The 144,179-nt window shown below is 37.9% G+C and overlaps 1 protein-coding gene across 6 annotated transcripts; it reads left to right on the forward strand.

Moving 5' to 3' along the window:
* Positions 1-11,410: 11,410 nt before the first annotated feature.
* fgfr2 (fibroblast growth factor receptor 2) lies at positions 11,411-77,366 on the forward strand. Of its 6 annotated transcripts, none has more exons than XM_051647845.1 (18): positions 11,411-11,852; positions 15,586-15,855; positions 27,659-27,925; positions 30,601-30,675; positions 34,008-34,177; positions 36,685-36,808; positions 41,063-41,253; positions 42,203-42,341; positions 46,554-46,750; positions 47,718-47,857; positions 52,145-52,266; positions 57,572-57,682; positions 57,822-58,012; positions 58,253-58,375; positions 60,978-61,048; positions 70,199-70,336; positions 72,812-72,917; positions 75,571-77,366. In XM_051647845.1, exons 2-18 carry the CDS (start codon positions 15,672-15,674, stop codon positions 75,733-75,735), a joined length of 2,514 nt encoding a protein of 837 aa, XP_051503805.1. In that variant the 5' UTR covers positions 11,411-11,852; positions 15,586-15,671; the 3' UTR covers positions 75,736-77,366. The 6 variants fall into 6 exon arrangements, with proteins under 6 accessions (XP_051503805.1, XP_051503804.1, XP_051503801.1 ...); XM_051647844.1 differs by having other exon boundaries at positions 11,412-11,852; positions 46,554-46,756; XM_051647841.1 differs by lacking the exon at positions 42,203-42,341 and adding an exon at positions 44,077-44,221 and having other exon boundaries at positions 11,412-11,852; positions 46,554-46,756.
* Positions 77,367-144,179: the final 66,813 nt, after the last annotated feature.

Genomic DNA, 144,179 nt, shown 5'->3' on the forward strand with positions numbered 1-144,179 from the left:
TGATGGGCAACTGTTAATGCACGGAGGTGACAGGAGAGTTGAGAGGTTAAGAGCCTTCAGTTCAAACAAATCACCAACCATTGACGTTTATGACCCATTTAAGACAAAGACTCAATTAAGAAGACTCATTATCATGCTATTCCCGCCATGTCTCCAAACACACTATACTTTATGTGAACTGTAGCACTTTTTGTTACTATAAATATAGGTGTAGCTTTCATAAAAATAATAAAAAAAGAAATATATAAAAAAATCACTTGATCTACAGACATCTTCAAAATTTCAGATTAAATTCTAAGTTTAAGGATGAGAAGTTTCTTAGCTGCAAAGAACAATCAAAGGGCTGGAAAAAACCATTGAAAAACCTTTTTTTTTTTTTTAGAGAATACCTGAAGAGGATATTTTTAGCTTTTGAAATTTCTGGATACACATGAATCTGGGATTTTCCTCCAATCCAGCACAGCATCCTCTCTTCCTACACAACCTCAAATCAAACATGTTTCCACAGTCAATGTATATGGTTCAAATTAAGACCTGGGGCAATACACACACACACACACACACACACACACATCGTTTCACATTTGTTTCATATTCCACTCAGGATGTGAGTAATCTACTTCTGATCTTTTAATTATAACATGACAAAAATACATTTCAAGAAAGAAAAATCCCTCAGGACTTTTAGGAAGTCTGGGGCCTAGAAAGTGCTAAAATTATGTCAATTTAGATGATGAAGCTGTGCTATCAAGGTGTTAAAGCATATTGAAGCAGCCTAGTCCTATTGTAATCTTCACTTGAAGGAGCAGTAGCACCCAAAAGGAGCCAACAACAATGACATAATTAACTGAGCATTTGGACAGCTGTTTTAGTTTATCTGAAATTGAGAGTATGTGTGCATTGTTTCTTTAGGAAAAAATCTAAAATGCTAAAATCTAGTATTGTTATGTTGCATTAAAACAGTGTTTTCATTTCATGCATACAGGTTATTTCATATCAAATCAACCAAATTCCAAAACCTTCCCTGACTGAAATTTCTGATTCTGTTAATGCTTTTTCTGAAGAAGATAAACATAAATGATGATGAAAACCAAAATGTTAAATGCAATGGATCAATATTTACTGAGTAATAAATTATTTTGTAAAGCAGGGTCAAAATGACAATTTTCGCCTTTGAATTTGGAGCAAAATTATAGGACAAAAAAATAACCGTAGAAAGGTGGCAGCGCCTTTATTTTATTTTTACTCCAAGATTGGTAGGTCTATTACTAAAATCAGTTGACTTCAGCACCACTTGTTGTGCTCGCACAGTGAAATCGGAAAGGCGAAACACTGCCCCCAGTATCCAAAGCAGTAAGTTTTATTGGGAGTATGTGCACGTGTGAGCTCCATTCTCCGGGCAAACTGTCCATGGAGGGGCAGCAAAAATGAGTTGTGAAGCAAGTTGTTTTCAGCTGTACAGGCTTTAATACAGTGAAGAAAAATGCATATTTGATTAACTTTTATTCATTTTATTGACCAACGCCCAAACCTAACCTAACCATTAGTGGAGTAGAAATGTTTTGTTAGAGGGAAAAATACAACCTCCAAATTGCGCTTGTCACTGATTATGCAAACACAATTACTTCCTGGTTTCAGCACAGGATAAGAACCCAGATCTCCCACTCTGCTGAAGCAGCGTGCTTCCAGTCATGCCACAGGGAAAGGTAATTACAATAGAGCCGATGCAAAAATGTCTGATAAGAGATGGCACTTGTCGGTGAGTCAGCATAAAGTGGCCGATCTAAGGGTACAGGAACTCTTGGAACGACTTGCCGACTTCCTGTGTGATCATCTGTGTTTTATGCCAATGACGTAAGTTAAAAAAATTTTGGGGAAAAAAACTTTTTTTTTTTTTTTTTCCTAAATTAGAGTCCCATATTTCTGGAATTTATCCATATAGGGCTTTAAAGAAAAGTTTGTTCTTAACCAGAATCTAAAAGGATATTAAGATATCTTTAACACTTCTGGAGTTATAGGCACTCCAACTTTGGAAAAACAACACAAAAAAGTGTCTTTTTCCCATTTTTGGGTTCGCACCATTGGCATATAATGCAACAACGTGAGCCAAAGTCAACTGGTTTCAGTAAAAGACCTACAAATCTCTGTTTAAAAATAAAATAATGACACTGCCACCTCGCTCGTTATTTTTTTCTTGTAATTGTGCTCCAAAATCACAGGCGATTTTTGAGCCCCCTCTACAAAATAATGGATAACTCAGTAAATATTGATCCATGGCTTTAAATACTTTGGCTTTCATCATCATGTATTTCTTTTACCAGTAAATAAAAAAATCTAAAAAACAAAAATAGAGCCGGGACCTCTAGTTGGTTTGACAAAAATGACGCATCTGCAATTGTATTGCTGTTATGTCTGAATGACCAAAGTAATCTATCATTATGCTCTAATTTATGGCGAGAAGGACATTGTTATCTGGGACCTCCTCGGTGGTAAAACCCTTGGAGAACCTTTTCTTTACCTAATTGCTTATTTGTTGTGGCAATAAGGAACAGCATATAACGCTTGATGGACTGCAGTTTTAAACCTTCACCACAACCACTAATGGCATCACTAAAACTGTACCACCACAGGGACATTACTGGTACCACTTTCTGTCCAAAGAATGGAGAACATTTTTTTTTCCTGCTTTTTAAAAATGCTATTCATAAAATAAATCACACAGTTTTCCAATTTCCACACCGACTGGTTATCCAAGACTATTTTAAATGTGTATTTGCTCCATGTATCCCTTTTACTATTGTTCATACTTAGGGTTTGGGTTCTTTGTGGATTTCAAGTGGATTATTGCACAAAACAAAACCTGAACATGGTAATACATGGCTAAGCACACCTACAGTACACAGACATTATCCTACAGGTAAGTCATTCTCTATAAGTTAAGTGCACAAATATTTGGCACACCTAAGACCAAATTGCACCAGCACTGCTTAAAGTGTTTTCTTAATGACTTTAATGAGTATTTATTCTCGGGAAAGTTGCCAGGGAGATGATACATGGGGAGTATATGTTTTCTCTCTGTGTGAATTTTTTCTTTTCGTCTCCTCAGAGAGTAGAAAAACCCTGTATTTTGTTGAGATTGTTTTGAAACCAAAAGCTGACCAAACAATTATCTGGCGTAAATCATAGCTTGCTGTCAATAGACAGAAGGGGCAGCAGCACATAGAAGGCTGGTCATTTGACTCCCTTTGGCAGCCCTGTGGAGATAAAATAACACCGTAGTGTTGATGGCCTCACTGAAATAACTGCAGATTAGCATAACAGCAGGATAGAGCTGTAATGAGCATTAAGATCACTCTTTGCATGCCGTTAGGACCCTGTTCCCATGCTCAACTCCATTAGCTCAACTAATCACTCTACTGACCCAAAAGACACTTTAAATCTTTGTCAAGACATGTTTGTGATTTCAGTTTAATCAAAAAGAATGCACCAATTATGCTAATGTCATGGGCTGTTCCAGTTAGCATACTTGCTAATTATTCTCTTTTCATTGTTGCTAAAAGTATTTTGTTTTTTGTTGATGAGAAAGTACACTTTTGAGTATGTTAGACTGTATGGCAGTATTGCATAAAATTGTATTTTGATTTTTTTTTTTTTTTCTTTTGAGGTTACAGTTACAATGGAAGTGAAGGGGACAATTTCTGACTTTTTCAGATAAAAAGTGTCCGTGTGCTATCTGGGTTAGAAACTGCTGTGACAGCTCAGGCCTCACAAATATCAAATATAGAACTAAAAGATTTAGATAGTAAACCGTGACACATTTTCACTGGAAATAGCATAGCTTACCATCAGGACACCTTTAGCCATCTTTTTACAATATAATATGATTTGGGAAACACTAATTCTAATCTCGCATATTATTTAGGATGCAAATTGTGACTCACCCTTAATTACAAAAAACTATCCAAAAAATGAATGGGATAGTTCACCCAAAAATTAAAAATTCAGTCATTGTTTACTCAACCCTGTGTTGTTATAACCCAGTATAACTTTCTTTTTTTCCCTTAACACAAAGGGAGAAATTGTGAAATCTAATGTATTATTAAGTGAAATATCTTGACCAACCGTTGATGTCCTGAGCGTGTTCATAAAAGGTGAGCTTTAGAGCTCCTTCCATGAGAGAAAAATAATTTTGTTTAGCTTCAACAGGACCACCAGCGATATTAACAACAGAAGACACAACATAGCTGCACACAAACCAGAGAATAGAACATACAAAACATGTCTGAAGAGTTTGTAGTAAAAAAATAGATGCATTTCTATGCCCAGCCTTATTTGTTTGAACTGGATTCCTCAATCAAACAGAGTGATAGGGCTGAAGGTAGCTACACATTTTTTGTTTAAAAATGAACAAATTGCCATTATTGATTGAGTACATAAACAATCAGTGTTCAAAGCAATGTCCTTGCCTTACCCCGATTCACTACATTAAGCCTATACAAATTATTTGTAATTTGAGCTGTCGGGTTGGATTTTTTGGCACAAAATCGTTGGTTTATGACTTTCATCCTTGCGTCATTATGTCATGTCCGTGAACGCAGGATAGAAGTACCGGTTGTCTCATGTTCTGGCTGGAGACACTACGTTCAGTTCAGTCAGTCATACTCACGCAGTTCAAAGCACTGCAGCAGTCTGGATGGATGCTTATCTGTTTACTGTTTGACGAAGTTGTTTACCTGCTTTAATGCTTGGATATGTTTTCTGGTAGGGTTTTTGAAGCTTATATTGCTTGTCATGCTTGTATGAATTGAACATTACTTGTGTGTTAACCAATCGCGATGTACAGTATCTACGTTGTCGGGGGAATTTACTGTGACATGTTTACTAATATTTATGACTTCTGAAATTGACTTCTTATCATTTTATATTGCATATTTAAGCATATTATTTTCATGTTTAATAAAGTATATTTTATCCCCATCATTATTGAATCCTCGTTTTACGTTTTTAGTTTACAGCATTATTGTGTGCAGTGCAAAGGCATACTATTGTAGTATTACGGTTCACTTGCATTATCAACTGAGGCTGTAAAATATAATATAAAAAGTCTTCTATTGAATTCTCGGAAATCAGCCATATCACTAGTATCACCTCTTAAATTGATAAGTGTAGTACAATACAAACATTAATAGTAGATAAAACACTTGAAAAGTTATATTGAAATATACTGGTAGTGATTGTGGTGATTGAGTCCCCTGTTCTGTATGTAAAAGCACTTTGAGTGTAGTGTCAGAAAAGCCTATAAGTGTAAAATTCATTCATTCAAAATATGTAAATAGGAATATTTTTTTATTTTCAACAAAGCAAGTAATATTTCAGTTTTAAATGTTTAAACGTATAACATAATATCAACATGAAAATAGCACGTTATGTCTCCGGCTCTGAATATTCCCAGTCATGATCACACACAGGCGATGTCCAGGTAAGCTTAAATCATGAGACTCATTAGCTCAGAGCAGAGCAGAGCAGTGTTTATTAACAGTCTTAGTAGGCCAGTCATTTTTTGACCGGGAACACAAAACGTGTTAGCACAAACAAACACAAAGAATGCAATGAAAGTGATCGGTTGGTGACTGAGGCTAAAATTGTGCCTAACATCTTGTTTTGTGTTTCAGGGAAGAAACAAAGTCATATGGGTTTGGAACAACATGAAAGTGAGTAAATTATGACATAATTTTCATTTGTACGTAAACTAACCCTTTAAAACATTTTGATCTAAAGTCTTATGCTTTAATGCTTGAGGTTAGTTTTGTGGGTGAATATAAATTGTGCCTATGCATTATTTTTTATTTTTGAAACTGATGAGTTGGACCAGATAGTGTAGAGAGAGAAAAAGCCAGGTTTGTGTCCAGCATTCATGAAAACTTTTCCAATACTGTTTAAAAAGCATCTCAGGATGCATTTCATGTTGGTTGAGAGAATGAACAGAGTGTGCAGAGAAATCAATCTAAAATAGTTTTGATTTGTTTAACAATTTTGGTTACTTCATAATTCCAAAGAATGAGTAGGGTTGTCCATACGTTTGACTGGTACTGTAAAAGTACATTGTCAATGTGTGATTTAGTTGAATAAATTTCAACTATTTTGATAAACTCTTTTTTTTTTTTTTTTTTGAGGAAGATAAAAAAATCTGAAATTGGTTGACGGAGATGTGACGTACCTCATTCTAGACAGCCATAAAAACAACATAAATCTGGCTCGGACAGGCGATGGGGAACGTGTGAAAGACTGCATAGTCCATCTTTTATTTCACCCCCCTAAACCTGTGACCTATCCCCCCTTCCCTCTCATTCCTATCCAAACTGTCACCTTTTATGGGATCCCATGATGTCTTCACTGTGTACGAGTGAGTGAGAGAATCGTGGGTTAAACGAAAGAAAGAAAGGGGGAGAGTGAAAGAGAAAAGCCATGATCGAAGGCCGCATTCACTGAGGAACCTCTCGCTTTCTTTAACAGCCTTATTAGCTGGCTCGTTCGAAGTGAATGGGAACGTTTCTTTTATGAAGAAAGGGGGAAAAAAACTGGAGGCTCAGGCAGTCTTGTTTAGAGTGGAGGAGAAAATAAGAGGCCAAAGCATATTAGCCACAGTTCCCTCCTCCACAACTCTCCTTGGCTGCTTTAGTTTTCTCCTCCGGATCCTTGAAAACAGCCTGTCCAATGGAGAAGACAGCTTGGAAGGGGAGTGTGGAGTGCGGTTGGGGGGCCCCTCTGTCTCTGACATTTAGGGGTCATTGATTAGGGAGCCTCCCCTGTGTGAGCGCTGGAAGAGAGAGAGCTCCATGGGGGAGCAGCACATGGGGGTCTATAAGGCATTGGAAGAATTGCTGGGAAAAATACGGGCTCCATATGCAATAACAGTATTGATGATATGCGGTATATTTCGTTTCCCTGCGTGCTTGACATTCCCCCTCGTGCAAGGTTGTATGCTCAGCCTTTCGTAGTATACTCTTTTGACCGCGTGCCCATACGACATGTTCGACACATGCGCACTACGACTGCTTTGTAATGGCCAAAGCTATATTCCGGTTTTCAGTGTTCCGCATACTGCGTGACGCAAATTTCGTCATTAGCACAGTACGTGCAGACTGTTGGCATGCCGTATGGTTTTTCTGGACATTTTACATTTTTGTTTTTATTTGAGTCATAATTTTTGTCTTTTGATAAAAAATATCCTTTAAATCCTGTCAATATTTTACCATGTCAGTATTCATTAATTTAAGTCCATTTTCCTCTTGGTTGACAAAAATATCATATTTTAGTTGACAATAATGGGCAAAAGCCAAAAACATGTATCAAACCGTAACAGACCAAATTTTAACCAAATATTCAAATATTTTGAAAAATTTATAAACTACTTATTTGAACAGATGAATATTTTAAATATGTACATGTATATCACCTCAACGTCTATTTAATGCTATTTTAAGATGGGGTGTCTGGCAAAAAGGGGACAGTTGTAAATCTTAGCATCATTAAAAACCTCTCCCGTTTTTTAAGCAGTTTTCTGTGAAGAAGGTGTTAATATTTGGATGCCCTCATGAAACATCCATGAACTCTCACACATGGTGAACATAAGCAAGTTTGCATCGTTACTATGACAACTAATGTGGATGTGATAGCAAAAGCGACTGCAGTCTGAAAAAAAAAAGAAAAAAAAAAGAAAAAATCAAATCTGTCCACATATAACCTGCAGTTTGAACTGTCAGTCTAAAAAAATCTGATTTGAAAAAAAAAAAAAAAAAAATCTGATTTTCCTGCAGTGTGAACAAAGCAGTGTAATTTGGGCTAAGCACAATGCGTGCACAAACACTTCCACACAGGCATCAATATGGGGTGCCATTTGTAAAATAAAACGTTACAAAAACTGGTTAAATTTTGTCAGATTTAACACAATTTGCTCAGTTTGGCCAGATTTGTGTAAATAAGCATTTAATATTTTTTTCTTAATTTTTTTTATTCATTTATTGTGTAACAAATCCTTAATATTAGATATAAAATTTAAATCTAAATGTTAAATCTAAATCATCAATTTAAATCTAAATGTGAAATGTAAATGTTAAATCTAAATGTAAATCTAAATGTAAATGATAAATCTACATGTAAAACTCAAATATAAATCTTAAATATAAATATACATATAAATGTTATATATAAATTTTAAATATAAATCTTGAGTTAAACATTTAGAGGACATGCAAATTAAGTACGCCCCTGGGCTCTCTTGACTGATGACATAATTAACATCTGCTAAACATCTTAAAAAGATCATATTTACAAACATTCTTTTTTTATTTTCTCCCATTTTCTACCCTTGGAATGCCCAATTCCCAATGCACTCTATGTCCTCATGGTGGCGTAGTGATTCGCCTCAATCCGGGTGGCGGAGGACAAATCTCAGTTGCCTCCGTGTCTGAGACCGTCAATCCGCGCGTCTTATCACGTGGCTTGTTGAGCGCATTACGCGTGTGGAGGCTTCACGCTATTCTCCGCGGCATCCACGCACAACTCACCACACGCCCCACCGAGAGCGAGAACCACATTATAGCGACCACGAGGAGGTTACCCCATGTGACTCTACCCTCCCTAGCAACCGGGCCAATTTGGTTGCTTAAGAGACCTGGCTGACAAACATTCCTAATCATAAACGTCTCAAAGACATCTGCTGAATGTCTTACTGACATCCAAGACATAACTATTGGCATACGTCTCATACGTATTGCAGATGTGCAAACAATGTAAAAAATAGGTCTTCCAGATGTAAACACACACACACATTAAATCACAGGCACGAGATATTCCCCATTAATTTTATCCATAGGCATTTAATAAATATTTCTCAGCCTATCATTAATAAACGACATTAAAACATTTGATTTGAAGCAAATAATTTAAAAAAAATTATAATAATTTAAAAAGCGATTAGTACTTGGGAACTTCTCTGATTGGTGGATCTCACTTTTATGTGAATCGCAGTTCCGCCGGGAGATCTGGACCCAGAGGAATTATTCATTGGATTTTATGAGGCACTTCAAATTGAAGTCTTAAATACTGAATTCATCAAGCGCACCGCCACACGGAGAAAAATGTAGCAGGCTGAGCATGCACAATCTTATATTCCTTCCTATTACTTAGGATAAAAATGTCAATAGTTAATGGCCATTTGTTGTATGGGGTGCCATTTGTAAAATAAAACATTTTACAATTTTGTTTCAATTTTGTCAGATTTAACAACAAAGTCTGCTCAGTTTGGCCAAATTTATGTAAATAAGCATTTAATGTTTTTCCATTTATTTTGCAACAAATACTTAAAAATAAATATAAAAACTAAATCTATATGTTAAATCTAAATCTTCAATTTAAATCTAAATGTTAAATGTAAACGTTAAAACTAAATGTAAATGTTAAATCTAAATGTAAAACTCAAAAATAAATCTTAAATATAAATATAAATATAAATGTTATATACAAATGTTAAACCTAAATCTAAATCTAACATGTAAATCTAAATCTTAAATGTAAATGATTCATATAAATCCTAAATATAAATTCTAAATGTAAATCTTAAATCTAAATCCAAATGCTAAATCTTAAATATAAAACTTAAATATAAATGTTAAATATAAATATAAATCTTGAGCTAAACATTTAGAGGATATGCAAATTAATAACGCCCATGAGCTGTCTTGACTGATGACGTTTCAGCAGTGCGAAAGGGCAGCAGCAGACAGCAGTGGCAGATGACCCTGCATTCCAAACAGGATAAATCTGCCTCCAAAGGTCACTTAGATGATGGATAGATGACGCTGAAGTTCGTTCCGAATTACCGATTTTTTTAAGCCCTACACCCTTCAACCCTCCGAAGCTCTCACTCTGGAGGGTAAACCCTCTGAAGGGATTAGGGCACAGGGATGAGCCCTTTGGAATGGAACACATGTTGGCAGGTTCACTCGTGAAGTGTCTTCAATGAGCCACCTTCCTGCAGAGTTTATCTCCAACCTGCTCCAACACACCGGCCTAGAAGTTGGAAGGTGGCCCTCCTGGAACAGGATTGGACACCCATGATACACACCATTTGCAAATAAATAAATAAATAATTAAAAAAAAATAATAATAATTACAATTATTTCTGATTCATTATCTGTTCTGTTGAAATCTCAGTTTAGCAATAAATGCAATAAAAAAATTTACAAAATTCTACCTCAAAAGTAGTGGTCAACTGACATGGGTTTTTTGATGGCCGATGCTGATACAGAGAGCAGGGAATTAGATTGTGACGCCACTGAATTAGATTGTGACACTGGGCTGGGCTTGATGACAAAATTTGTGCACATCTCCAAAGAGGTGTAAAATGTATGCCATTATTTACGTATTCCGTTTGCTGTTATGTTTTTCCATCAAACACTAAAGGAGAACAACAGTTCAGTGTGATCATGTTCTCACTCACTGATAATATTCCCCTCCGCCAAAGCTCTAAAATCCCATTCGCACTGAAATTAAAATGGTTTAATTCCATTCATTTAATTATTACTTAATAACTTACAGTATTGTTTTATTATGTTATGATTGAGACCACATTGAAAATCCGGGGTTGAGAATCTAATTTAAACCTCAAAATGAACACGTTTCAGGAGTTTGAAAAATGTTAACAAACAAATGTTACAATGCAGAATAAATAAAACAAATATTTTTCTCCACTATTTCTTGGTCGCTAATCAAACTCCTTTGTACAAAAGGTCAGATTTCCTTGCTTCCACTGTAGCACACAAGATGCTCTTTGAAACATTCTGATAATACGGATCATCAGGTTTGCACAAACTTTTGAAGTCCATGCCTGCTCGGGTGCATGCTGTCATTAAAGCAAAAGAGGGACACAACAATATTGTTTTCAATTCAACTTTTCACTCAAATTGATATGCTGATAATATATGCAATGGGAAAATGTACTAAATAAGAAAAATGCTAAATAGAAGTATTTTCACTAGTAGTCTCAGACTTTTGGTCGCCACTGTATGTTTTTAAGCAATTTAAAGGGCCTGGGGGACCCCGACCCCCCTCAGACGGATCTGCCGCTGGGTGTCGCTGTTGCAGTGAATGAACGCACGGCGCTGACGCTGCACACCGGCTGCATTCTGCAACACTCGAGCGCTCCGGCAGCGCGTATCAGGGGAGGAGGAGGGAGACCCCCAGTTCCGGACAAAACTTTGCAGAGTGGGTTGAGTCGAAGGGTAGCTCGCGCACTGAGATCTGTGATTGGCAGAGAAACGGAGAGTCTAAAAACTATAAGCCAGGAAGCGTCTCGGGTTTCAGGGGGGAGTGACATTTCTTTAGGGGGTTGGAGAATGAGGAAAAAATCTCCGTAAACCCAACAAAGCGTCTGAGAACGGAGCCACTATCCTCAGAGACTGCGCGTCACGTCAGTGGATATGTGTTTTTTCGTGAGGATGTTTTTCACACTGCTTGATACAATATTGCATCGCGTCTCGTTTTAGAAGAAGGGTGCATTGCTATTGCGCGAGCCTTTTGGTGAAGCAATAACGCAATAACCCTACTCGGTTTCGGACGAAAAAAGTTTCTGGGACGCACTTTTTTCCCCCTTTGGAAGGATTTACACAAACACGCACGGATACTATCTAGTTGCCCGCTGTTGGCATGCGATCCTATCTTTGGTGCACTGTGATTTTGCCCTGTTGGATTTGGGAATAGTGGATTTTTGGTTGCATTCTTCACTGGATTCGGCCCATGCATGAGTCCCGTTTATATGCGGATTCTGAGCTTCACTATTCTGCTCCTCTTCTGTAAGTTTCATCTTATTTTTTCTTCTTCTTTATTTTAAGGGGAGGTACTGACTGTTTACTTTTCTTTAAGCAGTATGAAACTTTTCTGTATTACAGTACAAAATGCATTGTGACTTTATCCATTTAAACTTTTGAAATATGCTAAATAAACATTCTCTTTTTGAATATGCACATAATATTGGCATACCAGCAGTGAAATGGACTCCACAGAAAGTCTTTAATTTGTATTTTTTTATTTTATTATTATTATCAGAAAATCAGTGACTGGTAATTGTCAGACCCTTTTGTGAAAAGGTTGTTTATGTAACAAAACATGTAATAAAACACTTATTTTACCCTTTCATTAAGATAACACATCCCATATTCCCACTCATATAAGACGACCATGTAAAAGCTACCTTTATGAACCTATTATGAATCTGAGATACATTTACTGTATGAGCAAAATGGCTCTGGAAAGATGCATGCCAATGGTGATATAAAATCATAAAAATAAATGTTCACACATTCAGTTGGCTGTTGTTTTGTGAAAGTTGGTAATTTTTTTTTCAAAATTGTTAAATCCACCCAAAATCATTGTTATGGTTGAGGTATATCCCCTTAATTCTCAATAGAATGCATTATAATCATTTAAAAGCCTAATCATTTTTAATTAGAATGTGATTTTTTTTAAATTTAATTTTTATGCACTGCAGTGTATGCAAATTACATTTCTGGATTCAAATGAACAAATGCAACCAGTCAAGAATTATTGTTATTCAAGGCGTAGTCTGGCCTACCTGTTTTTCCTTTTCTTTTTTATTGTTTTTAATCTCCCATTGTTATTGCAATTAAAGGTTCATGTCTTGAAACATGTGGTTGCATTAAGAACAGTGCAATAGGCTGACTTGCATACATTAAGTTTGCTTTTTAAAGTTTACTTTGCAATGAGAAATTAGTTTTTTATTTTATTTTATTACCTACTGTTGAACCGACGGCAGGTAGAGCTATCAGTTAAACTGATGAAATGTTAATTGTATTAACGTAATACAACAAGTAATTAACTCTAATAATAATGTGCATGATCTGATGTTAAATTAAATATATATTTTTAAGTAATCAAGTTAATCTTCTTTAATAAAGTCATGATATCATTAGGAGGTGCAATTCGACAAACATTAGAATTGATAACATTACAATTAAAATGTAATCAAAGGGCACCGCACAGCTCACTCCCAGGGGAACATCAGTGTTTCTTTGCATTGGCCGTAACCCCTTTAGCGCTTTCAGTGTGAAGTCTTGTGTGAGCTGATTTGAATGTGAATGGGATGGTGATTAACGCCTTTAGATTGCATTTTTCCCTCGTTATATTCCGAAGACACTTGCGTTGAGGTCCTAAACGATGCATTTGGCAATACAAGTTCTAAAGCTGACGTCATGCATTGCATTGCATTGTGAAATATTTGTCAAAATCGTGCTCATCAGCCTCCTTGGCATATCGAACGCGAGTAAAAAATGATGCGCCTCGCAATTCGACTTCTAAGTGCATTCATATGAATCAAACCCTTAACATATAGGGCATGACGTATGATTTAAAACGGCAGGAGAGAATTGCAATGCTTTAAAACAAAACTCTCCTCCTGCAACATCCTGCATTGCTCTCGTCTCATGTTAAAAAACGAATTAACCATTCCTGTACACTGCAACAGATATTCCACCACCGCCTTTCAATCACCTTTTGATAAATGCACAAGAATGAACAGAAGCGATCAATACCGCAGCCGATCGCGCGCCAGATCTCCTGAGACTGAAGCGCGCGCATCAGCAGTGATTCTTCATGACTTAACCTAAACTAAACATCACCTCAGGAGCAATTGCATTTGGATTTGAAGTCACAGTCTTGTTTGCTGAGAAAACTGTCAGCGAAGTTGGTTCCAGTGAAATAAAAATAAAAAGCTAAATATTGTGCAATGGTGATAGATAGATAGATAGAGTAATAAAATACTTTTTAATGGTGCTGGAAAACAGTGCTTTAAATACGCAGGTTACTTAACTCTTTATAGAGCCAAACGTTGCATGTAACATTCGTGCACAGACTGATGGAGTTGTTTTGTCAGGTGTAGTGTGTAGGTGTCAGACAGTAGGTAGGACATAAACAATAAGAGCTTTGGTATGTCCGTGACAAGGCTTGTTTAACAGCATTTTAAAGCCAAGTGCACACTACACATCTTGCAGTCAGCGCCCTGCTTACTCACAGTCTTGTTTTCCATCGTGCTGGTGCACACAATACATGACTGATCGCAGACTGGGTGTATCATCTACACAACCATTCGCCCCCGACTGAGGCCTTGTGTACATCTGGTATTAAGATGCATTTTGGGTGATCCAGTCACAAGTGTACAAGTGAGACACAAAACAGTTACACCTGGTCGTCTCTTTTGAACACTTGTGTTCGGATTTTGAGGGGACAGTCTCTGATTTCATGAGGACGTGCAATAATCATAACGCCTGTATATTACTGAATAATAATAAAGTGCAAAAAAGTCGAAAAGTGCTAAAAAATGGCGCACAGTTTCTCCTAATTATACTTTCGTTTAATATAAGCGCAAACATTATGTGTAGAGCAGAATTCTCAGTTATTTAAGTGGAATATATGTACTAGCTGGGCTTTTTAATGTTTGTCCCTGCATGTTGATGTCAGATACAATGAAGAATTCTGTGAAGTTCTTCTGGATGTACATGCATTTGCTTTTTAAAACTTTCAGATCGGACGATTATTTGCCTTTAAATCCGCACGTGACCAGCAAAGTTTAAACACTTGTTTTATTAGGTGGCAATCCCTTGCTATGGCACTATGAGCCCAATGTCTAAATGTCGATAAATCTCAAAACAGTTTGGACCACGTTACAGCTGTCTTTAGCATCGTCCCGTTTCAAACAGATCACCCAAAATGCATCTTAAAATTACGATATCAAAATTCACAAACTCATGGAGTTTATACGTGATAACACGTCAACAAACATGAAAAAAATGGCTAGTGATCATTTTTGTGCTTATTTTCATGATTCAGATGGTCCATTACCACACTTTCCACAGTTTTAGCATGTTTTAGCACAGTGTGTGGACTTTTCATATGGTCCAAATCGTGGGCATCATAGGCAAAATCTATCAAAATCGTAGTTTCTATCTCTCTCTCTCTTCCATGCTCACATGTTTGTGTACCTGCATTATGTGGACTGACCATTGAATTCTCTTGTTTTTATACTGAGCTAATGGTATTTTCTATCCCCCAACCCTACAATGTTGTGAGAACATTGTTTAGTATGTTTAATAAGCATTTTGAATTACAGGGACACTTGGGATGTCCTCATAATTAAGGTGATGTCAGGTTTCCGTACGCTATGAGGGCATTTTGGTCCTCGTAATGCAGGTATACCTGCAGGAATGATCTAAAACCAACAGATCTGAATTATTCCAGCTGGATATTTACAGTTTCCATACTATGAATTGAGAGAAGTGTTGTTGATCAGTTGTTGACACTTTATCACTCTGAAATTTCTCCTTTTATTGTATACTGCATGCCGATTGTTTTTAATGTATGATTGGCACAATCTTAAGCATTTGTTTGGTTTACTTTTCTAATCGTTCCATTTTTTTTCTTCTTTCATCTTATCTTCTCCTTTTCAACTTGGGAAACCTAACCTGCCACTGTCTACAATATCCTCTACCTGTGGAATCTACGCCTGTTCGACAGCTCTCCTCAGCCCAGGTGATTGGTGGGAATTCCAGTGAGTGACAGACCGTCCAGCCTGAAGTTCATGGTTGGGTGGAACTCCTCAGATGGGATCTGTGTCCAGGGGGAGGTCGAGGAGGGAGGGATGGGGCATTACGCCTGCTGCTGATGGGATGTCTGCTCTGGGGTGGCTTCTGGGTGTGTTTCTGCTTTTGACCCTGACAGCAGTGTCTGTGGCACGGCCATCGTTAAGGATCGCTGAGGAAGTGAAGACTACATTTGAACCAGAAGGTAAGATCCTGCAAGGGATGGTAAGCCACTACACATAGAATTTTAGCATTTTTTCACCAAGTTCCGGTTAATTTCTGACCCTGCTGTAAGGAAATCTCGATGCTTCATTGTTGACAAGAAAACAGATGCGTCTTTACAGCTTAATTGCAGTAAAAACAACCCACTTCTCTTACGCAGCTGCACCTATGTGTGAAAATATGTTGTTTTTATTGGGGGAAGTCTCGGGAAAATAAGGAATTTGGGTGAAAAGACACTTTACTGAGCGGAATTTCTTGTGGTATAGGATTCTTTGTTTGCTTCATACATCATTAGTTACAGATTTATGAGATTTAACTTTTCGTAAATGGTTCTGTTCAGCCAATTTAAGACTGCCAAAAAGTTCTAAGGGGTGCGTTTGGTGTTTTAAGAGCTCTCGTGCTATGTTGCTGTAGTATGCAAAACCTAGGAACCACTTCTTTTGCATGAAGCATGTCTTTGAAAAGACGATAATTATATAGAGAAAGTGGTTTGAGCATATACCGTATTTTTGAGGTTTTATAATGTATGGAATTATTTTTAGTATGGTACGTTCTTTTCAAAGGAGTCGCTTTTGTGGTTCCACCCGTGACATCTCTTTTCCTTTTCTCCCCCCAAATTTTCTCTCTCTCCATCTGAGTTTAATGTTGTTTTGAGCTGTGGACCACACACATACCTGCTAGCTTGGCACGTAGATGCAAACCAACCAGTATTAGTTTGTTTGGGAAGAAAAAACCCCACTTGCTTTCAAATTTTTGTTAAAATGAAATGAGAGATTTGTTCCCCTTTTTTGTAGGTTTCCTGACTTCCTTTAAACGGGATGTGGGTTGTCTTCGTCTTCATTACCAACCCATTTTAAAAATGCTTGTTTTTCTTAGGTTCTTTGCTTTTTTACTAGTTGAGGAGTGGCAAAATTCCCTGTGGCGTGTCTTGGCAATGGTTTTGCCACAGTGTACCATAAGTAGCTGCGATTGTTGATGCCATTTTTTCCATTTCGCTGTTTCAGCCCACATGGTTAATTATGTTTAGGCTAGCAGGTAATTAGAACTTTAGAGTTGGATAAGACTCTTTTGTTATTTGTGCTTTAATCACACAATGTCAATGAAAGGTTTGTCAAACACAATCACTTTAAGAGGCAACCCCACCCCCAGCCAACACTGTCCAGGTACCCTTTGACCTCAGGGTCAGAAGAGGTCCATACATGCCTACTGATGTTTAAAGAAATAGTTCACCCAAAAATGAAAGTTCTGTTATAATTTACTCACCCGTATGTTGTCCATGATTATAATGTGGAACAAAAAATAAGATTTTTTGAAGAATCTCCAAGCATCTTTTTTCGCAAACAATAAAAGCATATTGTGACCAGGGTTGTCAAGCTCAAAAAGGACAAAAAAGTTACCATAAAAGTATGATAAAGGTAGTCCATATGATGTCTAAGTCTTCTAAAGCCATACAATAGTTTTGTGTGAGGAACAGACTTAAATTGTTAAGTTATTGTTCGCTGAAAATCTCGAGCATCTCAAGATGTGTCAGGGTTGACGCCAAATGAAACAAAACAGTATTGGTTCACATATCGAACACAATACCAAGTTTGAATATGTGCATACACAATTGGGATCCAATGTATCACTTTTTCTATTTTTTTCCCCGCCTTTTTGGAGCTTGACAGCCCCTGGTCACATTAAGCTTTCATTGCATTGAAAAGAGCAGCACTGAGATTCTTCATCTAATTTTGTGTTCCATGGAAAAATAAATGTGGTTGAGTAAATGTATAACGCCTCATGTAGCATCTTATAAATACAAAAGACATTCTTTTACACAATATTAGCTACATTTTCCAACCACTTATCTTTTGTCAAAATTCAGATGATTAACTTTTCATCTCCTAACACTAAGTGGTCTATGTTGTGGAACTTTGTAAAAGGATTTGTACTTTTCTCTCCTATCATATGATGGAAGATTACGGGGTGGTCATGTGACAGAGGATTAAATGGCTGAAGTGGTGTCATGTGATGCGTACAGGCTTGGAGGTTTTGGTGAAAGGTGTAGAGTGCTAACCGCACCACCCACTGTCTTGTTTTACAGACAAGGGTGTGCTAAACATGTTTACCTATACTTTCAGTATGAATGAACAAAATATGTATCATTTAGACAAAAAGCCTGCCATTAAACGCCTACCCCTGGAGGGAAACTACAATAGCCCTCACCTGATGGGTGGGTTGTAATCCCTTTCTAGGAGGGATTTTGTTTAGGATAGCATATCAGTTGAGTATTCTTGGAGCAGTCCAGAATTCCTACAGTTTCATGTAAGCTAGTCTTTTTGTTTACTGGTTTTAAAGCTGAAGTGTGTAATTTTTTTTAGATTTTCGATGTTAAAATACCATCCCACTTTTTCCCATCCCACCTTAATATGCAGAAACAACTACAAGTAAGCCGTTTGTACATTAATTACCGTAAAAAATGATCAAAACATGATTTGGTTCGTTTGAGAAGACTAATACAACAATATTGATTTGGCCAATGGTGTGAGGTTGGGGTGGGGCTATCTGCTTCGACAGCCAATGGCAGATGGAGGAGTGTTTGGGAAACCAGTTTAGATTTCTGCAAATCTGTTCGGTGACCCTAGTGGCGCAATAATTACACACTTCATCTTTAATGTCCAATATGTTTTTTAAATGAGGGTGGCAAAATATTCCAATACTAACGGTTTTGCTTGCTTAAAATTAGTTCTTTTTATTTGGAACAGTCGTTGTTTCTTTTAAGATGTGATAAAAAATCTTCCGGGAAGCTGGAAAACAACACGATGTGAAAGTTTGGTAACGCAAACTTGGATCAAATGTAATCTGACAGGGTTTAGAGCACAATAGTGTTTAAGCTCTTCAACTTCATTCCCTCATTCTTTGCTGCCCCATAAGGTTTGTGGTTAGAACCAGAGGTAAGGCCACGCTGACCCAGTGGTGGAAATGTGGGATCACACACATGCTTGGTTGGGATCATTGTTATTTGGATTGCGTAATATATTTATTGTCATTGGAGTGGTTCTGCTAGTGTTTTAGTGTGTGTGTGTCCCGCTGGCTTGGACAGAATTAGACACAGTCAAACTGGGCTTTGATGATGTTTAAAACATTGGCTGAAGATCCAAGTGAAAATCTCGTTTTCTTTCCTGCCATCACTCTTTCTCCGGAATCGTGCTGATTCCACTCTCTTGCGCTCTTTACCCCAAAAGCTTTTCTGTGCAACCCAGACGTTCTTGTTCACGTTGAGAATGGCCAAACCTGTAACACCAGTACTGTGGGGTGGAATGCACAGGACAAGACTCAACACTCTTCTAATGATGTGCAAAACTGAATATTATCAAAATCGACTAGTTGACAGGTTGCCTAAATGGCAAAAAGGAAAGACCTCTGCTCGTTTGGAAAGAAGGAAGCGGGAGTAGGTTGCACATCCAAACGTACGACATTTATTTTCACACTTTTCAGTGTCTTCCCATTCACACATTGCTTTTCAGCACCACACATCCTAGTGGCTTTTCAGCTCACTGACCACACAGTCGCTCTGCTTTTCAGCAGCAGCTCTCAACCACACACACACAGCTTCGTTGCATCTCTCTCTCTGTGTCTCTCCCAACGGCAGCTCTAGTTGCGGCTTTATCCCTCGCCCGCCAACACCGCAATCACCAACAGCTGGGCGAGATAATTCTCCCCAGGTGTCCACCCCGGTCTCGCTCTGCACCATCGTCGCTCGGCCCCGCCCCGCTCACCACAGTTTAGTCGAAGAAGCTCCGGCTGAGTTCGGAATGGCATACTACCATACTACTCTTACTATTTTTGCCATAGACAGACATGGAAGAAGTAGCAAGATTAGTATGGCTAGTATCCATTTTTGAACTCAGCCTGCTAGCGTATACTATACAATGTGCACGAGACATAGTGGCATGCAGAAAACTGAAGCATATTTTGGCCTTTAGGCTGGTTAGGAGGTGCCAGCTTTATTTTATGGGGCATTTACATAATTTGCGTTCTTACGTTCAAAAGCAACTTGAGGGAGTGCAATGGAATGGAACACAATGCAGGCATCTTGAGACGTGTTTTTAATATTTGGACTATTTTTGACTTGACATATTGTCTTAAAACACAGCATTCATGGCAGGATGCTCAATAAACAATGTGCAACGACCAATAATGTCCATCTATATTTGTATGGCTGTAGCTTTAAAGGGGATAAATTTAAAGACGCAGCTATTCCAAAAGGGTTTTAACCTACAAAAGCATGCTAAATTTAACACCACCGCTAAAAATATAAAAACTAATAAATTAGAAAATTAAAATATGTTGATAAACTAGTTGACCTTACTTTTTGACTTGTTGGCTGTTGGAAGACCTTTTTGACTAGTCTGTCATCATGATCTATCCCTAGACCCTACAAAGAAGCTTGGCCTCTTGCTTTTTCTAAATAAGCATGTATAAAGTGACCACCTGCATACATTAGGGGGTTTCCTGGGCGAATGGCGCTCTGTTTAAACCAAACGGTCCTAAATCTTGATAGCAAGTCCCTGTAATAAAAGTGTAAACTCACACCCTTTGTTTATTGTGTTTTCCCTGGCGAATGAAGCCACACTAAACAAACTAAAAGCTGTTGGAAAGTTCATGTTCCAGGTATTTTCTGTAGCAATTGGCTGTTGTCGACCCTCTTCATTGACGTCTGTTTAAATTTATGTACTCTATTGAGAAGCTTAAAGGGATTTGCTTCTTAACGATTTAATAATTGAAATAAGGACCTTTAATGACACACAAGTTGGGTTGTGATCAATCGGGAGGCATAAATGAAAATGTGAGAAACTATTTAGGTAAAAATAATAACTAAATTAGATTTTTACATTTCTTGTGTGTAGTTTCTAGGATGTTGCTATCTAGTTGCTAAGGTGTTTTGAGTGAGTTTTTGCTTGTTGCTGTGTGGTTGTTTGGGTGTTTAGGGTAGTTGCTTACTGGCCAACATCTAAAGAGCCCACCCACATGTCTCTATGTGATATTCTGGTCTCTAGATATGGCAGTGGGCTAAATATGTGGGATTTTTTTGACCGTTTTAATGTCTGCCAGGAAAAAAATCTTAAGTCTGATCGCTTAGAAAAGAAACTGCACACCTCTCCTCAACAAACCGCATTATTTGAGGTATCATTCATGTCTGTTGCACAAACAGCACAGAATGAGTCATGCACCAAATTTTAACACTTATGGTTAAGGTTTTTGTTCAAATGCACCACCAAATTCCAGCATTTATATGTGACATTGGTGGTTTTTGGAGGAAAATCTGGCCAATCAAATGTACCCTTTGGGGGCCCGGATGTATGTGTCAGTTGGTTGTCGTGGGTGCCCCTAAGCAGCCTATGCCATTGGCTGGCCATGCCATTGTCATGACAATAAAGCTTGCAGAAATTACAATTTGAAAGGTGATTGTGATTAGGGAAGGAACAGGAGCGACTACGGAAGAGTGTTGGGATTGAACTGCAATAGAGAAAGAAAAGGGGTGAGAAAACGCAGCAGGAAAAGATGAGAAAGAAGAATAAGAGGATTGCACAGTTTGTGTAGAGGGTGTGTGGGGTAGAGATATTTGCTTGTGGAGTTGGGGTGGTTGGGCGTACAACAAGGGTCCCCAAACTTTCTTCTCTGCTGAAGCCCTGTTATTTAATTAGTGGTGTTTGCTAAGGCAAGCATCACTTAAGTTTGCTTATACTTAGGGCCCGGGAGTTTACTTAGAAACTGGGCCAAAAGTTGTTGAGCGTGGGGGTGGGGTGGGGAGGGGGGGGGGGTGTCGCTGTCTGCAAAACGCGGCACATTTCAGCTTATCGTGGCCCATTCGGCCCCGTTTCACGGCCGGCCCTTCGGAAAAAGTCCCGGTTCTCCCGATGGCCAGTCCGCCCCTGCTTAGGGTTATATATTTTAACTAGCCCCTAATCATAAGTATTAAACTTGTTCCCTCACCATTTGTTCTACAGACATGAATCGTGTGACTTGTTGACGAGATGTGCTTTTACTTTCTGTAGTGATTAGATGGACAATTTTCGCAGGTGGACATTAAAATGGAGATAAATCCCATTGACTTACATTGAAAGAGGGACCCGTGCTGTATCTAGAGACCAGAATATCATAAAGACTTGGGGGTGGGCTCTTTTGACTTGAGCCAGTTAATAACCACTTTACAACACCTTAACAACCACATAACGATGCTAATGACTTAAATGTTATATCATAATATTAATAATTTTATGTTACGATAAGAAAATACTGTATATCACAGTATAGTATTTTTTTTCTGGAAAATCAATAAAAATTGGTTTATATATTAAATAACCATATTGTAATGTTGATTTCTGGACAATCCAGTCAATTATTTAAATGCTTTATAAATGAAAACTACTTCCTCTTTTATATCCTTTCCTCTTTCCTTAAGAAACTCAACTCAAAGCAAAAAATCCTACAAAAATAAACACTTATAGGCTCTTAATTATTTAAGTCATCTCTATAAAGAAAATATAAATATCTGAAGGAAAACAGGGCCAGTTTCTTTCCTAATGTCATACATCATTAAACAGAATTTTAGTAAGGGGTGTAGTTTAAAATACCTTTATTTTGGTGCATAACTGTTTTGTAGCTGTTAGAATGTTGGGCTGTCTAGCAGTTTGAGATGTTTGACTTCCTCCATTGTGCTTTAAGGTAAAAACATAAACTCAGTAGAATTCAAAGAGGTCACATAAGTTTTGTGGTCTGTGGCACGATTTTGAGTATAGCGAGTGAAGCATTTTTATAACACTCGCCACCTGCGCCCGGTCAGCCGGGTTGCCTTTGAAAGTGTACTCTTTTGACCTCGAGTGAATATGAATGCATTTGACACATGCACACTACAACACAAACACCTAACAGCTCCATTATGAACCACTAGGAGTTTGCAAACATTGGAAAATCCCTCATTTAGAGGGAAAGCTAGGCTCTATATTTATGTTACCAGAGATATATTTAATGCACCTCATCCAGCTGATGCCGAGCACTCAGCGACGCACACGGAAGTCTCAAGTCCATGTCGTGAACAGGCGTAGATAGACAGATGATAGTGTGAGAATTGGACAGTCTGGATCCTGTCACAGTTTGGCAGAGAGTCTAATTATCTGCTGCAGCGATGGTGCAAATGAGATGTGGTGCAGCGGGCGGGAAGTGCGAGACAGTCTGTATCTGTCACTTCTGACGGGATATTTGATAATAACTGCCACTCAAAGGGGATGGCACTCTCTTCAAAAGTGTTCCCAGGAAAATACAAGAAAACGGATTCAGTCACATTTTGAGAAATTTTGCACGCTTGCTTGAATGTGTTTTTACCTCAGTACAGACACCAAGCATATTTTTAAAGGGATAGTTTACCCAAAAATGAAAATTCTGTCATTATTTACTCATCCGTATGATGCTATTTTTTTATATGGAGCATAAATAATGACAGAATTTTCATTTTTTTGGGAACAATTCTTTTGAAGTCATGTAATTTTCCTATATAAGAACCTGAGGAAAAATATATGTTAATTGGAGTAGAATAGGATGTTCCTGTGACCTTCTCCCTTTCCCAAGAAAAATCTGTAATTTGCTGGATGTCAACAGGTTGTGGATTTGTGGAGGGTTGGTGTCTCAGAGACAGCAGGGTTGCAGGGTGAGGGGTGAAAGGTGAAAGAGCAAGTCAGAGGAGCAGGAGCTGGTGTTGATGGCAAAGAACAGATGTATTAGATTCACACAATAAAGACAGAGAGTGTGGCGAATGTTTAAAGGTTGAGTTTACTAAGATCTTGGCTTTTTTAGTGGCAGAATGGACTTCAGTTGTGTGTAGGGCTGGGTGATATTGCTAAATAAAGTATATCTTAATACTTTTCACCTTTTCGACAATATTAGTATCTTAGTATTTATGTATTTGCTCTGAAATGTTGTAAAAGGGTGATTTTGAAAAGAGTGACTGAAACCATTTTTTCAATCAAAGAGCCTTTGTTGCCGTAGATTCAAAATATTTAAATGTAAGATCTACTGCTGAGAAAAAAATCTACTTTTACTCTAACATTGATCATTTTTTAAGCGGTGACGCAGATAAATATTTGAATCAGTTTTAAATCGATTTATTGAAACTGACTGTAAACTTGACTGTAAACTGTAAACTGAGTGGAAATTAATTAGATTTACCAACTCTAACAAATTTTATGCTTCTGAAGTTTAAATCAGTGACACTATTAAAAGTCTTAATGCTCACAATAGCGAGACAAGATCGTAAAACTGATCTAAAGAAAAGGAGTCTTTTGGAAACTTAATGGAAAAGGCACATTAAAATTGGCGCGATATCCACAGTATTAATTCATTTTCTTTCACTAGCAAAATCATTGTTATTGTTGTTTTCTTAAGCATCAACAAAGTTGATTTTTAGTAAAACTAAAAGTGGTTGAAATAATGAAAAAAAAAAAAGCAACAACACAATGAATAATTTGGACACACTGGAGAGCTGCAGATACTACTGTTTTTTTGCTAGCATTTCTGCTTATTTCTGCATGTTTTTGCGTGACTCTTTTTACTGCATGCACCACTTAATCTTTTGCACCGCTTAAGTCTATTGCGGCTGTTCACTACTTATTAGCATCTCATCTACTTTTCCATTATAGTGAGACAATGATGTCCACTGGTCATACTACAGATTTTCCTGAAGTCTATTAGGAAGTTTGTAAAAACGGAGCCACATGTGTTGACTTTCTATTGGGGCTTGAGTGGGAGCAGGCCTCGTACATTTGTTTTTTCACATTTGCCTTTAATCGTACAATAGAGGGAAACATGCAGCCAATAACAGTTAAATAACAGTTGGACAAACAGAGGCCTTCCGGAAAAAGCACAGCAATGAATACTGGTCCAATCAATCAACAACAAAGTTCATTGTAAGGCCGCACAGTCGCAAAAGGCATAAAGGAAAAGGTAATTGTTTCCGGAGTAGCGGTAAAAAGGAACAATACAGGAACTCGACTTGTGTAGGGCAACGTGCCTGGGAAGAGTGTGTAGACCTTAAAGCACACTCCAAAGCCCTTGAGGACTGAGCGCAAGTCATATGACTTTCCCTTCCGCTGTGTGTAGTTGAATCTGCAGTATACACATGCACAATAGGGCAAGAACGTGCAGGAAGAAAGGTGTGTTAGTATGGGAAGGGTTGGGAGTTTCTCTACACCACTAATTATATAAAGTCTCTTGACAAGTCTAACCATGTCTATCCATACATCTTGCTTTCAATGTTTATGTCTTTTTGGACTCTGGAAAGCCGCGTAGTCTTTTTCAGTTCATATAAACCATAGTTTCCACCAAAATACTATAGTTACTACAGTTATTGTTTCTAATGTAAAATTATAATACATTTATATGGGGTCCCCTTCAAACAGACTTAGATGGTTTCAGAAGCTTTTAAATTGGTGGTCTTTCAAACTCCCTAACCCAAAGTATTAAACTTTGGGTGCTTTGAGGCAGAATGACACATCAAATCATAAGGCTTGTCGGGGAGACGTGTGGTATTACTTTTCTAAACAATCAGATGTATGATTTTTTAACGTATGGACGAAAAATCCCATAGACTTGCACTGCAGGAGGGACCCACCCCATATTTAGGGACCAGAATATCAGAAACTTCGGTTTTGGCTCTTTTGACTTAGGCAGAGGTTATTGACTTGAAGTTATGAGACTATTTAGCAGAGATGGGCCACTTCTATTAAAATGAATGGGAGAAATTGGAATGCCCAATGGCAGCAAATGGTCAGCGGATGTAGAAAGGAAGTACCGCCTTACAGGTAATAGAGCAATCACCTTTAAGATACAGACATCACCTGTCAATGAACTTGAGAACGCGCATGCACATTAGCTATACAAGCTGGGAAAATTGTGTTTTTTTGCGTAATCTGAGGTAAAGAAGCACAATTTATGATACCAGTGTTGTCAGATTTTACTGCTGATTTGAAATATGTTCTTTGTTCGTAATCTTGACCAACCGTTTTAGAGATTTCTTTCTTTCCCCATTCAAGTAGATAGGAGCTGCACTGTCATGACTGGAAATAGCTTCCTGAGAGTGTACCAAACATGGCAGATAGTGGACTGACTTGCTAGAAAGACTTTGACTTAGAACACCTTGACAACCACATATGCCCTGGCATCATGCTGATGAGTTTAGCATGTGCAACCACTCAAATTTTTGTCAGAAAATGTAAAAATCAAATATTAAGGTGGTGCCTACACTCAAAGTACCATTGTTTTTTTTAGATTGTAACAATAACTGGCAACAGCATTTTGGCGGGAACTATATTTGCTTGGTTATTTTTTCAAGGGGTATCCATACAAAAAAATCAGTACTCACATACACATACCTCACAGCACATTTGCATTCATCTTTGCCATTAAAAAGTGGAACATGGTCTACTAGCCAAATTATTGGACAATTACACGAGGGTTTGTCAGTGAGCGATGTGGTTTGGACTGTGTTTCTGTGGTCTGGATTTAATCATCTAACTATGTTAATTGTCCTGAAATGTAATATATTTGCTGGTGTTGCTCACAATGTATGAAAAGGATTTAACTGTTCCCTTCTGTACTATCAGTTATTTGATGGTGTAACATCAGGGTGATTCACGTGTGGTAAGTTTGTTCTGTTACGATATGTGGCTTTAGTCGTTACTTATCATTGAACCCAAAGGATAAAATAATTGAATGGATAGAATTTAATTCCTGAAATGCAACATTCTGTGGCTTAATCTAACATGCTGATTGGGGCGTTTGATTTCTATTTTGTTGACCTTCCTCGTTTGCTTAAATTCGTAATCATATAACACCCCCCCCCCCCCACCCCCATTCGTAATTGACTGATATGGTTTTTTTTAATGGCCAGTGACCAAAATAATGCAGGCAAAGTAGCTGAATTTAAAGGTGAAGTGTTTATTCATTGGTTCATCCAACCCAGTGGTGTGACTTCGGGGCTAGATTATATGTTTGTCCGACCAAAGGCTGCTTAATTGTTGGGCACTCTAGACATTTTTTTTGTTTTGCTTTTCTAATGATCTTCCCAGGATACATTGATCCCAAATTGAGTATTTGATTTGCCTTTGAGTTTTCCCACGCTGAATGCTGGTTTGCATCTCTCATAAGCCCCTCTTGATGTTTGGTTAGCCAGTATAGTTATTGTAGAGGCTGCAATACCTCAAACGCATAATTACAGATAATGGAGTAAACATGCAATAACAGGGCTTAATTCTAATTCACAAGGTCGAGGTTAAAATGACAAGGAAAGGAAAACCAAAGATTCTGTTTATTAAATGAACAAATATTGAGCACTATTTCTCTGCTGGCATCCTTTTAATATCAACACTCTGCTAATGCCACCCTTTTTCCTACTGGTACAGCTGCATGCCTCCAGAATAACTCTGTATACATGATTCACAGCTAATAGGGTGCTCCGAGGTGGTTATATTTGGGATAATTCTGGTTTACAAAGTATGGTTTGCTTTAATGAATAGTTCACCCTAAATGAAAGTTCATTTACGCGTGAACTATCACTTTAAATGATACTCTGAAGCCTCTTTTCTCAACACATCTCACTCTAGTCATTGTAGGGTTGCCAGGTGCGGTTGGAGTAGTGTTTTTCGTCTTACACTCTTGCTTGTTTCTTTTCTCTCCCACCTGTCCTTCTCTTTTCCTGTGCACCCTTTCACCCCTTTCCTCTTGCCCTTTTCTCTTTTTTCCTCGCTCTGCAGAGCCTCCAACCAAAATCCAAAACTCTAAGCCCACCCTGTGCTCGGTGCACCCGGGCGAACTGCTCAAGCTCAGCTGCACGCTGCCCGAGGCGGCCACCATCGTCTGGACCAAAGACGGCTCCTCACTGGTCCCCAACAACCGCACGCTCATAGATCAGGAGTGGCTACAGATTCGCGACGCCACCCCTAAGGACTCCGGCCTGTACGCGTGCAGTGCTGTGGGCTCGCAGGCCGGCGATGTGCTTTGCTTCATCGTAAACGTAACAGGTGAGACGTTCGTCTGCTACAGGTGGTGTCTGTGAGACTTCATATTTGCCGATTTTTTCCCACGTATTTTCCATCCCTGTCTGGGCTGTAATTATGATAGGATTCTATTAATTTGTAATTAATGTGTTTAGTGCATAGTTACAGTTTTTCAGTCACTTTACAATGCAGTTACTTTGGAAAAGACTTTGTAGTCTAGTCTTTAAGATAACTAATCATGCCCCATTTGGCTGAACATCCTGATGTTGGGATCAGTTTGTATTGTTTATACGATATTTGTTGGCTCTGTTTGGAGTCCATTTATGATTAAAGGCGTATCGTGTAATTTTGGAACCTATATAGTGGCACCAAATGGAATTGCAATATTTTTGTTTTAGAGGTCGTTTGCACCAGCCATGACAACATTGGTTCAACTAATTGTGTGAGTTTAAGACAGGACTACCTTTTGGTTTGAACAATTCCATATGAGAGGAGTGTTTGAAACTGGTGTGAAATGGTTTAACAAAAAACACTCATAGTGTATATATAGCTTAGTGATATAGTGTAGATATATAGAATAGAAAACACTCATAGATTATATAGTGCAGTATAGATATAAAATCTAGAAAACACTCATAATAATAAATATAGTATAGTGATATAGTATAGATGTATAGTATAGAAAACACGCATAGTATATGTAGTATAGCACAGTGAAATAGTATATATAGATAGTATAGAAGGACTCATTATAGAATAGTATTGTGATATAGTATGGATATATAATATAGTAAACACTCATAATAGTATATTAAGTAAAGAACAAAGGCTAATTATAGTATATATTAAATAGGATAGTATAGTGGCTTAGTATAGATGTTTACAGCATAGAAAACGCTCAGTATTTTATATATAGTATAGTGATGTCTTTTTGTACTCTGGAAAGCCACGTAGTCATTTTCAGTTCATGATGGATTTGATGGATATATAATATAGTAAACACTCATAGTAGTATATGAAGTATAGTACAGTTATATAATATAAATATAAAGTATAGAAAAGGCTCATTATAGTATATATTTTATAGCTTAGTATAGTAGTATAGTGTAGAAAATGGCCAGTATTATATATATAGTATAGTGATGTGGTATAGAAAACACTCATAGTATATATAGCTTAGTACAGTGATATTGTATAGATTTTTAGTATAGAAAACACTCATAGTATATATGTAACGGTAGCCAGCTGGTAGGTAGATTTGCAGTGTGCAAACTTCACTCCCCTGATGCTAGGGGCTGTAGCCTTGTACCTCCTCGTCAGCACGCCCACCTCCCATGTTGGAGACACCGGTTCGAATCCCACTCGGAGCGGGTTGAGTAGGACCGGTTACAGTGGTGCTGTGACCCGGATGGAAGTGAGGTTTAGGGGGGTGAGTGTAACGGTAGCCAGCTGGTAGGTAGCTGTGCATTGTGAAAACCTCACTCCCCTGGTCTCAAGAGGCGCACTAGCAACTGATGTTAGGGGCTGTAGCCTTTAGCCTCCTCGTTAGAGTGCCCGCCTCCCATGCCGGAGATGCCGTTTCGAATCCTGCTCGGAGCGGATCGAGTTACATATATATAGTATAGAATAGTGATATAGTATAGATATATAGAATAGAAAGACTAATTATATAATAGTGTTGTGATAAAGTATGGATATATCAAATAGTAAACACTCATAATAGCATATAAAGTATAGTATAGTAATAAAGTATAAATATATAGAAGAGCAAAGGCTCAATATAGTATATACTGTATTTGATAGTATAGTGGCTTAGTATAGATGTGTACAGTATAGAAAATGCCTAGTATTGTATATATAGTAGAGTGATATACTCAAAGCAAATTACTGTGATATAGATGTATAGTATAGAAAACACTCATATTACATATAGTATAGAATGGTGATATAGTATAGGTATATAGTATAGAAAGTCTCATTATAAAATAGTGTAGTGATGTAGTATGGATATATAATATAGTAAACCTGATAATAGTATATGAAGTATAGTATAAAGTATAAATAAATATTATAGAAAAGGCTCATTATAGTATATATTGTATAGCTTATATTGGTATAGTATAGACATGTACAGTATCGAAAATGCACAGTATTGTATATACTGATATAGTACAGAAAATGGCCAAAGTAAATAATGGTGACATAGATGTATAGTATAGAAAACACTCATAGTATATATAGCATAGTATAGTGATTTAGTATAGATGTAAAGTGTAGAAAACACTCATTAGTATATATAGTATAGAATAGTGATGTAGTAAAGATATATAGTATAGAAAGCACTCATTATAGTATATATATTGTATATACTGTATAGTGGCACAAAAATGACTTTACCTTTTGTTTTAGCTAAGAAGCCTGTTGTTATCCGGTTTCCTTTTCTTTCTTTTGTCATCTCATTAAGTCTTTCATTGTATTAAGACATACAGAATGCCTGTTAAGAGCTATTTAAATACTATTTATCATGTTGAAGTTTTTTTGCTTGCTTAATTTGCATAGTAGATATTGTGGCATTATAACGTAATAATGATGCGGAGATTATCGCGCCAATGTCTCCTCAAATGGTTTATTAGTAATAGTTTGCATAGAGGGTGACAGTATTCCATAGAAGGTTACAATATTGCCGGTGCTCTCTGCAGATGCCATCTCATCCGGTGACGATGAGGACGACACCGAGCGATCAGACGATGTCGGGGCAGACGGCGAACAAATGCGTGAGTATCAGGAACCGGGGCAGAACACTAAATACCATGTGAATTTTTTTTTAGTTCCATTGCTGATGACAAGGAGTTGTTATAGACAATAAATGACTGGATCTGGTGTAGTACTGTAATTTATTAGTGTGGTTGTTTGTTGTGTCAGCCCACATATTTTTTCATTCAGTGAGGCATTTTGTATCATGTTTGTCACTTTATTTGTCAATAAAACCCCACTCGGTGTTATACTGACAGCAAGCAGTGGAATCAGATGTTAACTATGTCACTAAACAATTTCAACACAGACACATTCCCAGAATTCCAGGGCCCTGTCGTTCCTTGTCTAACCCTCCCCTCCTTAACCGGGCTCTCTTTTATTTACATGCTGGGAGATGTGTTTGTGATTGGGTAATGCTCAGAGAATGGGAAAAAGGAAAGATAGAGGTAGCATGTAATATGGAAGAAGTACAGAACAAGTTGGAATTGCAAATAAGTTTCAAGTCTTGTTTTATGTCTTGTTATCTGCCCCTTTGAAAGCATTTTATAGTTAAAGCCAACATGAAACGTTATTTACAACCCATCTACATAATCAGTGATTTCGGAGAAAACAAGAAAAAAATGTAGAGTGGAACTTGATTAATCCATTGGGAATTGATTGGATCGTGAAATGTTGTCTCTTTTTGACCGGTGGTTTGGAGGGGAGGGTTGAAAAATAAGAGGGTTTGGTGATGTCAGGATAAAATTAATGTCGTTTCGGAGGCGGAACAAGTTATTACATTTTGATGAAAGATTAAGGTCACATCCACACTAATCTGTTTTTGTTTGAGAACTTCGTTTTCAGTTTCCTAACATCATTGTTGTCCAAAGTATGCTGCAATTATGACCCATTTTAAAGCATTACATTTTCAGTGGGGGAAAACGCTTTTCAAGTGTGGATGAAAGGAGTAATGTAGCACAATATAGGCGTTTTTAAACAAAAATGTATTAGTGTGGACATGGCCTAAGAAGACAAACCTTTTTTTTGTTTTGTTAATAGGGTCAATTTTTATTTCATTCTGACTTGAACTTTGATCACTTGTTGGAGAAAGTTGGAGGCTTAAAAGAAGCCATGACAAGTAAGGGAAGGATATTGACTAGATTTCAGTTTTGAAACAAGCACCATACTCAACAAAATCTGTTTTGAATTGTGCAAAACTAAATATTAAAGAGGGTGGTTGGAAAGAGAGGCGGAGCAAAGTCTTTCAGCTAATGGGCTCTGGATTTGGATCTGGACCAACAGTTTTCTGTTTATGCTTCGGAGGTCTGGCCTTTGGCCGCGTAAGAGTGGAGTTTAGGTGGGTTTGGAGGTAGGAAGGGGGGTTTTAGGGTATTGAGCATTCAGTGGGTTGGATTTCTGCCCAGTTGAACAACTCAGAACTCTTTGATATTTCTTTGCAAAAGGGGGCCTCAACAACACCACTCTCAAAAAAAAAAAAAAAAAAAAAGAAATTTTTCCCCTCTCTTGAGAAAGTTTCCTTTATTTGTGAAATGTTTGATGAGGTGGACTAGCGTAGACAACAACACTGGGATTGTTCAACAACTGCAGATCTGGTTTTCTAGACAGGCTGAAAACTTCAGTTTGTCTTTTTCTGTTAATTTGATGGAATTATCTTCAAGGATGTCTCAATTTTTCTGTTTACAGACTGGCCATGGATTTCATAAACATTTCTTTGAAGATACCAATGGTATTTTGTTCCCATATGAAAGAAAAATAAGAAAAGAGATCTCAGTTGTTTCTCCTAGACAGAAATGACATTAAATAGAGAACAAATGCTAGAGACTTGCTTTCTCCTGAGAAAAAGCCCCCTGCAATTTCACATGTGTCTCTTGAGTTTGAGATAAGATCTCAACAATGTTTCAAACTCTGCTTAAATTTTCCAAGACACCAAAGTCAGAGATTTCAATATGAACTCAAACATTTCTCAGCACATTCTTCCAAGATTCAGTGATCCGATCTATGCTATCTACCTGAATTTTATAGCCCTAATGACATTTTAGGAGAAACATCTGAGACAAAGTTGACACCTAAATGATAACTGAGAACTTCATTAAGTCTTATGTGCTTTAAAAGTGCAATTCAATTTTCAAAATGTACACTGGGTTGGTTGTCCTTACAGAAGACTGAAAATGGCTGTAGGTTAGTCACATGACCAATCCAGGTCAGTGAATGGTTAGTCCATCTTTCACCAGAGGTCACCTGCTTTAGGGTTTCGGCACGTCTGGTCAGATGGCCTGGGATCTTTGACCCTACTGCCCCAATGTCTGAGGGTCATTCTCATCTTCTTCCTGTTCTCAATGAAGGCTTAACCGTTAAATAGTTCAAAGGAGCCAAGCTTACAGACATTGAGGTCAAAAAGAGTGAAAGAATTCCCAGGAGATGAGATGAAAAGTTGGGTGGTGAGGAATGAAGGAAAGATAGCTAGACGTTAAAGGAAAGGGTTGGGAACCAATTAGCATGCCTTCATGCTGAAGGGAAGACGTTTGTTTACACGTTTCATATCAAGTTGTTTTAATCTTCCGGTTAGCATCTCTTTCGAACAAAAGAAATTGATTGTGATGGTCCAGTTCTTTCTTGGCGGTCCAGTTCTTTCTTGGCAGGCTGTTGAGCTTTTGGACCGACTTGTTTCTCCTATTCTCTCGTTTATTTAGAACAAACCAAAATTTGATTTGTTTTTATTTAAGTCGTTCACCGTGAATCGCAGGGTTCCATTAACCACATGGGCGGCGCAGTCATGAGGTGCTGCGAGTGTGAATAACTGTTTCGATTTGCATCCGCAGTCATGCCTTCCTGTTTCCCCTCGCTGAGTTTCAGACGGGTTCTTGCTTTCTTTCTCTCTGTCTACGCCAGGAAGTATTTATGTTGGGGTTGGGGAGTCCGTTTTTTCTTTTTCTTTTGTGATTCCCTGGCGCTTAAACCAGCCTAAGCTGTTTTGCTGTAGCTGGTGGTTTAAGGTGGTCTAGCTTGTCTCTTAGTCTGGCCAAGCTAGTCCATAGCTGGTTTAGCTGGTCTGCCAACTAGTCTCCCAGCCTGACCAGCTAAAAAGTACCCAATACCTCTGTAAAACCAGCCAAACGACCAGTTTGCCCAGACTGGGAAACCAGCTAAGACCTGAAAACCATCTTAGGCTGGTTTAAGCTGTTTTTCATCTTAATTCATAGCTTTGCAACATGAAGCAATCTTAGAAAGCTTAAAAACTGATAAGAAGGAAAACATAAGCATGTGATTTATGTTGATTCATGTTAATTTGATTTTTGGATGTTGATTTTTGATGTTGTAAATAGTTGGATGTAATTGCTCCTTTTTTCTGTAGGGGCACCATATTGGACCTCGCCGGACAAGATGGAGAAGAAGCTACACGCCGTACCAGCGGCCAACACTGTGAAGTTTCGGTGTGCAGCTGGAGGGAACCCCAAACCCAAGATGTGCTGGTTGAAAAACGGGAAACTCTTCAGACAGGAGGATCGTATGGGTGGCTACAAGGTAAGACATATTCACTAGTGCAATACAGCCATTTTTATGTACTTGTACCAAAGCAAAAACCATGGTACATGAATTTGGTAATCATAGAGTATCATGGTATATCGAAGTTCCATGATATTCAATGGAATTAAGGGCAGAATTACCTGCATCAGAATAGTTAGCAGCTGGTGAAAAGCACCGGGTCTTGGTTAAAGTGTAATAGATGTGTGGTGTTTGGCCGATGTACCCCAATCATTATCTGTTTGCTCTGAAAACATAAGAGAGGGTCACTAATGATTGAGCAGCCATTTGCTCAAGCTCGATTGAACTGTAGGCACAGATATGAGCTGAATGACTTACTATAGGACTATGAAATGATTTGTTCAATTATCTATGCTCATATTACTATTTACAGTAATTGTAGGCAAAATTACTTTAATAATTTACATTTGAACTGTATGATATTCTGCTGTCTATTCTTGATATTTTGTCGAGGAAAGCATTTTTTATTTTCCTTATTTCTCAGTGATGGTTTGAAATATATGTTCGGCTTTATTTATTTACTCTTAACATACCTGAGGCATAGCATCATGGAAAACTCAAATAGCCCTACAATGTTTTATTTCCTCTAAACTGAATATGAGTTGGAGAGGCTCAGCTGCTTTAAAACCCTCGAGTGCCTGCGATCTGATGAACTTTATTTTGGTTGGACTCTTTTAGTGGGTTTTGTGAGGGAAGATTTTGACTGTTTTGCTAAAGAGAAAGAAGTCTTAAATTTCAGTAAAGAAATTGATTTTATCTGGTGCAACTAATGAAAAGATTTTGATTATTAATGTATAATGTAATGTATAATAAAATGTGATTTTTATTGAGTGTTAATGATTGGTTATGATATTAAAAATAATTCAATAAATATAATAACAACAAAACCCTTTAAATATTTTCATAAAAAAACTTAAATATAAACTTTATAATCATAACTTAAAATTTTCTCCAGAATCAACATGTCAGCTTAGACATGGGGAAAATTATAATTATAATTTCTTTTATAATTTTTTTAAATATATTTCCTTAAAAATTAAGGGGAAGGGGGTGGGGTTAACTGACATAAAAAATGTATTACATTTACAAAGTTTACATCGTTACATTGATTACATAGTTTGAACTCTGTCACTATTGTTGCATTAACATTAAGAAAAAGCTTTGTGAATTGCATTTCCTTTACATTTGTAATAAAAGACAGTCTTGCCATGTGCAAATCATCAATTGCATTTTAGTTTTTAATTTGACAGGGACAATGCAATGTCACTGTGAAAATGAAAGTGACAATTTAATCATTTAATTTAATTTTTAATTTAGGCGCATACATTTTGACACTTTGCGGCCTTTAAATGGTTAATCTGGTTTTCATTTTTGTTTTCATCATTGTTTTAATTTTTTTAATATGTCAGATAAAACCCTCTATATTAATGATATAAGAACTAATTAGTTCCAGCTGTGTGAAGTACTTTGATTTAAATTAAACTGCAAATAAAGTTAAATGAAATGGAAATGATACCATAATAAATGTGAGAAAATATTGTTATGGATAAACTACATAAACCGCAGTGCCTGAGGTACAGAAACTCCCAGTCTGTCTCAGACCGCTCACGGTGCAACAGGGCTCTGGAGTGAGTCCACGGAAGAGACGCTCAATTTTGTGGCCTGCAGTCACGAGAGCTGCATTCCTGAGGTGGGGGTGGGAGCACGCTCGTCTGTCGGCATGATGATATTACTTTTCCCATGGTGCTCTCGCTTGAAAACCCACTTTCTCTGGTCCAATTTCTTTCTCTCTCCTGCCTGTCATCTGTACTACTCTCAGTTTTGTCCTCTATTTCTATGACCACCAGTTTTGGGCGGTTAGCATTGCTTCGAATAGTGAAGCTATTAGTTTAACAAAATTTTTCAGTAGCAAATTAGTGTCTCAATTTTTTACTTCATGTAGATTTTCAGTAGCAAAACTTTTTTATAGCATTGTGATAATGGTAACATTTTTCCTTCAATCAATCTTCTTTTGGAGATGTTTTTTTGCTTTCTAATAAACATGTATCAGATCAAAATACAACTGATTATTTTTATTGTTAGACTGACTATTCTTAAATGTAGCAAGCTTCTTTTTTGCATTAAGCTTGTAATGTTACTTGCTGCTTTCTACAAAGGATTAGCTTTAAGCTTAGCTAAGCTAATTTTTATTGAGTAGCTTGCCCAAATCTGGATTTGGTCACAAATAGGTTTTAAGTTGAGTATAATTGTTCCAGAGTCTAGACTATGCCTGGAGTTTTGTTCAAGATTAATTTGATGCGTAATGGAATAAAATTAACATGTGCCAGCCAGATACTGAAATGAGATACGATTCACCAAATGAGTACATGGCACAAACAACTGGAAAACACTAATGAAACAGTTAAAAATGTGTCCTGTTGTAGTATGCAGGAAGTTAAGATTGTGTTAATGGACAGTATATAATGGATTTTTGTGTTTCGGTTCAGGTTCGACACCAGCACTGGACTCTAATTATGGAGAGCGTCGTTCCCTCTGATAAAGGCAACTACACCTGCCTGGTTGAAAACGCTTATGGCTCCATCAACCACACCTACACCCTGGATGTAGTGGGTAAGTAAAGTTTACATGCTTTATGTGTGTAGACACATTTTTTTGCAGGTAAAATGGGTTGTTTGAATCCTACTCACATAATTTTTGTTAATTTTCAGCTTAATTTGAAGCAGTTATAGTGAAGTGCAAATGTTAACCAGCTCTTTTTCCAGAGTATTAGAAGAACCCAGAAGTGTCATCACAGAGTGTTTGTTTGCAAACAGTAATTTCATCTATAGGTCAATCCTATCTGATCCCGAAACTATACTACTGTTTTAAATGCATACGCTAATGCACACAGACACATGCAAAACGCAGACATACAGTGAAATAGGCTCACACACATATAAATGCTCCCTATTTAGGGCCCCTGTTCTGGGTTAAGTAAAAGCAATCTTTTAGAAGGTCTCTGTTTTTCTGTTCGGTTTTATTGCACGGCTTTAAAGCCCTTTTGTGTCTGGCTCAGTCTAATACTCGCATCACAGAAAAAGCAAGAGAGAATGAGGCAAAACAAGGTAGAGGAAGAGAATGTTTTTTGCTCTTCTTTGTTCACCACAATGTCAAAGTAACCTACAAGAGAAATCTATCAAATTGACAAGAAGAGGAATAGAGGGTCAAAAGAGAGAAATATGTTTCTCTGTGCCAGAATTGGAATCTTGCTGACTGTTCTGAGAGGTCATTAAAAGTGGCACTGGTCTGAAATGGCCTGCATTTCAAAGCTGAACAAAGTACAAAGCGCTAATACTCAAAAGAGCCAAAAACACTCTAATTAATGCTGTTTACCATGGACTTCAGCCAGATTCCAGCAAAGAAACTTCTACCGTAGATAATTTCCAACAAAAACCCCATCTGCAAATTTGAGTTCACATTATATACAGTATCAAATAATTTGAGTTTTGGACAGCCAGTCATTATCCACTGCCATCATAGACTATTAGCATTTGGTATGGCTGCTGTGACCAAAATCTTATATCACATTATGAGTTATTCAGTAATTTTATGTCATGGTATCGCTATATATGACAATATAGCTATTTTTGCTAGGAAGTCAACAAAAATTATTTTTTAAATGCTGAATAACCATGGTAATGCCATATTTTTGGATAATTTAGTGAATAAAATACTTACTAATGAAGAGTACTTTGTCTCATTTGATTATTTTCTCTTTTTATTTGGAACTCAATGAGCACAAACCGAAAAATAAGATTATTCATAACAAATGTCTAAGTCTGGCAGCAGGGCAAAGACTCAAATCTGTAAAGCTAATATTATAAAATAAAAAGTTCTGACTCTAAATTTTGATTGGATGAGCCACATTCGAAGATTTTGTAAAATATCCGATATAAGCACACCTGTGACCGCACATCAGTAAAAATGTTTACTAATGCAGCAACTTGCGACTTTGCTCGGCAACCATAAACAACTAAACTCTGCTTTGCATTGTGCCTAACAAAGCCCATCCTCGCATCTTGACTTGTTTGGAACGCATTCACTCTGTATTTTCACATAACGTAATATTTTTCAGTCGCTAAATAACGTAAAGCAGTTCTGCCCAATGATAGCTACGCAATGTACTGCAATATAAACGGTATTGCAAAATCGTTTGACACATTTCTACCATTGCATATCTTCATATTGCCCAGCACTAGATGGCAAAGTGACTCAGTCATCGACCATCATTTCTCTCTTGACCAATACTGTGCCAACGACAGCGACCCCTCCCTGACCCTCTCTGGGCCGTGTATGCCAAGTCAGCAGGTTACCCAAAGTTCAACGGTCTCGCTTCGGGATGCCAGATTGGCCTGTAAAAGCCTAGCTAATGATGTAATGGATAGATTGTGATTTGGTGGTGATGTGGGTGAGTGATTGGCACTTGACACAATTCAAGGGTGACTCAGTGATTTTATAAAGAGCTTCAGAGAAAGACCTGACACTGAACTGGTTATGGTTGGATATATGGAAAATGATTTTGTTGGAGTGAGCTTGTGCACCACTCCACCACTTAAGATTGGTAGGGTCGGGTGTGTGTTGCTTGCAAAGCATATCTATAAGCATGCATTTGCGTGTGAGACAGAGTCTTTTAGCGATTACGTGCCTGTTGAAGGAAGACTTTTTGCTAGAGGTTTGTATCTGGTTGCAACTACTTGTTTGTAGACTTAAATTACTTACCAGATGAATTAATCTCTCTTAATCAGGCTTTGGTCCCTGTTTTTTACTCACTGGCACTCTATTGTCATTTGAGTTAAAAAAGTTATTTGAACTTTTAATGCCTTGGGTGAAGGATAAAATCAATTTTTTATTTATTTCTATTTTTGTATTTGGCTCTCACTATTATTGTGATGGAGGGATAGAGAGGACAGCAAACTGTTGGAGAAAGGAATGGATGTATAGTTTAATGGGTAGTTGGATGGATGGATGTACAGTTAAATGGGTATATGGATGGCTAGTTGGATGGGTGGATGAATGAATGGATGGATAGTTAAATGAGTAGATGAATGGATGGATGGATAGATGGTTGGATGGATCATTAAATGGGTATATGAATGGATGGATAGTTACAGTAAATGATTAGATGGTTAGATGGATGGATGGATGTATAGTTAAATGGTGAATGGATGGATGAATAAAAAATTGGTGGATGAATGGATGGCTAGATAAATATATTCAGAAATGGATGGCTGGTTAGTTAAATCAGTATATGGATGGATGATGTATAGTTAAATGGGTAGCTGTATTGATGGATGGATAGATGGATGGATCGATAGATATTTAAATGGGTATATGGATGGATGAATGAATGAATGGATGGATGGATGGATATTTAAAAGGGTATATGGATGGATGTTAAATGGGATATGAATGGATGGATGGAAAAATGGGTAGATGAGTGAATGGATAGATGAATAGATTGAGAAACAGATGGATGGATGGATGAATAGATGGATATATGGATGGATGGATGAATAGATGAATGATGAATGAATAGATGGATAGTTACATGGAAAGATGATGGATGAATTAATTTGTGGATAGTTAAATAGGTATATGGATGGATGAATGGAAGAATGGGTGGATGAATTAATGGTTAGATTAATATATTTAGAAACAGATGGATGGATGGATGGATGGATAGATAGAAAAAAGATGATGGAAGTATAATGATGGATGATGGATAAAAGCAAAGCAAGCTGGAACACAATAAAGTAATTTGACAAATATTAAACACCAAATATCAGGACAAACAAACTCAAACACAGGGTTTTATAAAGTTTGAGCAGACAGAAAAATATTCAGTTGACTTGGTTACAGCACATATATCAATTTTACCTTCTAATAGTAGTCAAATACTCACAGAAGTGTCCAGTTTGCCCCAGCATGAGTGGACCACAGAGCAACTTTATGTCTCTCACTTTTTGTTCCTCATCTGTTCTTCCTCATCTGTCTGTCTTTTCTTTTCACTGCCCATCTGTTGGGCATCCTTTATACTTACCATCCTTTGACCCCGGCTCCCTCATTATTCTGCATTCTCTCTCTGGTTTGCACCATTGTGTTGAGCCTTTCCTGAGCCTCTTGGTGTGCTCCTCGTCCTAAATCCTATTACATCCCCCACACGACTTCGCTGCTTGTTTGTGGAGGTTATCCTCTCCACATCTTCTGTGTGACATCACGGTTGTGTATCTGTGTGTGTCGAGGTTACCAGGAGATACATCAGAACTGAATGACAGGTGAGAATAATGTTGTGTTTTGGAGACAAAGAGTTGTGTGTATTGGTGGTTTAGAAATTAGGTTTAGTCTACTTTGTGTGTGTGTTTTGGTTCAATGGAAAATGTAGTTCAGTAATTCTAAGTGTAAGGATCCAAAAGCAAATATAGTTTGCAGTCAGTTTAAAAAATAATAGGAAACCGTACTACCAAGTCTATTAGCTACTTAAAACCATTTACTCTTTTGAGGCTTTGATTTTATTTATTTTTATTTTTTGAGTGTGCAAAACTGAGAAAACAAAAATTACAGCCATCTTGTTGGAGCAGTGTTAAATTCTGTTAAGGTGTGTATTGTAATTTTGTCAATTTTAAAATACTTTGTCCTATCCCAGTTTAATATGCAGAGACAACTGTATGTAAACCAGACAGCTCCCTAGATTTTGAAACAGAGCTATTGTGTTGTGCTTTTGTGAGTTTGCCTCTTTATTGATAGAATCGATCAGAACCAACAGAATAAAGCTACAGTGAGGTACATATTGCTATAATGATGCACCTTCTTTTTCTTTTATATCAGAACGCTCTCCGCACCGGCCAATTCTTCAGGCAGGCCTGCCGGCTAACATCACCGTACACGTTGGAGAGGATGCTAAGTTTGTCTGTAAAGTTTACAGTGACGCCCAGCCTCACATCCAGTGGCTGCAACACATTATCAAGAACGGCAGCCGTTATGGCCCCGATGGACTCCCATATATCCGCGTGTTGAAGGTAGGCTTAGTTTGTCTTAACCAATCAGACCTCTGTATTCATGTTTAAAGAATCTGATTGGATCTCAGACTGATCCATTTTCCTTTTTTCTGTCCTTTTTCTTGGAATAATTTTATTATCAAACATTTTGCTGAAAAGACCAGCTTAGACCAGAATGAATTGCTGGTTCAAACTGGTTTATGCTGATTTGGTACTGGTGTAGCTGGTGGACCAGCTTAGTAGGGGCACCAGCACACCAACACAGTTCTGGGGACCAGCATCCACAACACAACTGTGATGAGGATGAGGGCGTGGCCGGGCCGTGATGGAGCACGACCGGTGCTGAATCAGCTGATCAGCGGGAGAGCGAGGTAAGGGGCGGCCGGAGATGCCGGTTCGAGGGAGAGAGACGCACACGTCCATGCTGCCCATTTGTTTATGTTGGTTTTAAGTTTACCATTAAAGTTTATGTTTACTGTTCAGCCGGTTCCCTCCCTCCCGGGTTTCTGCACCACAGTAACAGGTAAAGGACGGGCAAGGAGGAGGCGGGCACCAGCTGAACAGTAAACATAAACTTTAATGGTAAACTTAAAACAAACATAAACAAACGTGCAGCGCGGCCGCTGCGTCTCTCTCTCTCTCTCGAACCGGCGTCTCCGGCCGCCCCTTATCTCGCTCTCCCACTGATCAATTGATTCAGTGCCGGCTGTGCTCCGTCACGGCCCGGCCACTGCAAAAACAATATACTAAACTCTATTCTTACAGAGGACAAACTGGACGTTCAAGGCATACTCTTGTAGGAAAGATTCTAGACAAGTTTTTCGTTTCTTTTTATTATATGACATCATGGGTGGTGGCCTTTCCCTCTTCTTCTCCTTATATTCTTCGCTCTCCTAATATTGTAAATATTGAAATATTGTAACAGGCTCCAATATGTGTGTTTGTTTGTACTTGTTGTGGTGCCCCTTAGCGCTCGGGCATAAACAGCTCGGACGTGGAGGTACTCATTCTCACCAATGTCACAGAAGAGGACGCTGGTGAATATACATGCCAGGTCTCCAATTATCTTGGGCAGGTTAACCAGTCCGGTTGGCTGACTGTCCTACCAGGTAAAAACAAAGAACGAGAAACATTGATCTTCACTGGCGTTCTCCCCCTGCTGGTGTTTTGGGTTGTTTTTATGTCATCTTGTTGATCCTGGGATTTCCGCTGAGCCGTTGTGGTGTGTCTGGTGTTTTAATTTTTCCATTTGTTTTGGTGGATCTCTTCCTAAAAGCCTGCCAGTCGGCCATGGAAACAAGCCTTTGGTTTGTCCTTGCCACAGTCTTCCTGTTCTGCTTTGTTTTTTTTTCTATTCTGTCTCAGCTTTCCCATGTCTATTTTCCACTTTGTCCATTTGGTTTCTGCTAGAGATTGGTCAAGTTCAACAACTAGTCTGGTGTTTTCCATTCCTGGTCCTGAAGAACCCCCAACAATGGACTAGTTGACAAGTTGTCCACCAACCGATTATTGCAGAGTTTGATCGTGCTGTTTTAGCACTGTAAACTCTGTCCGAGAAGTTGCACCTCTAAATTTGTCTGTTTAAAGCAGTGATGCTACAGCCATCACAGCACCACTTGTGTAACAAATTTACCACCTTTAACGATATATTTCAGTATAATTAATGTCAGATTCAAATCATCTGTTGTGAGCAATGCTTCTGTTGTAATTTATAATCTGTAGGGTTTCTTTGTGTGAACTATGATTTTTATTAATTGAAAGGTTATTTATATAATTAGCTGATCTATTTGTTGAATATCTTCCCATACATTTTAAAGGGTTGAACATTCTACACAATTTTATTTAGTGATTTGCACCATAAGCTTTGTGCTTGGAAGCCTATCAAGTTAAAAATAGTTCAACATTTAAAAACCCATCTCGAGACCCCTGCGTTCGGTACCATTCCACTGAGCTCCATCTATCTGTTTTTCAACACAAGAATGCATATTATAAGAACGCCACCCTAAAGTATACTTTGGTTTTCTGCGTACCGCTACGTCTCGCACACAGTTTGTGTGACTTAAATTTTGCCAGCACAGACACGGACTGTCAGTATGCATCTGTGCACATTTTTGACTGTACTAAAGAGTATCACAAAGCAGTTGTAGCAGGCATGTGTTGAATGTGTACTTTATGGACTCACTGTCAAAAGAGTAAACTTTGAAAGGCTAGCACGCTCAACTGTGTGTGATACATAACGAAATGCGGAAAAAACTAAATATACCCTCTCTTTAAAAAAACTTCTCAGATTGGTGTTTTTGGTGGACATGACACTAAGTTTCCACTTTCTCAAGACTCCCACCGACTAGTCAATTCTGAAAATGGGTAGTTTTGCACATTCCTAGTTTCTTCTGCTTTCCTTTTATTTGATTCTCCATTTTGTCCTTTCTCTCTTGGCGAAAAGGCAGTGGCTTGTCTTCCATGTTTCTTCACCTGTGTTTGCATGGACCTTAAGGATCAGGTGGGCTCACCTTTTTTTGGTTCAGGGCACAAAGGCTTCAAACGTATTTGTTTAAACTTGTTTTCCTCCACCCCCTTACGTTTCATTATGGCGGTTTTGTGCTACCCTTCCTTTCTGATGATCCCTTCTACCAAAATGGAACATCTACCATCTCTTATGTGTAGATGGGAAATACAACAATAAACCTCTCCCATTTCTTTTTCCTTTTGGTATTTTGGGTCTGATTTGTTTCTTTTCTTCTGTCTTCCCTCCATTTCTCCTCTGTCCATTTTTGTATCTCTCCTTTCATTCCAATCTTCCCTCTCTATCACTCTTCTTCTGCGTTCCTCCTTTGTTTCTCTCAGACGGCAGGTGTGAACACTACGGACAAAGAGATTGAGGTGCTCTACCTGCCTAATGTAACTTTCGAGGATGCGGGGGAGTATACATGCTTGGCGGGTAACTCTATTGGGATCTCCTATCACACTGCTTGGTTGACGGTGCTTCCAGGTATACACTTGTCCTCTACTGCTTCTGTACAGTTTTCTTTACATCAGCGGAATGTTTGGTTGATACCACGCCAATGTTGTTAAGGCAGATCTCTATGAGAGGGAGTGAAAGACACTTGGAATGATCCTCAGACATTTGAACACAAATCTAATGTCCTTAATTGATCACTGTTGAGTTTGCTCAACATTGCAATAAAAAGTCTTGTCAAATATAAGAGCTTTACAATAGTCTGTTGGGTGGAAGTGTCCAAAAACTGCACCCAAGTGTTTTTTAGTTCCCTCTTGTTGCCAGTTTTCTCTTCCCAACTAACATTTTACTGGTCGCATTTTTGAAAAGACGTGTTTTAAAGGAATAGTTCACCCAAGATGGAAGTTCTGTCATCATTTAATCACTTTTCGTGGAAGACTACAGTAGATGTTAGGCAGAATGTATAAGCTGCTCTTGCCTTTACAATGAAAGCATACAGTGACCAGGAGAGAAGGACTATTCTTCACACAAAGCTATCTTTTGTCTTCAAAAGAATTGGAATATCATACACAAGCCATGTGCACCACTTTTATGATATTTTTATGGTTCTTATTTTTTTTAGGAGCTTGACAGCCCTGGTTACTGTATGTTTTCATGATATGAAAGGGGCACCGTGAACATTCTTCAAAAAAATTTCATTTGTGCTCCATGAAAGCAGGGGTTTGGAACATGATATTGAATAAATTATGCCAGACTTTTCATTTTGGGGTCAACTTTTCCTTTTAACACTATACCCATTTTTCCATTGAGCCCTATGTCATTCTGATATGCTTCATTGTCTTTTTTTTTTTCATTTCAGCTCTAATAACTGCTAAATTCTCTAAAGAAAGTCCCAACATTTGTTTTCTTTCTCAGATGTTGGACTTTCTTGGTCATTAGAGCAACTCCAAACCCACAGTGTTTGTGTTTATTTGTGTATGTGTGTGTGAGTGTGTGTGTCTAAAGGAGTGTCCAGACTGACTTGATTTAGATCTTTATTACAAGTCAGATAGTATGCTAAATAATAGCCATTCATTTTAATTCAGTTTGGCAGGTTTAACTGGATAGCAGTGAATCAAAAATGTTTCATAGTTTTAAGAACACATGGTTAAAAATCTAAACATTATAAAGGGCTATAGGTGTCTTATGTGCACGCTGACATGCATAATGCAACAGCATGGCCCTCATCGCATTTTAATAAGAGTACATTTCCGGACAAGGAAACAGAAGAAATCTTTGACTGCAAATGGCACCACTTACTAGTCTGCGGTCAGACGGATGGAAGTGTGTGTGTTAGTGTACGGCGTGTCCATGAAGCATATATTCCTGAAGGACTTTAAGTGGCAGGAAGTACTTCGATACTACAGTCATATGTAAATGAGTTTGCAGGGGTGGTTGAGTGTCAGAATGTATGCTGTGATTGACCATGTGCCCAACCAAATATCCCCATAAGGAAAACAGTTTAATTAACATGCTAAATAGTATATTAATGAAAATATAACACGTTGTGTGACAGTTAGCTTTAGGGGTAGGGTCTATTGAAAATCTCAGCCATGAGAGAAAAGTCACTTTAGTATCTCAATAAGATTAAATCGAGATCAAATTGAGACTTTTGCTAAAGTCTGTTGCCTCTTAGATTGCTCTCTTGAGAAAAAGACTCCAGTATTCTCACGTGTCTCAGTTTCAGAAACAAATTTCCGAAAAATGAAAGTCTGCAATAAAAAGTCAGAAATCACAATATAAACTCAAACATTTCTCATCAAATTCTTCCAAGACCAAATTATCTGAGCTATTCTATCAACATTTCTTGTTATAGTTCTACACTCTTAGTGTATGTAAGCGATAGTGTAAATTTTTAATTTACATTTATTTACATGTATGCATTTGGCAGATGCTTTTATCCAAAGCGACTTACAGTGCATTCAGTTTGTTTCTAGTGCCATGCTCTACCGTTTGAGCTACAGGATCTCTAATTATTCTTAGGAATTGTATTTATTGCAAGAAAGGTATTTGTGGAACTCCTTTAGTAATTTAGAGTGAGAGCTTGAAACCTCATTGATGTGTTAAGTGTGTATGTTTGTGCCTCTCGCATGATTTGCAGTCTTCAACAACCCTTCCTTTTGCTCTGTTTTGGTATGACTGCTGGAATATTCTCCTGTGAAATCTTCATGCTCTCACGTGGATTTGGAATCATGTTTTGGGCAATATTAAGGTTTCTGGTGCAATATTCCATCGCTGTATTGCTTGAGGATTAGCTAGAGTCCTTCCTGGTTTGTTCCCTCATTTCTTTGTCCGATTTTGTCTGATACTCCTTGCTACACTACAGCCCAGACAGACACCATCGAGCAAGACTACCCCCCGGACTACATCGAGATTGCAATCTACTGCATAGGCGTCTTTCTCATCGCTTGTATGGTGGTGATCGTGGTAGTTTGCAGAATGAGAACGTCGGCTAAGAAGCCTGATTTTGGGAGTCAACCTGCGGTTCACAAGCTGACCAAACAGATCCCACTGCGCCGCCAGGTAACAGAAAGTAGATAAAGAGTTCCAAAAACCTTATATACATGCACACATACACACATATATACAGTACTTTAAGATAACGATTTGTCTTTATATAGGGATGTTTTTCATCTTTTAGTACTGTGGTCTCGCTAAAAAAAATGTCACACTCTCACTAGTTTTTTTTAATTTTTATATTTGGTTATAAGTACACTAAATTTTGACATAAAAAAAAAACTTTATTTGGGGCACAATTGTTTGGTGTGCTGGAAATGATGCCACAACTATTGTAGGTAGGTAGGTAGGTAAGTTGTATTAAATCATAATTTTTTCCTGAATAGTATTTCAGTATTACATATATGTGTATCTACAATAGAAGATTATGCCTTAAAGTTTTGCACGGTGGTGACTTTGTATGAGATGCTTAGATGTTGTAAGTTATTGAATAACATGTCAGTTTCCCTTGTTGCGAAGATGAAGGTATTCTGTACGGGGTAAGTTCTCCGATATTGATAAAGAAGCCTCCAAATTGAAAATATCATAAATATTTAAGTTTGTTTTGAGTCTACTGATTGAAAATGTCATTTTATTTACTACATGGCTTTTACGTAAACCTGCTTAAACAAAGCAAGACAGCTTGCCGTATATTTCATTTGGTCTTTAGTCACAGCATGTTGGTGTGGCTATCCTTATGTCTCTCCATAGACATAATAATTTTTATACTGTACAAACTATAGATTCTATCCCCTAACCCTAACTTTACCCCTAAACCTAACCTTCACAAAAACGTTCTGCATTTTTACATTTTCAAAATAACTTTAATATATTTTATAAGCTATTTGAATTATGGGGACGCTAGAAATGTCCTCATAAACCACATTTATACACACACACACACACACACACACGCACACACTTGTAGCTTTTGATTGTGTATGGTGCTGTCTCAAAGACACAGGTGATCAGCCAATCACCTTTCTCCTTACAGGTGTCTTCTGACTCCAGCTCCTCCATGAGCTCCAGCACGCCACTGGTCAGGATCACCACTCGCCGTAGCTCCGCCCATGATGACCCCATCCCTGAGTATGACCTTCCTGAAGACCCCCGCTGGGAGTTTTCCAGAGAAAAGTGAGTTTCCTCAAAGTGCGATTGGTAGCGTAGGTGTGACATATAGTTGATACAAATCGGTTGTTGGTTCAAGTCCCATTAACCATTATCAATGTGCCCTTGAACAAGAAACTTTAGATAAAAGTGTCAGTTAAATGACTAATTTTCTTTAGTTTTTGTAGTTGTTTGCCACCTTTATTAAATTCAAAGTGCAATCTTGCATCTTTTAACTTGGAAATCGTTGTGATGTGAAACTAATCTTGTTATGTGGTCGCATTCCCATTATGCGTAATTATTAACCGGTGACTAATGCTGCTGCAATGTACAATTAATCATTCATCCATTACCACTGATCCATTATTACCCCTTAATTCTTAAAGAGAGATAATATTTTACTCATTTTTCTTGGAGATATGAGTTTCTGCTAGTTTGGATGTTGGTAACTTTCTATACAGTATGTGTTACACATTCTTTTCTTACACTTGGACCTCGATTTCACACCTGTATAGTGTGACTAAGCGAACAAAACACAACAGAGCTCAGACTCACAAATTAATGTTTAATTGTCGCGCTTAATATTAACAAAATGCTTCCGGTATCAGTTGTAGCTTTCAATGGGTCCATTGTTCTTGTATTGTTAAAACCTTATAAATAAATCACTAAGAAACCCTGTATAAGGAATCTGTCATGAACATGGTGAAAAAAGGTGGTCATTTTTGTACTGTTATTGATTTGTATACAGTTAAAGAGGCCGCAAGATTTCAACACTATATTGCAGTTCAATTGCTTACAAAAAAAGTTCAGTTGTATTATTGTTTTATTGGAACACAATAATATGGTGTTCTCTGAAGTTCCTTTGAATACTTTGTAAATGCCATATTATTTGAACATTGTAATATTTAATAGCCTACTGTTTTATATATCAAAGTACAGTATTATATGACCATCCGATACCATCACTGTACCATGGTACCAAGGAAAACTACTGTCTTTTTAATATACGTTACAAAAAGGCCAGAAACGTTCATTCTGTAGGTAAGGGGAAGCCCCATTCTATGTAATTTAACTTCACGCCCACCATAGAATTGTTGCTTTTGGGCAGACAAGCTAAAACGTGTATTTTTGTGCAAAAGATTTTGTTAGAAATGATCTTTTTTATAAAATTTTTTATTTCAATTGTAATGCACAGTAAATAACCTTATTAGTATGTTTCCTTAAAAGTGTATCCCAAAATGTTTTGTTTTCTATCTATAATCAACTATATTTACTAAAACTGTTAAGTTGCTAAATATAGTTCACCCAAAAACGAAAATTCTGTCATCATTTCCGTGACCCTCATGATGTTTATGTGATGAATTTCTTTTGTGAAACGTTAAGGGAGATGTTAGGTAGAATAGGAGGTAAGCCTCAGTCACCATTCACTTTCATTGCATCTTTCTTCCATACAAAGTCAAAGAAGTTTGGAACAACATGATACAGGGTAAATCATGACAGAATTTTCATTTTTGGGTGGACTATCCATTTAACTCTCGGACCGCTGTGACGTGCCCTGGGGCCACATGCCTTTGAGAGGCAGAAGACAGTGGAATGTTAACATTTGCGGCTGGCGTGTAGGATAAACATAACATTGATTATCTGTGGTGGGCTGAACAGACAGAGGCTGCCATTGAGCGTACAGCACAGAGGAGTTTGTGTTATCACAGACAAAGATCAGCCCTAGACCCTGCTGCGGGTGTGAATGTTTACATAGCCCAGTGCTGGAGGGGGGTGGTAACAAACCCAACACCTGTCAATCAAAAGTTGACGGAGGGCCACTGGCAGGTCAAGAGGTCGGGTGTCATAGTAACTGTGAGGGATGAAGATTAAGCGTGTGACTGTGTAATTGTGTTTGTTTGTTTCAAAACCAGAATTGCTGCAAATGTCCCCAGAAGTTACATTTTAAGAAATTTAACAAAAGCTAATTTTGGGAAAAGTGTTATAAGTTATTATAAATGCTAAATATTTTTTTTTACTTATAAAAAGTTCAAAAAAGGTTTCTTTTAGCCCACACAGAAATCTGATATACTGTATATAAAAATTATATAAATAAAATATTAGTTAATGTATTTGAGCATATATGCTCATATTTCAGATTCTACTATTATTATTTATTTACTAGCAGCACCAAACAGAATTGCAAAATGTTGAAATTTCAGCGTGTTTAGGCGACCTGACTGTGCCTGACATAAAAGCAATGGCTCAACCAATGGTGTGAGTTTGGGGCAGGGCTTTAACTGAACAGTGGAAGACAGGGGGAGTGTTTAAAACTTGTATAAAAACTAGTGCTGTCGATTTAACACGATTAATTGTATAAAAAAAATTACGTGTTAAAATATTAACACAATTAACCATGTCCCCGGAATGTAATAAGGAATATTCCTACCAATGGCTTGAAGTACCACCTCTTTTCTCCAGGGGGCGGTAAGCGAAAATTCCAGCTGTATAGGCAACGCGCGGCTTATACAGAGAACAAACCACACTCATTTCTCAGCAGATGTTTACATATGCGATTAATTGCGATTAATTCATTTAATTAATCGGCATACCATGTAATTAATTTGATAAAAAATGTTTAGCGATTGACAGCCCTAATAAAAACAGTCATTATTTTTGCTATTCTCTTCAGTGCCACTAGTGCACAACAGGCTGGTTACGTTAGTAAAAATCTCATTAATTTTTTTCCATTGGAAAATTTTTTTCCATTTTTTCCATTCCAAACTTTCAAAGAGAAACCATCCGTGAGCTCCGAGGCTGTTATTCGATGGTATATGCTCAACTCAAATTTTTTAAAATTGTGTTTAATGGCGAAATTTCTGGGTGAGAACTACACTACCCTTGAATCCTAAAGAGAAAGATCCAGAGAATCAGAAAATCATTGCAAACAAAGTGCGGCAAAAGAGCTCTGCAGCTACCATCCGCTTCCATGGTGCATTGTGAATAATGCAATCGAGTCGGTCTGCCTACGCTCTCAAACTGCTTATATATTTTATATATATGAATATTTTGCAATAAACTTAAAATATATTGTTTTGGTAAGCCTATAATTAAAAACTTTAAATCAATAGTTTAGATATTTCCTTTGTTTTTAATTCAATTACGTCATTTGCAGTGCTTCAGGGGATTGTAGTTCATTCCCTGATTAAAGACGTTAAGTGCACAGTCTTGTACCTTTGACTTTTGTCTGATTTTCAAATACTTTTTATTGCTCCTATCAAAGTTTGTAATGTTGTGATTCACCTCAGAGCTGGTTGTTTTTCTTTGTAAAGGCTTAAAACTCTTTTATGAAGGATTTTATCAAATCCCTATGGAGAAAATGAATGTAAAAAATACTTTCGAAACCAAGACTGCTTAAAAAGTGGGCGGGCACACTTCACCTTTAAGATCCCCTTCAAAAAACTTAAGTCTTGTGACCGAGCGATGTATAGGTTACAACAATCTCTAGATACATATTCTAATCTTTTTCACACTTGACCAGAGCACAGTAGTCAAGTGTTAGCTGTGACATCTAGCCCTCTCTTGCACACACTAAGAAAGTCTCTAAACCCCCAAAGGTGTATTGTTATTCACCCTAGAGACCTGTAACTCTAGATCTCGCCACCAGACACTCCACTGTCACACTTGCTAATGTCTAATATAAGCTTTGCAGTGGAAGGCAAAGGGCACCTATTTAACACTTCTGAGTTAAGCACAACACCACACCAACACGCACTCTGCAAATATGATATACAGTTAAATGATGACATCAGCAATACTTGAATTTGATATATACAGACAGAAATTAGCTGTGTCACAAAACCTAGTGGGATGCCAACCTAGACAGCTTTGTAGGCATCACAGGTGCATTCTGTGACTTGGAAGTCACATACCATACATAACATGTCAGCCGATGGAAAATCCACGACTGCAGAACTCTCACACAGATTTTCACAGAATTGGAACGCCCACCATTCGTAAAGTTTTACAAATAAGTTGAATTTGCATGCCTTTGCTTGTTTTTTTATTAAATCTTTCTGCAAATGTAATGGTGTTTTTAGCTTTGAATAAGAGTGTAGTACTTTTGTCTCACTGCAGAATTCTGAATGCTACAGATTTTGCCCCAAAATCAACACAGAAAATGTGAAAAAGTCTTCTAATATGTTGTATTGAATGTTGATGATTATAAATATCTAAATACCTAGCAAAAGCATTACATTTCTACTGAGAAATCTACTGAGACCTAACCAGGAAGTTGTCATTTTGTAATGTTTGTAGTCACTGGTGTTTGTGCAGGTTAACTCTTGGTAAACCGCTGGGCGAGGGCTGCTTTGGTCAGGTGGTCATGGCTGAAGCTCTGGGCATTGACAAAGATAAACCAAAAGAGGCCTTGACTGTAGCTGTCAAGATGCTGAAAGGTAAGAGGCCATTTCAGACTATATCACACATGCAACTATAAGTTAAACATTTCCAAGTTGTAGTTCAGCACAATTGTGTCTTGCAGAGTGTCTCCAGTCAACATTTAGCTCATGTTTACTTGTACGCAAAGAGTAAATGAGAAGGTTTTCATTCATCCTGATGGTTGCAGAATTTCAGGATTGTTTACTAATTAGTGGAGTTTGCTAAGGCAAACATGGTAATTACTATTGCTCATGTTTAGGGAGTTGAACAAACCTGACACCATACTGCGGGCATGAATGATACCTCAGACCATGTGGCTTATTGAAAGTGCTGTTATTGCCCTTATAACCAATTGGACTGGTGGACAATAAAACCGGCGACAGATTCCATAGACTTACACTGAAGGAGGGACATGAGCTTTATCTGAGGACCAGAGTATTTTAACATAGAAAACACTTTTGAAACTCAGAAACACTCAGAACACCTTAGCAACCAAATAGCAATGCCCTGGCTACCACCTAAAATCCCATTCATTTTCGCCATAAGCAAATTGATTTTTAATTATAACTTATAAACATTTATAGACAGATCAGTTTTACAATTGATTCTGTATGATTCTGTTTAAAGCCTTTATTACATGTTATTTTAACTTCATTTTGTAGTTCTAGTGAAAAAATACACTACCCATGATCCCGAGGAGAAAAATCCACAATTGCATAAACGAAGCGTGCCAAAAGAGCTCTGCAGCGACCATCCACTCCCATGACACACTGTGAATGATGCAACCGGTCTCCCTACACTTTCAAACTACTGATATATTTGTATATATCTGAATATTTTGCAACGAATTTAAAATGTATTGTTTCTGTACTTATAATCAATAACTTTAAAGGGGACACGACATGACTTCTTTACTATTTAAAAATGTTCCTTAAGGTTCAGTTATAATATCAGTAAAGTTTTTTGCACAAAAATAGTCATATATTTTTAAAACATGATCATTTTTCCAACCTCATTCTGACCCTCTGTCAGAAAATGCTCAGTTTTGGTGCTGCTGCTCCTTTAAGACTTAACAGTAAACGCCCATTTTATGATTGGCTCTCTGTTGGCAAACTGCTCACTGCTACTGAGTGGGATTAAAGGTAAAGTATGCATTGATGCGTTGTTGTGGAGGCTGTCAGATGCAAATGTCTACCACAGTGTGACATCACAATGTGGAGGAAGTAGAGAACGTGTCGTTTTGGCAGCTTGGTTTCAACAAATTCTCTTTTTGCAGTGAGGAGGAAGTTTTGACTTCTGAAACTTACAGTATGTTTTTATAGTACAATGGCCTCTTACATGTCAAAAGATCAAAGAAAATGTGAATCCTCATGTCATGACCCCTTTAAATCAGTAGTTTTATATTTGCTACCATTTTCAATTTGATTACGTTGATTTTCATTTACTTGTTTGCTTCAAATCAAAGTTTATATTGTTTTTCGAAGGATTTTATGAAATCCCTACGGACAAAAATGAATAGGAAAGATACTAACGGAAACCAAAACGGCTGAAAAGTGGGCGGACACTTTTGCGCTCTATATCCTAGCGTCATGGTGACGATTTTTGCATGGGCAAGCACCACTCACATTTCATCAGAAAATTTTGAATTGTGAAGGCATTTTGCCACTCATGGTCCATTTTAATGCTAATTTTAGAAAAACTAAGAAGTAAACCAGACTAGTAAATGTTGTGTTATGATCTCAGAGTGTATTTATTCTGCACTTGTGACTACAGAAGAAAGTGGGATAAGCAGGGTCTGTACTCTAGAGGCCTGTGAGGGGTTATTTGTTGGTGCTGAGAGACTCTGGTAGAGCACGGGTCAAGAGGCCGCATAGCTGACCCTCTGCTCACCAGCTGCACAATTCTCGCTCCTCACCTGCACAAAGACCGACCCTCACGCTGGAAGAAAGAAAGAGAGGAGAGTGGGGGAGGGAGCTTGTGTCTCAGAAAATGTTTTAAAGGAAGGAAAAAGGTCTGGAGGGGGGGCAGGGCTGCTGAGAAGAGACCACGGTAGAAAACACTTGAAACAAGTGCATGTTCACTCTTAGACCTGCTTTAATTACTCATGTAAAGTGGCCCCGAAAAGTATTTAGACACACAAGGAAATAGTTCACCCGAAAATGAGAATTCTGTCATCGTTTATTGGCCTTTATATTGTTCCAAATCTGGATGACATTCTTTCTTCTATGGAACACAAAAGGAGATGTTTTTAAGAATGTTTACATTGATTTTTGGGATGATAATTTATACTGTAAAGCTCCAAAAATGCACCATCAAGTTTTCTAAAGCCATATGCCATACGATTTGTGAGGAACAGACCGAAATTGTCACACATAAATTCTAAACACATTTTTGAAAAAAGTTTTGCTTAAAAAGTCTGCTTGTGCTAGCTTTAAATTCCAGTTTGTTTGCTATTTTGTTGTCTAATGCAATGACATTCATACATTTGTAAGTGTGGCTTGAGTGTCCAATTTCTGTAAAATGCCACACAGAATCTTACAGTTTTTAGAGAAATGGTGTTTTCATGAAAAGTCCTTGAAATGTTCAGGAATCCATTATGGAAGGAAGAGTGCATAGCATTCTTAAGAAAAAAAATGGGATTAAGTAAGATAAGACAGGAATGTTGGTCAGTGGATTGTGTCAGCTTCGCTCGGGTGATCAGCAGGCAGATAATGAAAAGGCGACTGTCTCTGAGGTAATTACTCTAAATGGAAGAAACGATTTTTAATCGTGAGGCAATGAAAAGAGAGCTGTGTGTGTGTTGGCTCTTCAGTGTAACGTGACACCACATGCACAGACAGTTACACTGGGACATGAGCAGGCCAGTCTGATCAATCTACTCACGTAGGGTATGTTTGGAATACTACTCGTACTCTTTTTGCAGTATGCAGTATGCATACTCTGCACATACTTTATACTTTTGCCAAATGCATACATTGCCATTGTATTCCATTTCCAGAAAGATAATAGAACCGGAAGTAATATCAACCAACATCTTTGTATTGATTCATTATTTGGTCAGACTGCAAAAATGTTACACAATATTTGATGCAAAAAAAAATAAAAAAAAATAAATAAAAAACAGAGCTAAATAATTTAATTTATTTCCAATAACAATTGGAAACAATTTGATTATAGTGTAGCATACTACTATTTACAATGTTTATTATTGCATACTGCATAATATTTCAAATGCTATTTAAAAAATAGTGTGCAGTATACAGTATATACTGCATAGTATTTATTAAACAGTACACATACAGTGAGATCATGGGACAACAGTGTAGCATACTACTGTTGCACATACTATTTAAAAAATAGTATGCAGTATATACTGTATAGTATTTGGTAAGCAGAACACATGCAGTGAGAGCTGAGTTCAGAATGGCATACTACCCATACTACTCTTATTACTCTATATGTGTTTATGGTATGTGTAGTATGGTAGTATGCAATTCTGAACTCAGTCCATGTGACAACAGTGTAGCATACTACTAAATGTTTATCATTGCATACTGTATTTTTCACATGCTTTAAAAACAGTATGCATATAGTATATACTGCATAGGAGAGGTCTTCACAGATCCAAAAATTTGTGCCTGAACTCGGAACCGGACCAGTCTATTATTTGAGAGCTTGGACCTATACCCATGCAGAACCGAGAATTGCCGGACCCGAACCGGACCCGTCTATTATTTGAAATCTGGGACCCGGCCGGGATAGACAGACCCGATCGACACTGATTTCACAGCCGATTGCTATTAACAAGTTAATTTACAAGTTGTGAAAACAAAACTTTATGTCTTACCTAATGTAACGTTAGTAGCCTTCTCCCCTGTGCCTGGCCATGACGCATATAATCCATCCTCCTTGCCAAGAAAGTTGGTAAAATACATCCAGATTTTTGGTGATTCCTCTCTTGCTGATTGAAACAGCATAGCTAATCCACTCATTATTTCAGCTTCAAAAGTCCACTTGCTGTCACGGTGACGGATGACAAACGCGACTTGTTTAGAATCAGCTTTGCAGTTTTTTTAAAATCTCGCATGAGATAACTTCGACTGTTTGCCCTTTTGAACTATAATAACGATTGCTCATTCATTGCCATGGCTGCTAACGTTAGCATTGCTAATTTGCTATCGTGTGCCTTAACTCCGCTCTGCCTCTGACGTCACTCAGCTCGTTGTGGCTCCGCTCCATTATTTCTTAGCCCACACTTTCTCATCCTAAATTTACAATGTTGCAAGTTACAACACACACACACACACAGCACCATCATCATCAACGCTGTCTGATCACGGCCGGGTCTTCCCGGATCGACTCGGTTATTACACATAATGTTAAACAGACCTGGGACCCGCAGCGATAGAATGGGCCTGGACCCGGCTGACCGTATAAAACGTGGCTCCGAACCCGTACGGGTCCCAGATCGGGTCTCGGGTCCTCAGGTAAAGGTGGACCCTTGAAGACCTCTGCTGCATAGTATTCACTGAGCAGTACACATGCAGTGAGATCATGTGACAACAGTGTAGCAAAACACTTTTTGAAATGTTTATCATTGCATAAGTGCTTAATGTTTTACTTACTACTTTTTCAAATAATATGTAGTATATAGTGTTTATCATGGTATACTGTATGTTTCCCATACTTTTTTTAAAACAGTATGCAGTATATAGTACATACTGTGTAGTATTCAATAAAAAGTACAGATAGTGAGATCATGTGACAACAGTGTAATATACTACTATTTGAAATGTTTATCATTGCATACTACATTGTTTCACATACTATTTAAAAATAGTATGCAGTATATACTGTGTAGTATCCAGTAAGCAGCACACATGCAGTGAGATTATGACAACAGTGTAGCATACTATTTGAAATGTTTATCACTGCATAACTGCCTAATGTTTCACATACTATTATTTTAAATAGTTTATAGTATATGGTATATAGTGAGATCATAGAATATTTCACATACTATAAAAAAACATATAGTATATACTGCATAGTATTCATTAAGCAGTACATATGCTGTGAGATCATGTAACAACAGTGTAGCATGAAATGTTAATTTCAAAACTGCCTAATGTTTCACATACCGAAAATAGTATGCAGTATATACAGTAGTATGCAGTAAGAAGTACTACAGGATTCTGCACTGAACAAGAAACAGGAGGAGCTAATAGGATTCATTTAGGATCTTTCTAAATTAAGAGGAGATGCATTAAAAACAAGATGTATTTCTATTTGTTCGTTAATTCGTTTGTTTGTTGTTTTTAGATGATGCAACAGAGAAAGACCTTTCTGACCTGGTGTCAGAGATGGAGATGATGAAGATGATTGGTCGGCACAAAAACATCATCAATCTGTTGGGGGCATGCACACAGGACGGTGAGCAAACAATGAATCCATTAATCTCTGAATCAGTCCCTTGATTCATGAATCAGTCCTTGAATCTGTGATTCATATTTGATTTATCAGCTTTAAAAAAAGCAATGTGATCATTGACAACAACTCTTTCCCATTGTAGGTCCGTTATATGTAATAGTGGAATATGCGTCTAAAGGTAACCTTCGAGAGTATCTGAGGGCCCGGCGGCCCCCGGGAATGGAATACTCCTACGATATAGCCCGAGTATCAGATGAACCACTTACCTTCAAAGATCTGGTCTCCTGCACTTACCAAGTAGCGCGTGGCATGGAGTATTTAGCCTCCCAAAAGGTATGTGCATGTATGCACATTTAAATGTTATTTACATTTAACACATAACTATTAAACAAAAATCTAGCAAGTAAACTAGGTAAACACACTCCTTACGCTCTCCTTCCCATCTGGAATGTCAATGAGCCTTATTATACTTTCATACACACCTTTGAATACAAAACATCTGCCCTTCAGTGTATCTTAAAGCACCTAAATGTTTTTGTTATATCTGATGGTCTCTTTCTGTTTCTCCGGCAGTGTATACACAGAGATCTGGCCGCCAGGAATGTTTTGGTCACGGAAAGCAACGTTATGAAGATTGCAGACTTCGGCCTGGCTAGAGATGTGAACAACATAGATTACTATAAAAAGACGACAAACGTAATTTCACTTTTCTTTACCTGTAAACCCATTTCCTATATCAAATCTTGTTTTGGCTTTGTAGGAAAGAAAATACACTATACACTAGCAAATGTAAGGCCGAAACAAATAGACATGGACTTAATGCCACAAAACTTCCAATTTCTATTTCAGTTTCTTTAAGCTTCCTTTGCACATTGACATATTCATCCTTGACTCTTTTCAGCCTGTTGCCATCTCTTTATTTGTTCTTACCTTTTCTCTTTCATTTCTCGCTTTGTTTCTGTGTTTATCTCCACCACGTTCTCTCTCTCTCTTGTCTCTTTCTCTCGCCAGTCTTGGCATGATTTGTGGATTCCCAGGCAGTCGGCGTGTAAAGTGATTTTAGTTCTTTGCTTATTTGGTCCTGCCCTCTTGTTCTCTGATTCCAAAAGCTTGTTGTTCAAGCTCATGAGAAAGAAATGTTAGTGACAAAGCATAGCTTTAACTCTCATTCCCACAATTATACCAGTCTGCACCCCGGCTGAGATGCTTTTTTAGGCTGTAGTTTCCTCTCCATCACTCATTCGAGAGTGTTTGACCTCTGTCTGTGTTCCAATTCATTTCAATATTGATAGTATCGTTACCAATAATACATTTTGGTCCATGTTCGCATAAGTCAACATGAAATCAAAATTGACCCCTTTTACTTTCTTAATACATGTACCTAGTCTTATTATGCACTATTCATCATTCAATTATTTATTTATTTTTTTTATTTTTTTTGGGGGGGGGGGGGATTTTCTCCCCTTTTCTCCCCAATTTGGAATGCCCAATTCCAAATGGAATTCCGAGTCACTATGCCACCACGAGCACTTTGGAAGTCCTCATGGTGGCATAGTGACTCGCCTCAATCCAGGTGGCAGAGGACGAATCTCATTTGCCTCCGCTTCTGAGACTCCAGGGGTGGTGGTCAGCGTCTTTACTTGCTGAGCTACCCAGGACCCCTACAGTTCATCATTCTAAAGAAAAAAATACAATCTTTTTCAACAAAATGCAATAACCTGCTGCTGGGTTGTGATTGTCGTTTTATGTCGACATTTAAAGGAATATTCTGGGTTCAGTACAAGTTAAGTTCAATTGACAGCATTTGTAGCATAATTAATTTAGACTTGTCCCTCTTTTTCTTTAAAAAAAAGCAAAACTCTGGGTTACAGTGAGGCACTTACAATGGAAGTGAATGGGGCCAATCTGTAAATGTAAAAATACACACTGTTTCAAAATTATGGCTCAAGACATAAACAATATGAGTGTTAATGTGATTTTAGTGTGATAAAATCACTTACTAACCTTTTCTGTGTAAAGTTATTTCCCCCCCAATTTTTTTTTTTGCCAGGACCACATAACACCATAAACCCAAAAACCCTAAAACGATGATTTAAACAAAATAAGCTTCTCATTTCTCCCTTTAAAACCCTCTAAAAATTGGTCCCATTGGCTTCCATTGCAAGTGCCTCACTGTAATCTAAATATTTGCTTTTTTTAAAGAAAAGAAGGGAAGAGTCAAAATTATATTTTGTGATATCAACATAATGACGCAAATGCTGTCGATTGAACTTAACTTGTATTGAACCCGGAACATTCCTCAATGGTTCTGATACTCATTGATTTATCTCATTGTATCAACTGAGTCATCTCAATGAATCATTGGTTTCAATATGAGATAGTTTTCCAAATCTCAAATCGACAAAAAAAACTGGACCTAAGCACAACTCAATATTTTGTTTGGATGTATTGATTAACCCTGTTGGAACTTCGGAGGGTGGTAGCTGGTTTGTTTTTAGAATGATTTCTAGCTGGCCTAAACTCGTCATAAATGGTCATTAGCTGGTCCAAGCTAGTCTAGATGGTTGATCAGCTGATGGACCTGGTTTCAGCCTGGTGGGCATTCTTGGTCAAGCAGGTTAGAGCTGGTTGACCACTTTGGATGAGCAAAAGACCAGCTATTATGCTCCAAAAACCAGCTTTTCCACTAATGACCTGGTTTTCCAGCAGGGAAATGCAAACTAGTTTGTATGTTAAAACGACCATCTTTCCAAACTTATATTCAGCAGTAACATTTTAGTTTTGAATAATTCTTAATTTCTTATCAAGGTCACCAAGGTCTGTCTATAAACCGTTTAACATAGTTTGACAAGAATAGAGAGTCATGACTTAGAGATAATGATGACTGATTAATAGCTTGGGTTAGATTCAATTACTTCAGTACAGCTCGGTCTAAATAAAACCGCTGTTAGATACTTCTTTCGAATCTAAACCAAGCCAGAAGATTGTGAGCCTCTAGCCCTTCAGATTGGATTAAACCCAATATCTGCCTCTCAAGATGCTATTGACTGTTGCATCTTCTCCACTAGCTTCAATTTATAAATGAGTTATGACCCCTTAGGGAACTTAGAGGTCAGGGATACGTCCCACCAGGACTTGCAAAAGAATTTAATTTGCAGTCATTATTGGTGTGCTGCTCTGAGCCTAATGAAATTCCAAGCTAACAAGGGTCTCACACAGATGAAGATGTGTAAGTGTCATAGCGTTTAGATGTTGGGGGTCGACCAATTTTGACCTTTTCTCATTTCAATGTCTGTAGGGTCGTCTTCCCGTGAAGTGGATGGCTCCAGAGGCGCTGTTCGACAGAGTTTATACGCACCAGAGCGATGTGTAAGTCAGCGATTTCCTTTTTGTTTGTTTGGTTGGTTTTTATTCTCTTAAAGCTGAAGGATGTAATTTCTGTGACACTTGTGGCATGAAACAGAATTGCAAAAATAAACAATGTTTTCAAAACAGCTTTCCGAATACGCCCCTTGTCTGCAGTTGTTCAAACAGTGAGATTGTCCCGCCCCTAAGCGGTCTAAGCGGGTCGCTCAAAACAAACAGAGGAATTTGAAAGTGCCACAAAGACACAGTGTTTACAGTTTCCGTGAAAATTAACTGATGCATGGCTTACTTATGGTTGCCTCTGTATATGAAGGTTGGATAGAAGAAAGTATGCGCAAAATCAAAATATCACAGAAATAGTTGCAAATAAAGCAGTGTTTCCAACCCAAAAAACTCACTTCTGGAATATATATATATATATATATATATATATATATATATATATATATATATATATATATATATATATTTCTGTATAAATTCTATAGGAATATATTTTGTTAATGTGTTTCCATCGTAGTTTATGCGCATGTCTTCTTATCGAATTAAAAATGTATCCACTTTTTTAATTATTTATATATATATTATATATTATTATGATACATTTATTTTCATGTTATTAAGCAAGCGTTTTTTATGTGCATTTTGGCGATTTTATTCCTATCTTGGTGTTTCCATCTAGCAATTTGATGCGATAGCCCAAATTCTGCATAAAAATTTGTGGATGGAAACCCAGCTGATGTCTGTTCAGTATTTAACAACATGGCAAGGGCATTGTTTCTCTTTTGATAAGGGTGTTGTTAGCCAATTATAAATGAGGTAGTATACATAAATACGTTTTAAAGGTGCAGTAGCATGAAAGCCTGTTTAATTCTAAGGAACAGACAGAGGGAGGAAAATGCTCATGATGTAAAACTAAATTATGCAAGAAAGCTTGAAACCTTTATTTGTTTAATTATAAATAAAATGCAACAAAAGGTTAAAGTATGGCCCCTTTAAGCAGAAACAAAAACACTCAGTCAGTGACCCTTGAATTAGAAACTTAAAGAGAAGTAACCATTGCTTATTATTTTTCATTTTCGAACTGTGGAAGAACTTATGGATAAATTATGTTTTGAAAATGATACTGCTATTGCAGTTAGGGCTGTTCCTTTTTGCAAAGAGAGAAAAGGGACTGAGAAAAGGGAGTGTTTTTAGTGTTTTTAGAGAGAACCGGAAAACAGTTTACTGTTATTACAGTCATTGTACTGTGGTAGAACGTAAGTCTTTCAAGAATGAAGAGGAACTGCTGGCAGGTGAGTACAGGCTACAAGAGGAATTTATTCCTGTTTGAAAAAAAACATGGAGCAAGAGTGATGGAAAGTTGAGGAAGTGTTTTTGTCAGGCAGAGAAAGCAGAAGGACTGTTCACGGCCAGCGCTACGCCCAAAAGCGAGAGATTTCACGCTCGACTTGCAGCCAGTGCCATGTTACTAATCTGCGCGGCTTCAAAGTGCTTCAGACAGGCCAGACTCTCACCTCCCAGAGACCCGGACGGAAGTGCCCTCGAACTTCCCCTCCCAAACACTCTTTCTCTTCCCCGCCTCTTTGTTTTTTTTGTTTTTTTGAACACTTGAAAGTCTCTTCTCTTTCTTTTACCTTCTATAGGGTGAAATAATCCTTCCTTTTTGCAGTTTGTGTTCGCGTTTATCCTCTAGTGTATGCTTGTTTCCTTTTGCTTAAGGTTACATGTATTTTGTCCCCAAAGAAGATGAAACAAACTGAAAGTTAAGCTTTGTTCCGTATTGGATATTTCATGCAACCTTCTCGGGATGTTTTGAAGTTTTTGTTGCATGATCAGACTGCAGTGTGTGTGTGTTTTTGTGTAATCGCATACAGGTCATTAGCTTTTGTCATGTGTGTCAGCTCTTTGTGTGGTCTGTGCAGTTAAATCTAATCAATATAAAAGGGACCCTTGTTGATGGCAAACGCTTAAATCTTTTGTCGCAGGTTCAATGCTAATTATGCATCATCAGTCACTTAGTTCTCTGATTGGCTAAAAGACAAACACGATCCATATATGACATCATATTAAATGAATACATAAATTATGATGCAGTTGGCACGTTTTGACAAACAGGATCCCTGGGGAGCAGCATGTAACCTGCGGAGCTTGCATAAATAGAACTATAGATGTGTATGTGTGAGGGGATTTTGTGTTTTAGAATAAAGAATGGCTGATTTTATGGTTAAGATTCATCCACAGCATGCAAGTTCAGCTTTTTTAGATTGAAGAAAAGGTGTCATCCACATTTAACTTATAAAAATTGGCCCCACTTTTGCCTTTATTTGAACTAGTTACTTTGCATTTTAGTAAATCTCACAAAACCTGTCAAAATGATGACCAGGTCATACTCACCCCAAAATCCTAAATTATATTTTGTTATATGGTCCTAAAAATAGGCTTCAGTTTCTTTAAGATATTTTGCATTGTGACACTATTTTCATCACTATTTTAATGAGAATTTTTTTTTAATCCAAAATAAATTAATAAAAATTGTAATAGATTTAAATTGACAGATATTGTATACATCATGAAAATACATGTATTAACTGTAAATTTATACAGAATTATATAAAAAAAAGAAAATTGATAATTTTTTCAAAATCTAATAATTAAAAAATTACATTGAATTATTTAAAAAATATATATAATTGTAAAATTCATTTATTTAAAGTAATTAAAAACATACTGTTTGACAATAATGTTACAAGACAAAAAACTTTATTTCTTCAATAGGCTTCAATTTCTTAACATTAAATTTTCTTATTTTTTCCTTTTGATTTTGGGGTCAAATGTGACCTTTTTGTTTTCATGACATTCACCTATTTATTGACAGCTAGCAACTAAGTGCTAATTGTGACACTATTTACATGATGATTTCACTCTTATTATTCAATACTACTGAATATTTTCATGAGTAACCGCCTCCTCCCCCCAAAGAGGAAAAATATTGTTCTAATTATTATAATGCAAAAAAAAAAAAAAAACATAAATAAAAAGATGTATTATTTAAATGGTAAAATATATTTACATCATTGAAGTATTTGTAGTAACTCTGCTAATCTATGCTGAATTATTTTTTTAAATATTAAAAAAATAATAAATGTAAAAAATAATTCAAAAATAAATGTAATCATTGAAAACATATCATATTTCATTTACATTTATTCATTTGGCAGACGCTTTTATCCAAAGCGACTTACAAAAGAGGAAAACAAAAGCATCATCTTAAGGAGACAGTGGTATGAAAAGTGTCGTACTACAAAGTTTCATTAGCATCAGAATAGTATTCAAAACAGATTAAAGTGCAACAAGATTTTTATTTTATTTTATTTCTTTTAATTAATGACTGGTTATTAATAATATAGTAATATAATATTAAAAATAATAAAAAAGTAAAAGTATTTTTTATTTACTGCATAACAGTAATGAGAATCTATTGAGAACTGGCATGGGAATAATTGGAATTATAATAAATGCAAAAGTGAAACGTACATGTTACGTGAGGTGTAATGTAATGAATAAAATGTCTTTAATTGTCATGACAATAATGTTACAAGGCAAAAATATTGCTTTGAAAAATGGCTTCAATAGACTTACATTTCTTAACAATATAATAAAAATATAGGAGTCAAAAGTAAGATCTAGTATATAGCCACAGACTAGACTACCGCATGACAGTCTGTATTTCCACACATACAGGCTATTGCATTCGAGTGTGAGGATTCAAGAGGGCATTGCGATGACCCTTGGGTCTTTTTTCAACCTGTGAGTGAGTAATTGTTCGTGGGGAGGTTAGCTGTGTTTACACAGACACACTGAATAGAGATGATGAATTTGGCAAACATTTAAGATGAGATACAGCACCAGATAATGAACAGACAAGGTAACTGGTTATGTAAACAAGTGCATGGACGGGTAACCACAGGAGTAAACAGTCTTTTTGCTTTGCTTTGTGTGTTACGGCCACTGTGGGTCACCAGCAAAGGTTTGTGTGTGTGCACATTGGAAAATTGTATTGCTCAGATTTTGCACATTTATAGCTCAGAAGACTTAACAGAGCTCTCAGTTATGCTTCTTTTAAAGGTGAAGTGTGTAACATTTTCGATGTTTCTAAAGTGCATTGTCGTTTAATGCATCATTGGTGATTTCAAATGGTTGTTTATTGCAATTGTGAAATTTTTTCATTAACTCGGCTTTAACAAAGGTTTAGGCAGATGATAAGGATTTCTGGCTCTGCATCACCATTTGAATATTTTGGGTAGCTATTACCATACAAATAACGAGTCAGTGGTCACAAACCCTCTGTGGAAACTCTTATCATCGAACTGTGTTTTATTTTTCCCTTCTTGTTGATGAAACAACACAGAATTGGCATGTGTTGAAAAATCATTCCCCGCTACAATCTTCAAACCCTCCCTCAGCCCTCAGGACGTGTGTATCCTGTGGGTCACACTAATGTTTGTTTTGGCTGGACAATATGTGTCATTGTGGTCTTCCATGGAGGACAAAGGCCAGCTTTGAGTTTAGAGGTATTTCAGCAGTGTCCACATAGTCAAGCGCTCACAGAAAGACAACACTGAGAGCCCTACAGTTAATGCACTGTTAGTGCTACTATACATGGATCTAAATAATACAAATTTGATTTTTGGAAGGCTTAATTTCACAGCATTCCTCATCCAGATTTTGCAGATAGTGAAGTGATGGTACATGGCAAAGGCTGAAATTTGTTGCTCCCTTTGATAATAGTTGTGCATGCTAATAATGTGCACACTAATGTTAAAGACACATGAAATTGCTTGACGTGAAGTTTTCTTAGCTAAGAGGCTTTAGATAATCCTTGAGAAAAAGTAGTTCACTTAAGCATACTTTTAAAAAAGAGTACTTATTATGAAAATAATACACTTTTAAAGTATAAAATTAAATGTGAACTAAATGTATTATATATATATATATATATTTATTGCAACTTCATTGTATTTAAGTAATATTTAATTAGTGTTTAAATGTTAAATGCGACAAAGTGCTTTTTGACCCACTTCATTTGAACTTAAGTAATGCTAAGTATGTAATTTTGTAACGCATCTTAAAATGCACTTGAAATATATTTTAAGTATAATGTTGGATGTACTTTGTTGCAGCTTATAATCAGTGGACCCACTTTATTTTTGGTGTCTTTAACTACAATGTACAAGTTGAAGTCAGAAGTTTACATACACTTAGGTTGAAGTCATTAAAACTCATTTTTTAACCACTCCACAGACTTCATATTAGCAAACTATAGTTTTAGCAAGTCGTTTAGGACATCTACATTGTGCATGACATAAGTAATTTTTCTAACAATTGTTTACAGACAGATTGCTTCACTTTTAATTGAGTGGGTCAGAAGTTTACATACACTAAGTTAACTGTGCCTTTAAGCAGCTTGGAAAATTCCAGAAAATGGTGTCAAACCTTTAGGCAATTAGCCAGTTAGCTTCTGTAAGGCTAATTGGCTAATTGGAGTCAATTGGAGGTGTACCTGTGGATGTTTTTTAAGGCCTACCTTCAAACGCAGTGCCTCTTTGCTTGACATCATGGGAAAATCAAAAGAAATCAGCCAAGACCTCAGAAAAAAAAAAAATGTGGACCAACACAAATCTGATTCATCCTTGGGAGCAATTTCCAAATGCCTGAAGGTACCATGTTCATCTGTACAAACAATAGTACGCAAGTATAAACACCATGGGACCACGCAGCCACCATACCACTCAGGAAGAAGATGCATTCTGTCTCCAAGAGATGAACGTAGTTTGGTGCGAAAAGTGCAAATCAATCCCAGAACAACAGCAAAGGACCTTGTGAAGATGCTGGAGGAAACAGGTAGACAAGTATCTATATCCACAGTAAAACAAGTCCTATATCAGCATAACCTGATAGGCTGCTCAGCAAGGAAGAAGCCAATGCTCCAAAACTGCCATAAAAAAGCCAGACTACAGTTTGCAAGTGCACATGGGGACAAAGATCTTACTTTTTGGAGAAATTTCCTCTGGTCTGATGAAACAAAAATTTAACTGTTTGGCCATAATGACCATTGTTATGTTTGGAGGGAAATGGGTGAGGCTTGCAAGCCAAAGAACACCATCCCAACCATGAAGCATGGGGGTGGGAGGATCATGTTGTGGGGGTGCTTTGATGCAGGAGGGACTGGTGCACTTCACAAAATAGATGGCATCATGAGGAAGGAAATTTATGTGGATATATTAAAGCAATATCTCAAGACACAAATGGGTCTTGCAAATGGACAATGACCCCAGGCATACCTCCAAAATGGCTGAAGGACAACAAAGTCAAGGTATTGAAGTGGCCATCACAAAGCCGTGACCTCAATCTGATAGAAAATATGTGGGAAGAACTGAAAAAGTGTGTGCGATCAAGGAGGCCTTCAAACCTGACTCAGTTACACCAGTTCTGTCTGGAGGAATGGGCCAAAATTCCAGCAACTAATTGTGAGAAGCTTGTGGAAGGCTACACAAAACGTTTGACCCAAGTTAAACAATTTAAAGGCAATGCTCCCAAATACTAACTTCTAACCCACTGGGAATGTGAGGAAAGAAATAAAAGCTGTAATAAATCATTATCTCTACTATTATTCTGACATTTCACATTCTTAAAATAAAGTAGTGATCCTAACTGACCTAAGACAGTGAAGATTTTCTGCAATTAAATGTCAGGAATTGTGAAAAACTGAGTTTAAATGTATTTGGCTAAGGTGTACGTATGTAAACTTCTGACTTCAACTGTACTAATTATTTGCATACATGTTGTTGCATTGTACTTACATTTAAAGGACCGGCATAATTCTAAACCTAATCCTACCCCAACCCTTACCCTTACCCTAAACCCTACCCCTAAACCTAACGGACCTCAACCTCAGTAGCAGCAAATGTGAAACTTGAGAGAATTTTGCTGAACAACATGTTTTTAAACAATAAGTGCATTTTATGTATGTAATTTAATGTTAGTAAATAGTAGTGAAATACACTTAAGAGAGCATGTGAGCAGAGCAGAGCGAGAGCGGAGCATGGAGCGGAGAGGTGATAATTCCACCTGAGCGGAGAGTGCCTTTTTGAAGATTCCACTCCACCAGCTCAGGCCGCTCAGTGCCGCTCACTCAACCCAGAATGCACATTGTGATATTCTAGTTTGGGAATCTGCAAAATAAGCAATAGGCCTGAGGTTATGGAGCTCAAACATTGTTTTAGTGAAGTTGCAAACCTTATACATAAATGCAAAGTACAAATCAAAGCTAAGGAGGAGGAAGGAGAAGAAATCGAAAGGGAGTGGAAAAACTGTGAGAGTTAGCAAAGATTCACTTTTGAATCTAAAGAAAGCACGAGGATATTTTATGCGAACATGGTAGCGCAGCAAAAGGTGAGCTAGTAGGCTACACTACTATTTGATAATAAATTAATAGATAAGTAGTAAGGTATCTTGTTTTGCAATCATGTCAGTGCAGCTGCCAGCTAGATGCAAGCCTGTTTCTGTGGGGGTGTGAACGTTAGAGCACCCTCGATTAAATATGTAAGCTAATGATACTGTACATTGGCAAAGCATATTTCCTTGAATCCTGGCGAACACACACACAAAATCCCTGCATCAAAACTGATAAACATGTATGATCTTGCAGATCAGTGTGTCCTAATTTGCAGGCAGAGAATTCTGCTTTCATGCCTTCATTGTACAATTGAGCATTTGATTGGTAAAGATTTCCGCTCTTACATAGAGAATTTCATGGCGGAATTATCTCACTTAATCGACCACCTGTTGCTTTCGTTGCTCCGGGATAAAGTGGCACATAACTGCTGGTCAGTTTCCCAAAGCCAAATCCACACCTTAACGATTAGTGAAATGTAAAAAAAAAAAAAACACTGACACTAGATTAGTGTTTGCGGATAACTTCTTCCGTCATCACTTGCTGCATTCATGCGCAGAGAAATAAGCCATAAATGACTATAGCCTACATGAGAAAAAAAAAAAAAAACTTTTTTTTAAACTTACAAATATTTTTTATTTGTTTTGGGATCATTAAACATGATTTCATATATATATATTGGCCAAAATCTCACTATGCAGGATGAATATTTTTTATTTGTTAAATCCATGGTTAAACGCTGCTGTACATATAAAGAGCGCATGCACAACATATGATCTTTTGACACATATAAAGTCCAGATTCACTTTATGCTGCTTTAAAAATATCAAGGAAAACAAAGTGGGCACATGGTATCTACTAATATAATAATTATTATATATTTAACCACAGTCCTTTAGATTGCATACAATTCCTACATATAAAATTGAAGGGAATATTAATCAAGCAACAACACTGATAAAGAGATAAAAAATGCACTGCTCTTTTCTGGATAACTTAATAAGCTTTAAAACTGAACATAAAATTAGAATGAGAAATTGCTCATTTTAATTTACAGACCCAAATCTGATAGCATAAAATCAGTAACCTATTAATGTATCAAATCTACAGTAGCCTAATAATTATTCTGTGGAGACAACTGAAGAACAGTTATGAATTTCACTTTTACCTGTAATATTTACCTGTAATAATGAAAACATGTACCAGTCCATGTTTTCAGTATTGCCATAAACGACTTGAAAACATTTTAAAGTTGAAAAGATTGTAGTTTTCTGGGTGACTGGGTCGGTTGTGTCACTCAGATCCAGTTTAAACTGAAAAGTGCGAATTTGCACGTATGCGAGTTTCCGCGCCACCGCACATATGTTTTATAACTTGTAGAGGCATGTTTGATGACTTGTTTAAAGTAAATAATGGTGAATTTTTTTATGGCTTTATTTGAAGATGTTCAATGGCATATTTGCTAACAGAGAAATGTTTGACTGATTAAATATTATAGCGTAGGTCTGGTAGACCCGATTATCTAACAGCCATTGTAAACCAGTACAAAATATACAGCAAGGTTTTTAATTTCCATTAAATAGTGCGCCATCAGACTGAATGTTTTTACAGTCAAAACATTGATTGAAAGTGTAACCTGAACCACATAATGAAAGTGTTTGGTGTGATCTGTTTATTGTACTTTTTGCACTCTTCAGCTGGTCGTTTGGGGTTCTCATGTGGGAGATCTTCACGCTCGGTGGTTCTCCGTATCCAGGAATACCAGTAGAGGAGCTCTTTAAACTACTAAAAGAGGGTCATCGCATGGACAAGCCAGCCAACTGCACCAACGAATTGTAAGTCTCAAGTTTCAAACCTGTCTGTATAATGGTCGCTGGTAAGATTGTGTTTGTAATGGCAGTCTTACCTGGCAGCTAATTTCTGAAATTGAAAATTGACATTTCGAAAAGGGGAAGAGTAATTTATATTTGTGAGGAAAGCTCCTGACTGGACTATTCAGTAATATTCACCAGGAAAACACTACCTGATTGGTCATAGAAACAGCACCCCAACCCTAAACCTACCCCTAAAAAATTATGCAGCCCTTTACTCATAAATATGAGCCCTAATATAATTTATTTAGTAAAATCTGCTATCTGGCTAGTAAAAAATTGTTCAGATTAAAATTCTGTTTGTGATTTAGCTTGTCAGTGCAACAGTTAAGAACTCTGTGGATACGAATGAAACCATTCTTTGATGAAAATATTGGAATATAATACACTTTATAATAAAAGTTTAAATGTTACATCTGTGGGGTGTCATTTATAATGTAAACCTTTAAACTAAAACTCAAAGGTCTCACTAACTTTTGTCTGAGCTTCAGATACGCTCAAATATCAGAAGTTGCATGCTTAAAACACAATGTATTTTAAAACTTGATTGAACCCCCCCCCACTATTTTGTCTCTTTTGGCTTTTCATAGTCGACCCACATTGATCGACACTTTTGAAGCCAATTTTTTATTGTTCGGGTGTTTTAAGTTAGTATAGAAGATAGCAGGCTGAAAATAGACTTAAATAGGTGCTTACGAGAAAAAAATTATTGCTAAATTATAGGCGCATTCGCAAGTGCTATTGCATGAACCAATAAGACAGTGCGTGGGTATTGAACTGAGTTAGTATTTGGTATTATTGATACTGTCTAGTAAGACTGGTATCATTCATTTATACAGTATATATATATATTACTTAATATTAAAAATATGTTTATATTTAGTAGAGGTCGACCGATATATCAGTTTTACCGATATATCGGTACCGATAGTTGCTTTTTCTAACTATTGGTGATCTGTAAACATCTATGCCGATAGTTGCAGATAGTTTTTTTTAAAATTACGATTCCTCTTTCGCCAGCCCCGTAGAGCTCTACAGTCTAACAGCGGCCTCTAGAGGTGAAATAAAAACAGTCACAGTGAGGAGGGGGTCAGATTTTCTTATTTAAATGAGCACTTTGAAGAGGTTTTGTTGTTCAGTAGATAGGAGAAATCATAATGTTTATGTTCACTTTGATTTTGACTGATGTTGTGCTGACAGAAAAGGACACAAGTCTGTTTTTAGATAATACTGGTTTATTGAAATACCAGCCAGTTATGACAAATGATCTACTGTTGATGAATTACTGCTCATACAGTATTTATTAGCCCATATGACAATGTTTACTTTATAGTGTTTATATTGAAATACACTCTTACAATCATCTACAATGCTTATTTTGTTTCCCTTATGTGTTTGTGTGAGTTGGGAGGACAGATATTTCAAAATAAGAGTCCCCGGTGTATTTTGGGCTTGTTCATAAATGTCCCACGTTATGCACCAAATTGAACTTTTTTTTGGTTTGTATTGAGATTTTGGTTGCACAGTAATCTGCATCTTGGATTTTACTCATTTTGGACTCTTTTTGCTTGCCTCTATGTACAGATTTGTAAAAAAAAATTAACATTCAATTAATCGATTTTAAAAACTATCTGCTGACTAATCAGTTATCGGCCTTTGCCACCAGCTTAGTCAAGTGGCAAAATTCTTAGGCAAAATTCACTATCAGTCGACCTCTTATATTTAGTCTCAAACTGATAATGAAGCACTGGTGCTTTTGACATCACAAAAGATGATAAGCTCTGTTAGCCTACCCCTAGTGCCACCCATGAGCTAGCGTCCCAGTAACTGTTTTTTATTTTGGCCACCAACTTTCTGTGCAAGCTTTACATATTGTTAAATAAATTATTTGGGATTTGGAATTCGTTGTGCAATTTCAAAAGACATGTCAAGAAAACATGAAGCAATTTTTCCTCTTACGTATGAACATTTCTGTTAAAAATTCAGAACAATCAAATCATAATATAGTAGAATATAGGCCCTTGCAACTATGGAAACTGCACAAATGTGAGTTCACTTAATACATCTTGTGCTCGAAAATTCATGATATTATTTAAAAAATATATATTGAAAGAACTTTACAGTGGAGCAGTAACTGGGTGCAAATTTTGCTATGGAGCGAACCTGAGGCGGGTTTATCTCAACAGTGGGAAGGGAGCGTGCAAGGAAAAGCAAATGGAAAACCCTGGGTGGGTGTGGAGTTGGAGCGGAGTGATTCCAGAATGCTTTTTTGGGGGGAAATCGCTATCGCGCCACTACATTCATTGACTGTGTCTGATTACACAAATAGTTGCAACACTTGATTTCTGAAACACTGATTTCTGATCAAATAAATGATGTCACATGCTTAGTTTGATCCTGGCATTATCTCCTTTTTCTTTGTCTTGTCCGCTATCTCAGGTATATGATGATGAAGGACTGCTGGCATGCAATCTCCTCTCACAGACCCACATTCAAACAGCTGGTAGAGGACCTGGACCGCATTCTCACTTTGGCAACCAATGAGGTGAGAGATTTTACACATAAACAAACCCACCCACATGCACTCATTCAATCTGTTCTTTCAGCGTAAACAGACTCAAAACCATTAACACTTCTTCTATAGTTCTGGGATTTATCAAACTTCTGCCATCACTTTCGCCATTTGTGAGGGAAAGGAAATCAGCAGATGGTTTTAATGGCCAACGTATAGGTTAAGAGTTACACGTGCTTGATTTCATCCAGGCTTCCTTTTTTTTTTTTTTTTTTTTTTTTGAGCGCGACTCTTGTGCTAGCGTTGCTCAGTGATTAGATGAATCCCTCCGTTGCAATGCCACAATATTCTTTCCATTCCCTGGCTGTCATACACTATATCCTTGTGGCAGACTGAGGGATAGGGAGGGATGGAAATCTGTCAGGACTTGTCAGAGGGGGGATTGAGCCGTGGAAGTGAGATGACGCCAAAAGCCCCCTTCTCACTCTTCGTTTTGAACTTTCAAATGTAATAAAGCGCCTCTGCTTTCTTTCCCCCCCCCCATCTTACACTGCTCACAGATGTGAAGATCTTTAGTAATGTGAGCTGCCTTGTGTTGAGCAGTGAGAGTTCAAGCCAACGCTCATTTTCAGCAACCCAAAACCATCCTCTTCCTCTCCAAGTCAAATATTTTAGTACCAGCCACAAAGCGTAAAAGGCTCCAAGGAACAATGGACAACAATTTCCTTCTGTAATTTTTTTGTGGTATACGCTGTATATGCATTGGATGTTTATAAATACGTACTTCTAAAATATATATGTCTTCGAGGGTGGTCCTCTTTGTTTCTGATGTGTGCTTGCTTCAGTGAAATTCAATAACCAAATATTGGTCAAACATTATGTTGTAAAGTACTATGGAATCTAAAGCGGTGGTTTCCAGTGTGGCTAAACTCTGAGTTGTCTTGATGTTGAACTCAGTTTATTTTGTAGGAAAACAGCAAGTAGTTTGGTGCTAGTGAAAAGTTTCCTGTGGCTTCACAGCTACATGATTTATTAAGTAATTTTTTGAGTTATAAATGCTGTATTTTCTATGTCATTTTGTAGATGAAAGTTCACTTACTGAGTACTTTATTAGGAATACTAATGTCCTAAAAAAGTTCCCGACATGGTCTTCTGCTGTTGTAGCCCATCTACCTCAAGGTTCGATATGTTGTGCATTCTGAAAATAGAAAGCAAGCAATCGATAAAATGCGAAATAAGTTGTGCTATTGATTTTCTTTCAGCTAGTAGGGACAAAAACTAAGGGCAGAAACTTTCTCTGTGCAAGTACGGAAATGCAGACGTGAATTCTCGGACAACGAACTGCAAGTGTGCAATGTCAAATACTTAAAAGTGCATTTTTGCGTTCGCTAAAATCTTTGGAGGTACGTGAATGAGAAAGAAAAGTTAGCCTATCCTGGAATGTGTTTCAGTCACAATGCACATTCTGCAGTGTAAAGATCAGAAGCATGTCCGTTGATATTGCAACTGAAATATTTCCAAATGAACTGATATTGAATCCAATCAAAATTGGAATCTAATTGAATCAAATTAAATTGGGAAATCAATGCCAATACCCAGCCCTACAAATATTAGTTGATGTTGATTTAATTTATTAATTTATTGGCAACAGCCTACAGTATCTCATTTTTCAAATTGAATTAATTGATTCAATTGATGTATTTCACATAAAAGGACGACAAAGAGTTTATAAGGTTAGAACAAAATATGCCCCTTGAAATCAGTAATGGGGCAAATATTGCCCTCTAATGGAAAAGTTCATTTCTGACCCTGGTAGTAGCAATTTGTTTTTGCCGGAAACCATGTTTGGATATAATTAATCATGGTTTTACTATTGTAATATTGTTGTAACCATGATTGTAGTAACTGCATTGCATTTTGGCTAAAAACCATGATTACTTCAACATTACTATAAGCCTAGTAAAACCATGATGATAGTAATACTTGTTTTCCTTTTGTTTGGCAGAAACCAAGGTTTTACTATATTGTGGTAACCATGATAAATTTTGTGGTTATTATGGTTTTACTACAAATACTATAGATACTGTAGTAAAGCCATGGTACATTTTCATAAGTGTTAAGCATACAGTAACCATAGCTGAACTGTGGTATTTGTAGTAAAACCATAGCAACCACAAAGATATGAATAGTATTACCATAGGTTTTTATTTATTTATTTATTATTTTTTTTTTTTTCTGTATTATTACTATGGTTTTACTACAAACACCATAATTGCACCAAAACTACTATATTAAAACCATGGTAAATTTAGGGGTAACTATGGTTTTACTACAAATACCATAGTTCAACAATGGTTACTGTATTAAAACCATGGTTAATTTATTGCGAGGGAACCCAAAAATTATTACGGAATGCAAAAATATTACGAGGGGACACAAAACGAATTGCAAGGTAACGTAATTACCCTCCTTGTCCTCTAAAGGGCTCCGTAAGGGCAAATAATTGCATTGAGTTTGTTTCAGGCATAAGATTTACATGGAAGAGATTTATCAATTGATGTTTTATGGTGACAAGGTCACATGACATAGCGTTTGTTTTGGTGTTGCTTTCAAAGATGTTTGTATGTCTCTTCATGTATATGTAATAATGCATATACTGATAGTTCATCTTTCTCTATATCAATAGGAGTATCTGGACCTGTGTGCCCCAGTAGATCAGTATTCGCCCAGCTTCCCTGATACACGCAGCTCCTGCTCCTCCGGAGACGACTCAGTCTTCTCCCACGACCCTTTAGCGGACGAACCCTGTCTCCCCAAGTACCAGCACATCAACGGAGGAATAAAAACATGAGCTGCCCTCCTCCCTCATTAATCTTCTCCAAACCCACCACATCCAAGCTACACCTTCAGTTCTCAAAGAGTGAGAGACTTAACCCACAATTCCCTTTACCTACCCAAAACCGTATGCTGCCTCTAGATTCCTCAAGAAGCTCCAGCTGAACTTTCGGAGCATACCGAGGGAGGCCATCAGTGCTGCTTTCCGAATAACAAACTGAAGTGTGTCAAGTGCCGGTGCCTTTTTTGTGGAAACACACACTTAAACACACAAAAACACGTGATAAAGCTCTTAAGAAGAGGACAGGACTGAAGTTTAGTCACTGAATGACTAGCTATTCCCAAGGGCCCACCTCTTGTTTATTTTGAAGATTTTTTTTTTTCCATTTATGTTGGAATTCTGTTGCATTCTTGCCACCATTCTGATCTGTTTCTTGGCATTCCATGAGTCTGTGTTCCCAAGAGAAATGACATGGAACATGTGCAGAACTCTTAAGAGAATGAAAACGACAAAATGAGAAAGTAGGAAACAGTACAGTAAGGAAACGTTCAACTAACGCAAGACGAACTAGAAGAAAACATAACACGGCCTCTGGTTGATTTTTTTTTATTTTAGCATTTTGTTTTATGCTCCGTTTTTACCTTGATAACACAGTTATCGTACAAAAACCCATGCAGTTATTCTTGGTAAAAATAATAATAATACATGGTATATAGTGCTGGGTATATTTGTAAATATATTCAAATATGTAAAAATATATATTATATATTTACAATGAATTATTTTTTGTATGGACTTCCGAACAATTCCTCTCTATTCCCCCTTTTAGATGTTTCTATGACATTCCCAGACATACATTTACACACAAACACACATATACAGTATACAGCAGCACTCAAAATTAACTATTGTCTGGGAGTGTGGTGCAGGAGATTGTGCAGATGTTCTATTCATATTGAGCCATGGTGCTCAGGTGGGTGCCGCTGGTTCGAATCCAGGCACAGGAAATCTCCAGTTCTGAAGGACAAAGTTTAATGTCGAGTCCTGCAACTCTCACTTGCTGACACAGTCAAGTATTGGCTTTCAGGGAAAGAGATAGCTTGTTAATTTATTGACTTATGTTAAAAAAGAAATCAAAAGAATGAAAAGATCAAAATAATAAAGAGATAATAATATTAATGATGACAGTAGAAACAATAATGATTCATAATGTTTATTTTGTAATTTAAAATGACATTTCAATGAGGCAATGGTACAAATAATTATTTGTAGCTGGTATTGAAAGATCTGAATTTCGTACCTTTTTTTTATATATATATATGAATGTGAATGGTAAGTTGAAATGCAAAAATAACATACATTTTATAGACAGCTAATCCCTTTTCTATAGTAGACAATGTTGTTTTTATCTGGCTATTTTACTCGCACAGAAGTTTGCATATGAATTTGACAAATACTGGTGGAAAAAGGTTGCAGTATTTTTTTGCAGTTATACCCACATCCACTCAATCCATTCATTAGTTCAAAGTATTAAGACTTTCCAATGTTTATTTTCTTCTGGACAAATAAGATGAGACTGTTCTCATCAAGTGTTCCTGACAGATTTGTAAAATTAAAGATAAAAAATTAAATGTGTGTTTTGTGTTTCTCGGTTTGTATTTCTATTCAAATTCAAAAGTATTCGAAACTCATGTGGGTCACAATGTCTTATTTTAATGCTGATATTAATAGAGATTAAAATGCTGATTTTTAATGCAATTTAATGTTAGCATAATAAATATTTTTTTATTTTACCCAATACTTACTCAAAATTCATTAAACATATTTGAAAATAGAAAACAGGCATTAACTCTTGACAAGGCTGTCGGTAGATTCAAAATGACAAATGTAGAATGCTTAACTAATTGTTCAAGCTCTGTACAGCATCTGTCTTTTTGTCGATTACCACAGAGCTTTTTAATAACTTTTATTTATGTTTTTAATATTTTTTTTCAGAGATTATATCTTGAATTAAAAAAAAAAAAAAAAAAATGTTTAGGCTCAAATAGTTTTTTTTTCTTTTCTTTTTTGAATCATATATATATATATATATATATATATATATATATATATATATATATATATATATATATATAACAACATTTTATGGCTTATGCTTAAAACAAGAAAAATGCAGTGGGATCAGAAAAATAAACAATTTAAGATGAAAATAAGGCTTAGAATCTTTCGCCATTTTGCTTCTCAAGTAAATTTATTTTGTAAAAATGGTTAAATATTTTTACTTGAAGATAAGACAAAAATTAATTATGATTAATATGTTTTATTTAATTTTTTTACAGTATAGCTGGAAGTTTAAGACACTAAAAAGCCACTCAGAGCAATGGCACCAATCGAGTGATTCTCACAAAACCTGTCAAGAAAATGTCCTGGTCCTATTTTACTTTAAAATCAAAAGAAACTAACAACAAAATGTAACAAGACATTTTATTAGTGCTGTCAGTCGATACTTTTTTTTTTAAAATCACAATTAATCGCATAATTTTTTGTAGTTAATTGCGATTAATCACAGATTTTAAAAGTGCTGAAATTTGACACAATATATACTTCTTGTCAAAATATTTTTATTTCCATCTTAGCAAAGAAAACAAAACAACGTAACAATATAATGCTTTATTAACATTTTCCAAACAAAGCCTTCCACAATATAAAGACAATGCACTAAATATCACCAATTCAAGTAACATTAAACATTTCTTAAAGTCTAGGTGGGAGTTTGACTAATTGAAAAAACTAGTCCCCACATAGGTTGCATATTCATTGCAATTGGCATTAAATCCCTCAAACTGTCATCCTCCACAATATTAATCTGCCGGTAGACTGGGTAATCTATCCACTTTGTTTCAGCAATCGTGAAGCTGCGTTCATGATTCACATCAGAGCGGCAACAGCAGCGTTGTGTGTCGCTTTGAAAAGCGCTGGCAAACAAAAACATTTCATTCTGCGTTTTGGTGAGTTACGATTTGACGTGCTTCTGTGGTAATGAAAACGTGCCTAACATGCTTCTGAAAAATACTTGATTTCTATTACAAGTCCCATCTGGGCTTGTTTGTACATCAAATAGTGTTAAGAGATCCTTTCTCTATCGTTTTATCACTGACAGGGAATGTGTTGCTAAGTGCCCTGAAAATTACTATAGGCTTCATTGTCTTTATGGAAAATAAAATGTATTTGTTTGTATGTGTGTGTATTTGGGTTTAGATATGACCAGGACATTTTCATGAGAGGTTTCGTGACAATTGCCTACTCAGGTGTGTCCACTCACATCCTCAGAAAAAGAGGAGAGCATAATTTTCTACTCATCTGAAAATGAAGACATATGGTGGCTGAAATCTGAAGATAAAAGCAGGATTTTCAGTGACAGAAGAATTCAGACCCTATTACAGGTCTCAACCAGCATTATCCCTTCAATGAGAGCCTGAGATTAGCATCTGTCACATAAACTTATACAGCTAAGAGTTGTGTTGAAATATGTGAGAGGGGCCCATCAGAAAGCTGGCTTAGAGCATGCACTACCATCACTAACTCAAACTACTCATACTTGTACCCTCCATCTGTCAGAGGGGTCAGGGTGTTTGCAAAAGGCACGGTCCTCTGGAATGTCAACATAAACTGGGTGTGAGAGGGCGAGACAGTCCCTGCCAGACCCACACTCACAGATAAGACTCAGTGATGGAGGACGGGACTCTGAGTTAATAAGTAACGTAAGCCACATTGAGCAGGGCGCCTCAGTTTTTCGTACATTTGCACTTAGCTGGTGAATTTATGCAATGAGTGTGTTTAAATGCACGTTTTTACACTGATTATGCTTAATAAGCCATCAAATGTGTGTGGTCATGTAAACGCATTAAACAGCATGCAAGGTCATAAATGGCTCAAGAATAAACCGATCGACATGGGTAGTTACACTGAATTCGTGTTGCATGTAAACACCTTTACTGTTCTTACCAGCTTATCCAATGTAAGAGTTGTGCTCATGTCGCTTCTTAGTTTGACGTCAAAAGCAGAGAATAATGTGATTATTTCAAATGTCATGTAAACGTGGATATCTTTACAGCATTTGTGGCATACTGTCATTACCACAAAAATTATTTCGACTTGCACCTCCTTTTCGAATGGAGCCAATCGGTTTAAATCAACCTAGTCTCGTAGAATGAATGTTACTATAACTACATTTTTGCAAACTGATTTTTATGTTCCGAATTCTATGTTTTGCTGCAGTTTCCTGAGAAGGATATAGCTGCAGACAGTGCTCCAAAAAGGGCACAGCACAGACATAGGGAGCCCCTATACATATATACACATAACCCTTTCCCTAACCCTAACTGAGAGAGGATGTGACGGCCCCTTTTGGAGTTGGCGCAACCCCCTTTTCTATTCAAAGAAAAAAGAATAAATACTTTATGTTTGGTCAGGATTTGACGCACTAAATGACGGCTACAAGAACACATCATACATAATATACTAGATATCAGCAGCGGGCCGTGCATTTTAAGTCTAGGCCATCAGTGCAATTCATGCCATTAAGAAAACACAGTTTCACAATGAATAAGATGCCATATGCCTATCATACATTATGAGTTGAGAATTTCTGCACGAGCCTACAAGTTGTAATTCTGACTTCAAGATGCATTCCATTCCACAGTTGAAATTGAATGCAGCACAACTTTTCAAAGCTTGATCCGACACTGAATGCTCAAGCAACCTAATTTACACTTAGAAAACTCCTGATGTTACTATAACAATGCAAAAAGCACTTACCAATTTACTTGAAGTGAAAATCAGCCCTCATTTCCTGTTTAATAAATTAAGCAATCACACGGTCATGCAGAACATCTCGTGTTTTTAAATCCATAAGGATCTCTTTCTCAATTGTGATGACAGGCGACTCGTCAGCAAGATCTTGTGCTCTTCACTTTCAAATTACGTACATCACTTAAAGTGTGATTGCGTCACTCAAGGCCAGCTAGAAAGCCTCGACCGGGACATATCCTTAAGATCACACCCACCAAGAACAAATACATCAATCTGATTGGCTGATGAATCTGACAATCTGACTTTAGTTGTCCATTCATTTGCACTGTTGAGGGATTCTGTGGAAATTCTGAAGGCCTGAATGGGTGGAGCTCAGACTCACGCGCTGCTTTGGCTAACAAGCTCGGCTTCGGGCATGTGATTTGTGAAACAGTTGTCACACTTTGCTTGCAAGCATCAAGGAATACATTCTGACTGGATAAACTTTTTGTTTTTCTCAATTTGTTTGTAGATTAATTAAGAGTGGAAAGCGATTAAAAATACATAGGCAAAAAGGTGATTGAGAATGAAAGGATGAAAAGTATTTATTTATTTGGCAAGTTAGGCCAACAGAAAAGGCTTTGCTGGCCCTGAGAATTCGCCACTGTTAGATATAGATGCTATCACTCTGTCTATCTCCAAGTGAATTAAGCAGTCAATTTTATCTATAGGCCCTGAAGTTTAAGAGGGTGAGCAGATGTGCAGCTACTGTCATAAACTCCATTGTTAGCATTTAGCAATAAAAACGGCCATAAAGTAGTTCAGGAGCCTCATAAATGAGCTTTAATTGAAATGTGTCTTTATGAGAGCTGTGAATTGACTTATCTTGGTTTTTCCCCTTTTACTTTGAGGTGGAACATGATCATCAGTAATTCTGAAGCTTTGCCTCTGCATAGGATTTGGAAAGTGCGGTTCTTATTCTGAATTTGAAAGTAATTCAAAAAATAAAATACCAGAACTGAATGATTTTGATAACATTTGATTACGGTGAAGGTAATCGAATGTGCATTGTAGAATACTGCTCTACAGTACCGCTCTTAAAGGGATATTTCACCCAGAAATGAAAATTCAGTCATGATGTCATTCAGTGGCAGTTTATGGTGACTACCTCTTCAAGCTTCAAAAAGAAACAAAAGTAAAATTCAGAAGTCTAATAAATTATTCCATGAGACTCATGATTGTTATGAAAGCATAGGAGAAGGTTTGGTGAGAAACAAACCAAAATCGAATGCATTATTTAGTGAAAAAGTTCACTAACTGTTGATCTCCTGTGCATGTTCATGATAGGGCACGAAAGCAACAGTTCACGCAGCTCCCTTGCGACATTGGGGCGTTCAAGCGAAATATTTTTTTCAACACAGCCTCACACAAAACAGAGGACAGAACTTACTAAACATGTCTGAAGAGTTTGTAGTCAAAGAATTTATGCATTTCAATGCCCAGCCTTATTTAAAAAATACTTATTTTTTGGACACAGCCAGTTCACAGTGGAAGAAGTTACCCGTGCGATGCCAGAAATTGAAAACAAGTGATCAGTACAATGTACCATCGCTTGTCACAGCTGGTTAGGGCAAAAACTCTGATTAACATAGAAAAAAATACCTTTTATGGCAAGTTGTTTGCTGTCAGGTTAGGACACGGTGGGACTGTGGCTGCCTGTAGCCTCCTCTATGTTTCTGTTTGATTTCTGAGTAATAATAATAATAAGGTAGGGCATAAAATGCATAAATTCTTCAACTATAAACTCTTCAGACATGTTTAGTAAGTTCTGTCCTCTGTTTTGTGTGAGGCTGTGTTGTGTTCTGTTGTTACTGTTGCTGTGGAGGACCTGTTTTTAGATAAACAAAACAAGTTTTTGCTTGAACGCCCCAATGTCATGAGGAGGCTGCGTGAACTGTTGCTCTCATGCCTTATCATGAACATGCACAGGAGATCAACAGTTAGTGAACAATTACATTTTTAATACATTATACATTAGATTTAATACATTAGATTTCATTAAGTAATACATTAGATTTCAGTTTGTTTCTCACCAAACCTTATCATATGATTTCATAACAATCAAGAGTCTTATGGAATAATTTATTAGACTTCTGAATTATACTTGTGTGTCCTTTTGAAGCTTGAAGAAGTGGTCACCATAAACTGCCATTGTATGACATCACTGAGCACAAATGTTTTTTTTTTCACAATTTCTCCCTTTGTGTTAAGAAAAATAAATAAAGTAATATAGGGTTATAACAACACAGGGGTGAGTAAACAATGACTGAATTTTCATTTTTAGGTGAACATCATACTTTTTATTATTTTCTCCCCTTTTCTCCCCAATTTGGAATGCCCAATTCCCAATGCGCCCTAGGTCCTTGTGGTGGCGTAGTGACTTGCCTCAATCCAGATGACTGAGAACGAATCTCAGTTGCCTCCGCGTCTGAGACTGTCAATCCGCACATCTTATCATGTGGCTTGTTGAGCATGTTACCGCGGAGACATAGCACATGTGGAGGCTTCACGCTGTTCTCCGTGGCATCCACTCACAACTCACCATGCGCCCCACCGAGAGCATGAACCACATTATAGCAACCATGAGGAGGTTACCCCATGTGACTCTACCCTCCCTAGCAACCGGGACAATTTGGTTGCTTAGGAGACCTGGCTGGAGTCAGTCAGCATGCCCTGGATTCTAACTCGCGACTCCAGGGGTGGTAGTCAGCATCTTTTACTCACTGAGCTACCCAGACCCCGATGAACATCATACTTAAATACTCTGAGGCACCTGTATCTACAGCTTGAAACATATAGTGGTCGCTACACGCAACTACCATGCACTATATCTTATCCAATTTTTGTGAGAGCGCTAATTCTAAGTGAAGTTTTCGTGCCAGCGCAAAGCACAAGTGGGCATGGGAGGGAATGTTTGCGCTACTGTGGGTGTAGGTAACTTGTACATTGGGTAACTTGTTCATCATATTAATTTTAATTTAAAAGAAATTGAATTTAAATGACCCCCACTTTACCAGCAACAAAGCACATGAACGCAAATTGCGCAATATCTGCCTTTGATCTTGTAGATGGCTGATCCACTAGGAGAAGTGAGAACTGTCCTACTTGACAGCACTAATGCTTCCTTCGTGCATAAAATCTGCCGTCGGAATTATCCTACTTCTGCAGTCGTAATTACGAGCATGCCAAGCTCAAGTGATTTGTTGTCGGAAACATGGAGGACGCCAGGTTCAGTCATGCATATTTCTTGGGGAACTCTTATTTTGACACCGAAATACAGTACATGCTAGCCAAGTGACTGACGATGATGGAATTTTGGTGAAATACATGCTATTTTCTCTATGTAAAAATGTACAACAGGCATCAAATAGTTACTGATTTACGGAAATGTATATGACTGAAACGGCAAGCGATAATATGGTAGCTGCATTTAGGTAAATGAATAAAACCATTATTCACTACTGAAACTATATTCTCATCCGCCATATTGAATGTTGACTTCTTCCTACTTGGAAACTCAGGTATCAAAATTATCTCAGAGTTTCCCAGTCATAATTAAACTTGAGGGGGCATTCACGTGCAACTTCCAAAGATAAATTAGTGGTAGTTTTTTCGTGAACAATTTTTATTTTTTGTACTTTTTTACAAATTAGTCATAAAGAATCACTCGTAATACCACATAAAAGACGACCATTTGTCACCACCTAATGGTGTATGTATTGTTTTGTGGTGCACAGTCTTCCTCTCCAATCACATTTTAAGCTGAAGTGTGTAATTTCTGTGCCACTAGCGCCACTGAACAGAATTGCAAAAATAAACATTTGTTTTCAAACAGTTTTCTGAGTACAACCCTGTCTGCTGTTGATCAACAAAGAGATAGTCATGCCCTCAACTTACGCCATTGGTTGATTCATTGTTATTGTGTCAGTATGGACAGGTTGCAGAGGAATTTTTATAGTGCCACAGAAAGTTATCAAGAAAATTATCCTACACGTGGCTTACTTACAGCTGTCTCCTGTCCTGCCCCCTTCCCTCCCCCGTAACAGCCACATGTTTACATTTGTTCTCGCCTATTCCGCAAGTCTTTTTTCAGTCTGAGGTGTGAACGATTGGTGAACTAGGGTAGTTTCATGACACTTTAAAGGAATAGATCACCCAAAAATGAAAATTCTCTCATCACAACACATTCTCTGAATACAAACAAATATTTTTAGAAGAATATCTCAGCTCTGTTGGTCCATACAATGCAAGTAAACAGGGTCCAAAAATGTGAAGCTCAAAAAAGCACATAAAGACAGCATAAAAGTAATCCATACAACTCCAGTGGTTAAATCCAAATCTGCAGAAGTGATATGATAGGTGTGGGTGAGAAACAGAACAATAAAAAGTACTTTTTACTATAAATTCTCCTCCCTGCCCAGAAGGTGGCGATATGCACGAAGAATGCGAATCGCCGAAAACAAAAAAGGAAGAACTCTTAGGAGAGAAGAGCGCTTATCAGGGCTGCTTGAAAGTGGAGATTTATTAATTTTAAAGATTTATTTAAGTATTTTAACACCAAAAAGTTGCACTTCAGCTTTAACTCAGACTGCAAGCTCACAACTGCAAGCTGTAAATTCAGTAGCGGCATAAGAAACACAAAGTGTTTTAGTAGGTTTTTGTCAACATCTGTGGAAGATTAAGAACTGGCTCTCAATTCCCAATATAGCCTTTGGTGTTCCTTATTATAGCATTTTGAGTGATAATTGCTGGCTGCAAGGCAGTTTAGGTTTTAGCATGACTTAATTAGTCTGTAGAGCATGGACATCACAGACTCCACATTATTTTGAGGGAAATAAACGAGCCAATGAATGCGAAGCACACGCAAGGTTCATTCAACACCATATAAGAGAGGGATAACCTGCTTCCCTGCTCCCATTCCCTCCCATTTTCCCTCAGCTAATGCTCAATATCTAAAGTCATTTACCTGCACAAAGTGTCTATTGTGTAGATAATTAGCTTGCCGGCTGCGGGTTGAAGGAGACTGCCCTTCCAAAAGCTCAGGAATGTCTGTGCTTGTCTTGGGGTTAGAATGTAATTAAATCAGTATTCTTCCTGGCTGTGATTCAATGCAGTCTACCTGTGAGGACAAGAACCTTTCCCATCTTGTCTTGGCAGAAACTTATTGCAGCTTCCAACTAGCGTTGCCCCCTAACTCTCTTTGTCTCTTTCTATTGCTTGTTCTTGTTGAAGTGCCCTTGGCTAAAACAGATTATCCAAAAAACTTAGAGAAGTTCACAGTTACTTGTTCTGTAATTGAAGAGTGAAGAGTGGCCATTAGGGTGAGATGCTTATCCAAAAAGTGTAATTAATGCATTTCTGAAGACTTTCAAAGTGCAGTTTTCACTGCAAGTAAAACATGTATGTGTTTCTTTTTTTTTCCTTTTTTTTTTTTTTTTTTTAACTATGGCCACTTTTATGTCCTGGGGTTGATTTTTATTAAAACTAATAGATTTGAACTTTATTGTTTTTGTTATATGTAGGTTTAATGAAATTAATTAAGCTCTTGAAAATATTTTACCACCACTTTTTTTTTTCTTTTTTTGCTACTTTTCAAATATCTTTTATAAAGGTTTTATTGTTTAAGACTTGTCCCAGACCCAGAATTTTAATGTTAAAATATAAAAAGCCATCATAAAAATATAATATTTTAAAACAAAGATAATCTATACAGAGTGAAGTGTTGATTTTTATTAAAATGGTTTTCACCGAGGCAGGGACTCTACAAGACCCCTGAAGATGTCCTGTGGTATCTGGCACCAAGACATTAGCAGCAGATCCTTCAAATCCTGTAAGTTGCGAAGTGGAGCCACCCTGGATCAGACTTGTTGGTCCAGTATATCCCACAGATTCTCAAACAGATTGAGTTCTGGGGAAATTGGACGCCAGGGCAACACCTTAAACTCTTTGTCATGTTCCTCAAACCATTCCCGAACAATGTGTGCAGTGTGGCAGGGTGCATTATCCTGTTGAAAGAGGCCACTGCCATCAGGGAATACCATTGCCATGAAGGGGTGTACCTGGACTGCAACGATGTTTGGGTAAGTGACACATGCCAAACTGACGTCCATATGAATGGCCGGACCTAGGGTTTCCCAGCAGAACATTGCGCAGAGCATCACACTCCCTCCACCAGCTTGTCGTCTTCCCATAGTGCATCCTGGTACCATCACGTCCCCAGGTAAATGGCGCACACGTACACGGCCGTCCACGTGATGTAAAAGAAAACGGGACTCATTGGACCAGGCAACCTTCTTCCACTGCTCCAAGGTCCAGTTCCGACACTTGTGTGCCCATTATAGGCACTTTCGTTAATGGACAGGGGTCAACATGGGCACTCTGACCAGTCTCCGTCTACGTAGCCCCATATGCAGCTGGGTGCGATGCACTGTGTGTTGTGACACATTCCTCCCGTAACCATCATTAACATTTTCTTTGATTTGTGCCACAGTAGACATTGTCAATTTTGGACCAGACGGGATAGCCTTCGTTGCCCACGTGCATCGATGAACCTTGGGCGTCAAACATCCTGTTGTTTGTGGTTTGTCCCTCCTCGGACCACTGTCGGTAGGTATTCACCACTGCTGACCGGGAGCACCCAACAAGCCTTGCCGTTTCAGAGATGCTCTGACCCAGTCGTCTGGCCATAACAATTTGGCCCTTGTCAAAGTCGCTCAGGTCTTTACTCCTGTCCATTTCTCCTGCATTCAACACATTGACTACGAGAACTGATTGTTCGCTTACCACCTAATCTACCCAGACCTTGACATGTGGCCTTGTTAGGAGATGATCAGCATTATTCGCTTCACCCGTGAGTGGTCATAATGTTTTGGCTCATCAGTGTACTTGTTAAGAATATGTTTTTTTTTTTTTTTTTTTTTTTTGCAGTGTAGTAATATGTAGGATAAAATCAACCTTTTATGACTTTTTTCTTCCTTTTGCAAATGTTTTCACAATAATTAGATGTGTTACTTAAACATGGATTGACAAAGCCTTCCCTACCCAACAGTCAGTGCTGAGGATGAAAGTTGTAATGGAAATTATGAATGTTTATTTTACATTTATTTAGCAAATTTCGTCTTTTTTTCGCTTGTTTCCAAGCTCCTGGAGGTGGCTGGACCAATGCAAAGGAAAAAAGTGAGTTAAGCAGAGTGAGAGAGTTCTAAAAAGGTCTTTGTCCTGGGATCCAGGTTGACACAGGCGTGGGCCCGTCAGCGGTTGTGGTTCTAGGCCATCGTCCAGGTCCTTGCTGCCACTCTCCGCGGAGTGCACAGCTGGCCCCAGCATCTAAACCCAACCCCACCCAACTTGGAACCTTCCACCTCTGGATGAAAAAACAAATCATACCCCTCTGTCAAATTCCCAAATCGGAGCTCCATTCCCATGGGATAAGCAATCTTAGGCCTTCTCTGAACATAAACACTGTTGGACGATGACAGTAAACACAATACGTACATTTCTGTGTTAAGAATGTCAATACATGTTGAACCACTTTTGGACTTTTCAACATCCATGTAGAGTAAGTAGAGCTTGTGTTGGCCGAATTAACATCATCAGAAGTGATCGATGATGTTAATGAAACACTCATCGTGTCTGTCAACAACATCAGCAACCCGAGCTCAATGTTCCTTGTTTCACTTGTAGAGGAATTCCACATGCATTATTACGACTGTTAATGTCAACATGAAACCAAATTTGACCCTATTTACTTTCTTAATGCATGTTCCTGGTCCAACATAGTCTCATGACAACTCTTAATAATTCGCACAAGATGGCAGATTCATAAGATATCATACAATCCTATGTTGACCAGCTGCCCCCCCTGCTTTAATTTCCCTGCTGCTTCAAACACTCCAAAATCATCCCCCATTCCAAAGAAACCCAAGATCAAAGGACTTATTGACTACAGACCCGTCGCTCTGACGTCTGTGGCCATGAAGTCATTTGAGAGACTGGTGTTGGCCCACCTGAAGGACATCACTGAACCCTTTCTGGATCCCTTTCTATTTGCTTATAGAGCAAACAGGTCTGTGAATGATGCAGTCAATATGGGACTGCATTACATACTTCAACATCTAGACAAACCAGGGACTTATGCAAGGATACTATTTGTTGACATCAGTTCGGCTACACCATCAACCTCATTCCTATGGACTAAATTAACCCAGCTTTCTGTTCCTGGCTCTATCTGTTAGTAGCCTTATCAAAGATGATGATGAGTCTGCATACAGAAGGGAGGTTGAACAGCTGGCCGTGGAGCTGAACATGCTTAAAACAGTGGCGATGATAGTGGACTTTAGGAGGAATACCCCAACATTAACCCTGCTCACCATTCTGAACAGCACTGTGGCAGCAGTGGAGTCATTCAGGTTCCTGGGCACTACCATCTCACAGGACCTGAAGTGGGAGAACCACATTGACTCCATTTTGAAAAAGGCCCAGCAGAGAACTGTACACATCCAGAGTGATGAAAAGGGCTGGTAAAATCACTCTTGACACCATTCACCCAGCCCACTTCCTCTTCGAGCTGTTGCCCTCTGGCCAGCGCTACAGAGCACTGAGCACCAGAACAGCCAGGCACAGGAACAGTTTTTTTTTCCCTCAGGCCATTCACCTCATGAACAGTTAAAACTGCCCCTAAATACTTTCGTTTGGTCAATACAACCATGTGCAATATTCAATCCATCCATACCTACTTATATCCATATTTCATTTATATTCTTCAACATATCCTACCTCTTCTTCAAAACATTACATCACCTGCACATAATTGTATATCTGTATATAAAATATTCTAACAATATTATTGTGCTATTGTATATTTCTCTCTCTTTTTTTTTTATCTGTTATATCGTATTTTTTTTTTTATTTATTTATTATTTTTTTATGTCACTATATGTATATATGTTTAATGTATATGTTTGTATGTATGTATATATGTTGCATTCTCTTGCATCATACATGCTGCTGCATTCTGGACCATCTGTGGCATCTTAATTGTGCTAGCTGGGAGGCCGGCCAACAGAGCGTTGCAGTAGTCCAGTCTTGAGATTACCAGAGTTTGGACCAGGAGCTGTGCAGCATATTCAGACAAGAATATTCTGATTTACCTGATATGGTAAAGTGCGACCGGGTGTTGATGAGCTGTGGGCGGTGAAGTTAAGCTGGTCATCTATCACCACTCCCAGGTTCCGGGCTGTCCTGATTGACGTTTGTGTAGTTGAACCAAGATGATCAGGAGGTTGTGGTCAACAGACGGGTTGGCTGTGATTATGACGAGTTCTGTCTTGGTAAGATTGAGATGAAGGTGGCATTCCTTCATCCAAGCCGAGATCTCCAAGAGGCAGGCAAAGATACGAGTGGAGATGGTGGGGTCATCGGGCTGGAACAACAGGTAAAGCGGTGCATCATTTGGCTAGCAGTGGTAAGAAAAGGCATGTGCCTTAATGATCGGTCTGAGTGATGTACTGTAGATCGAGAAGTGGAGGGGTCCAAGCACTGATCCCTGAGGAACACAAGTGGTCAGCTGGTGTGACTTGGACACTTCTCCTCATCAGGTGAACAAATTTGATTACTCGTTACATGTTTATTTATACAATTTAGATGACTGATGTATGCCAATAACCTGTAATACACTTCCCTCATCTTATTACAAACCCTGATGTTTCTCTTTCTTTCGTCATACACAAAAGTATTTTGCTATTAATATCATGGTAAGGTTTAGGTTTAAGGGGTTAGACTTGAGAAGAATCATAATAACATTCATTGGTTTATTTATTTTTCTCTATGTGAGTAAAAGTTATACTTTTTTACGAGCCAACTTGTACGATTTTGCATGATTTCACCATCTCCTGCTATTATTATGACTTGTCATGAGACCGGGCTTCCTGATTTTACTGTGCATATTTATCAGTGCACATCATTCCAACCTGGAAAAAAAGTTGGTTATCTTTAAGCAAAAATTATTAACTTGTTCCACCTCTGAAATTACTTTCTGACTGACATTACATATACCTCATGAATTATCCCCTGCTGGTAGATGCCATAACTACACCATCATTCTGCAAAAAAGCATCTTTCTCCATTGAGGTGCCATTCATGTGCCAGCTTGAATATACTTGTTTCTCTCAGAAAGGCATCAGATTATGAAAATTAAATGGGCTTCGAAAAACATTTCATGTTATCTTTAAAAGAACCATAAGATCAAACTCAACTTTCTTCCCCATTTTGTGGGCTTGAAATACTGCAACTATGAATCCATAGGAGCAACATTCAATCCCATTGATTGTGTGGTTTGAACTTTTGAAGAGAACAGGAATCTGTTGGTTTGGAAGATCTCGAAATGACTTATTTAATGGTTAGCAAATGGAGGTCTGCCACATAGATTCATGTGTAATAGAAATGAGAGTTTTCCGCAAAGCGGTTTCAATTGTCTATGCTTTCAGTGTTCATTTTGTCAGTGTCTGTGTTGGTCTGCATTTATAAATGTGATAGAATTCATTCCCCCAAGGATATAAACACAGATGCAAGTTTGTGTGTGTGAGTGAATGTGTGTTTATACAGATCAATAGTCTCTCTTATACGATTATGACAGCAAATTAATCACTGTGCATTAAGTTTGAGATGAGAAATGAAAACCATATTGAGATAAGCTTTTGTGCATGGATTCACCCCCGTCACACTAACGGCACCAAACAGAAACCCCTTGCTGCTGGACAGCACCCAAATCAAGCAAATTATGGGGGAAAGTATTTTTATATGAACCTCAGTCACGCAAAACATGACTACACCAGCCTCCTGCCAGTTGACTGCCTAAACTTTTTAAAAATATTATCCAAAATTCATCTTTATCAAAAGAAGCAGGATACAGAAACTGTGCAATATTTTGTCCATCCTCAGCAGTGAATCAGCTCATTAGTTTTTCATCACTATTATTATTGCTCACATAGTACTTATGGTTAGGTATTTACAAAGTACTAAACTTCTGTGTGCAATTCATCCCACACTGTTTGTGCTATGGACATGAACTATACCTCAATTCATGTGCCATTACTTTCCAAAACAATTAGATTTCTGATCAGACTTAGGATTTTTGCTGAACAGATGATATAATGGATGAAAAGCTCTCATAGACTTACACTGAAGAAGGGACCAAAGCCAAATGTGGTGACCAGAATATCATAAACTCTCCAGTGTTAGATGGGACGTCCCGTATTTTGGCTGAAATGAAGACATATACAGAAATTGATTGTTTATATCCCCATATTTAAGCAGTGAGTTGCTCGAGGGGGACACCCCCTGTATTGAAGTGCTTAAAATGTGAGAGAACCCTGCTTTGGAACAATGTTTTGAGAAGTGCAACACAATTAAAAGTGACTTCACTTCTGAACTGGGCCAGTTAGAACTCACCCAAAACACCCTAACAATGTCCTAGCAACCATAAGCACCACTTTTATTATTTGTATTATTTTTATTTTTATTTTTTTCAGTAAATTTCTCAAATTTCTCAAATATTCCGACCCCTTTTGGAATTTTCTTTATTGAACATTAGAAAAATAAATGAAACTTGTTATCAAAATGCAGTTTTAGCTCTTTTAGAGTCACTTTCTTTGCATATGTTAATAGTCCAGTCATGCATGGTCCTCCTGACTGAGGGTCATGGCATTGGTCGGCCTTTCATTACCTGGTTACTGTTTACTCCAGTATGAAGTGCTTCCCCTTCTAGAGCCGGTTAGTGACATAATCACCACTTAACCGCAACACAGTGCAGACAGACATGTGGCAGCTGGCTTTCTCTCTCTCTCTCTCTCTCTCTCTCTCTCTCTCTCTGTCTGTCTGTCTGTCTGTCTTCATTGCTACTTCTCACACTTTTATTTCAAAGTTCAAGTTTCATTCATTTCATTTTGAAGTTTCATTTCAATGTTAAAATGAGTTTCACTGTGACTAAAATGATTATCAAAAGCTATCTGTAGATTAAATGTAAATTTATTTTATTTTTATTTCTTTTTCTTTTTCTTAGGAAATCTATTAAGTAACATTTGTGGCTACCATATATTATTTATTGCCTGTCTAAAAAGTCCTAGGACATTTCTCTAAATGTAAAATAAATCAGATAAACTTGGCACAATAATCTTCAGGAAGGATTTTTTTTTTTTAATTATTTATTTATTTTTATTTTTTACTACTGTATACAATTTCTATAAAGTATGTGACAAACAAAACTGTGTCTCACAAACCCTGCCATGAACATATCCAGGTGACATTTCACCCCAAAATCCAATTAAGATACAAGAAATTATATATTTTGTTTAACCCTTAAATGCATGGGAATTTCACCAAACAATCTTACATATTCGGGTCTTTAGAGACCCGGCACTTATCTATCACAATACGATCTACAAAATGCCCAGATAGTGTAACATTTTCAAACTATTTTCAAGACAATGGAACAAACTATATTTGAGAAATATATTAATGAGAAAATGCAACAAATCAGGACAAACCTAGAACAGGATTCATTACTTTCACACTGAAATTTCATGAGATGCAACTGGCTGTTATTAAAAACATATTGAGCTACACAACACATAATCTACACATAAGATACACATAAGTATTTTCACAGGCACTTTTTGAGTATAAATAGAAATTACATAATTTCAGTACTACACCCAAATGACAATAATCATATCATACTGTTCATGTGTTACACTTGCTATAGTTTACTTCCATGTTGTTTCTTCATCAAATAGCAATGTAAAATGTAAATCAAGTCAATCACTGAAAAAAGCGCCACCTTGAGGAAGAAATAGCATACATAATATGTATTTGTACATGCATATGGAATACTAATAAATCACCATTTTTGTTAATTCAGTGTTACACAGAAAATCAATGTTATAGTTTTTATTTGTATGAATATAGTACTCATTCATCTTGTAATTACAAAGAAATAGATATACTGTGATAGAAAACTTAAATAGATATTAAATAATCATAAAAATATGAAAAAAAAAAATAAATAAAAAAAAATAAAAGACACTCTTACATACCTAGGGCCTCTAATGACCCTTTACACTTTTGGAACTTAAACCATTATAATTATTATCTATTTATTTTTATTTAATTTTTAATTATTATTATTATTATTATTTATTTATTTCTTTTGCAATTTTGGTATTTTTTTGTGTTATACTATTTATAAAAGAGAGATTGAAGAATACTAAAGAGTTGTGGGTACATCTCCAATAATGGATGAGTTACTGGAGGTGGACGAGGTCCCAGGTCACTAATGACCCTAAGTATGCATTTAAGGAAAATTAAGCTTGTTTTCTGATGACTAAATGTTTTATTTTTGTATAAAGTTTTACAAAATTTTTGCATCATATTTTCAACTCGCCCCTAGTTTATTTACAAATCTTGGTTACAATAAGGTACTTACAATGAAAGTGAATTGGGCCAGTCCATAAATATTAAAATGTGATATTCTATAGTGTACATTATAGATTCAATAGTCACAAGACTCCTGATTTTAAAGTGATAAAATCTGTTCTACATGATTTTAGTCTAAAACAATTGCTTATAGGGTTTACTGGTGTTACGTCATCATAACAATGAAGTTGTAATATTGGTCATAACTTTAAATAGATAAGGTAAGTTAGCAATTTTATGACACTGACAACATTTACATCTTGTAGCTATGCTTTTGAAAACGTTTTTGGATTGTTCCGCTGATGAAACATTAAGACAAAAACTACAGACAACATGAGTTGTGGTAAATGAGATGTGATCTAGGAGCTTTTTGATAGCTTTATACAGCACATGTCATTGAAGAGACTGTAAGTCTATCCCTCATTTTCATTCCAGTCAAAACGTCCTCATGAAATGAGCTTTAAATAGGCTGCAGGCTGGAAACTTTTGAGCTCACATATGTACAGTATTGGCAGGAAGACAGAACAGGAAGTAGATCTTACAAACCCTCCTCTATACTCTATGAGAACCATTTATAATGACCCAGGCTAATTGCTATCAAAATACTGACCTGACATTATAATCAGAGCCATAATAATAAATGCTATATACACCACACAACACAACAGGGGCTCTGAACTTTCCAGAATAAAGACTAGCACAGCGGTTCACAATTGATCTTACTTCAGAAACCATATTTAAATTTGACCCAACATAGTATCAAGTTTTCTTTAAAGTATAAAAGTAAATACATACGTTTTTCCAAATCAAATTTTGAACTGTATTATTATTATGTTTATTAAATGGACCTAAAAATAACAATTCTGTCACATTCACTCATCCTCATGCTGTTCCAAACCCGTATGAGATTCTATATAACAAGGAATACAAAAAGAGATGTATTGCAGAATGTGAAGCCTCTGCTTTCTGATTTCATTAGTCATTCATTAGTGTAGGAGAACCCCAGGAAAAACACTTGGTGACAGAATTGCTGTGGATTACAGTCTGCATTTGTGATGATATGCGGCTGAGTGCTTCATCTCTCACCTACTGGCTGGCAATGTAAATGAAGCTTACACCTGAAAATTGCTGGAAAAATCAGCTAGTGTGACACCGTTTTTAGCTGCAGTCACCATTTACTTTCATTGGATGAAAAAAAATGCAGTGAAAGTGAATGGTGACTGAGTGATAAACGGTCCACCTCAGTGAGAACTGAGTTAAACAGAAGTTGTGGACTTAATAACATTTATGCTGCACATTTAATCAGATTTACAACTGTACATTCTTATAGGCTTAGAAATAATTTGTGATTTAATATCAGTTGAGTATGGGCTACTTAAGCCACAGTAAATCCTGTTAACTCTACCCTGCTGGGCCAGAAAGTCTCCAGAAAGGAGGCTTCTAGTTAGTGATAACTCAAGCCTAGTGTGTGTGTGTCTGTGTGTGTGTGTGTTTGTGTATACTTGTGTGTTAGTGTTTGCATGCACACTCCCACCTTCAGCTTGTCCTGAGTGATGTCAGTCCTAACTGCAGCATTTCCTATATAAAGATAAGAGGAAAACGCAGCCCATCACAATATAGAGAATTTCTGTCTATTGTGTGTTTGACTTCTAGTTTGTTCCACATGGCTCTCATTAGAGCTGATCTGTGTGTTAGAGCCGCATAAAGGATATTCTTCTGGATATTTAAACGAATAGTTCACCCAAAATGAAAGCTGTCATTATTTACTCACTTTTACATCATTCAAAACCTGCATGACTTTCTAACTTCTGTACAACACCATATGAAATGAAAGAAGAAAGAAACCATTCAGCTTGAATTATACTGTTACGGTGTGCAGAGAGGAGATAGGACCCAAACGCAGAGTTCAATAAAACAAAAATACTTTATTCAATAATTAAACACAAAATCCCACAAGGGGGAGAACACAAACTACCCCATAGGGGCAGAGGGTAATGGAGAACTAGGACCTACTGGACAGGAACACGAAGGGGAACAGGACTGGCTAGAAAGCAAGACAGAACAAGACCGACTGGATACATGCATGACAGGAAACAAGATCACAATACGAACTGGCACTGGACAGCAAACACAAGGAGACTAAAATAGGGAGAGAAAATCAACAGGTTAACTCAGGGCAGGTGATTAAACTGAAACAATAATGAGCAAACAAGGAGGCAGGGTGTGACTTCAGACCAAGAAGCTCTCACAGGCAGGCAAAACATCCATTAGGCATAAGCGCACATCGCCACGACAGTGAGGGGATATAAACTCATGCCAATCGACAAACAAGACAAGAACCGACACTTGTGTGAGAGTTCAGCCATATTCACACCCGACACCTTACCGAAGTGACCGAACCTCAGCAAAAACATGAAGACAGATTGCGACCCGGGCGCGCTGTGCAAAGTGAGCACAACGCACGGACGAGAGAGACAGACACAAAAAGCGATGAAGATTATTGATGTGTGCACGCAGCCAAGATGACATAATCGCGATGCACCTACATCAACAACAGACAGACAAGGAGTATGAATATCCGGGTCCTGACACAGACCAGAACTAGACAGACACCATACTCCAGACATGAAACACAACAGACTGAAGAGCACACAAGGACAGACATGGGCGGATAATGCCATGGCTCCGTCAGACCAAAACCCAGATGGGACAGAGAGACGGGACCGTGACAGTACCACCCCCCCAGAGGGATGCCAACATGGGAACATCAAACAAAACAAAACCCAACACAGACACATAAAACAGACTTAGAAAGGATGAAAACACAGACTAGGGTAAAGCAGACAGAACCAACCAAGGGAAGGAGGGTGGGGGAAACAATGGAGGGTGCACTAAAAGAAAGGGGCAGGGTCCGGTGGCCTGGGGGAACGTCTCAGGGCGGAGGCAGGGACTGGAGGCCTGGGGGAGTGCCTCAGGGCAAAGGCGAGGTCTGGAGGCCTAGGAGATGGCCACAGGACAGGGGAACGATCTCTGTGGTCGTGAGCGTTGGCAGCAACTGGGGAGCGGCCTCCGTGGCCAGGAGCGCTGGCAGCAACTGGGGAGCAGCCTCCGTGGCGGGGAGTGCTGGCAGCTACTGGGGAGCGGCCTCCATGGCCGGGAGCGCTGGCAGCGACTGGGGAGTGGCCTCCATGGCCGGGAGCGCTGGCAGTGACTAGGGAGTGGCCTCTGTGGCCGGGAACGCTGGCTCTGGGATGGACGAGGCTTCAAGCGCTGGCTCTGGGTCGGACGAGGCTTCAGATGCTGGCTCTGGGATGGATGAGGCTTCAGATGCTAGCTCTGGGATGGACGAGGCTTCAGACGCTGGCTCTGGTACAGCCGTGGCAGGCGTGGGCGCTGGCTCGTTGGCTGTGGCAGGCGTGGGCGCTGGCTCGTTGGCCATGGCAGGTGTGATGGGAAATTTGACTGGATGAGTGCAGTCCTCCTCCATTGCTCCTCCAGTGAAAGCTGACCCAATTAGTCGAAGGGCAAGGTTAATATACTCTGGCAGAGTCCAATTAATTTTGCCACAGGGCATCAAGGAATTAAGAGGCTCATTTAACCCGAAACAAAAAACATCTTTAAGAACCACATCATTAAAATTTACCTCGATGGCCAACACACAAAAACACTCCACATAATCCTCTATGGGATGACTTCCCTGGCGAAGTTAGATTAATTGAAATACTGTTGGGTGCTGGTAAGTTCGTTCTGTTACGGTGTGCAGAGAGGAGGTAGGACCCAAACGCAGAGTTCAATAAAACAAAAATACTTTATTAAATAAATAAACACAAAATCCCACGAGGGGGAGAAAACAAACACCAAACACCTCTACTATGTAGGACATGTTTTCAATTTCTGAGTTCAAAGTCATTTTGATATTTTTTTCTGGGGTGAAACATTTATCACTTGGGCTTAAAGTCAAATGGTAACTGTCCAGTAAAAATAAATAAATAAATGAATAAATAGATAAAACAGTAAAAGAGAGTAAAATCAAGCTGTTTTGGCATTAGTTTGGAATAATCTTTTGTTATTATTTCTTAATAATATTATGTTTCCATAATAAACAAACTACTGCTATCAGTCGATTAACCTCCTGAGACACGAGCGTGACTGCTGTGTGGATTTTCCATTTCCCTTTTGATTTGTAACTATTTGCACCTAATAAACAAGCAAAAATAAATAAATTTAATAATAATAATAATGATAATTATAATAATAATATCCACATATGTGGAGAGTTGTGAAATTTTAAATAACACTAAGCAATAGAAAGTCAGATTTTTATTCATCAAATTGTTTATTATGTTTCCAGGAGTGTTGATTATTCATGTTTTTGAGACGTTACAGACATTACAGCTGATTTTCTGTAAAGCTGAATAATAAATTCAATGAATTCTGTAAATTCTGAATCTATGTACTGTTTACAATTGTCCCATGTTTGCCAAACATGTTGAGTGGTCCAAACATCATCTGCAGCCTGAAACTGAACTTTTGGTCGGATTTTAGGATTGAATGCACTTAGCTGCATAGAGAGCTATAGGATGCTCCCTTGCTCACTATTTAGTGAATGACTTAACCTCCAGTGTGCTGTGCTGTGCACTGCTCTCAGAAAAATACGTAATGCACCTTATTTTCATCCTAACTCCATATAAAGCCTCTGAAGGCAACATTTTTCAGCTTTTAGATGAACCCATTTATTCTCAATGTGAAAATGCACAGTAAATATACAGTATAGGAATGCATTAACTAATGCTAATGAAAAGAATCATATTGCACAGAAATAACTAAATTAAACATAACAAAATGTATATTAATATGAAGCTAAATGACCCACGGATGTGTTAGAGTTGAAATGTTTTTGAATGTTTTTTCTACTTTTGAGGAAATGCAGTGCCAGTGTCCACATATGTAGACATCATGTTTATCAGGGCACTGACACACGAAAAAATTTACAGATTTTTAAAGCGCCATATCAAACAAAACTAGAGACTCTACTCTTTACAACCAAACAGGTTTCAATGAAAAAATGTAAAGATATTTCTTACCAGAGGCACTTTTGTTGGCACTGCATCTGTAGGAGCGCTTCAAGGAAATTGGCGGCATGCTGTTGTGTCACGTGACTTGGTGCTGCAGAAGTTTAAGCCTTAAATGACAGTCTAGAGTCTTGTGAACAGTATTCAGTCAGTTTTTATTCATTTAAATGATGCGTTGCGTATAGCAAAGCCAAAATACAATGTCCACGCATGTGGACGCGGGGGTCACACGAGGTTAAAATATTTAATCGCAATTAATCACATAGTTTTTCTGAAGTTAATCTCGATTAATTGCAGATTTTGAAATTTGACTCTAAATATACTTCTTTCTTATCAAAATGCATTTATTTCCATTTTAGGAAAGAAAACAAAACAATATGTAACAATATAATGCTTTATTAAAATTTTACAACCAAAGCCTTCCACAGAATAATGATAGAAATGCACTAAATATCACTAATTCAAGTAACATTAAACATTTCCCAAAGTCTAAGTGGGAGTTTGACTAATTGAAAGAATTAATCCCTGCATAGGTTGCATATTCATAGCAATGGACATTAAATCTCATAAACTCTAATTCTTCACAATATTAAACTGCCTGTGGCTAGTAGAAATGTTTTAAAGGGGATGCATTTAGAGATATAACTTCTCATCGAGGGTTTTAGCACTAAAACCCTGTGTCTCTAAATTTATCAAACTTATACTTACAATTTATTTCCAACCTGGTCTCATAGAATCACGTTACTATACCTACATTTCTGAAAGATCATTTTTTTATGTGACTGGAATCTATCGTGGCAGTTTCCTGGTGAAATGAACACTAGAGGCGCTACAACAACAAAGAGTTACAAGTAAAATGGGAGATTAACCAGTCCCAACAGGATTTTGCGGCACATTTTCCTGATTTTTGCGGCCAAAAATGATTTAATTTGCTGCGGCTTTTCTCAAATTTTGCGATGCAATTTGCGGCATTTTTAGGGTTGTTTTGCAGTGAAAATAGAATGTATACTTACATTATAAGTGGACCTCAGGAAAAACAATTTAATTGCATAAACACACACACACAAAACAGTATGAAATGATCCCTTAATACTAGTGCAAAAAAAAAAAAAAAAAAAGCCAATATTTTGTTTGTGGGTTGAGAGGTTGGCAGTGGACGACGGGCTTGAACCACACCGGCCCTTGAGACCCACCCGCTGTGGTGTTGTAAAAGTGTGGTCTTCCCTCACTGGGCCAATAATCACCAACCCATGACCCCAAAGTCACTGAGCACGCATGAGTGCATACATACTGTACAAACAAACAGACTCGTATATGCACAGCAACACAGCTAAACAGTGTAAAGGGCACACAGACCACAGATATGATGCTTTGTGTTTTGGCTTCCACTTTTTGTTGTAATTGAACCATTTATAGCAGGCATGACTGGCGCTCAAAAATCTCATTGCCACATCATACACTCACACAGAACGTGAAACAGAGGGACCTTTGTGAACAGTGCAACAGGCATCATGTGAACACATGTAGCACATATTAAATCTTCATAATGACCACCATAAATCATACTTTGGATAAATATGAAATTTTGGGGGGTTAACCATGTTTGATAGATCTTAATATATGGGTGGCTTTGCTAAGAGGGATAGTATTCAGTTATACTGTAGATTTCCAAATCAGGACCAATGTAAAGATTCCCCTAACCCTAACCTTCCCTTACAAAAGTAACCATGGTTTTACGACAGAAATCATAATGGTATTTTGTAGTAAAATTATAGTAACCACAATTTTAAACATGATTACTAAATACCAGGGACCAAAAACGAAATGTTTTTAATTTTGGTTTGTTCTGAGCAAAAACTGTATTTTTTAGTTCCGGTTCAAAAGTTCGGCAGACAACTTTCCAAAAGGTTACTGGTTAGAACAAAATAAAAGAACAGTTAATAGTGTTCTTTTAAAATGACAGTACTCTGTGCTAAGGGGTTGATGAAATACATATTGCAGTGTTGCCAGATCTTACAAGAGAAACAAGCACCTGGTCTGGAAAAACAAGCTCAAAATAAACACCTTGCCTCACCAAAATAAGCTAAAATTATTTCCAATGTGGTGGATTTATTAGTATAGAAATCATAACAAGCATACAGTTCATTAACAGTTAAGTATAATTCTTATTACAGAGCTGCTTCTGAGTCAAATCCCAGCAACATCTAATCTGTATTATTGCATCATATCTGACAATAATTCTAAAGTCTTTAAAGTCTACAATAATGAAGACTTGGAAACAACTGAGAAATATACTTTTTACTTCTAATAATGTTTTCCTTGTCTCTGGATTAACCGTGCATGTACAGTATATGTAGTAATTATACATAGTTGTTAAAAAGGTCTTCATTCACAGAATACGACATCCACAACAGGCAATTAGACAAAGAAATGTGTGATGCAGCAGTTTCCTTCAGGATCAAAGCACGTTTCATTTTTTTTTTCGGTCAACATGAAGTGGTGTAGTTCCAAACATTTACAGTGATAAACCCTTCGGCCTTTAGTTTCATGAAAAAATGATCAGAACGAAATTTAAAAATAATACCAGCATTTTAAAATAACGTTTTAACTATGGAACAATTGAAAATCACTTTGTTCCAGTTTTCAGATGCGTTCTGCTAAAAATGTTGTTCGTTTTCGGTTTTCATTTTCGTTCCTTGAACTGTTTTTAGTCCCTGCTATATACTACAGTAACACCATGGTTAATTGCATAAAAAATATGGCTTTCACCAAAAAAACATGGTTACTACAACATTACTTTAGTAAAACCATGGTTAATTTTACCCGGATTAAACCTTTCTCTTAACCGCCCGATGTTCACCGTGACCAAATCACTGCAAGGAAATCAACATTTATGTAAATTTTATTTATTAGTATTAGTATGAAAGGAAATATTAAATGTGGAGACAGGAAACAGGATGGAAAAAAGTGGGACAAAAGGCAGAATCGAACCTGGGTTGTCTGCACAAGGAAAGTACATCCGTACCGTCGTTACAACAGACTTACACCAGAGTGCAAATAGCCACAGTGTGTGGCAGCTGCTAATTACATCTAGTGCAAATAGTCACTTCGTTCTTGTTTACATGCTGGCTAACATTTTTGGTAAGCCTTTGGAATATACTTTTAGCTGTATTGTGATAAATTAAAACTGCTGATTTTTTTTGTTTTGTTTTTTATTTTGAATTCTCCCCCCAAAATAATAAATAAATAAATGATTTAAATCTCAAAGACAATAAACAGGTTAAATTGAGACCAAATAGAGACTTCTGCCAAGTTTCTTGCTTCTCAAAATACTCTTCTGGGAAAAAGACCCATCTAGAATCTCACATGTGTCTCCTCTATAGTTTCAAAAGAGTCAACAGTGTCTCAAACTGTACTCAGATTTGCCAAGATACCAAAGTCTGAAGTCAAAAGTCAGAGATTTCAATATGAACTCAAATATTTCTCATCAAATTCTTCCAAGATCAAATGATCTGAGTTATGCCATCCAGATTAATTGTATAACCCTATATACTCTTACTTTATGTCAACAATTACCAAAACAAATCTGAGAACTGAGGTGTGAAATAGCAACCTCTGAGCAATACAATTATCATCTGGGTTGTGTTTTTGTAAGGTGAAATTTGGTGGTAGTGGCTATTTTGAATTTTGTACATAAATGCCTATATATTTGAGTGTATAGGATTTATATAAACAGAGAAAGACACAGAAATAAATATCAGCATTTAGATATACTACTGTTAAATATACTGTATGTATCTTTAATTTGAGTAGTAAAGAGAAAATCAGTAATAAAGATGGTGTGTGTGTGTGCACGTGTGCGTGTGTGATTTATGGCAAAGGATGTAAGGTCTTGCTCTCTCACTGTGGTAGGAAGTGTGAAATATGTGTTTGCTTTAAAAGAGCTGATATTTTACTCTGCCTCCAGGTGGCCAACCCAAACAGAGAAATGTGCCCCAAACTCTTACACAAATGAAACACACATATGCGTTCATTCACACACCAATGAACACAAACACACTAAGAAAACAGATCTGGACTCAATACAATTGCATTAAACACGGTTTCAGTCATGTTTGAATCTACACAATAAGTATGTTTATATGCAAATTAATATGGAAATCAGCTCATAAAAAAGAAAAAATAATTATAAAAAATCTAACCACGTTTACATGCGACCTGGAATCGTTAGGATATTCTCTGCTTTTGACGTCGAAACTTGAACAGTCACATGAAATCGGGGTAATATGTAAAAACTTAGCATGCAGATTGTTTTTTGCTTAAATGGTTTATGCTGACTAATTTCACAGTGAAATCTGAAACAGTAGGTTGACTTTTCTTTAACTAATATCAGTCTGTGCTTACTGAAATACGAAACCCTGCCCCCAGTGGCCAAAGTGGTAAGTGTTGTTGGGCGTATGGGCACATGTGAGCTCTATTTTCCATGGAGGGGCGCCAAAAGCGAGTTGTAATCAGCTGTAAAGGCTGTAATACTGTGAAGAGAAATGCATATTTTATAAACTCAACCCTCCAACCCAAACCACAAACCTAAACCTAACCATTAGTGGAGTAAAAATGTCATGTTTGTGGGAAAAATATGCGGAACTCTAGAAAAACAACATGCAGACTTCCCATGTGATCATGTTTATGACCTTATCTCAGTAAAGGAAAACCAATTTATATGGAGTTTACATGACCACACATGTCATATTATTAAGTGTAATCGGTGTACAATCGTGCATATAAACACGCTCGTCGTGTCTAGTATTAATTGGTAATATAAACAATGAATAATTGAAAATGTGTGTTTTTGTATGACTTTTACAGTGCACATGTATGATAAATACTTTCTAGTGCTATTTTACAGCTAATTAGTGGTTAAGCTTATCTAGTGCGGTATGTGTGTATGTTTGCACACAATGCGTCAATTTTGGCAATGCATACTATGCCTGTTGAATAATTTCCATGCTTAAGTTTAGGAATTCTAAAGTCATTAACAGTGCAGTTTGTTGGACCACAGACCGGCTCAGTTTCACTGTGGTATTGCTATTCAAGAGCCTGTTAAAATCACTTAAAATTCACATTTAACTGCATTATGTTTATTATCAACCTTCTACAGCTCACTAACTGCATTTAAAGTTACACTGCTTAGGTGTTCCAGGTAGTTGCTAGGGATTTGCTATGCAGTCGCTAGGGTGTTCTGGGTGGTTGTTAGGTGGTTTCTTACTGGCCCAATTCAAAAGAGCCAACCCCAAAGTGGTATATAGTTCGGGTCCCCCACAAGGTATCATTTATGTCCACAATATATCAAGAATTAATATTTTTACTAGTCAAATTTAATTACTGATATCATTTTTATTATTATTATTATTATTATTATTTTATTATTATTATTATTATTATTTATTTATTTATTTTTAGCATTTTTATTTTAATTGTAATTCAATTGTTGAAATTAGGAATGGACATTTCCACTAATAAAAATGTAATATTGATATAAACAATTATTCTTACTAGTAAAAAGAACATTGCTGATATGTGAAATTGGAATTTAACTTGTAACAAGTTAATTATAAATATCTATAACTGTTTTTTAACAGGTGTGAATGACAGATCATTGTGAAATTCTACTAGTGTAAATGCTATGACAGACATCAGTGATTATATTTTTTACTTGTTGAAATTCCATTTTTTATGTCAAGAATGGGTATTCCCGCAAGAAATGACATAATTCTTTATATTAAGAATTAACGTTTTTACTAGTGCAAATGTAATTACTGATATCAAAGAATTTGCATTTTCACTAGTGAAATATATAAGATATCTATAATTCATATCCTGCACATGATTAAATGTCAAAAGGGCTTGCAATATTCACAATCAGTGCAGTACGAGTTTTGCGCTAAAGTTTAATATTTAGGATTAGTGGTTAGTCCAAATCACCCACAATTTGCTGATTGTGTTGCGTCTGCATGTTTATTTCAGTGTTTTTGTTGGCAGTGTTCTGATACAATGTGCAAAGCGATCATTGTGTTTCCACATGTTCTCAGACTTCATTTAAACAGTAAATCAAATCAGTTATTAAGTCAGCATTTGCAATAAGTGCAGCAATACTAGGCATGTGCAACCAAACATGACAAACTACACCTTACGGCCCATTACTGCAGCTCGTTTTTAAAGTGAGTAGAATATCTCGCCATATCATTCCAGCCCCCATATTTTCAGGCTCCTGTGCGCTGGAATTAAGCAGTGATTATCTGGGGGGAGTTCACCTTTCACTGGCCGTGCTGTGATGCTATCTGCCTGGCCTCTCGAGTCCATTCTATACAGACAGGATGGTGCCACAAACTCCGGAACCAGTAATGGGCGAAGTCGTTACTAATACCACCTCTCTCTCATTCCTAAACCAACTGTCGTTGCAGGCTACTAGACTTGAAAGTACAGACACAATGTTTTCTTCACATAATTTTATGATCCATTAGGCCCATCCCTCTCTTTCTGAGACATTTTAAATAACTTAGTGGTGTTTTCTAAGGTGAAAATTACGTGACTTTGGTGACATTTTTGCAAAATGATATTACTAAAACTAACCGATAGTGTCATAAAACCAAATGTGAGATGAAAAACACAATTGATGATGCAACCATGTCATTTTGTGGTGCTTCTATGACACTTTCGGCTCACGTGTCTACTCACGTGCTCTCGTGCCCTGGCCCTTTGCATCACAAGTGCAGCGCTCTATCAGTTCAGCTACCATGCAATTTGATCACGTGATCAAGCTTGTAAATATAGTTGATTACGTAACGCAAATTTTTAAATGTATCACTATAATATGCGCTACAGTAAAAGTGTTTAGATGTCATAAGATAGCATTGTGAGATGAACATAAGTGTGAACATAAGCGAAAGTAAGTGTTTATGAACTGATAATCTGCCGTTTTACTTGTAATTTGTGTGAAAGGGAATAATAGTCATGGTTGTTGTAGTGCCTTTAGTGTTCATTTCACCAGGAAATTGATGCGATATGTACATCAGGCCATGCATGTAAAAATAGTTTCGCAAAAATGTAGCTATAGTAATGGTATGTATTGTAATGAATATAGTAACACTTTTGGGTGGGCTCTTTTGACTTGGGTCAGTAAGCAACCACCTATAGTAGCAACCACTCAGAACACCCTAGCAACAGCTAGGAACACCGTAGCAACCAAACACAACACCCTAGCATGGTGGTAGATGGTTTTGCATGGGCAAAACTCATTTTAATGTATTTCTTTCCCCAAAGGTCTAGATTTCAAAATTTGATGTGAGGCCTGTAAGATTGAACAGGGTCTGTTATGGGCCAACTGTAACATTTTTGTTTGTTTGTATAGCTTCTAATGAGTTATAATGGTTTTATCAGACTTTGACTATGTTTCGTTTCACCCCTCAATCTCTTTAGTAATCATTGTTTAATCATATTACTCATAATTTTCCTGCTACAAATTTTCCTGCATGCATTTTGTGTTCCCCTTCAGTTTATTCTTATTAGAATGTCAAACTCATGAGCGGTCCAATGTACTTGTTACAAATGGCTAATACAATTACAGTCCTTGCCAAACCCTTTTTAAATTAATACACACACTGGAATACACACAGACACACATGAGCTGATTCTCTGGGTGATGACAGCTTAACAACATCCAAATTAATTAGAAACATTCCAGAAAAAAACAAAAACACAACTTTAATCACAAACAAATATAAAAGTGAATCAATCAAAAGTAATCCCTCCAGACTAAAGCTATGGGTGGTACCAGTCTGTGCCCAGGTGTTTTGAATAGTGTTTGAATAGTTGACACAAAATAGATTAAACAGCAGCTTGTGTGATCTCACACTATGAGGTCATGAGTTCTGTGTGAATAGGAAGTAGTGGATGGAACAAAATGAAAATAAAATGAAATAGGGGAGACCAGGGCTAGTTGTCACACATTTTACTTTTGCAAATGTTTCGCTTTAGGATTTAGGTTTTAAAGTCAACTTCTATATTGGCACATACCTTTAAGCCATATATATATATATATATCTGGCATCAACAATCATCCATGCGATTATCTAATCAGCCAATTGTGTGGCAGCAGTGCAGTGCATAAAATCATGCAGATATGGGTCAGAAGCTTCAGTTAATGTTCACATCAACCATCAGAATGGGGAAAAAATTTAATCTCAGTGATTTGGAGCGTAGCATGATTGTTGGTGCCAGATGGGCTGGTTTGAGTATTTCTGTAACTGCTGATCTCCTGGGATTTTCATGCACAACAGTCTCTAGAATTTACTCCGAATGGTGCCAAAAACATCCAGTGAGCGGCAGTTCTGCAGATGGAAATGCCTTGTTGATGAGAGAGGTCAACAGAGAATGGCCAGATTGGTTTGAACTGACAAAGTCTATGGTAACTCAGATACCCACTCTGTATAATTATGGTGAGAAGAATAGCATCTCAGAATCTTAGTCTGAGATGCGGGTTTGCGCTGTTTTGGTGGCACGAGGGGGACCTACACAATATTAGGCAGGTGGTTTTTAATGTTGTGGCTGATCGGTGTATATATATATATGTATATACAGGGTTGGGAGGGTTACTTTAGAAATGTATTCCACTACAGATTACACAATACATGCTGTAAAATGTAAATTGTAATGTATTCCGTTAGATTACTCAAGGTCAGTAATGTATTCTAAATACTTTGGATTACTTCTTCAGCATTGGTAGATTTTGTTTCACTTGTTTTGACTATAAAAACTCTGCCAGTACAGTAAGACATAATACACATGTTAAAAATACATTCTCTGAAAAACCTAAATATCTTATGCAGTGTTGTTTCTAAAGCAAGATCAATCAAATTGATCTTGTTTTAAGGATTTGTAGATATTTTTACAGGAAAACAATACAAAAATTATTATCAAGAATACGATTTTTGCCCTAATATCAAAGGTCTTACTAGAAAAACATCTCGGTTACTGTCATAACCTCCATTCCCTGATGGAGGAAACAAGACGTTGTGTCAATGTAGTGACACTAGGGGTCACTCTTGAGAGCCCCGAACACCTCAGATCTTTGAGAAAAGGCCAATGAGAATTTGCATGCCACTCCCCTGGACAAACGGGTATAAAAGGAGCTGGCTCACAACCACTCATTCAGGTTTTGTCAGACAGGGTCCTGGCCATTTCAGCGGGTAGTACAGCATTGTGGCAGGGGGGACACAATGTCTCGTTCCCTCCATCAGGGAACGGAGGTTACGACAGTAACCGAGATGTTCCTCTTCTGTCACTCGCTCGACGTTGTGTCGATGTAGTGACACTAGGGGTCCTATGCGAAACACCACAGCTAGCTGAACCTTGTTACGTGGACTGCCGGTGCAGGTGCAAGCAAACTGCTGCGTGCGTAGTAGCAGGTGCACCGGTCTGCACGTAGCCTCCCCCAATGCCCCACAAAACGTTGTATAGTTCCCCACATCCCTAGGGGGGGAAGAGATGTATCTAGTATGGAAACAGGCTGCGCCAGCCGAGTATTCAGTTATTCGGCTGGGGCCATTTTAATGCTCAATATATGCGCTGGGGAAGGTGTTCTTTTCCTATCCTATTCTTTCAGGGGGAAAAGACCCTGCGGAGACCACATCCTGCCGGAGGGGAGGTAACATGTGGCAAGAACATCATGGACTCAGAGCCGCACATGGAAGAGGCACGGTGGTAGGTCCTGCCTGAAAGGGGAGGACCTCTACAAACATGGCGACCGGGACAGAGAGGGCTCTGTCGAAGGGAGACGCAGGTCTGCTGACAAGGAGACCGTGCTGTGGAAAATACATCACAGGGGGTACCGGAGTAACCAGCACCTGAGGAGCACCTACCTCAGTAAGGGCATATTAGCACATGTACTGGTTCCGGCTGTGAATTCCTCTGCTGAATTTGTGAGCCACAGGGCTAGGGAGGAAGGACATCAAGGATATCACTGACAGATTACGCTTGCAGGTCCCCGACCCTCTTGATGGAGGTGAGCGCAATCAGGATGTCTGTCTTCAAGGAGAGGGCTTTCAACTCGGATGACTCTAGTGGCTCAAAGGGGGCTCCGCGAAGGCCCAGGAGGACCATGTAGAGATCCCATGAGAGGAACAGGTGTGGCCTAGGAGGGTTAAGCCTCCAGGTGCCTCTCCGGAACCTGATGATCAGGTCGTGCTTCCCTAAGGACTTACCGTCCACTGTATCATGGTGTGCCACTATGGCGGCCACATACACCTTCAAGGTGGAGGGGGACAGCCGTTCGTCCAGCCTCTCCTGCAGGAAGGAAAGCAATGACCCAACTGCGCATCTCTGAGGGTCTTCAGCTCGGGAAGAACACCAATTCGTGAACCGACGCCACTTCAGAGTATAAAGCTGCCTTGTGGAGGGAGCTCTGGCCTGAGTGTTTGTGTCTACCACTGCTGGTGGTAGGCCATTTATGTCTTCCGCATCCCATCCAAGGGCCAGAAGTGGAGGTTCCAGCGTCCCTGAGAAAGAAGGTCCTTCCTTAGGGGAATTCACCAGGGAGGGGCTGTTGTGAGGAACATGAGGTCTGAGAACCAAATCTGGGTGGGCCAATATGGGGCCACGAGTGTGACCTGCTCCTCATCCTTCCTGACCTTGCACAGGGTCTGTGCAAGTGGGCTTACTGGGGGGAACGCATACTTGCACAGCCACCAGTGCCAGCTGTGTGCCAGCATGTCTGGGCCGAAGGGGGCACCCGTCAGAGAATACCAGAGCGGGCAGTGGGAGGTTTCTCGGGAGGCAAATAGGTCTATTTGTGCTTTGCCGAACCGACTCCAAATCAACTGGACCACCTGGGGGTGGAGTCTCCACTCTCCCCTGAGTGTCACTTGCCGTGACAGCATGTCTGCTGTGGTGTTGAGGTTGCCCGGGATGTGAGTGGCCCACAGCGACCTCAGTCACCGCTGACTCCATAGGAGGAAAAGGCGGGCGAGTTGCGACATGCGACGTGAGCGTAAGCCACCATGGCGATTTATATACGTTACTGTCGCTGTGTTATCCGTCTGGACCAACACATGCTTGCCCCGGATCAATGGCAAAAGCCTCTGCAGGGCGAGCAATACTGCCAGCAACTCGAGGCAGTTGATGTGCCAAAACAGTCATGGTCCTGTCCAGGAGCCAGCGGCTGCGTGCCCGTTGCACACAGTGCCCCAGCCTCGCTTGGAGGCGTCTGTCGTAATGACAACATGCCAGGACACTTGCTGTAGGGGAACTCCTGCCCATAGAAATGCAAGGTCTGTCCAAGGGCTGAACAAGTGGCGGCAGATCGGCGTGATGGCCATGCGATGTGTGCTGCGGCACCATGCCCATCTCGGGACTCGAGTCTGAAGCCAGTGCTGAAGTGGTCTCATATGCATCAACCCTAGTGGCATGACCGGCGCCGAGGATGCCATATGCCCCAGGAGCCTCTGATAGTGTTTCAGTAGAACCGCTGTTCTCTGCTTGAACAACTTCAGTCAGTTCAGCACCGACCGTGCGTGCTCACTCATGAGGAACGCTATCATCAAGACGAGAACTGCTGGGCGAAGTCCTCGATGGTATCACCGAATAGGCTGATCTGGGAGATGGGGGCATTGAGAAAGCGAACCTTGACCGTGTCCCTCATCTCGACCAGATTCAGTCACAGGTGGTGTTCCTGGACCATGAGGGTGGACATTGCCTGCCCGAGTGCTCGCGCTGCGAGGTCAGTCACCGAGCGCAGCTCCTGCATCACATCGGGATCAGGACTACCCACGTGCAGTTCCTTTAGTGCCTTGGCCTGGTGTACTTGCAGGAGGACCATGGCATGCAGGGCAGAGGTGGTCTGACCAGCGGCGCTGTAGGCTTTGGCCATCAGAGGCGACGTCGTCCTACAGGCCTTGGAAGGGAGTGCCGGGCGATCCCGCCAGGTGGCTGCGCTTTGCAGGCACAGATGCACTGCAACTGCCTTATCCACCTGAGGGACCTCCGTATACCCATGGGCTGCCCTGCCATCAAGGTTAGTGAGAGCGGTCGAGCTGGGAGGTTGGTTTCGGGCATGAAAAAGGTGCCCTCCATGACCTCGTCAGCTCGTCGTGCACTTCCGGGAAGAAAGGGACCGGGGGGGCGTGGCTGTGAGCGGCGCCCCAAACCCAGGAACCAATCATCTAGTTGCGAGGGCTCAGGGGATGGTGGAAGTTTACACTCCAACCCGACTCACGTGGCGGCTTGTGCAAGCATGGCGGTCATCTCGCCGTCAGCTGAGTTCACGGCATCTGACATTGCCAGTACGCTCTCCGATGCAGCAATCAAGCACTCATCCCGTTCCGGAGCTTCGAAAGGGACACTAAGCTGGCCCTGGGGCGAGCTGGTCTCCTCTCAGAACTCGCCCGGGGCAAACGAGTGTGCCGGGGATTTAACCGGCGGAGCCACGCCCATTGAAGCCCCCAAATCGTCTCCAGCACCAGCCGGGCCGGCCTCGTACCTGGAGGTAAAAGGTGAGGCGCGGGGGGTGGCTAGAGTGGCTTTCCCCCGGAAGAAGGAAAGCCACGACCGCAATGTTGCCATGGTCATATTCTCGCAATGAGAACATAATCCATCCACGAACGCTGCCTCAGTGTGATCGCTGTCCAGACACGTGAGGCAGCGCCCGTGGCCATCGGAAGCGGAGAGATAGCGACCGCATCCAGGAATCACACAAAGACGGAAAGGCATCTTTATAAATACGTGTCTTTAAAAAGACGTTCAACGTCGGTGTGTGTGCTCTAATAGAGAAAATATACTGCTTTGTTGTAATTACAAGAGACCAATACTATGCTGTTTTTAGACCACATTATATTTGTTTTTCTCTCCAAGACTGTTTTGTGCTCCTAAAAATTTCTCAAATAGTTAAAGGTGCACTCAGTAATTTTTTCCTCATCAAAAACATTTAACTTCAAAAAAGATTTAGAATTTTGCAATATATGTAGGAAACCATGAGCAGTCACGTTAAAATGAAGATTCCAGTCATATCAGTAACCTTATAAAAACTGTTTTATTCTACATGGAGAGGGTCCGCACATGGGGGCTGCCATGTTAGAATCACATGACCAGCCGAATACTTCTCGCTTAATCTCAGTAACTGTCCTGTTATTTGACATTTTCACTCATTGATTAAAGTAATCATGGCTAACTGTGAATACTACATTTCTACAATGGCACCTGAAACTGAAAGCTATTGATTTTTAATGTTGCTGCATCAAGCCACTAGGTGTCACTGTAAGTCCAAGACGACACAAAGACAAAAGTTACTGAGTGCACCTTTAAAGCTGAAGCATGTAATTTCTGCGACACTAGCACCACCGAATGGAATTGCACAAATAAACAATGTTTATTTGTTCCTCTGCTGTTGTTCAAACAATCAGATAGTCCTGCCCTCAGCTGACACTATTGGTTAAGTAACATTGTTGGGGCGGGTCTCAAAACAAACACAAGCATTTTTATAGTGCCAGAGAGACACAGTGTTTACAGTTATTAAACATTAACCTACGGTATGAATGGCTTACATATAGCAGTCTTTGCATATTAAGCTGGGATAGAATAAATTATTATAACACTGAAAAAGTAACATACTTCAGCTTTAAAAAGACGTTTTTGTTCACAGATCAACTGTCAAAAAAAAAAATCTTACATTAAAAAAAAAAAAAAAAAGAAATATATATATATATATATATATATATATATATGTACCGTAAACATTCTTAACACAAGACCAATTTACTTGAGAAGCACAATTAGATATTTGTATTGTTTTCAGATAGATATAACAAAATTTAGTAACGTTTATGCTAAAAAAAAAAATAAATAAATAAAAATAAAAATAATTTGCCAATCGGGTAAAAAATAAAAAAATAAAACTTTATTCAAAAGGGATTACAAGTTAATTTTTCTTACCCCATCAGCAATTTTTTTTTCTTGTATTATGAATATTTAGATATTTGTATCATAAAATAAGAAAAAAAATTACTCTTACTTTTTGTAGTGTATATTGAGCCAACATGATCACAAGTTGGCTCAGAAAGACCAATGAAGAAGAGTACACAAAATTATAATTCACTTAATTTGAATTTGTAGTTAAAAATTTAAAATATATCAATTTATAAAGAACCATTAATTAATTTAGAGGAGAAATTGATACTTTATCAGGATGTTTGACTATTTTCTGTTGTGGCACAGAGTTGTGGCAACATTTACCCAAATTGTTTCCATTGTTTTCCTTTAAAAATCTTTTTACTTTTGATTTTGGAGTGATTTTATGTCCAAAACTGTAATGGAATTTTTCTTTTATGTCAGTAGAACATAATATGTACCACAGAGGGTTAATATAAAGAAATGTCTCTCAAAAACTATGACTTATTTCCATAGAGCTCTCTTGAAACTTAAGAAACACTACAAACGCTTTTTTTTTTTTTTTTTTTTTTTTTTTTTTTGCCATTTTTAGCAATTTTGTGCAAATTGCATGTGCAGTTCATGTCTTCACTTCCTGCAGTCATTCCAGCTAACGGCATTTAAAGGTTTAGGGTTCACGGAGCGCCGTATCTGATAGGAATATTTAAGGATCGCTCAACCTAGAGCTATTTCCTGTAATCAAGATGGCTGTTACAGCACAGATTTAAAAGAGATTTGAGGACATTCCAGCCAAAATGTAAGTGTGTTTCTATAGTGACAAACCTAGACATCTAGGATGTACTATTTTAATACAATCAGAGATAAATCTTTATGACTCAAAAATCTGAAATTATGAGATTGACACATTTATGACAGTTTTGTGACTTCAAACATACAGCAAATTAGTATGAATACTAGTAAATTATTGTAATTTATTTTGGTCACATATGACACCACATCGTTAAGACTGTGTGAAAACCATTTTCACACAATAAATATTGAATTGGTTTATTTCAGTCTTTGTTTAGGTTATCATATTTTAAATGTATTAGTTAATGTTAATGTTAGTAAAGGGGTCATGAAATGCAATAAAAGAAAATAAAAAAAACAAATTATTATCTTCCTTGAGGCCCACTGATAATGTTAGTAAAGATGTTTTGCACCAAACCAGTCATAATTTAGTAATATATGATCATTTTCCACCCTGTCTCTGGCCCTCTGTCTGAAACGCTTGGTTTTGACCTCAGCGCCTCCTTAAAACTTCAACATAAACACCCACTATTTTGACTGGCTAACATAGTGCAGCCCCTCGAATACGGACATCTTTGAAACTCAATCAGAACAGAATGAACAAGCTCAACAATATTATAAAACAAAATTTCAGGGTTTACACATAACTCACATCCAACACATTGCATCCGGATATATTACATTGTTTATCTCAAGCACAACTGGTTATCACTCAGCACCATAAACTATCAAACAGTCACTCAAACAAAACAAACACTTGAAATATTCATGAATGAAATGATTTAGTTGTGTTTTTGATCGGGTCCAAGTGTTTTTAATGGCCCCATCCTTCAATAACAGTTCCTTTGCAAAGCTTCAGTCGTATTATGACTGGCTCATGGAAATACATCAAAACGGTCAAAGACATCCATCTAATGCATGTTTACATACAACAACAATTTACGAAAATGCAGATGAGCGAAAGAACGTGTCCAGGATGTGTTTGTGCTCAAAACAGCAAGACCCAGAGCAGCAGATGAAACAGAATGGGCTCTCCATTACAGAGTTGTAACTTGACACCGCATCTTTTAAAAGCAGCACCAGATACATGACAGTGCTCAAAGACGTCTCTCTAGTGCATGTTTATATAAAAAAAATTATTAAAAATTGTCCAGATGGGTCCCCTTTGGTGTTCAAGAATAGTGAGGCCACACTAGGTCTGTCTGTCCTGCTCTCTCTCAGTTTACGAACTGAAGCACCAGTGGGCGGGGCCAAGGATGTGATGACATAAAGTAGGCATTGATGTTTTTCTGCTGTAGAGGCTGTCATTAATTAATGGGCCCACAAATGATGTAGGGTAGTCATTTAAGTAGAGAACGAGGCATTTTTGCAGCTTGCTTTCAATAAATGCTGATATTGCACTGGGGATTAAATTCTGAAATTTACAGTATGTTTTTATATTAGAATGACATCTTATATGTCAAAATATAAAGCAAAATTTGATTCCTCATGACATGACCCCTTTAATGATGAATAAGTGGACAGGGTAAAACAATAACATCTTTTAATTTTATTTCTCCCAAAACAATACATAGCAACAAAAACTACCACAGAACTTTTATGAACACCTGTTTGTCACTATACACTGCAAAATTGTCCTGATCCATGAGGTCATCGTGTGGAATGTCTAAAGACTGATTTTGAAGTAATTTGATCAAATATTTAATAACTTTAAAATGTTGCACATTTATGTAGCTAATGAGAATCCATAAAATACTTATATTTTTCATTTTCACTTTTGTTCAGTGTGATTAAATCAAAAGTTTTTAATAACTGTCCAATAAGTGAAAGGATAGTATTTGGGGTGAAAAGCTGTTGCTGGGGCTAAAGGCTGCCCATAAAACTGTTTTATTTTTGTATTTTTAAGTGGGTTTTGTTGTGAAAAATGATACAGGTGGGCTCACATTGACTGATCCAATCACAATGGGGATTAATTTGTTTACAGAATACTTGAGATTTCATGAAATGCCAAATGTGATTGAAATGAGCAGGAAATGGTGCACTCTCTTCTGAAGTGGTTATTTTGAATAAGTGTGGGGTCGAAGGCCAATATTTAAAAAAAAATGAATTTTAATTAAAACAACCTTCCGTTATTTTTTTCCACCCAAATTATGTTGCTCCATCCATTTTCAGTAAAAATAAACATATTTTTTTCAATCTTAATACACTTTGCAATCAGAAAAATAAATGTTCCTTTGTCCCCATTGTCCCCTGTACACACACACACACACATATATATATAGATTATAGATTTGGCGAAATGTCCATGAGTGCTGTATCAGATTGTAATCTAGAGTGTCTAATCTCTGCATCTCAAATGAATATAACAGACCGAGCACACGGTTAACATTTTGATTTAACTTTAAGAAATGTTTCTTCAAGTGTTTTATCTAAACGTAGTACAAGTTATATTAACAGCCCACTTTGTCTGTCTGTAGATGATGTGTTGCAGGAAACTCTTTTCGATCTCTCCTTCTGCTTGGCTGCACTTAATCACGAGCAAACTCCATCTTCCAAGACATGGGGGTTATCGATTTAAATTGAGTTAACCAGATAAATATTGTACTTGCCCAAAGACCCTCCTAAATTCCGCTCTCCATTCATGTTGGTGGTCAGTTTAAAGAGCTTGATTGTAGCAGGCGTTCCCGGATGACACTGGGCTCCATTGTGCCTGAATGGACCCTGAAAGTCAGGCCTGCCAAAGCACCCTCTATTTCACTATCTGACGGCATGGAACATTGATCAAGCCTTCACTACCGAGCTCAGTTGTCTTTTTCTTGGCTTGGCGAAGCTTTATTTGGTCATTTGATAGCTGAACTTGATAGCGCTGGGGCCATGGGGTCAAGAAACTTATTGACATATCATCACAACAACTAAACCAGGTGCTTCGAGCAAGCATTGGTGATGTGCGGTTTTAGCAAGTCAAGCATTTCGAAAGTTTTGCTGCTTTTGTAAAACGTTCAGTTCACCCAGAGCGTGCGAGTCAACTCGTGAGCCGAAAGTGTCATCGAAGCAACACAAAATGACGTGGTTGCTTCAGCAATTTTTTTTTATCTCACATTTGCCTTTTATGACACTATCAGTTTAAGGTATATGGTATAGAGATCGAATTGGATGACTTAAACTCAATAGAGCATTTACCTTAAAAACCTAATCTGTTTGGGAGAACATTTAACTCATTTTTAGTGCTACAAAGTGGACATTTCACCTCAGAACTGCTACGATATGTGTAATTAACCGTGTAATATAATTTAGCAAAACTGAGATCAGACTTACTTTAATTGTGTTTTTAGTCTTTTTATGAAGCTTGACGGATATGGTCACTATTAACTGCTGTTATATGAAAAAGACCGTCAAATATACATAAACATTTTCCAGTATTTAACTTTTTGGATTCCAAGAAAGCTGTATAGAGCCAAAGAATCTGCAAAACAGGAAAAACCATCTTGAAAAGTAATCCTAAAGTTGCTTCTCAAAGTTTTTTTTTTTTTTTTTTTGCTTTTTGTTTCAGTGCACAAATATATATTTCAACACTCTGTATTTCAATGAGCTATGGCAATTGTATGACACTGTAAAATCTAATTAGTTGACCTTACTTAGTTTTTTCAAGGCAATCCGTTTGCATGCTTTTTCTAAGTAAATTTACTTATTTGGCTCAAGCAAACTGAACTAGTTTTTTTTTTTTTTTTTATAACATTAACTAGTTACAAGTAAGCATAACTCAGTACTTAGTACTTCTTAGTGCACAGAAATTTGCACTTTTGTAAAGTAAAATTGAGTAAAGAAGAATGGCTTAAACTTAACAGGCTAGAGGTAACACTAATCACACTCATGGTGACTTCACAAAATTCTCAATTATCAACCAGCTACAACAAAACAACAATAGTAATAAGAATTCAAACTAAATAATTTTTTGAATAACATTTTTATTTTTTATTTTACTACATAAGTTCCCTTGTTTTGACCAAACAAACATATTTATTCAAGTGCAAGGGTTTATGGGTATTTCACACAGCTGCAATTTTGTACTTGGTAATTTTGAGTTAATAGTACTCGAAGCCAAAGTTTAAAGAATGTATGTATTTGAATTATGATTCCAAAATGTGACATTTCTAGTAATGTTTAGTTAGGACTACTTAAATGTTTTTATTAATGACAACTTTAAGATTTAGAGAGTAACGGTGTCATGGAGTCGTTGCTGCTGGAGGAAGTCTTCCGGCCCCTTGTCAGCATCCACCAGGGCCAACACCAGGCCCTCATGGAGATTCAGAGAGAGCAGCAACAAAGCTCTGAGGCACTCATTTGGGCCCAGTAGGAGGACTGGCAGGTGCTGCGGAGCTTAATAACCCAGGAGGGGGCAGCCTCCCCGTCCCCGGCAGCAGCACACCCCCACGTGTTGCTCACCAAGATGGGGCCTCAAGATGATACGGAGGCCTACCTTGAGCTCTTTGAGCACACCACCATAGATCTGAAATGGCTGCCATAACAGGGGGTGGTCCATCTTCTGCTGCTGCTGACTGTTGAAGCTCAGATCGTGGCACAACAGCTTCCAGTCACCAACCTCCTGGACTACTCAGTACTGAAGAAGTCCATCTTGCAGTGGGCCGGCCACAGCCCAGAAGAACATCGGCAGTGTTTCCACTGCTTAACGATGAGGGAGGCCGGCCACCCATTTGCCTTTGCCCAGCAGCTCCATGATGCCTGCTGGCGGTGGGTGCTGGCCAAGGAAGACAGGGACGCTGAGGATGTCATCAACCTGGTGGTGCTGGAGCAGTTTGTCTCCTGGTTGCTGAAGGGGACGGCTGAGCGTCGCTGGATGAAGCTATCCAGCTGGCATAAGACCATCTGGCAGCATATCCGGGGGCCAGCATGCCCCATGCACTTCTCCCCTCTAATGTCTCCTCCCCTGTTCTCTCCCCTCCCCTTTTCCATCCTGTTCCATTTGCCAGGAAATGGGGGAATATTCCCCCAACACTGGCTCCCCGGTCATGGGGGTTCTCTGCTTCCACAAACCCCGTCTCTCCTCTCTCTTCGTCCCAGGTGATGGAGTCCGCTGCCACGAGTGTGGGCGGAAAGCTTGGGCCGGTCTGCTGGAGTTGCGGGGAGCAGGGTCATGTTCGAGAGCAGTGCCCAGTAATGGAGGTGGGGGCCTTGATCTGGATCCCCAACAACCCACAGACCGCCCCTGAGCAGGGACATACCAAATACCTGTGAGTATTATGGATTCAGGTTGTAATCAAACCTCAATTCATCAATACTTGGTTCAAAACAGGGCACTGGAGGAAAATAATCAGGTGAAGGTGAGGTGTGTGCATGGGAATTTTCATGATTATCCTGTAGTGATGGTAATATTCCATGGACAAAAGCATAATATTGAGTCGGTGGTTAGTCCTTGATTCACCCATCTGCTAATTTTGGGAAATAATTGGCTGGCTTTTCGATCATTATTGAAGGGGTTGTGTGTGGATGGGTCCTGTGAGAAAGTAAACTGGTGTGGGATGTGCGAAGCACTGGCTGGGGAGGCGTGGCCTGGGCCGTCTGCTCTGCATCAGGCTGATGCTGGGGAAGGGTAGGTGTCATCCTCCCCCGCCCTTAGGGAATTCCCGGTAGGGATTTCTCACTAGAGCAGTCGTGAGACAAAACCCTGAAGCATGCATTTGACCAAGTGAAAGTGACTGATGGTCAATGTCTCCAGCCAGGCATCACACTCACATATCCATATTTTTTAATTATAAAAGATTCGTTGTATAGAGTGACACTGGACTCTTGGTTAAATGAAAATATAACCCAGTTGTTGATACCAAAGAGCCGTCTGAAAATATTATTCCAGGCGGCTCATCATAATCCGATGGCAGGTCACTTGGGACAGGGTAAAACACTAAGCCATTTCATATCCCATTTCTATTCTCCAGGCATTCACAGGGATTTCGCTGGTAGTGTGCAGCATGCCATGAATGTCAGCTGGTGAATCCACCGGCCACTCCAAAAGCGACATTGCGCCCCCTTCCATTGATCGAGGTTCCTTAGAATCAGAATGGACAGCACGTGGACATCGCTTTGCGTTAATCCTGGTGGATTACGCAACGCAATATCTGGAAGCAGTGCCGCTGCGCAACATCTCAGCACGTAGTGTTGTGGAGGCACTCTTCAAAATTCTCCCGAGTGGGGATTCCAAAAGAAATCCTCACTGATAAGGGCATGGATTTTCTGTCACGTACACTATGCAAGCTGTATGAATTACTGGGTATTAAACCAATTCGGATAAGCGTGAACCATCCACAAATGGACGGCTTGGTTGGTAGTTCTGCAGAAGGAGGAGCTCAGACCGGAGGTGAATCAAAAAGCCAATCACTTCACCGCGGTCCCTTGTGGAGACCACCTCTCGCCATCACAACATACGGAGGTTGCCAGGTTGCAAAAGAATTTCTCTGACGTGTTCTCTCCCCGGCCACACTAATCTCATAACACACCACATCGATACAACCCCAGGGGAAGTGGAAAGTAGTCGTCCATACTGCTTACCCGAACACAAGAAACAGGTAGGATGGAAAGAATTAAAGGCTATGCTTGATATGGAGGTAATAGAAGAATCCCACAGTGACTGGCCAGCCTGGTGGTGTTGGTACTGAAGAGCGACGGCTCGGTCCGGTTCTGTGTCGATTATAGAAAAGTTAACACAGTGTCGAAATTTGATACTTATCCAATGCCTTGTATTGACGAACTGCTCGATCAGTTGGGCACGGCTCACTTTTATTCGACACTGGATTTAACAAAGAGATATTGGCAGATCCCCTTAACATCAATGTCCCATGAAAAAAGCCTTTTCCACACCGTTTGTCCAGTATGTGACCCTTCCGTTAGGTTTGTTTGGGGCACCGGCTACGTTTCAGCATCTTATGGACAGGGTCCTCAGACCACATGCTGTGTATGCAGCTGCCTATTTTGATGATATCCTTATTTATAGTAATGATTGGCAGCGGCACATGCAGCATCTGGGGGCCGTTCTGAGGTTGCTGCGATGAGCGGGGCTCACAGCAAACCCGATGAAATGAGCAATTGGGCAGGTGGAGGTACGGTATCTGGGGTTCCACTTGGGTCATGGTCAGGTGTGGCCCCAAATTGATAAAACCGCAGCAATTGCGACCTGCCCGAGACCCAAGACCAAAAAGTAGGTGAGACAGTTCTATAATAGACAGGCTAGCTATTATCGAAGGTTTGTGCCTAATTATTTGGACATCACCAGCCCGCTAACTGATCTCATTAAAAAGGGAGCTCCAGACCTGGTCCAGTGGACAGAGCTGTGCCAACAAGCATTCATGCAGGTAAAAGCCACACTTTGTGGCGGGCCGCTTTTGCATTCCAGTGACTTCTCTCTCCCTTTTGTTTTGCAGACGGGAGCATCGGACAGGGGGCTGGGTACTGTCCTGTCCCAAGTGGTGGAGGGGGATGAGCACCTGGTGCTGTACATTAGCCGGAAGCTCTCTATGAGAGATACGAAGTACAGCACCATAGAGAAGGAGTGTTTGGCCATCAAGTGGGTGGTCCTCACTCTCCGCTACTATTTGTTGGGAGGAGCATTCACCCTCTGTTCAGACCATGCCTCTCTCCAATGGCTCCACCGCATGAAGGATGCCAACACCCGGATCACCCTTTGGTATCTGGCACTCCAGCCATTTAAGTTTGAGGTGGTCCATAGGCCGGGGGCACATATGGCTGTCAAGAACTTCCACTCCAGAAAGGGGGTGGGGGGTGGGTGGGCAGGCCAGACAGTTCCCCCAGCCTGAGTCGGGCGGTGAGGGTATGTGGAGGCAAGGGCGTGGTCGAGCGTTCGTCTGGGGAGAGAAGAAGCAGTAAGGATTTTCACCTGAGATGAACTGCTGATAATTGCTGTTTCTTTGTTCACAGTGAGAGATGGGGGAAATAAAAGGGGCCATACCTTAGAGTAAGAGAGAGAGAGCCAAGCTGAAGCTTCGAGTGTGCTGGCAGCTACCAGTCCCACTAAATAGAGCATTTTGAGTGTTTATATGAAGCTTTACCATTACGCAGTGAAGCCAATGTGTTTGTGTGAAGAATAAACTTACCTTAGAGTTGTATTCACCGTCTCCCATTTCCTCATTCCTCAAACATGTTACAAACGATAACTTGATTAAAACTAGTAAGAATAGTAAAAATATAAGATTAAGTTGAATAAACTATTTTTTATAATTTGAGATTACTATTAATATTTACAGTGTAGCTTTATTAACTAAATATGACATCTTACAGATGTGCAATGTACTAGAGAGCCTCACTGTTATGAGGTGACACCAAAGACCAAACGATTAGCGCTTGAGGAAGAATGGCGCCAAATGAACAAACCGATAGATATACACAACAATGTCATTGCGGAAATAAATACAAGGAGACTAAACATTTGTGATTTGTTCTTCAAGATCTCGTTTGCGAAATCAGTATTGTTTACTGTTGGCAGAACGTCTGCTGGTGTTGCTCATTCTTGAAATCGTCACCAGCATAATTTATTTTCCCTCTCTGTGGCCATAAACATTTACTCAAAGCCATTAAACAAATCTAAATTCCATTAGTGAGATAAACAGAAATATCTGTGTATTCTCTTAAGCAGGCGCATGAGAAATTAAACAAAAACAATCCAACAAAGGGTTCAACCAAACGGCACCATATGGTCAACGTTCTCGGACGAAATTCAAATGTCAGGGATTTGTCTTTGGATGACAACAGCTTCATCTTTTTCCCAAAATTTACCCATGAATACAGCACACATGCAACCTTAACCAAAGAAAAAGCAGAGGGAGTCGTGGCATTTATAGTTAATCTTCTGGTCTTAGATGGAGTGGAAATAAAAATGGAGGATGACGTGGGCTTGGGTTTGGAAAGAGGGAAACGTTCTGTGATTTTGGGAACTCTTAAGGTCAACAAACATGATCATCGCCAAATTGATTTCCTAGTTTGGGTTGGTTGAAAAAAGTCCAAAACTCGCTGCCACAATACAAGTGTGCTTCTATGGGGTTGCTAGAGCATTGCAAGGTGGTTGTTAGAAAGTTGTGGGTGGTTGCTTACTGGCCCAAGTCAAAAGAGCCCACCCCTAAGTTTATGATGTTCTGGTCTCTAAATATGTTTTGGCCCTCTTTCAATTCATGTCAGTGGTATTTTTTTTAATGGTTTTATCATCTGTCTGGCAAAAATCAGAACTCAGATCACTTAAAAAAGTAACAGTACACCTCTCCTCAGCAAGCCACATAATTAGAGGTACAATTCATGTTCATAGAACCATTAATGCAGGATGAGTTGCATGCCTAAGTTGCATACTTAGGGTTTTTTCAAATCTTTAAGCAATAAAAAAGTTTTAGCAATAATAACAGTGATGGTGTTAATGATAGTGAAGGTGAGGCAAAAGATGAATGGGGTTAAACTGAGGGTTTTCCACAATAGGTGTAAAAACAAACCAGTCAGGACAGAAGTTTGTTGGATAAGGAGAGGTCAGAGTCCTGAGAGAGTGTTAGGAGAGGGCTGAAGTCTATCATGAGGGTCAGTCTTCATCCTTACCCACTGACAAATATCTGATAGCAGATGGTTTAAGATTAAAGATTAAAAGTTTGTGAGATTAAATAAAACAAGTGTAAAATAAAGGAATATTTCACAGCAAAATTATTATTATTATTATTTTTAAAGAATCATTTTACAAGTTTATTGTGACCAGGGGCTGTAAAATTTGGTTTAACCCTTAAACACTTTTGCATATTCGGGTCTTTAGAGACCCGGCAATTATATCTATCACAAAACGATCTACAAAATGCCCAGATTTTCAAAATATAGAAAGCAGTCCATATGTCTTATGCACTGTGTTACTAAGTCTTCTTAAACCTTATGATAGCATAATCCCATAACCAAACACAACGCGCCGTTTCAAATGTGTTCAACAGTGAATGAGATTTGAGAGCTGCAGTGGAGGTGGAGATTTTCTGACAAAAATGGCATAAATTTCGGTCTGTTGTAGCTATTGTATGGCTTCAGAAGACATGGAAAGTAAAGTTGTATGGACCAGCAGTGGCTAATCTATCCACAGTTTTCCTGAACAACCACTAGGTGGAGCCATGATGATTCTGATTGCCGCTGGACTATTTTCTGGTTACGGTCACCATTAGAAGCAATGTTAAAATGACCGAAACAAGCAATCCAGATGGAGAACAAAAACTATTTTAAGTGTTAGTTGGAGTAAAAGTACTTAAGGCTCAACTTGTGCAGTTGCTGGCTGTCAAATCGAAGTAGTTAATAACATCAACATAACTTACCTCAGGCCATCGCTTCATGCTATCAAAATACAGTCTGGAGACCAAAAAACGGGAACTCTTGTTATGAATCGTGGAACACTTCCGCGTTCAGGGGAAAGGTTGATATGGCCAGGTTGGGCAGTTCCCCACAAAATATTCATCCACTTGAATAAGAAGATCCATATTATAAACTGCCAATAATGTAATTTGTTACAACACGTTCTGTCAGGTAGCGTATTTATGTGTTCAACGAGTGAAATAATACAAAACTTCCCTGTGGTTAAACAAAATGTTCAGAGCAAGAATCTGCCCAACCTATATTTGCAGTCACAAGCTGCTAATGTATGGACTACTTTCAAAGTTATGGTGTTTTTGGGTCCTTTTTGGAGTCTATACAAGTCATATGGACTAATTTTATGGTGCTTTTTTGGAGCTTGATAGACGTAGTCACTATGAACTCTGGTTGCATGGAAAATAATCTCATAAAAAGTCTTCAAAAAAATCTAAATTTGAGTTTCATGAAAACAAAAAACAGTGTACTTGTTTGTAACAACTAACCCTAACCCCTTTCCATTTTTGGGTGAACTAATACTTTTGGTACATTTTTAAGATAATAAAAGGGGCTTGGGGTCTCTAAGAGCCCAAACAGAACATGAGGGATAGTTTAGATCTGTGCAGATGATGGGGTGAGAGTTAAATTCACGAGCTCGACCCCCGCAGAAAACGTTGCAGCCAAAAGCCTTTACACAACTGTGATGAATGGAGAGTGAGTTGCTAAATATCTGGCCTGTCAGTTTGCGATTGTCTTATTGACTTATTCCTTTGTGTGAGAATGTATTGCACATACAATCCCTGCATTTTTAATGAGGCTTACTATCTGCCTAACACATCCTTTTTTTTTTCTCCATGGAAGAAAGAAAGATCGCAGATATGTTTTCAGAATTCCAAAATACTTGATGTAAAAGAAAAGAATTAGTACTACATCTAAAACTGATGACTTTTACCATTTTTGTGAAACCAAGCTGACATGTTTTCATAAGTCCATTGCCGTAACAGGAGCTGCCTTATGTGGCAAAAGAAAATAATACATCAAATATTTAAAACCATGTAGTGAAAACTGGGTTACTGATTGATACAAACTGTATAAAGTGCACACGCACAGAGATCTATTACAGTGAAATATTAGCTTGGGTCGGGCTGAGGTGGCATGTGATACCTCTCAATTACCTGCACTTTTCAAAATCTACAGAGAAAGTTAATAAGAGTGTGCAGTTCACTTTCATACATCGATTGTACTGCAGCCTATAATAATAGCAGATCAGTGTGTGTGTGTGTGTGTGTGTGTGTGTGTGTGTGTGTGTGTGTGTGTGTGTGTGGGCGGGTTTGGGTGGTTTACGGGGAAATTGTTTTAGGTTACAAACTGGTAATTACAAGGGTATTATGCTATAAATGTGGTTTATGAGGACATTTCTAGTGTTCCCATAATTCAAATAGCTTAAAAAACATACTAAATGATGCTTTTTAGAAAATGTAAAAATGCAGAACGTTTTTTGTGATGGTTAGGTTTAGGGGTAAGTTTAGGGTTAGGGGATAGAATCTATAGTTCGTACAGTATAAAAGTCATTATGCCTATGGAGAGTCCTCATAAGGATAGCCGCACCAACATGTGTGTGTGTGTGTGTGTGTGTGTGTGTCAGTACACCAATTCAGATCATTATTGGTTTTATACTTGGGGGCTTTGAGGAAAGGCTATGGGCTATGTTTGGAGTAGCATACTAGCATAGGGGTACAATAGGGCTTATGCCCCCCAGGGAAAAAGTTTTCTTCCAAAACACTAAACAGCAACACAAACTACCACATCTTTCCTAAAACACCTGTTTGTTACTATGTACTACAACATTTCTGTGCAATGTCTAAAGGTTTATTTTGATGTAATTATCACATTTATTTTGAGACAAAATGTTTATTTGTAATTTTCACTTTTGTTCAAGGTGATAAAATCAAACTTTTTTTTAATAACTGTACAATAAGGGAAAGGTTAGTATTTGGGGTAAAAATCCCTCTTTTGCAGACAAATAGGCTATATGTGCAAGTACAGAACCTTAGTTATTTCTTATCTGTGTTTTGGTTTAGAACAAGAGAAAAGAGTTTGATATGCTCCGTAACATCATTCCTTTCAGTTCTGTTTTGTACACAGTTCCATGGATTTTTAAACCTCTCTTTTATAGAAAAGCACCTTTTGAAACAGAATAATTTATGGGATGCAAAACAAACACATCCTCAGCCTTCAGTGAGCTAGAAGATTACTCTTAAAGTGAGGTAAAGATTGTACACCTGGTACTAGTCCACTTCACAAACAAACCCAACCACAACAACACCAGAACATCCCTAAATTCGACTCATTCTTAGTTCATCTGCGCTGTCATTGAAGCTTCTGAAGTTCTGGCATGTTGAGACACAGCTAACGGCGTTTAGTGATGAAAAGTGAGGCTACACTAACGCTGATGTATGGAGCGATGCCCACCTCAAGTGATTGTTATAAATAATGGTTACTTGTAGAGGAATTATTTCAGATATAATCAGAATCTCCCCTCAAGTGTTTTCACTTGTCTTTGACAGCTTTTTACTTGTGCCAAAAGACATGTCATGACAGAGGGCCGTGAAAAAGGAAAAGTGCCGCAGGAGGACAAATCTGTGTCCAGGCTTGATAAAAGATGTCGTTCAACAAAATACCACAATCCCCTCCTCTTGGATAAGGAAAAACTAGGGTTGTAAATTTTACTTATGCAATTAATTTTGAATAATAAATTATAAAAACTCGTTAAAAATTTTGCAGGCAGCACAGAATAAGGAGCTGTTCACACAGAATGCGTTCTTGCATTCTTAAAAAAAAAAAAAAAAGAAAGAAAAAAAAACCTGCAAGAAGATGAACAAATCCTGTGTGAATGGCCCCTAAGTCTCAGCAAATATAGATATATGCACTTAATTTAATGAATCAATTAATTATTAATGTATTAATTTAATAGGAAAATGTGAGATAATGTATTAAATTAAATATTGATTAGTATTTAATTATAAATTATTTATTTAATTTAGGGTCAGAGGTGGGCAATGCAAAGGAATGCACAGAGAGAAAAAATGGACTCACAGGCACTTACCAATGATATAATGTATGTGCAGAGCAATACTGAGTTCTTTGAGCGTAAAATAGTTTTTTTCATTATTCATCGTTTTTCTTTTTTTTTTTTTTCATTAATATTATTTTTCTACTCATTGATGACCCAATGCTTTGGTCTCATCCACATGTTCAGTATTCAGTTACCCAGATAACCACTGGGGAAATTTGATTTGATTTGATTTGATTTATGTGACTAGTCAATATTCCTAATAAATGAGTCTACGCTACAATGTGCAAATTTCTCAATAGAAAAGTGGCTTATTCCCAATGCAACTGGTATGAAAAACCCAATAAAAGAAACATTGTGATATAGAGCAATATATAGTACTTTTAGAATCATGTAAATTATTAGTGATGTTTGGTAAGCATTATTATTACTATTGCTCATAATTAGGGTTAGAGGATTTTCTAAAATCGGGTGATAAAATCCCTTTACACTTCTATTGAAGGAGGGACACGAGCTATATCTAGAGACCAGAATATCATAGACTTGGAGGTGGACTCATCCGAGCAACCACATAGCAATATTCTATTCACCTTGTGCACCAGAAAATTAGCACGCAGCCATCTTGAAAATTTTGTCTCTGAACTTCTGGTCTAGCGTTTTCTATATAGATACCTATGGTGTTGATGTCAAAGTGTAATTAGCTAGTGAAGTTGATTTACAGGTTATAGAGTTGTCATAAGCTATCATGAGTATTTTAATGTGTTCAGGGGATGTCATAACAACTGGATTCATAAACACACAAGATCTTACCTTTATGCTGTAGACGTACTGATATTCCTCCACGCTCATGAAACTCCAAGAGACAACACAAAGTCATTAAAAATATCTCTGCACGACACCTCTGACCACCTTCTCGTGTCATTCACCCACTGTGTTATAGTTTTTTGAGTGTTACACACACACATACACACGTAGACATGTGAAAATATGTTTTATTTTATATTCCGTTAACAGCTATTTTAATCATATTTGAGCCTCTTTAATGTAATTTAATGTAATGAACTTGTATGTCGTCACTGTCCAAAAAACTAATTTTTCAAGAGCATAGAAAAACTCATAAACAATCTTACAAGATACTTGTTACTCCTCACGAGCATTTTCACATTGTAAAGGATCGGTGTAGACTCACACTGTCAACTCCCACACGTTATCCATTTTGATCGACTCTTCTCAGTAGCTTCAAACAGGAAGTTAGATGACAAAATGTGGAAGAGCGGAGAGCGGTAAAGGGGCGGGACTGAATAAGGTGAATAAACCTCTTTAGAAACCTCTTAACAACCCTGGCAAACATCAACAATACCCTATCATTGTGATGCCACACTAATCTGAGATGTAAACTAACAGTTAAAACACATCAATGTTATCTATGTGCAGATCAGTTGCCCAAATAAGAGTGAAATCTGAGACTATGAAGAAATTTACAATGCTCTCTCTGTGATAATTCATCCTGTCAACACATCACGCATTTAATTCAGTCTAAATGTCTGGGCTGTCCTCCGCTGGTTTGTATGAACATGTCAGTCTGACCCCTGGTGCCAGTCTGAAACACTACGAGGAGATGTTTACCTTCTGCCAAGGTAAAAGAAAAATCATTCTAAAGTTTAAATTAAACAGAAAATCTTATAATATGTTGACGAGGTGCTATGCATTTAAACCTGTAGACAGAAAACTTAAGATTTGGGGCTACCTAATGGGCTTCTCAACAATATTTAACATATCTGGAGATAATGAGTTGGGAAATCACATGACTGGTCACAATAACATTCCATTTCACATAAAATATGTGCTAATTTTGATATTAATGCCACCACTTTTATACTGTATGGTAAGGCACACTAAATGGATTAGATAATAAAATATCAAACAAAGTGATATTTGCAAACAAACGATGCTAGAGCTTTTCTCAGAACTAAGTTGCATCGTTTTGACTTTTAATCAGTTGGTGTTGCAGTAATTTTTAGTGGATGTATGAAGTCAGTCCCCCTTAAGTTCACAAGTGTGCTAGGGAAGTAACCACAGGTGGAGTTCAGCACATTAACTATCGACATGTTTCACTAACGTTTCACAACCACAAAGTGTCACGATACTTCATTTTGAAAAAATGTTCTATTGCTTTATTATTTCAAACCTAATAAACTTCTTTCTAAGCAGCATTTTTTTTGAAAAGTGTGCTTGTGCTAGATTTCTTTAAAATAAATTCCACTGATATTTTTTTTTATTTTTTATTTTTTTATCTAATGCAATGATGGCTGAAGTGTCTAAATAGTTTATTGGGGGCCACTGTATGTCTTAGTTAATCTACAGGTTACTGTGAGTGCAGGACCTCCATACCCTTGAGGTAATTTAGAGACTTACAGACCTCGACTATATGACAATGTGATGACAGCCATGTATAGCCCTGCAGCCAGTGCAGTCTGAAGAATACAGGATATGAATGAACACACGCACACACACACGCACGCACGCACACACCCGCACACAAGCATCAAAAAACATTTTCCAAATATTCCATTCTTGATAACTTTTACATTCTATGAACATTGATTAGTAATTTTCCAATAGTAAGTCATGTTGTTGAATATGTACTGTATAAAATGCTGCTATATGGTCCACATTTTTTAAAGAGCACCTATTGTGGTTTTTAAACATGTCTAATTTTGTTTTAAAGGTCTCATACAATAGATTTACATGCATCCAAGGTCAAAAAACACTTTAATTTGCTCGTAATTTAAATTGCAGCATTACCATTTTTTTTTTCCCCAGTGTCAAAAACGACTCGTTCAATGATCCGTTCTAAAGGATTCATTCTAAACTCCTTTCAGAGAGCCTACTCTGCTCTGATTGGTCAGATGACCCAGTCTGTTGTGATTGGTCTACTGTTTAGTGTAGTGTTTGAGGGCGGGTCAAAGCTGTTCCCGAGCAGCAAGTGAAGACCAGAGGCAGGTGTTTTTGTTACCAAATTATGTAGGTTAGTACAGGAAGTAAGTCTGGAATTACTAACGACTCGTTTCAGGTGTTCAGAATCGATTCTTTCTTTTGAGAGTCAATAACTCCATTTGTAGACTTTTTACATTCACAAACAGCTATATAACACACTACATGAAAGGTAATATTTGAAAAACCATAATAGGTGCGCTTTAAATAATGAAAAAAAAAAAAAGAGTGGTTTCATGGACTTTCAAATTTTAACATCAGAATTAACAGGCATGCGCCCAACTCTTGCACACATTGAATAAGCCGGTAAGAATGCCGGTAAAGATGTTTAACTACGTGTTCTGATCGGTTTATGCTTAAACCGTTTACGATCTTACACAGATAAAGAAAAAAAACGTTTAAGGCGTTTACATGACCATACACGTTATCAGCTTATTAACATAATCTGTGTAAGAACGTGCATGTCAAAACGCTAAACACCTTTTACTGGTGTTCTTTCCAGCTTGTCCAATGTGTGCAAGTGTTGTTTTTGTTTTTAGGTCAAAAGCAGAGGATGATTTTAAATCTCATGTAAACACGGTTTACGTGCATTGTTGGATTTTTGGTTGTTATCTGTTTTGGTGTGCATGTAAACATGCTCATTGGCTCAGCCAATGGTGTGAGTTCAGGGCGGAACTATTCTGTTTGTCAGAATTTCTGATCGTTTATAATTATTTTTGCAATTCCAGTTAATTACTCTATAATGACACATAAATGACAAACCTTTGAAAGACGTACAAACAATGTTGCACTAAGAACAGCTCCTTTTTAACAGCTTTTTTATTGTATTCGAATGTTAAACATTTACCTTTCAATAACGATTATTTTTCATAGGTTTCTGGAGCATTTTGTGTTACATTTAATCACTTATAGTGTTAGGTGGGAACCAGTACAAAGCATACAATGGAGAAAAAAGTCTGAGACCACTACTATTTTCCATTCTATTACATTTTAGTACAAAATTCTAGTTTAAAAAAAATGTCAGTGACTTTCGGGTCTATAGTACCCTGATCCAGCCACGGAATAATAATAATAATAATAATAATAATAAAAGTAGGTAGTTCTAACTATATATTTCACAACTTGGAGGTATAAAGTCGCAATAGCATGATATAAACTCACAGTTACGAGATATAAATTTGCAATTGCATGATATCAACTCATAATTGCGAGATTTAAAGTCACAATTTCGAGAAGTCGCAATTGTGAGAAATTACCTCGAAATTACAAGATATAATTGCAAGATATAAAGTCAAAATTATGAGAAATAAAGTTGCAATTTTATGATAAAAATATTATTACTGGAAGTAATATTTTTTTTTCCATAGACTAATTAATTTTCAATGATAACTTATAAACCTTTAAATACAGACCTACTGTGAGCTCCGAGGTTGTTCATCGATGGTATATGCTTCCGTTGAAGCCATCCATCAGCATTATTTCAACTTCATTATTTAAAAATCATATGTGCCTCAGACCGCCCACTCCCATGACGCACTGTGAATTACCTAATCGAGTCGGTGTCACTTCCCTCTTAAACTATTCATCTATTTGTACATTTCTGTATATTTCGCAATAAACTTTAAAAATACTGTTCCTTTACTTATAATCAACAACCTAAAATCAATAGTTTTATATATTCCCATCGTGTTTATTCAATGACATCATTCACAATGCTTCATGTGATTGTAGTTTGTGCCCTCATGAAAGAAAGTGAACATTCTTGTACCTTTGTCTTTATATCAGATTTTCCAAAACCAAGTTTGTGATGTTGTGATTCACCTCGGAGCTGGTCGGTTTGGTTCATGGCTTACAACTCTTTTATGAAGGATTTTATGAAATGTCTATGGGAAAAATGAATGGGAAAATTACTTCCAGAACCCAGACAGCTGAAAAGGTGGGCGGGGACTGTTGCGCTCTATTGCGAGTTACAAAGTCACAAATTTTGCCAGAAAAAAACATCAGAATTACCTTACCATTTATTTATTTTTTTCGTGGCGGTATCTGTTTACCATACAAACCCTATTCTATCTACTCTTTTTACTCAATTTATAAAGTCCATTGTAGAATGTACATACACACCTTTACTATATCTCAGACTATACGGTAAGGGAAATCAATGGAATAGACACATCAGAAAGGCAAGGGGAGGAACTTGATGAATGAGGGCCTTGAAAGTATTTAGTTCCTGCCAGTCTCGCCCAGCCGACGACACCCGTGTCCATTATTCAGCCAGCGTTGTGAAGTCTCCCCTTTGTGGGCGGCAGTAGGGCTAAAGTTTCTGCCCCCTGACAAATGACGGCACATCCATCCCCAGACTGCCCCGTCTGTCTCCACCTACGTTTCCAAACCTCATCTTTTAAACCACTTCGCACATGTTAATAAACTCATTATGTGTAATTAAAAAAGACTGTATGACCAGTGTTTACGGAATCATTGACAATGTGCAAGGCCAAGTTATAACACATGTGCTAGCAGGGACTAGATGAACAGGTCAAGACATCCGTCAACAGATTTCTGTGTCTAAGCCTCTCCAGAGGGTTGCTACTGCTTGGAGCTTTAAAACGGTAACAATGTTAATAAGGTATTATGTATTAAAAAATTCACATAGGTTGTAAGCATTCATTTTCTAGCGTAAATATTACAACCATTCATTATTGTATGGTCACTGATAGTTGGTAGCAAGCTGAATACGAATCATTGATTTTTGTTGTCTGGATCGATTAAGTATTAAAATAGTCATTCATACAAAACAGTTTCTTGAAAACACCTCTGCTATGATGAACATTCTTTCAATTTCTGAAGTCAAAGTAATTTTGATATTTTTTCTGGGTCAAAGTGGTATAACTGTCTGGAGACATTAAAAAAAAAATCATTTTAAGTCTCATTAAAGCTGACATTTTTGAAAACAGAAATGTTGGCATAAGTAGTTTGGAATAATCTTTTATTGTTATTTCTTAAAAAAAAAAAAAAAAAAAAAAACATTTAGTAGAACAGTTACTACTTTTAGAATATTAATAATATTTGAACTTTTTTTGTCCATCTAATCAAAGTCAGGTGGTGTAGCCAACATGCAGGTAGCCATTCTGTTGTCATGTGACAGGATAAAAAAACACAAAAACAGAAAAACATAGAGGACCACTTTAGACCCTCATGACTGTGTCTGAAGTTTTTAAAAATATCAGATATTTTGACATTTTTATGAAAAGGCACATATTGTTCAGGTCAAATTTGTAAAACTTCGTTGCCATGATGTAATAATGTTAATATGTTATGTTAATAACATAATGTTGTAAACCCTAAAACGGCCGGATCAAAAAAAGATTTAAAAAAAACGTTACAGCTCAAATAATACACAAGTTTAACAGAAGAATTAATGTACTGTAAGTGCTTTTATGAAATTATAAACTTCACATTTCTGCATTTAAATCCTCCAAAAATTGGCCCCATTCACTTCCATTGTAAGTGCCTCACTATAAACTCGATTTTTGCTTTTTTTAAAGCAAAGGAGGGACGAGTCAAAATAATTTTTTGTGGTGATCAACATAATGCCACAAGTGCTTCTGATTAAGCTTTACTTGTATTGAACCCGGAATATTCTTTTAATGACCCATACACATTTATGTTCCAGTAATTTGTTTCTTAAAGAGCCAGAGGTAATTTCTGACAAATTTATTAATTCTTTATTTTTGCTATTTTCCACATTTTAAAATAATAGTAAAGTCACCAAAATTATAAAATAACAGAAATTAAACTATGGGAATTATGTAGTGACCAAAAAATAAAAAATAAAAATAGGTGCACATGATGCACACGAAGAGGGAACTGAATTCAGAACACACCAATTGGTAAATCTTGATCGAACAGTTCATGAATTAGGCTATTACAACTATTACAAAGCATCATAAACTTGATATTAACCATCTGAAACTGTAAAAATCTGCTTTATACTTTATAAGGTATTGTTAATCACCGTAAAAATTACAGAAGAGCACACGATGTTATGAAGTTCACCAATAGTGGCTCTTCCAGGAGCAATGACCAATAAACGTGTAGAGACAGTGCTCAGTGTCACTCACACAAACACTAAACACCGTCAGGGTAACACATGTGAATTTTAAATAATGCAGTAAACATTCATTGATATTAAAAATAAAAAGAAACATAGCTATTCCCACAAAATATAATGAAATGTAATGGGTCACTCAGGGAATTCTTGGAACACCCGATTATTGTTTTTTACTGTAATTTTAACAATATTTTACTGTAAAAAGTACATGTACTTTCTTGTTAAACATAATGTACATTTTTACCATTAATTATACAGGAAAATCATACTTTTTACATCTAAAAACTACTGTATTGTCTTTTAAAATATATTACATTTTATACAGTTTATATTACAGTTCATTTTCGTTAATCAATTAAAATATTTTCTGTAGCATTTTTACAGTCGTTTACCATTAAAATTACAGACATTTTTTACAGTGTAGCTATTCATTATAACCTCAGACACTAGGAGAAACACACACAAATATGCTTTTACATTGAAATCTCCATGCAACCATTTGTATACCAATAAACATTCCCACCAATGCACTGTTAAGCCCTTGAAATAAGAAAAGCCTCTCTAATGGATGGTGTGATTTTGAAAGCTGACATGCTGAAGTCATTCTACTTTTCATTTAGACTCTCTCCAACGAGTAACAAAGACTTTCCCACTATAATTTGGGCGTGTAGATACATGTTTATTTGTTTAGTGATGGGGCTCCATGTTCAGACAGAGGCAGTTATATAACTTACTGTAACTTACAATATACAGTGGGTTCAAAAGTCTGAGACCACTAGTGAAAATGCATCTATTTTGCTTAGTTTAAATGAATACAGTACTTTTTCCTTACAAATTATACTATCAGCAGAATCATTTCAGTTCATTTTGAGCTGTCATCTTTCTACCTTCATGATAACTTTTCATTACGTGAGCCAAATGCTTCAACCATGTTTAAAAATCCATGTCAATTCAAGCAATTATGGTTTATATACAGTATTGATATATGCATTGGAACACTCCGGCACACTTCAAACAGGTTTTATAACTTCTTATTTATGGTCTATTTGGTGAGGTCATAGCTTTTGGATAAACGTTCTACTTGACAAAGTAACGACTGTGACCCTGCACAATTACAAGGTTAAATGCTGTTTATATAATCTGGGGACCAATTGGCAAAACAAATGACAGGTTTTTACCCCGGGGTTTTGTCAGAAGAGCACTCCATCTCCATATCTCACTAGAAATGGACGAGGTCTGAATAAGTGGACTGTCCTCTTATTTGAGTGAAAATTTGTCCTGGAAAATCTCAAAAAAGGACAAGCTGTCTGATGGTTTTCAAAATGTTTATGTGAAAGGTGTGAAATGTGGAATCCTCTTGTGACACTTCAAGGGGGATGGAGAGCACGGGATCCCGAAGTTTCACAGCATATTGTACATGAAGAAAAAGGACCTTGTTTACACATGGTATTAAAGGGTTTGCCTTTAAACTCTCCAAAAATTGGCCCCATTCACTTTCATTGTAAGTGCCTCACTGTAACCTCGATTTTTCAACATTATGCCACAAATGCTGTTGATTGAGCTTAACTTGCATTAAACCCAGAATATTCCTTTAATATCCGGTTTTAATGTGCTTTTTATTTGGCCATTAATTTTCCTGAAGACTGTGTAATTAGACTATTTGGACACATTGGTGAAGCATTTTAATACCTAACCAAACAGTAATCTGTCTCATCTGACCACTTATGATGGGATAACTTGAGACTGATATTTATACCAGGTGTAAAGGGAGCTAATATGTGTGGAGACTGTGAAAGTTTTGTTCTGATTTTCTAAAACGGCTTATAAACACACATGGTAAGGTTTACACCATGATTAGACACTGATATCTGGATTTTGATTGCAGGTGTAACTTTTCTCCTGGTTTACAACAATCTGTGTCACCATACCCTGTGTGAAAAGAGGAAACCAGATATGGAGTGAATATTGCTGGTGCTGGGTTGCAGTATTGACCTCGGATCTTTTCAGGTTACAGTTTGGCCTCCCTGTCTGTTAGTGTGTCGCTTCAGCACATGACTTGTGGGGTGAGAATATTCTCTGCTATTGTTGGAGAAGGAATTGCATGTCAGCCTTGAAACTGTGTCACATATACTGTACTTGTGTGTGCTATATTTGTAACTCTGATAATTATGACCAGGCCCACATGGAATATGCACACTTTCTTCACATTTTCTGGGCCGATTGTGTGGATAATCTTTTTAAACGTGGAAAAATGTGTTAGGAGGAACTGAGAGTGTTCTTATTGTTTGCTGTAAAATGGCCAAAATATTTTATAAATGAAACAGGTGAATCTGTCAAAGAAAACAGGTTCATACTGTATTTAACAACAAAATCTATAGAAATGAACTATATATATATATAGTTCATTTCTATAGATTTTGTTTTGCTGGTTTGAGTATTTCTATACCCGTGTTTTCTTTGTGTTTGTTAATAAATCTGAATTTGGGTTCATCACTTCTGTCTTTCTCTTCCTCTGAGCGCAACAGAAGACTAGACCATCTACAAAATGAACCCAGCAGAAGCAGCATCTCACATCGAGTGATTATCCGAACTTGAACATTAGCTCCAGCGACACGAAGGGATACTCGATGAAATACGGATCATCCTGGATAAACTAGTGAATACTCCGCCCATCACCTTATCTTCCACCGCTCCAGACTCCTTCTCAGATACCACAGCGCACACAATGGCTCCAATGCTCCATCCTCCTCCGACATTACTCATTCCAGTAGCATCACCCGCAAATTACTCTGGCTCTGCAGAGGAGTGCAGCGGTTTTCTTCTCCAGTGTTCCTTGGTATTCGAGACACGACCCCAGTGATTCCCTAATGATTGTTCAAAGATTGCTTTTATCATCTCCCACCTCACCGGAAAAGCTCTTCAATGGGGAGATGTGATGTGGAAACATGGAGACTCCTTCATGAAATCCATTGGGGCTTTCACAGCGCACTTCTGAGAGGTTTTCGAACCATCCGCTGGGGATTTCCATGCCGGGGAGCAACTTGGCCATTTTAATCAGGGAAATTTGTCGGTCTCAGGGTATTCTCTACGCTTCCGCATGCTAGCCTCATCCAGTCATTGGAATGAACCGGCACTGATCATCCGCTATCGACAGCGTATGAATAAATCTCTTCAAATACATCTCACTGTGTTTGATGACTCACGTGGTTTGGAAGCCCTCATTCAATACTCCATCCGCGTAGAACGATGCCTCAGACAGTGTTCAACTGGTTTTTCAGGTACACACCTCCACCAATCTCGCTTTCTCGACCAGAGGAACCCATGCAAGTGAGTTCTGCCCGTCTGACCTTGGCTGAATGAAGAAGGAGGATCACAAACAACCTATGCCTCTATTGTGGAGCTGCTGAGCAACATGTCGTCAACTGACCCATCCGTCCTCCCAGGTCGCTGGTAAGCTCCATCTGTTGTGAACCTGTATCCAGTAGACCCTTCTACATTGATGTCTTGATAAAAGCTGCTACCTTTTCCCTCATTGTTCATGCTCTTCTTGACTCCGGCTCGGCAGGCAATTTCATCTCACCTTCACTCATCAACCGGCTCAACCTCTGGATCAAGCCGGTCGAGAGACTCCTACCCATCCGCTCAGTAATAGGAAAACCTATCGGCTCGGGTTATATCACCCATTAAACAGAACCCCTCTCCATCCAGATCGGTGCCCTCCACACAGAATCCTTGCCGTTGCTCAATTTCCCAGTTTCCAAATCAGACATCATCCTTGGTCTCCCCTGGCTCATCCACCATAATCCAGTCATATCATGGTCCACTAATGAGGTAACTGCCTGGGGCTCTCGCTGTTTTTCACAGTGCTTTTCAATGCCTGTCTGTCGTTCCCATCCTAAACCTCTCCTGTGCCGCACCACCACCATTGAAAGCCCTCATTTGCCATCTGAGACTTCCATCCCTGCCGATTATCTGGACTTCGCTGAGGTGTTCAGCCCACAGAAAGCCTCCCAACTCCCTCTGCATAATCCCTGGGATTGCACCATTGACCTCCTCCCTGGCGCCCCCCTCTCTAGAGGTAAAGTCTACCCTCTGTCAATTCCTGAACAACAGGCTATGAAAAAGTACGTAAAAGAAGCCCTTAGACAGAATTACATCCGTCCATCCATGTCACCAGTCGCATCCAGCTTCTTCTTTGTAGCGAAAAATGATGGAGGTCTCCGACCTTGCATTGACTACCATGCACTCAGTAATATCACCGTGAAGTTCTGGTACCCATTACCTTTAGTCACTGTGGCCCTGAAACTATTGAGAGGGGCCCACATCTTTACCAAACTTGATTCTCATCAGAGAAGGTGATGAATGGAAGACTGCATTCATCATTTCCAGTGGCCACTATGAATATCAGGTCATGCCTTATGGACTGATCAATGCCCATAAGCTAATGCCCTAATGCTCAGTCTTCCAGTCCTACATGAACGAGATCTTCCGAGATGTTCTTCATTGGTTTGTCCTGGTGTACATCAATGCTATACTCATCTATTCCCCCTCTTATAAGAATATGTCCGTCACGTAAGGCTGGTCCTACAGCATCTTCAAGATCATTGTCTGTATCTAAAAGCTGAGAAGTGTCTCTTTCACCAACCATCCATCCATCCAGTTTTTAGGATACATCATACATCCCCATGGAGTTCTGATGGACCCATCCAAGGTACAGGCTGCTTCAGCACAGTACTTGCTCCACTCACCAGCCTCCTTAAGGGTAAACCTAGGACCCTTGCTTGGTCCCCACAAGCTTCTGAGGCCTTCCAGCAATTGAAAGCTTCCTTCACATCGGCAGCTATCCTCAGGCATCCAAATCCCGACCTTCCCTTCATAGTAGAAGTCGATGCGTCCAAAAATTATGATGTTGGCAATAAAGAATTGTTAGCCATCAAACTGGCACTTGAAGAGTGGCGCCACTGGCTGGAAGGTGCTTCTCATCCCTTCACCGTCATTACAGACCACTGTAATTTGGAATATCTACAATCTGCTAAATGTCTTACTCCCCCAAGATGGGCTCTATTCTTCACACATTTAAATTTTTCTGTTACCTCTCATCCAGGTTCAAAAAATATCAAAGCTGATGCCCTCTCACGACTACACTCACCAGACCAGCTCACTCCCGTACCAGAACCTATACTCCTTCTGTCTATTATTGTCAGTTCTATCCAGTGGGATCTAGAACAACGCATTGTCCAAGCAACCTCTTCTGAACCTATTTTAACAGCTTGTCTGCCTGACTGTATCTATGTCCCATCTCCCCTTCGCACACCTCTCCTAGAATGGCTCCACTCTTCTCCGGGGTCTGGACATCCAGGAATCACAAGAACCCTTGCCCTCGCCCAAAACATATACTAGTGGCCGCAACTCGTCCAGGATGTTGTACTGTCAGGTTGTTGATGTGAATATTAACATATCTGCATTATTTTATACATTAAACTACTGCCACATGATTGGCTGATTAGATAATTGCACAAATAAGTAGATGTACAGGTATACCTAATCAAGTGGCTGGTGAGTGTACTGTATATACACCAGAGATTATTTATCAGAGACGGGCCACTTCTATTAATGTCAGGCCCTCATCAGTCTCTGCTTCCTCTCTTTCCCACTCCAACTCTCCCGATTACTAATTACGCTCACCTGATCTCCATTAGTCATGTCATCAAGAACACTATAAATACTCACCTCAAGCTCTCATTCATTGTCTAGTCTCATTTGGACTCCTCATGAGTTTGCCATACCTCCTTGTGAAAGTTCTAGAAGATAATCTCCAGTATTTGAATTACATTTGTAGTTTATTTGGCTTCGTCTTTGTTTTTGCATCCAGTTCAGTTTTCTGTGTATACCCGTGTTTTCTTTGTGTTTGTTAATAAATCTGGGTTCACCACTTCTGTTGTTCTCTTCCTCTGAGCGTAACAATTAAAATGAATGGGTGAAATTGGAATGCTCAACGTGCCCAACGGTCAATGTAGAAAGGAAGTCCTGCCTTCCAGTTAAAAGAGCAAATAACCTTTTAGATACAGACATCACCTGTCAATCAACTCTAGAACGCACATGTGCATTAGCTATACAAGTCAGGAAAACTGTGTTTTTTTAAGCGTAAAATGAGATAAAGAATCACAGTTCATGATTTCAGTGTTGTCAGATTTTATTGCTGATTTGAAATATGTTCTTTGATCATAATCTCGACAAACCGTTTTTTTAGATTTTGGTCTTTCTCCATCCAAGTAGATAGGAGCTGCACTGGCATGACTGGAAATAGCGTCCAGAAAGCGTTCCAAAGATGGCAGAGAGTGGACTGACTTGCAAGAAAGAATTTGATATACACATGCACACCTTTTTTTTTTTCTTCTTTTTTTTTTTTTTTTTTTTACATAAAATGTGCTTTGACATGAAAATCTTTTTTTTTCTTTAAGGAAGGCTATTTTTAGGACCATTAAGATTCTGTTACATTATTAAACAAAGTTTTCTAGACTAATTCCTATTACTTTAATGTGAAATAAAATCTCTGTGATACAGTCATTAATTTTAATAATTAAATTATGTAAAATATTATATTATGTAAAAATATTGTTATAATGTAAACTTACAATTTTACTTTTTCAATTATAAATAATTAAATACAATATATATATATATTCTACATACAGAAGAATATTACTACTACCAAGTGTGGTACAAAATGTGCTTTGTCATAAAAATCTTATTCTTAATTGTAAAAAAATAAAATAAATATGCTTATGCTTACATCTGTAAGCATCAACGTATCTGTAAGCCAATATATTTAATCAATGAAACAGGTGAATTTGCAGACATGAACTCTTGACATTTTCTCAACCAACTTCTTGAGGTATCACCCTGGGATGATTTTTAAACAGTATTGAAGGAGTTCCCATCTATGTTGAGCACTTATTGGCTGCTTTTCTTTATTATTTGGTCCAAGTCATCAATTTCAAAAACGTTTTTTTATTTTATTTATTTATTTTTTTTAATTAAATTTTAGTTTTATAATGAAATACATTAATATGGTGGCACAATTATATTTTTGTCTACAAAACTAATTTCAAACATTTAAGCATACACCTTCAGATCAAAAGATTTTTAAGATCATGAGAAACATTTCAGTCAAGTGTTTCAAAACTTTTGACTGGTAGTGTATATATTTCTAAACATAAAATACATTTATTTTGCTTGAATTAAATGAAGGCTATTTTTAGGACAATTAAGTTTTTGTGACATTACCTTCATAACAATTAAGCACCTTTATTTACCCAAATTCTAATTATTTTAGTGCAAGGTCAGAAGGGTTTTATTATGAGGTAATATTTGCCCCCTGGATCAGATTTTTAGGGGCATATTTACCTTTATGTTGGCATTTAAAAAACATTGTGTGTCGTTATTTCGTGTAAAATACTTGAATGTAATTATTTTATTACTGTTTTATACATTTGATATATTTGTATACATTTTAAATATAAATATTTTGTGATAATATGTTTTAGGCCTTGAATAAAAAATTCAAAGCAGCTTTACAGAAAATCATGCTTTAACAGAAAATGAAACTGTAATATCTATAAAGTCTTAGAGTCATCATTGTGTAGTTTGATTATATATGATTATAAATTGTGTATAAAAATAAGTAATTAAATAATAATTGTATTTACAACCCCAGTGAGCAAGCCGAAGGCAACTGTGGCAAGGAACACAAAAGATGTTGGTTAATGGAGAAAAATAACCTTGGGAGAAACCAGGCTCACTGTGGGGGCCAGTTCCCCTCTGGCTAACCAGCATGAATATAATGCCAATATTAGTTATTTGTGTGCAGTAAACCATAAAATGAGTAAACCAAGTAAGTGTTAAGAGTCAGTGTTTAAACAAAGATTTTATATGAACTGTAATATTAATGACTAATGTCTTTTAAGTCTATCCTGGATTAACTGCAGAAGTTCACATAGATGCATTGTCCTTTGTTAGTTGGCCGATGAAGGCTTTTGTTGGCAAATAATTGAAAGTCTATGTATTCCATTTCAAGAGTGTAGTCTATCATTAGACCAAGGTGATGCAGGCAGAGATTGGTGAGGTGCATCGCAGTTCAACCAGCAGGTCATTTCGGTGAGGTCTATCCCACGTCCAAGGTTCAGGCAATGGCATATGATGTATCCCATGTCTTTTGGTTGGAGTTGGCATCAGTTCATCCCTTAAAGTCCATCGTAATAGACTGAAGTGATGTCAGGCTGGCACCAGCTGCGGTGACTCCACATAGCAGTGGAGTCCGACACCAAGCAGGAATGGAGGTGGATCTGGCCGGCTCTGGTGACCTCGGAATATGAATCCCAAGGTTGAGACATTAGAAACAAATAGAATAATATTAGCGTAGATGGCATTCAATTTTTTGCAGAGTTACAGAGCATGATAAATGTTTCTGGTTCCGTCAGACCTAACTAAAGCAGTCTAATTGTGAGTTGAAGGATAAATTAGGTGTATGCTTGGCTAAATTGATGAGTCTTTAGTCTAGACTTAAACTGAGTGAGTGTGTCTGTGTCCCGAACAGTGTTAGGGAGACTATTCCATAGTTTAGGAGCCAAATAGGAAAATGATCTACCTCCTTTTGTGGATTTTGATATTCTTGGAACTATTAACAGGCCAGAATTTTGCGATCGTAATGAACGTAATGGAATAAAGCATGGTAGAAGGTCACTTAAGTACTGTGGAGCTAGACCATTCAAAGGTTTGTACGCAGTTAACATAAATTAATAAGAAATTTAACAGGTAATACAAATTTTTCACTTTCAGTAGCATTTTTGCCCTAACCCCACATTAATTTCTGATGATGTAAATTTATAATTTTACTTTACTAATAATAAATAATTAAATAATACAAATAATACAATATATTACAGAATATGTAATACAGATACAGAATTTGTATTATTGAATTATCAATTATTATATATATATTGCATCTTAATAGTACTAAAAATTGGCTTAATTTCCTTTATGTAAAAAATAATAATTCTTCGAAGCACCTGACTGATAAAACTTTGGGCAGAAACCAAGACAACATCTGTGGTTACAAGATTGAATTATGGGAAGATTTAAGCAGGGCAGATTGTGCACGTTTCACAGCTTCAAATTGGGCCAGGCTCACCTGAGGAAACTGATACACCTGAGAGCCCCGCTGGGAGAGATGCTCTTTTGTGTTTAGTGGAGAGTTAGAGGAGCTGGAGCGTGTGCTCACTGAAAGAAACCTGTATGCTTTTACACACCTCACAATAACCTCATATACAGAACGCACAAAACAAATCTACATGCCTCATGGAAAACAGCATAAAATCCTGCAGCTTTCACACACATACAAAAACTGCCAATTTCTGTGCAAAATGTCAATGAAAAGGTGCATTTTGAACTGATTGTTTAGTGTCGTGTCTATAATGGGACAGTCGTTATTGGAAGTTCATATCTCACAATGCATGTATATGTTCCATAATGTTTTTTTTTTTTTTTCGTTTTTTTTTTCATATGAAACTGAGGATGTAAGTCAATCATGGCATTCTAATAGTTTCTAGCAAAAATAATAAATGTAAACATGACACAAGGAGACCTGAGATTTAGTCTGCAGAGATTTATTAGCGTTTTCACATCCTCTGTGTTTAGGACCATTACATTTTAAAATAATGTTACATTACACCTATTAAAAGTATATACAAATAAATACAAATTCTGTCATCTTTTACTCATTAACGTC

The sequence above is a fragment of the Myxocyprinus asiaticus genome, chromosome 21, assembly GCF_019703515.2.
Source record: "Myxocyprinus asiaticus isolate MX2 ecotype Aquarium Trade chromosome 21, UBuf_Myxa_2, whole genome shotgun sequence".
Lineage (NCBI taxonomy): Eukaryota > Metazoa > Chordata > Actinopteri > Cypriniformes > Catostomidae > Myxocyprinus > Myxocyprinus asiaticus.

Bases quoted from the DNA above. Each gene is read 5' to 3' on its own strand.
- fgfr2 (XM_051647841.1), top strand. From the start codon at position 15,672: ATGGGATCTGTGTCCAGGGGGAGGTCGAGGAGGGAGGGATGGGGCATT. The intron at 27,926-30,600 runs GTGAGACGTTCG...TGCTCTCTGCAG, and splicing joins CTTCATCGTAAACGTAACAG to ATGCCATCTCATCCGGTGAC. The intron at 57,683-57,821 runs GTGAGCAAACAA...TTCCCATTGTAG, and splicing joins GGGGGCATGCACACAGGACG to GTCCGTTATATGTAATAGTG.